This window comes from Sorex fumeus, unplaced genomic scaffold (genome assembly GCF_029834395.1).
Source record: "Sorex fumeus unplaced genomic scaffold, SorFum_2.1 ptg000044l, whole genome shotgun sequence".
Classification (NCBI taxonomy): domain Eukaryota; kingdom Metazoa; phylum Chordata; class Mammalia; order Eulipotyphla; family Soricidae; genus Sorex; species Sorex fumeus.
Window position 1 is genome coordinate 11,424,157 of NW_026606101.1, and position 144,179 is coordinate 11,568,335.

At 41.6% G+C, this 144,179-nt stretch overlaps 1 protein-coding gene and 2 non-coding genes across 5 annotated transcripts; all 3 read right to left on the reverse strand.

The window, feature by feature from the left end:
• Nucleotides 1-598: 598 nt before the first annotated feature.
• ITCH (itchy E3 ubiquitin protein ligase) lies at nt 599-108,193 on the reverse strand. Of its 3 annotated transcripts, none has more exons than XM_056121102.1 (25): nt 108,115-108,193; nt 102,800-102,876; nt 76,331-76,421; nt 63,237-63,378; nt 61,363-61,487; nt 59,199-59,336; nt 45,374-45,419; nt 39,884-40,041; nt 36,840-37,029; nt 33,756-33,851; nt 32,809-32,983; nt 28,692-28,761; nt 25,395-25,479; nt 22,179-22,307; nt 21,204-21,276; nt 18,965-19,036; nt 14,757-14,845; nt 14,088-14,247; nt 13,391-13,524; nt 12,936-13,076; nt 11,086-11,206; nt 9,834-9,938; nt 8,353-8,449; nt 7,095-7,167; nt 599-4,214 (listed from the first exon to the last, which is right to left on the reverse strand). In XM_056121102.1, the coding sequence occupies exons 3-25, from the start codon at nt 76,398-76,400 to the stop codon at nt 4,115-4,117; spliced, it is 2,589 nt and encodes an 862-aa protein (XP_055977077.1). In that variant the 5' UTR covers nt 76,401-76,421; nt 102,800-102,876; nt 108,115-108,193; the 3' UTR covers nt 599-4,114. The 3 variants fall into 3 exon arrangements, with proteins under 3 accessions (XP_055977077.1, XP_055977078.1, XP_055977080.1); XM_056121103.1 differs by having other exon boundaries at nt 102,813-102,876; nt 108,115-108,185; XM_056121105.1 differs by lacking the exons at nt 39,884-40,041; nt 61,363-61,487; nt 63,237-63,378; ... (1 more) ...; nt 102,800-102,876; nt 108,115-108,193.
• On the reverse strand, nt 11,580-11,685 carry LOC130030830 (U6 spliceosomal RNA). Its single transcript, XR_008793509.1, has one exon. It is a non-coding gene; the product is annotated as a U6 spliceosomal RNA (small nuclear RNA).
• On the reverse strand, nt 86,642-86,777 carry LOC130030877 (small nucleolar RNA SNORA2/SNORA34 family). The gene has a single exon (XR_008793544.1). It is a non-coding gene; the product is annotated as a small nucleolar RNA SNORA2/SNORA34 family (small nucleolar RNA).
• Nucleotides 108,194-144,179: the final 35,986 nt, after the last annotated feature.

The window sequence follows — 144,179 nt, forward strand, 5'->3', positions numbered from 1 at the left end:
AGAGCCATAACTACTTTTTTTTTTTAAGCCAGGGGGCAATCTTCCCCACTTTTAAAGCTTATTGTAATTAGAGCTTTTTGATTGCATATGTAGGACAAATTAAACAGGATAGGGTCTACTGCTCAGAAGCTAGGATTGAGCAGTTTAATATGTCTTCCAGTAACTGTTAGATCAGCATATTATAAAAATATTCCATTTAGTTTCTTTGAACTAGGGTTCTTTCAAATGACATCATGGTTACCTGATATGTACTAAAAAGAGCTATTGAAGCTAGTCAGGGCAGCTACTCATTGATAACAATTGTTCTTAGTAACTAGCTGGTTTTCAATTCAGCATTCGTAAGTAAGGTCCCCTTTCATCGTTTGTCATCTCAGAAAAATGTATGCCATTATCTTGGTTCTCTTCAGCATGGGTGCCACATCCATTTTCATCTCAGTTGAATATTTTTTTTCTACTCACTCCACAGTTGAGACATGTTGTAAAATACCCACTTACAATAGCAGAGAGACTGAATCTATATACAACTTGATCCTATAGAAGGCTTCTCTGTAGGTGGGAGAAAACCTTTTTACTCAAGACTAACATAAAAGTATGCAAATGAAGGACAAAAAAAAGTTTAATTATAAACACAATTTTACATCTTTTAAGGAAATTCAAGTGAGACAGCCCCCTGAAGGACCTCTATAAGAGCACTTGACTCCCTGTGATATTTGTAGTTACCTGAGTATTTGAAATTACAGTTCAAGAAAACAAAGGAACTCCAATACAGTAAATATACAATCCAGTGCTGCCATTCCCTGTTTTTAGTCAATGAAAACATAGCATATATACAAATACTTTTGAAAATAAATCTAAAGTTTTAAAAAAACAAGGGGGGGCTGGAGATACCAACAATACCAATAGAAATATTAACTTAAAATGGTTTAGATGGATGGGTTTACATCCAAAACAAAGAAGAATATAAAAATAGAGAACTCTTAATTCCATGAGTCATCACTGGTAACATTTGAGATTATCAAGTGGTAGACTTGACTGAAGTGGGCTTGACTGAAATGGTTCATTCAGGATGATACATTTGTGGGCAGGTAAATCATGTTTCACAGAAATTTCTGTTCTTTTGACACTGTATGTCAATAGCCTGATGAAAAGATATTTATTAACTTGAATTTTAAATAGAGTTATTGTAAGTCTTGTGAAATTAGATTCTTCTGCACTCAGATCATAAAAGACAAGCAGAAATTCATTATTATGAGCTGCTGGATCAGTTATGAGACAGTTTATTGATGAAACAAGTGAGGTTCTTCCCTACTGACCCAGGTTATGAAATGTTGCCTTCCCCAACCTCCCAAAAGAGCAGAAGAATAAGGCAATTGCTCATTTTACTTAGTTTTTATTTCAACATAACATGCAGTAAAAAAAAAAATTTAAACAGGATTTATTAGCATTTACAATGCTTACAAAATAAAAAGGACTTGAAAAGCAATTTAGTTGATATTTTTTAAGAAATCATTCTAATTACTTACAATAAATCTATTTTCAAATGTTCAGTTTGGATCAAAATTTAAGATAGCATTTGGTATTTATATCTGCTGTCTAGTTGTAGTACTTTTATATAACCTCTGATTCTTGGGATATCCAGCCCCCATTTTCCTAACACAGCAGGGAAGACATATACATGTGGCCACTTAAATTAAAGGAAGAAAGAGTAAGGGAGATCCCAGGCTGCAAAAAATATATACAAGCATTTACCTTTTTCAGAATTAAATGTTTCTTCCATAAAAATATTAAATAGCCAAGCCCTATAGAACTAGGGCCAGATCTACTTCAAATATAACTTCTGTATTTAAAAATATAGGGCAGAAAGCCTTTTGGGTGATGTTTATACAATTTCACAATATTTCTAGGTTCCTAAATGAATCAAGCATTATGTAGAACAAAAAAAGTCTACTTTCTTACACTATCTTTTAATTTAATCTCATAAATTTCTAGTAAATATCATAGGCAACTACATTTCAATATGAGAATTCACCTCAATAGGAAGTCTTTATAGACGGCTTAATTTCCATAGCCATAAATTACCAAAGTTCAGAGTTGTATAATGAGTGGGTAGTTGGCAGACATTCGCTCTGAAAGTCAAAGCAATAGCATTTTTTCTTCCCCTACCAACAAAAAGGCAGAGTCCCTACTTTGAAAACAACTAGGGATTTAAGAGAACATATTACATCTTTTGGAATTATGCAGAATTAAAAAAAACAAAGATAGAATTGGGGAGAGCCAAATCTCTCCCTTTCCACCGACAATTTCTGAATCAGCCAATCTTTTCACTCATATAAATCTGTTTTATGATGGCAGTGTTTTAAAGTACAGACACACATATTTAAATGTATTTTGTTGTTCCGGGATGTAAATGGAAAAGTAGCTAAGAACCAAAACAATGGTTTCTTTCCATACGAACAGAGGTACGCTATTCTTATTTTTGGCTCAATGCTACTTGTTCATACTATCCTATCGAAACCTGCCAAACCGCTGTTTTCACCATTATGAGGCTCTCTTCAAGGTTGAGCTACGATAGGCATGCAGCTGGCTTAGGTTTTACCCCACTGTCTATAAAGTCAAACCTCTTAGAGCAGTCATCTTGACAATCTAAGCTTGTCCAATTTAAAAGAATTAACTGTAATGAAGTTCAAAGTGCATTAAAATGGTTACTAATGGAACAGTCGAAATAGTAAAAAAAAAAACCCCAAAGTAGGAAAAAATTGTTACTATTTTTAGGATCAAAGACAATATTGCAAATAAAGGATATCAATCCAACTCAGGGAAATGCAAAGAATGGAAATGACTATTACTGCAATGTCAGAGATATGTTAAATCTGAAAATTTTAATTCACATTGAGAATACATTTCTATGTATTCTACTAGAAATGTATTGCTAGTAAAAAGATGATTCCCAATACCATGCTCTCATTCCCTAAAGAAATTGTAATTTTTTGTTTCATTTTGGGCAATACCCAGCTATTCCCAAGGGTTACTCCTGGCTCTGTGCTCAGGAATCACTCCTGCAGGCTCAGGGGACTGTATGTGGTACCAGGGATTGAACCCAGGTTGGCTGTGTGCAAGGCAAGTGCCCTACCCACTGTTCTATCATTCCAGCTCCTTAAAAAACTGTCATTTTAAAGAATATTTCACTGACCTCTATTTGAACTAGAAAACCATTCGAACTCCTTAGCAATAAGTAAACATAACTCAAGTTGTTAGATTATGATAAAATTATAAAGATGAATTTATATTATAGGAATATACAAAAACTATTGATAGCCTTCAATGAATTCTGCTAAATTAATCCCAATTATAGTAAACTTTTATAAATGACAGCTTTGAAGGAAGCACAGTGTTAATATCATCTGTAAAGTTTAGTACTTGCAAGGCAATTAAAATAACCAAACATCCAAATGAAGAAGTTCTGAAGTCATTTGCAGACTGGGACCACTTCTCCCTGAATTCAAATAAACGAAACTACTTTATAGAAAGATGCAAAAGTCTTGCATCAATTTCCAGGAATAGCATCAAAATGATGCATGAATTCATGCTCTGGAAAGGGAAAACAACAGTCAGGCCAGGCTGAAATAAGAGAGCACAAGCCAGAAGTTTGCTCATGTCTCACTCTGGGCTAAGCTTGCACTTATACGAAAAACCTCCTTCTAAGAGGTTTCATAGGAAGATGTTAAATATTGCAATTACCAAAGGACTTCATTGCACATCTGCAGAATGTCTAGAAGAAAAACCTACTCTCCCAAGTGAGACTTTAGACACACATATAATAAAACTTGTTAACAATCTAGTGGAATAAGACAAGGTAGATTTCATTGCTGTGTTAAATCTCTTATAAAGTAAGGTTTTTACTAGTTGTTTGCAGATCTGATTTCTGGAAACATTGAGGAGCAATCCAGAATCATTGGGAGATAAATCTCAATAGTAACATTAATTTACTTACACTCAGATAACTCTCTAAACAGTCACAGTCCAATTTTACAACAAGATGTGCAATAGGCAGAGAAGGAAAAGAACAAATATTCCAATTAAGTTCTTGTCCTACAGTGGTGTAAGTTCTCAGAAGTTATTCTTGTCCAAATCCTTCTGTTTCTTCAATGGCAAATAACAGCTTTTCCTTCAGTTGCTCATAGCTTTTATATGGTGGCAGGTCCAGGCGGTTAAAACTAAAAGTAAGAATTGTTAGCTTGAGAAAATGAAATGCATAGAGAATCATATCGCTGTATAGTATACAACACTAATTTTAAGGTCAGATAGAACTGGGTTCAAATTCCAGTTGCCATGCCAAGTGCTTTTATTTTTCCAAGTTTTGATTTTTTCTTCTTCTTTTGGTTTATGGGCCATACCCGGTGATACTCAGGGCTTATTCCTCTTTCTGCACTCAGGGATCACTCCTTGAGGTGCTTGGTAGATGATATGGAGTACTGGAAATTGGCATAAGGTAAGATGTGCTCAAGGCAAGTACCTTACCTACTATACTATCTCTCTGGCCCCAACCTTTCATTTCTTTATTAAGAAATAATATTTCCTACCCAGGGTAGAATGAAGAAGAAACAAGCTAAATACAGTAGCTGGTACCCAATAGGTAATGAGTAAAATGTTAATATTTTCTTGCTCTCCTATCTACCTGATTCTCAATCAGTGGTTAGCAAACTTTTGTAAAGGGCTAAATAATATATTAGGTTTTGTGGGACAAAGTTTTTATTTTATTATTTATTAATTTATTGGTTTTGGGGTCATCTTGGTAGTACTCAAGGGCTTATTCCTCGCTCTGAACTTAGAGATTACATTCGGCGGTGCTCAGGGCCATATGGGGTGCCAGGGATCAAACCCGGGTTAGCTGGATGCAAGGTAAGCACCCTAACCACTGTACTATCAATTCCTGCTGGAGACAAAATTTTTATAAAATTAAAAGTTTATATGAACAGGGATGAGGGGATACCTCCATGGGTTGTGGTATATGTGTTATATGCAGGAGGTCTGGGTTTGATACCACATAGTCCAGGAATAACCTTTGAGCACAGCCGGGTATGGCAGAAAAATTCCAAACAGTCTATATATACAATTTTAAGAATAACATACAGTATTTTACTATTCTAAATAGTAAAATATCGCTGGAGCGATAGCACAGTGGTAGGGCATTTGCCTTACAAGCGGCCAACATGGCCGACCCAAGTTCGATTCCTCCGCCTCTCTCGGAGATCCTGGCAAGCTACCGAAGAGTATCTCGCCCGCAGGGCAGAGCCTGGAAAGCTCCCTGTGACGTATTCGATATGCCAAACACAGTAACAACAAGTCTCATGATGGAGACGTTACTGGGCCCGCTCGAGCAAATCAATGAACAACGGGAGGACCGTGACCGTATTTTACTATTGTATTTTTACCTGTGAACCATTTATTTATCTTCAATGCTGTCATTTAAGATACATATAATAATGAATATAATTGAGAATCAAGAAATAAACATGTTGGTACTAGAATTATAAGAATTAAGAATTGTAATAATCACTGTATCACTATCATCCTGTTGGTCATTGATTGCCTTGAGCAGGTCTCCTTCGTCTTAGCCCTGAGATAAGGTGCTTGCCTTGCATGCAGCCTACCCAGCTTCGATTTCTGGAACCCCATATAGTCCCTCTGAGCACTGCCAGGAATGACCATTGTGTGTAGAGTCAGGAGTGAGCCCTGAGCATAGTCAGGAGTGGAACCACAAAACAAAACAATAAAAAAGGGCAAGGGTGGGGGAGAATGGGAAAAAGAGTTGATTGCAAGTGATTGTAAGGATTATTCTTAAGTGACAGTAATACTCTAATCCTGGACTATAGTTATGGTTACAAACTTGCCTGTGAGTAAACTAATAGCTCTGACTTAAAATAGGCAAACAGTATAGTGTGGGAAATCTGTACTGCAGCACTGTCCTCCTGTGGTTCATTGATTTGCTCGAGCAGGCACCAGTAATGTCTCCACTGTGAGACTTATTACTATTTTTGGCATATTGAATATGCCATGGGGAGCTTGCCGGGCTCTCTGAGAGGGACAGAGGAATTGAAACCGGGTCGGTCTCGTGCAAGGCAAATGCCCTACCCACTGTGCTACTGCTCCAGCCCAGTGTGGGAAATCATTCTCTAATAAAACCCCCAAGGTCTGGATAGTTTCCTAGGTAAAACAAGTTTTAATTAGTTTAGACAACCAGGGCTGCAAACACATGCCCTTGACAGAATTAAACAAGTTTAGCTTAGATTTTAAGGAATGAGAATATGCACCCAGGCAAGAATAGAATAGGAATTTATATGACTTTTATACTACATTTAAAACTTTTTTGTTTTTTGGGCCAAATCCCTAGGTGTGCTCAGGGCTTACTCCTGGCAGTTTTTGAAGGGCCTTAGGGGGTCCCAGGAATTGAATCCAAGTCCAGTTCATGGAAGGCAAGCACCCGACTTGCTGTACTCACTCTCCAGTACCTAATATGCTATTTTAAAGGCATCTGCTGATTGACTATGTAAATACCCAAGCCTTCGCTCTTGACAAATCTGCTAATTTTTGATGTTATTTGCTAACTGTCCTTAATGTACCTGTCAATTTAAACAAAGGTTCACATACTTGGAGCCAGATGGTGGGTGCAGAAATCTAATCCAATAAATGGCTAGTCAACTGCCTTGTTCAGAGCTGTTAAGGCTAGTTTGCAACCTGGACAAGCCACAGAATCAGTCTCATTCTTTGTGACTGACACCTCTGTGTGTGTGTGTGTGTGTGTACATATTTTAACTATCAATAAGATACTAAATGGAACTTCTAACTGCATGAAGAGTAATCTGGAGAAAATCTGACACTGTAGGTTAACAAAACCTGTGGCTTCCACTTGCCTCTTCTATAAACTTTCTAAACTGAACTGGATTCCTTTCACCAGGTGTTTCTATCAACTTCTATGTAGACACATGTAGTAGATCAATTACTTATCTTTTTTATGCCCTAAAAAGAATTCTACAGGACAAGTGGGGGTGAGGGGCTAGAGTGGGGAGAGACTATCTCTTTCTGATTTAACTTACCAGGTATGACTTCTGGGTAACCAATTTTCTTTTCCAACTTTTTCAATGCAAAATTTCTGTGGTCCATTACTCCCTGAAAATAGTAAAATGGTTAAGTCTGGCAGTACAATGCCTCTCAAACTGGGATCCCGAATCCATCAACATCTATAACACCAGCAAATGTCTTATAATCATAAATCCCAAGTTACTCAATTCCATCAGAAACTTTGTAAATGAGGTTCAACGATACATGTCTTAAGAAACTTCAAGAAAAAGCTTGAGAAATTGTTAATGTATAGCCAAGAAGAAAAAATGTAGTTTTATCTAGCAGATTCTGGAACAACTTGTTAAACATTATAAAATATAAACAACCCAGTGACTTTAACACTAATAATGTTTATGCTTATAGCTCCTTGAGGGCAGTGTTTCTTAGCTTTTTCTGATCACAAACCCTTTCTGATCATTTCCCCACCCCCACTTTTTTTTTGGGGGGCGGGGAAAGCCATATCTCGTGATGCTCAGGGGACCTGATGGATCCCTGGTCAGCCATGTGCAAGGCAAGTGCCTTACCTCCTATACTATCTCTGGCCCCTCAACCTAGTTTCCTTCCTGTGCAAACCCCTCAATGTTCCCATCTTATCTTACTAGTTGGCCTCTTGCCATGGCTCCCTTAGAATATTCTTGGACCCAGGGTGGTTAATATGCCTTACCCCTTTAGAAAACACTGTCGATAGGACTCACCAAATACCCTTACACATACGTTTTTTCTTTATATATCTTCTTCAGTAGTTAGTTATTTAGTTATGAACAGTATTGCTTCTTTAACATTCACTACAGCTAAGAAATACTCATTGGTGTTCACAAGGGCTGTTAATGCTACTGGACTTTTTAAAATTATAACTAACTGCATTCCAATACAAAAGTAGCATATTTATACATCTTTTGCATGTACTCGACAGTTATACTCTAAAGAATTTTCACGTGTTCCATTGGATCACACCCAGTACAAACATAAATATAAATACAAATATAAATCGGTAGTACTTTTGCATCTAATAATACTAAAGTGGGTTTTTTGTTTGTTTGCTTGCTTTTGGGCCATACCTGCAGCACTCAGGGGTTACTCCTGGCTCTGCATTCAGGAATCACTCCTAGCAGTGCTTGGGGAACCATACAGGATGCCAAGAGATTATATGGGATGCCAGGGATTAAACCCTGGTTAGATGCATGCAAGGCTGTACTATTGCTCTGACCCTGGAAAAGTAACTTGTATACATACCCATGAGGTCAGCAAATCCTCCAACTGGTAGTCGGCAGGTTCCAGTAACAAACTGCAGAAGTCTCATTCTTTTCTCATTATCAATTTCTTTAACAAACTGTTGAAAGCATATCCAAAGACACATAGATACACATCACATTATATTCAGCACAAAAAAAATTAGGGTTATTTTAAATGCTGAATCCTTTGTGTCAGATGCAGTAGACAATGATTGATCCCTCTGTATCCCCATTTGTACAGCCAGAGTTACACAATCTCTTTTCTACTTAAATCTGAAAATCATTCTGATAGGGAAATGTTTTCTACTCATCACAGTCTCAACAACAGTTCTCCAAAGGCAGCCCTTCTTTCCCCTTTATTCTGTTCTACATGACATTCATGTAGTTACCTAGGACAATGAGTATGATGCAGCACAAACCTTTTCTTTTCATGAATAAATGAATTTAAAGTCATAGAATTTTGATCCAAATAAAGATAGTCCTAACAACTTTCTTTTCTCAATGTTCTTTAAAGTTTAAGCACAGGTAGATAAGACTAAGTTACATGGCTATAATACTATTAATACAATTCTAAAAATATAAAAGTTTAGTATTTTTGTTTTTGTTTTTGAGCATACTTAGCAACTCTTTGGTGTTACTCCTGGCAGTGCTTGGGGGACCATGTGGGATACCAAGGATCGAACCTGGATTTACCATATGCAAGGTAAACACCTACCTATTGTACAATTTTTCTGGCCAACATTAGTATTTTAAATAATAGTATAACTAGGATTAAACATTATTATTTTTTTTTTTTTGGCTTTTTGGATCACACCTGGCAATGCACAGGGATTACTCCTGGCTCTGCATTCAGGAATTACCCCTGGAGGTGCTCAGGGGACCATATGGTATGCTGGGAATTGAACCCGAGTTGGCCGCGTGCAAGGCAAATGCCCTACCCACTGTGCTATTGCTCCAGCCCTAAACATTATTCTTTGAGGGGTCGGAGTAATAGTATAGTAGGTAGGATGTTTGCCTTGCATATGGTCCCCTGAGTAACGCCAAGAATAATTCCTGAGTGCAGAGTCAGGAGTAATCTCTGAGCATTGCCGGGTGTGACCGAAAAATAAAGAAAAGAGAGAGAGAAAAAAAATGATATTAGACCGGAAAGAGACAGTGCAGGGATAAAGGGCCTTCTCTTGCATGCTTCTGACCCTAGTTCGAACTGAGACCCGTTTCTGTTCCTCTGAGCACAGGGCCAGGAATAACACCTGAGCACTGTCAGGTGCAGTTTATAAACAACTCCTAACCCACAATAAAGATATATATTCTTCTTGGCAACTCTAAAAAGGATGCTATTATAATTTACATCTATTTATTATAATGCATAGAATGAAATGAAGGGTAAGAACATACTAGTACATTGTATTCTGTGATATTTCCATATATTTTAAGTAATTTTAAAGTATTACAGTGCCTGCCAATAGAAATAAGTTGACAAACCTGCCAGAACCACATGATTTGTTTGCTTGTTCTAGTATAATGACGGTAGATAGCATGTCTTTGCCAATCATTCAAATCAATCTCTTGCATTCCACATAAAAGAACCTGAAGGATTAAAAAGACAAATGATTTCTTTTTTTTTCATATATATATGTTTTAATTTTTATTAGTGAGACATTGTGAGGTACAGTTGTAGACAATTTTTTGTGCTTGGGTTTCAATTATACAATGATCTAATACCCATCCCTCCACCAGTGCCCAGATAAATGGTTTCTTTAGGTAACTATACAACTTATGTAAAAGTTGTTAGACTGCTGATTTAAAATTAGCTAGAAATGATGGTAATGTACACACTGTGATGATTATTTATTGCAATGTATATAAATTTATAATTATTATGTTGTACACCCTAAACTAAAATTAAGTCAACGTCAATTATAGCTTGGGCTGGAGCGATAGCACAGTGGGTAGGGAGTTTGCCTTGTATGCGGCCGACCTGGGTTTGATTCCTTCGTCCCGCTTGGAGAGACCAGCAAGCTACTGAGAGCATCCCACCCGCACGGCAGAGCCTGGCACCACCTCCCTGTGGTGTATTTGATATGCCAAAAACAATAACAACAAGTCTCATAATGGAGACGTTACTGGTGCCCGCTTGAGCAAATCGATGAACAATGGGAGGACTGTGCTACAGTCAATTATAGCTCAAATTTACAGATAAAAATTAATATTAGGGGCATAGTTTTAGCACATTGGGTTTTAATCTTGCATGTAGTCAACCCCGGTTTGATCCTCAGCATGCCATTTGGTCGTCCAAGCACTACCAGAAGTAATTTCTGAGCACATAGCCAAGAGTAAACCCTGAGCATTGCCAGGTTTGGCCCTAAACCCTAACTCACTCCCCAAATTAATAGTATTAAACAACTTTCAAGAAATAATTATAAGTTCTGGCTTATAAACTGTTTCAAGAACTTTGCCTATATAACAGATAACTTTAAGTTATATGAATGTCCATAAGTAGTGTAACATACACATAGGTAACAAATTAGTCATTGTTGTAATGTTAAGAGAATAATCCTATTTTTCTGCAATACTCTTAGTCTGGATAAATTATGAATCACTGGAGATGGCTCAAAGCATTCTGCCAGCACATAAAGTTACTACTTTCACTGGAAAGGTGAGAAACTGAACTGAGCAGACACCTGAAGACATCATTTACTATTATGCAACAGAAAAAAGAAGAAAATCCCATTACCTCTAGTTCCTTTGCATCAAAGTATTGCAAATACTGCTGGGGAAGAATTTCATTAAAGCCCTCAAAGAAAGCTTGTGTCTGTTCTTCAACACCTCGAGACAACCTCCATTCAGCTACCATTCTGGTAAATAAATATTCAAAACAAAATTAGGTATCAGGAAATTTAGATTTTACCCTTAAATTCTTCTTAATTTTTAATTAAGAATCACTGTGAGATACATTTATAAAACTTTCATGATCGGGTTTCAGTCATACAATGTTCCAACACCATCCCTCCACCAGTGTACATTTTCACACCACCAATATTCAAAAATAGGGAACGCGGGCTAGAGCAATGACACAGTGGGTGGGGCGTTTGCCTTGCACGCAGCCAACCCGGGTTCTATTCCCAGCTTCCCATATGGTCCCCTGAGCACTGCCAGGGGTGGTTCCTGACTACAGAGCGAGGAGTAACCCCTGTGCATCGCCGGATGTGACCCAAAAAGCAAAACAAAAACAAAAATGAACGCTTTATGAATTTCTGTGTCATCTTTGCTTAGGGGCCATGCTAATCTTCTCTGTATCATTATTCCACTTTTCGTGTATGTGCTGCCAAAGCAAGCAATACCCTTAAATTCTACGTGTAAATTTAATTTCTGAGGAATTATTATAGAAAACCTTAAGTAGTTGCAAAAGTAGGATATAATGAAACAATAGGGAGAAGATATTCCATACTCGACACAACATCAATAATTTCATTATATTACTATTCATACCTGGCCCCAATTTTTATTTTCTTCAATTTTATCTATGAAAATACAGTTAACAGTTAAAATCACAATTATGGACAATGCATGGCACCATAAACACTGCTGCTGGTGAGACACTAATGACATTCAAGTGCTGCAATTACTGCCCTGCACCTGGTCAGTCCAAGCATCACAGGGCATTTGTTTGGGGGGGGGTGGTGAGGAGAGGGAGAGGGCCGACAGGAATAAAATAATGGTTTAACACCTGTCTTGCAAATACAGAATCATAAGCTTACTCTCCCAGTGTCTCACATGTGCTAAACTCTGCTATTTGTCATCCCCAGGATTGCAAGCTTGTGAACCACCAAGAATACCACAACTAAAATGTGCAATTGTCGAGTCAAAAAGTGCAACCCCAGGCATGGATGTATCAAATACTGCAACTCGGAGAGCAAACCTCAATGAGCACCACTTTAGCCAAGTGAGCAAGTGCCACAGCCTGATATGCAAATTCTTAGCAAGCATCACACTCAAACATGTGTGCAACCTCAGTAATCACAACCCTATCAACTACTACAATAATAAAGAGGAGGGAAAAAAACAATTTTTAAAAAAATTTTTGGGCCATACCAGGCAGTCCTCAGGGTGCCAGGGACCAAACCAGGTCAGCTGCATGTAAGGCACTCTACCTGATGTGTTATCACTCTAGACCCAAAAAGTATTTCTAAAAGAAAAACAAGGGGCTACAGAGATAATAAAGTAATTATAAGAACTTGCCTTGTGGCTGGAGCGATAGCACAGTGGCTAGGGCATTAACCTTGCACTCGGCCGACCCAGGTTCGATTCCCAGCATCCCATATGGTCACCCGAGCACCACCAGGAGTAATTCCTGAGTGCAGAGTCAGCAGTATTACCCCTGAGCATCGCTGGGTGTCAACAAAAAAGGGGGAAAAAAAAAAAAGAGCTTGCCTTGCACTCAGCTGATCTAGCATATAGCATATTTGCATATAGCACGGGGCGGAGGGGAGGGGGGAATCACTGTCCACTAGTATTGCAACTTAATAAACAATATACTGAAGTTCATCAAAAAGGCAAAACAGTATCAAAAGAATTCTCTCTCACCTGATATATTCCTCTTTATTTTCTTCTGTTACAAGAATATTGCCACCATTGGGTTTCAAATCATGACTCTTGATTTCACCTAAAATTTCTTTATCTACAGAGAAGTACATTTCCAAACCACATTCTTCGATATTGTTTTCTCTGCACAAATGAAATTAACATTTCATTATGAAATTTCAATATAATAAGTTTATAACCAAAAAACTATGTTTAAGTTCTATGTTTAAGTATTAAAGATCTGGTATTAATCTGTAGTACCAAACCAAAGAAATAGAGCATCATACCGTGACAATGTCATTTCTGACCAAGAATTTAATTATATTTCTGTAAAATTTCTCATACTGAATAAGACAGGGTTAGATAATAACTTAAATAAAATAATTACATTCGAATACTCTAATTTATCAACAAAAATGTAGTTCATATGTTGATAGATTAAGTAGAAATAAACTTACTTAACCCAGATGAGAGAATTGTAAAATTCTGGATCAATGGATTCTAAATCCTTGAGCCCAACTGGTTTGTTCAAGATACGCTTATAGAACGGTAAAGAAAAACCCGTGTCTATGAACTTCCCATGGAACAGAGCCTATGTAAGAAAACAAAAAACAAACAAACCCCAACGATTTATAATAGGTATTACAGAGTTCTTCATTTAAATAAAGGCTACCTCAACTCTACTGTAGAGTGACACTAACTAAATACTAAATATAAGAATTGTAACAGTAAATCATGACATGCCAATAAAAATAACATTATGGGCCAGACAGAACACCAGTTAATTCACAGGCTCTATATGCAGCTAACCCCATTTCTGGATAATCTGTGTCACCACAGGGCCTAAGCAGCAGTGCACCTTGGAGCCTTGCACGGAACCAATAGCATCTTGGCTGAGAATCATTGGAAAGGGCCCTTAGCTATCCTGAGTACTCTTGGGAAACCCCCACCTCCACTCCCATTAATTAATGCTACCTTGTCATATGATCTCTTATAGCATATTCCAGGGGAAAAGGCAAATATAACAAAACAAATCTCCAATTTCTAAGTGATCTTAGTGACGAGAAAAAAAATTAAATGAGATTCTTAGGGAAACAATGCTTTGGTCTCATCATTATATTAGCAATGTAAATATAATTCTTGACTTCTACTTACCATGGCAATAAATCTGCCAATAAAACGAAAATATTTCAGATGATCTGGATTGATATAAGAAGCAGGGTTTATTTGCAAGCAGTAGTTATCCTTTCCTGCATATTCAAACAGGCAATACATTGGGTTCAACACTTCATGAGACAAAAGAAAGAACCATTCTCTGAAATTAAAAAGAAAATTGAGTGAGAAATCTTCTCAGTAACCATGCCAGCGAATCTAAGAGCAGCACTACAAATTTCTTATAAATTTACACTCCTTTTTTTCCCTCCCTTTTTTGTGTCACACCAGCTATGCTCAGGGGTTACTCCTGGCTCTGCAATGAGGAATTACTCCTGGTCATGCTTGGGTGACCATACGGGATGCCAGGGATTGAATCTAGGTTGGCCGCGTGCAAGGCAAACGCCCTATCTGCTGTACTATTGCTCTGGCTGTACACTGTTAAAATCTATCTCACAATGCTATCTCAAGAATTGAATGAATGAGATTAGTGAAATCAACTAGCAAAACCTAAAAAATGTTGAATTAAAGTTCACTGAAACACTGTTACTACAAAATAGTGAAAGGTACAATAATTTGCTAACTTGTCTGGAATATGAGACAAACAATATTAGCAAACAATGATACCTCTGACAGAAATAAACTAAGTTCTAAGCATTCATATTACACTACCTTGCTACACCTCCATAATCTAAACCTTCTTCTCCTGGAAAAATCACCCACAAACGTCTTCGCAGATCTTGAGGACTGAAGCTCATTATCTATAAAACAATATCATAAAAGAATTGGTAAAAACAATTGCTGAAACACCACCATTCTGCTACTTCCAGATTTGAAATCTCCATTAACCCATGACGTATTAGCTTTTTTGTAGTCTTATCAATACCACATCTGCAAAAGACAAATAAGTTAATTTAATTTATTTATTTATTTTGCTTTTTGGGTCACACCCGGCGATGCTCAGGTGTCACTCCTGGCTCTGCACTCAGGAATTACTCCTGGCAATGCTCAGGGGACCATATGGGATGCTGGGAATTGAACCCGGGTTGGCCGCGTGCAAGGCAAACGCCCTACCCCCTGTACTATCATTCCAGCCCCCAAGTTTACTTTATATATTACACATATCTCTATATTTATGATGAGATTATTCTTGTTACTTGTGTGTGTGGTACTAGAGTTCAAACCCTGGACCTTACACATGCAAAACAGGCGCGATACCACTGAACCACATCTCTAGTCCTGTGATTCTTTACTATTAATCCTTCTGCTAACTGATCCTATTTACCTAAACAAACAAACAAACAAAAAAAGAACCTTCACACTATTTATAAGGTAATTCTTACTTGCTTAGAATAATTACTGACATCAGACCTTTTTTTGGCAGTAGGGTAAAGGGGATCAAATTCAGGTCTTGTGCAGGTTCGAGTCTGCTTTGCAGCAAAATGGTATGCATCAGAGTGTATTGGTTACTTGGAAATAAAACTGAGAGAATATATTCAACTCTGGAAACTCATTCTCAACAGAAACCCATAAAGTGCCTGGTAAAACTAATTAAGCTGTATGGCGTACCATAGTGGTCAGTTTATTTCTATATATGTAGACATTACCATTATTTGGCTATCATGGGTAAATCTTCTGTTGTAAAACTAATAAATTATTTGCTCAGAAGTAGGTCAATAGAACTTTAGTATTATTAATTTAATTATTATAACTTTAAGGAAAACAGGAAGAAAAAAAGAACAAAAATAATATAGTAACTTTATTTTATAAGACAAGTGTGTCACATTTAAATATTCAGTCTCAATAAATGATCTTTTTGTCAGTGTTCTCTTATGCTTCACAAAACAAGTTAACATTACTTTAATGAATTCTCATTCCACTGAACAAAATCACAGATGTCACAAAAATTAAAAATTCAAAGCTTGTGACAGATATTCCATAAATTCTTTAAGTCAGATCCACAGCAATGCAAATGAGGGATATCACAGGTTTAAAACAGTTTCAAACACCACTTAATAAATACCAAATATGAAAAAAAAATTATCCTCCCATAATTGCTCCGTAAGTAACTGCTATGTTAATAAAACATTATCTAGGGGTCAGAACAATAGCACAATGGGTAGGGCGTTTGCCTTGCATGTGGCTGACCTGGATTAGATCCCTGGCATCCCATATGATCCCTCGAGCACTACCAGGAGTCATTCCTGAGTGCAGAGCCAGGAGTAATCCCTGAACATCACCAGATGTGTACCAAAAAGCAAATAAATAAAACATTATCTAAAAAACTGTAGCTAACAGTTATAAAAGGGCCAGAACAATAGCACTGCAGGGAGGGCATTTGCTTTGCATGCGGCCAACCCCTTGGCTTCCCACAGGGTGTCCCAAGCACCGCCAGGAATAAATCCTGAGTGCAGAGCCAGGAGTAACCACTGCGTATTGCCAGGTATGACCTAAAAAGCAGAAAAAAAGAAAAAAAGAAGAAGAAAAAAAAAAGATAACATGGTGCTAGTCCTGCAATCAATTTTGTCATTCTTCTAAAGAAAACGCTCTCATATGTTCTTACGTTACATTTATTAAATAGATATTAAATCTAGGGTAACAATTTTAAACAACAGTTTAAATCTGGTCCATTACTCCATAAAAGTCTTTAGGTCTCAAAACTCAAAAAATAAAAGTGTACTAAATCATGCTTTGCATTTTGTCAGCACTGCTACTGGCAAGCTATAGTCTAAGAAAACAGGCCTCAAATGACTGACCACACAGTAACCCTATAGTAACCACACAGAAATTAAGAATCTGAAAATATGAACCAGAGAATTGGCTCAAATGCCTGGAACCCTGGCACCACATGGTCCCCTACGCAACACTGGGGCATTGGGTGCTTACCCTAACGACCCCCCACTCCACCACTGGAAAAAAAAATAGCAAAACCCAGAACCTGAAAAATCTGATGACTGGAATGGGGGAATTCAATGGCCTCAGATTCAATGGAATGAGTACATTTTCTAAATAGCTTTAACCAAGCTTTGACTCTCCGAAAAAGCTATATGCTTCCTACTTACTTAGCAGGGTGTCAACTGGCATTTTGCTTCTATATTAATAACCAAGATTCTTTTAGAAAACGAGGGTGCCGGAGAGAAAGTACAGTGAGTAAAGTACTTGGTTCAATTCCTGGCACCCGATATGGTCCCCTCAAGCTACCAGGAGGTATCTCTGAGCTTGAGCCAGGAGTAAGCAATAAACACAGCCAGGTTATGAACCAAAACCAAAATAAAAAGAAAATTTAAAAGGAAAAGAGGGGGAGGGAGGGGAGAGATCAGAACATAGGTTGCTGGAGAGAAAGTATAGGAGATAACATGCCTGTCTTGCAAGTGGCAACATACGGTAACTTGAGCATTGCCAGAGGTCATTACTAAGTACAGAGCCAGGATTAGCCCCCAAAATTGCCAAATGTGGGCCCTAAACCCAAAACAAATAAAATAAAATAAAATGAAGATGAGTTTGAGAAAGAGTATAGCGATTATACTGCTTGCCTTATATACGTTGCTGATCCCAGTTTGATTTGTGCATTGCATGGTCCCAAGCAATCCCAGGAGCGACAGGCACAGAGCTGGGAATAGCCCCAAAGAAACATCCAACACCTTTCTACCCTCTGAAAAAGGACATAACTGTTCCTGAAAGCTAGAAGCAAGCTATGACCAACTATTTCAGACCATTTTTGTTCCCTCTGCATTCAGGTTGGCCCTTCTTGAAGTTGTAGTTATAATTATCATAAGGATTTGATAATAAAGGATCATGTGTACATATGGCCATAAGACAAGGATTAGTGTAATTTTCTAATTTTGACATTTTATTACTGATAATTTTTTATGTTTCCCAAAGCAAAATTACATACTGAACTGGATTCAATCCCTGGCATCACATATGGTCCAGCAAGCCCTGCCAGATGTAATCCCTTAGCACAGAGCCAAATCGCTCTGAGCATCAACGGGTATGATTCCCCCTCTGTTACTATCCAAAAAGAAGTCAACCAAATAGCTAGGGAAGTAGCCAAAATGGTATGTGTAAGGACTGGGTTGATCCTCAGCACTCAGGACCCAGAGCACCACACCTGTGGGAGTGGATCTGAACCCTGAGCATCATAAGGTAGGGACCTCGCAATGATTAAAAAAAAAAAAAAAGTACCTCATGGGGCCAGAGTGATAGAACAGCAGTTAGGGGTGTTTTTCCTTGCTATGGCCAACCAGGGTTTGATCCCCTGGCATTGCATATGGTCCTCTGAGCACTGCCAGTAGTAATTCCTGCGTGCAGGGCCAAGAGTAACCCCTGAGCATTGCTGGGTGTGACCCAAAAAGCCCCTCCCCCCAAAAAAAAGGGGACTCATGGTCTGCAAATACTTGCAAAAATCCAAATAATAAGGCTGGAGATGTAGCTCAGTTGTAAAGCACTTTCCTTGCAACTGTGAGACCCTGGGTCCAGTCTTTGTTAGTATCAAACATCCAAAAAGCAAGTAACAGAAAAGTATAAGTTGTTTCCTTTCCTTTTCTACTCAGCCAGTAACATTCAAATGAATATTTCAACACATGACTAATAAATCCCACTTTTCATACTCAAATAATCTATTTCAAATCAAACATTTAGCTTAAAGGGAACCTTAACTCACTCATCACTACAATTGTATGACTTATTGACATTTGTAAGCACAAAACACAAAACATACCCCCAAAACTATCTGTATATTTCTAAATATTAAGTATCAGGTAGCCAGGAATGGGATTAGACTTAAAACTGAAGGATTCCATCAAAACTTATAACAATATATTAGCATCTAATGGAGTTTCTGGGCTGGCAGATAAGCAGATGAGTGGCTGAAACATTACCTGTTGAAAGGAATCCTCAAACAATGTTTTTCTTGTCACTGTAATCTTTGTGTGCTGTGGCATGGCCAGTTGCTGAAATAGAAAAATAACTAAAGTCAATTCTTGCCTTATGGCCAAAACACTCAAAAGGCAAAGGTTTTTGTTTTGTTTTGGGGCCACACCCAGCAGGGTTCAGGGGACCACAGAGAGTCCCAGGGATGAAAACTCGTTTGACCGTGTGCAAAGAAAGCACTCTACCTGCTGTACTATCATTCTGGGCCCCAAAAGGTAAAGTTTTATTTACTCTTATCTTTGCTTATAGAAACAAGTAGAGTGGGCTGGAGTAATAGTATGGCAGGTAGGGGCTTGCCTTGCAAGTGGCCAACCCAGATTTGATCCTTAGCATCCCATATGGTCCCCCAAGCCTGCCAGGAGTGATCTCTGAGCGGCAAGTCAGGAGTAAGCACTGAGCACTGCTGGATGGGGTCCAAAGATCAAAAAAAAAAAAATCCTCAGAAACAAGCAGATTATTATTACTTAATATTCAATATTTACTGATGTATTTGTGAATATTTATGCTAATTGTAGATTTAGCATAAGAATGGAAAATTTCATGTGAATAATACATAAATACACCAAATAAACCAAATAAAATTTTATTTTCAAAAACCTAGTTCGGAGTCTTATTGTTTGCATTGGCCCAATTAATTAGAAAGTTTGAAGGTACAGAGATAAGAGAGTAAAGTGGGCAGGGCATGCACATGTCCACCCAAATTCAACCCCTCAGTATGCCATCTGATCCCATGAGTCTAGTCAGGAGTGGTACCTGAGTGCAAAGTCAGGAGAAAGCTCTGAGCACTGCCAGGTGTGACCTAAAAAAACTAAAAACAAATAAAAATTTGAAGGTGCTTTTTTTTGGCGGGGAGGGGTCACACTCGGCGTTGCACAGGAGTTACTCCTAGCTCATGCACTCAGGAATTACTCCTGGTGGTGCTCGGGGGACCATATGGGATGCTGAGAATCGAACCTGGGTCAACTGAGTGCAAGGCAAATGCCCTAACCACTGTGCTATCATTTCAGTCCCTGAAGGTGCTTTTTAAGTAAAAGAACTTTATAGAAAGAAGATGTTCTGAGAAGAAAACAAGAGCGAGCAGATGGGATTTGAAGGGGGTAAGGAGTTAGGAGAAAAGTGAGACAGAGAGAGGAAATGAAAGGCCAAAACTTAAGTTAAATCCATGTCCTAAAGAAGGACATAGGCAATAACCAGGGTTAAATGCTAAGAAGTAAAGGAGAGATTACACATTCAGTATTGGGATGAAGTTAATCCTAGAGTGGAATGCTGAGTTTTAGCTTTAAAATAATCATAAAAATAAATAAATAAATAAATAAATCATAAAAGTAACACCCTGCATTAATTTAGAACTCATAAGAAACTATTCAGTAAATGCTAATATTGAGGCGATAGCACAGTTGGTAGGGCGTTTGCCTTGCACGCGGGCAACCTGGGTTTGATTCCTCCGTCCCTCTCAGAGAGCCTGGTAAACTACCGAGAGTATCCCGCCCGCATGGCAGAGCCTGTTAAGCTCCCTATGGCGTATTCAACTTGCCAAAAACAGTAACAACAAGTCTCACAATGGAGGCGTTACTGGTGCCTGCTCCAGCAAATTGATGAACAATGAGAGGACAGTGCTACAGTGCTACATCAGAGATAGTTAATCACATACTGGAAAAATACTGAATATGATACTGTATTTATCAAAGTTATTTATATCAAATACTAGATTTAAAAAGTTACAATTTATAGCAAAAAAAATTATTTTGTTTTTAGGCGACACATGGTGATACTCAGAGGTCATTCCTGGCTTTGCATTTAAGAAATATTCCTAGCAGTACTCTGGGAACCATGTGGGATGCCAGGAATTGAACCTGGGTGGGCCATGTTCAAGACAAAGCCCCACCTGGTATACTACTGCTCCGGCCCAAGATAAAAAAATGTTTTTATCAACTATTTGAAGATTTCAGCATTCTCAGAATAATGGGTACTCTCAGAAAAAATAGCAATATTTTCTAATTAAAAGCTTCAAGTTAATTTTTCTATGTAACAGAATCTGATAAATTTATTTTGGCCTACAAAGAGAGGAAAAGATTAATAGTAACAATCTTACCTGTTTTCCTATAAGTTAATTATTTTCAATCACTGTGTAACATAGAGAATATAACAAAAGAAAAGGGAGTTCAGAAATAAATTGTCAATACTAACCTGACACCAGAAACGGAAATATTGAACCTTTGCCTTGAAGTCCCGTACATAGGCTATCTGGGGGCCATTGTCTCTAAAAAAGAATGTTAATATAACATTACAACAGCTTCTTTTAAGATAAAATATGGAGTAATAGAACCTTATGTTTTTATTTTATTAAATCGGATCTTTATTAAAATCTTAGGCATCATTCTATACTGATTGATATTATTTCTTAAAAGATGTACCTAAAACAGCACACATGTGTTTGGTTTTAACATACTTGCTTGAATTCTTTTATATACATTCTCTATCCTTCTCGGGGAGTCCAGCAAGCTACGGAGAGTATCCTGCCCACACGGCAGAGCCTGGCAAGCTCCCCATGGCGTATTCAATATGCCAAAAACAGTAACAATAACAAGTCTCATTCCCCTGACACTGAATGAGCCTCCAATACAGCACCATTTAGGAAGGACGAGTAAGGAAAGACTGCTAAAATCTCAGGGCTGGGACGAATGGAGACGTTACTGGCGCCTGGTGCTTGCTCAAGCAAATCGATGAAATTGATGAACAACGGGATGACAGTGATACAGTGAAAATTAAAGGAAAAAAATCACAGCTTAGGTAATAAGGTTACAGTAATATTAGTGTACTGATGTTTTGCTCCAGCTGTTCTTGGAGCTCACACCTGATGATACTTGGGGATGCACATGAAATGCTGGGGAACAAACTGGGGTTGGTTGCATGCAAGGCAAACATCTTTACCCCCATACTCTCTCTCTCTGACCCAAAGTTTATAATATTGACATACAAAGTTAACGCACAACACCATCACCAAAGTGCCCACAACCCTCCCACACAACTCTTACACCTCTGGTCTGATCTTCATTTCCCTCCCTCTCTCTATGAGCCCTCACCTATACAATGATTTTTAAATCTTTTTTCTTTGTGTAAAAAAAAATCTTCAGTGTAATAGACAATGTTTACAAAACTTACAGGGCAGATTTTCCTGTGCGGGGATCTATATAGGTGGTAGTTCTTCTATTATGATCCACAAAATAAGGAATTCCATCCACTGTGAATCTCATTTCCCAGCCTTCAGGTAAGGGTTTTTCATTTAATTGGCTAAACACAAGAGGAAAAGAAAAAAGAAACAAATAGAAAATTTATTTGCTAAGTACTGAATTTAATTTTTAAGCAGTTTCTTTTAGCAAAATTAAAACCCTAAATTAGGGTTCTAATTTCATTATTTTTACATGTGGCTATACAGTTTTCCCATCACAATTTGTTCTAGAGATTTTCTTTGCTCTACTTCATATACATTGTCATAGAATAACTGTTGATAAATCAGGGGGTTCAACTCAGGACTCTAAATTCTGTTCCACAGATCTGTAGGTCTACCTTTATTCTAGTACCGTGCAATTTTAATTACCATAGCTTAATTTTTTGGATTTTTGGGGGTCACACCGGGTGGTGTTCAGGGCTTACTCCTGGTTCTGCACTTGGCTTGGGGAACCATATAAGTGACAGGGATTGAACCCAGGTTGGCTGCATGCAAGGCAAGCAACCTACCCACTGTACTTGGACCCTACTATTAAAGCTTTGTGGTATAATTCAAAGTTGAGAAATACAATGCTTCCCATCTTTTTTTTTTTTTAGGATTGCTTTAGCTATTTGAGGAATTTTAGTAGTGTCTATACCAAGTAGTTGAAAAATGTAAACCTAATAACTACTTTAATTCCAATTTATTAAATACTTATTATTATGTGATTGATACTAAAAAACACCATTATTGCTTAGAGTGGCCCCATGCCACAGTAAATTGTAGTCTTGAATCACTACCCAGACACATTACTTGGGAGCTATGATCACAAAAGAGAATTGTACATGGAAAATAAAGTATCATTTAATGTGATTATTAAAAAGACCTTCATATGTGTTGTTTAGGTGATTTAGTATTAAAAGGCTAACATAGATGTTATTTGGTTTTTATTTCCAAAATAGAAGAAAATTTCTTCTTCATACTTACAAATCAATCAAGGATCATTATATATATTACCATAAACAGGAGCCAACGGGAAAAATGAAACTTTATAACATTGGCCTTGGTTGTTTTTTTGTTGTTGTTTGCTTTGTTTTTGTTATTGGTTCACATCCGGCAGTGCTCTCTGTTTCTCCCTGGCTCTATCCTCACTTACTCCTGGTGATACTGGAGTACTCATGGGGCACTGATTATATATGATACTAGGGATTATAAGGTAAGTAACTAAAGTTGTATATGCTCTCTCCAGCCCAACATTTTAAAATCAGATAATTTCAAGGAAATATATTATTTTTTTATTTGCATTGGAGTCTACTTCTGGCTTTATACTGGAGGTGCCGGAGGTACTGGGGGAACCATGTAGGCCAAACTGGGGCCTTCTGCATGCAAAGCACGTAGTTAGCTTGTTAAGCCTTCTCCCTGTCTCCCCAGCTCTACTTTTCTTTTCAGATACCTAAACTGGTGCTTCTTGCCTCTGGTTTCATTCTGATTTTAGAGTCTTACTCAATACTGTTGAACTTCATACTACTGAAGGAGTACTAACAACATGTCTGATCAAACTGTTTTCTCAATGAAGGACTCATTGTCCTCCACTACCAATGTAGTATCTAGACTCCTCTACCTAAGAATCATCCTGCCCTAAGTCATCATTTTTTAAAACAAAATATGACCTGTCATATCTCTAACTTAAGCTCCCTGCCCCTGGATCCTGCTATTTTATATACAGTTGGGGACCACACCTGGCTGTGCTCAGAGCTTACTCCTAGCTCTGAGATCAGGGATCATTCCTGATCAGGGATCAGGGATCTCAGGTGTTCAGGACACTGTATGAAGTGCCACGGATCAAACTTGGGTCAACCAAAATCAAGTTAAATGTACCACATGAATCCCCAAATACTGCTAAGAGAAACCCCCAAGCACAAAGCCAGGAGTAGCCCCTAACCACTCTCAGATATGATCCAAAATCCAAAACCTGCCAAAAAAAATAAGTTATTCTAACTTTTGCTATAAAAGGTAGCTGATGTAAGTTATATACCACAAATCCATGACAAAAAAAAAGTGAATTTTTTAAAAGTAGATTTGGGGGAGGGGTATGGGGAGAGGCTAGAGCCATTCCTGACTTGTGGTCAGGAACCAAATATATTTGGCAACCGAATGCCTTACCTTCCATACTATCTCTCTGGCACCTAGAAATTGATTTTATTTTGGATTTGGGACCATACCTGGTGATGCCTTGGCTGTATGCTCAAGGATCACTCATGGAGGGGCTGGGGGACCACACGTCATGCTGGGTATTGAACCAGGGTCAGTTCCCAGCACTACATGGCCCCGAACTGCTACTGGAAGGACACCTAAATAATGAGCTGGCAACAGATTGAGTGCATGTGCCCCCCACCACCTCCCAAAAATCTCAATAAAATAAAACTCTGGGACTTTTACTGTTTGCAAAGTCCTAGCCATTGCTAATTCTACTATGACTGTAGTCTACAATGATAATGGAAGATACCTCATTTGAGATAAAAGTTTACTAAAACTGAAATTTTTCCCTTAAGTCACATACTTTCTGCATTTTCTCCAGTGATTACAGGGTGCAAAATCCTTCTTTGGAATTACTAGTCTGGACCAGAGAGATAGTACGGCTGCACACAGGCTATCTGCCTTGTACATGGTTAACCCAGGTTCAATCCCAGCAACCCACATAGCCTCTGAGCCCTTCCAGAAGTGATCCCTGACCACTACTGTGTGTGGCCCCAAACCAAAACCAAATTACTAATCTGTTCTTAGTAGTAATAAATAGGTATTTTTGTGTATATATAAGTGCATTCACATAACAATTAATATTTTATATATAACCTATCAGCCTAGGGACGTACCTCAAATGGAAGAACATGTCTTATAAGTTCAAGGCCCTGAGTTAAATCCTGGGGACCATGGAAGATTCAAGTGTGGTCCTGGTGACCACTGAATAGTACCTAGATATGTGCCTCCAAACAATTTTTAAAAAAGAAAAGAAACCCGTATGTATTACATAAATTTGCTCTTACGAAAGTATGTGGGTACTAAAGTAAAGAAAGGCACTTGGGGAAATAATATTTCTTTTCATAACTGAGTCAGAAATCAGTAAAATCTTTAAGAGATTAACTATATACTACTAAACTGAAAGTTCTTACCCTTGACTTCTGGGGTCTTCCCATTGGGTTATACGAGTATTGTGGTTCACAAAATATACTCTACCATTGTTGTCCGTTCTCTTCTCTTAAATATTTTTAAAAAAGAAAGAAAAAGAAGTATTAGACTTGGAACAGTTTTCTTCCTCAAAGTAAACTTACTTGAATTTGTCCATTTCTCAATTTATTGCTAATTTTGTAGGGATTTTTTTTTTTTTTTTGCATTTTGGGTTACACCCGTCAATGCACAGGAGTTACTCCTGGTTCATGCACTCAGGAATTACTCCTGGCGGTGCTCAGGGGACCATATGGGATGCTGGGAATCGAACCTAGGTTGACTGCGTACAAAGCAAATGCCCTACCCGCTATGCTATTGCTCCAGCCCCAAATTTTGTAGGGATTTTTGTTTGTTTTGTTTTTGGGCCACACCTGCTGATCTCTGGGGTTACTGCTGGCTCTACACTCAGAAATCACACCTAGTGGTGGCTGGCAGAATATATGGAATGCTTGGAGATTGAACCTGGGCTGGTTTGTATGCAAAGCAAGTGCCTTATCCACTGGCCCCTGATTTTGTAGTTTTTATTTATTTAACCACTGATTTATTATTTATTTACTTATTTTGCTTTTTTGGATCAGATCTGGTGATGCTCAGGGTTTATTTCTGGCACTATACTCAGGAACCATTCCTGCTGGTGCTTAGGCGACCGTGAGAAGCTGCGGATTGAATTTGGGTAAAACATGTGCAAGGCAAGCGCCCTACACATTGTTACTACAGTTCTGGCTCCTGATTTTGTAGTTTTTAAATCACACCTTAAAAGGTTTATTTTTTTCACTATTAAATAATATACTTTAGTATTAAAGTTTTAAAATAATCTTATGGGTTAGGAGTATGGGTCCGTGGTAAAGTGCAGGTCTTGAGTTGATCTCAAGTCTCCTGCAAATAATCGTAGGCAAATAAAATTAAGGTCAGAGAGAGAGAGAGTGCTCAACAGGCTGGAGTGCACGCTTTGCATACAGGATACCTGAGTTTAATCCCTGGCATTTTACAGTCCCCCAAACACCTTGAAATCCTCACAAAACAACCAGGAATGCTCTCCTAGCACTGAGGAAATAGAGCCCTTGAGTACTGCCAGTTGTGGCACCCCAAAGGTAAGTTATAATTTAGAATTTTCGGTATATGCTAGGCCTCATTCAACTAATAAAGACATGTTTCCAAATATATCCTGTTCCTTAACATATCTGTTCTCACATACTATCTATGGTGACTTTCTACATAAGAGCTGGGTACCAGGACCCCGTTTTTTTTTTCTTTTTTCTTTCTGCTTTTTGGGTCATACCTGGCGATACACAGGAGTTACTCCTGGCTTTGCACTGAAGAATTACTCCTGGCGGTGCTCAGGGGACCATACAGGATGCTGGGAATCGAACCTGGGTCAGCCGTATATAATGCCCTACCCACTGTACTATCGCTTCAGCCCCTCATTTGTTTGTTCTTTTTTTTTTTTTTTTTTTTTTTTTGCTTTTTGGGTCATACCCGGCGATGCTCAGGGGTTACTCCTGGCTCATGCACTCAGGAATTACTCCTGGTGGTGCTCAGGGGACCATATGGGATGCTGGGAATCAAACCTGGGTTGGCCATGTTGGCTGCGTGCAAGGCAAACGCCCTACCAGCTGTGCTATCGCTCGGCCCGTTTGTTCTTTTAATTCACTGAATCGGAAGATGCCGTTTGCTTCCCCACCTGCAACTTTAGGATTCTATTCTGTTTCAACATTCCAATTCTACAGAATTTCCCTTGCTTCCCTGTATTTTCTTTTTCTCTTTTGGGTTTTTGAGCCACACCCCGCAGTGTTCAGTGGCTATTCCCAGTTCTGTGCTTGGGGCAATTCTTGTGGAACCACTGGAGCTATAGATTGAACCTGTGATCCATACACAAAGTTGTCACTCAGCTACCTCCCTGGCTCTTCCATGGCCCTTATTTATTTGTGGGGAGGAGTGGAGGTGTGGAGCTTCCCTCTGATTCTCAGTCAACTTGGCTGGTGGTTCAAGACTAAGGATGTGAGGGCTCAAGGATGTGGTACTGCTTGGGTCCAGACCACCACAGTCATGCTAGGGAGGTCTTCAGGGTCATAGCTGACAATGATCAGAAAATTTAAGAGCTACACCTTGTGATGCTCAATGCTTGGGGGACCATGTGGTGCTGAGGTCTGAACCAAGTTGGCCATATACAATCATGCACATTAATCCCTATACTATCTGTTCAAACCCTAGCGTTTTAAGAATTAAAGTACCAAATGTAACTTATAACCAAGCATTCTTACATGCCTTGTAAAGGATGATGAAGGGCACTAAGTCACCAATGAAACAGGTCCCCCTTCCTCTGATTCTTTCAAGTAAGGCTGACCCAATCAAATCCTGAACTTTTTTGGAAGAATGCAATAAAAATATCTTGAAATTATTATTAGTCTGAGGTTATTATAAAAATTGTTCAAAGAATCTTCCATGCGATTTTAACTTGTTCCTCCCCAATTAAGCTATAATTCAAGATCAAACATCAGAAATTTGATGCTGATATATTACCAGCTACACATTTTATTCACCAGTTTCTGTTCATTTGGAGGCAAGTGAGCTTACACTACACACACTGGTATGCAGGGAATACGTCTGACTTCGTGCTCAGGGGTGTCTCCTCACAGTGTACTGAGAACCATATACAATGCCAGGAATCAAACCAGGGTCAGCTGCCTGCAAGAAAACTGCCCTGTCTATACTATCTCTCTTGTCCCTCACGAATCTTTAAAACTGATTTCACTTATATGAATGTGTAGTTTTGTGCATTTTTACCTCATGTATCCATCTATGTTGATATGATCAATATATAGTACTATTCAACCACACACGAGAACTACTTATGCTACCTCTCGCCATCGCTTACTGTCTTTCCTAGCAACTACTATTCTCTATTCACTCTCCATTTCAAGAATTCTGTATAAAATAAACTTTTATTATCTATTGAGACTGCCTTTCTTCACTAAGCATAATGTCTTTAGGTCTAAATTGATATATATATATTAATAATACATTTCTTTCTGTTGCAGAGTGAGGAAATTATCTTTTAACTTTAGAAGAGCAAAATAATTCTAAATTTCAATCAAAGTTCTTAATAATAAAAGTCATCTTGGAATTTTTGTTACTAGGAATCAAACCAACACTACCCAAAATTTTCTCAGATAGTGCCTCAAGCAGTAACAGCATATCATCCAAAATACCTCAAATCAATAAAATAAATTCATATAACTTACCCCATCCAGGTGGCAAGGGACCAAGAGGATCAAATTCTTTATTTTGTGATGTAGCAAACAAATCTTGATTCTGGGGGGAAATGGTTAAATAATGAACAACACAAATAGATAACATGAAAACATATTAATATGAATTCTGATATGCCTTCCCTATCCATGAATAATATAACATACTATTTCAGAGTTCACATCTTAAGAGAGTTGTCATACTGTTGTAGAAAAATAAATGTCAATACATTCTGGTGCAGACAAAAATAAATCTTTAAAAATGTTAGTAAAGTAAGTAAAGTAAAGGCCCTCCCATTGATCATCGATTTGCTCGAGCGGGCCCAGTAACGTCTCCATTGGAGACTTGTTACTGTGTCTGGCATATCGAATACTCTCGGTAGCTTGCCAGGCTCTCCGAGAGGGAAAAAAAAAGTTAAGTGTTTAAGATTATTTGAAACTCAAATATTACAAATACATAATTCTCCCCCAATATATTTTTTTAGCTACAAATCATTAAATCAAAAAGTCACTTATAAATGACACTACTCAGAGTCATTGGATGACTGAGAAAAATTTGTATCTCTTACTCAAAACAGAGAGGACTGAATACAGAACATGTTATAAACAAAGAATTATGGAAAGATAGAAGGAGGAAGAGAAAGAATAGGTTGTCATAGAAGTAAAAGGAATGAATTTGAGCTGGAAGAATTTTTTAAGCCTAGAACCATAAAGACAACCTCTTTCATTTCTATTTAAAATTATCACACTGGGGCTGGAGTGATAGCACAGTGGGTAGGGCGTTTGCCTTGCACGTGGCCAACCCGGGTTCGATTCCCAGCATCCCATATGGTCCCCTGAGCACCGCCAGGGGTAATTCCTGAGCGCAGAGCCAGGAGTGACCCCTGTGCATTGCCGGGTGTGACCCAAAAAGAAAAAAAAAATCACACTGATGGAAAGAGGGTTGGCTAGATAAAAGGAAAACAGGAGTCTTCCATTGCAAAAAGAAGCAAAAGTGGGGGCTAGAGCAATAGCACAGCGGGTAGGGCATCTGCCTTGCACACGGCCGACCCGGCTTCGATTCCCAGCATCGCATATGGTCCCCTGAGCACGGCCAGGAGTGATTCCTGAGTGCAGAGCCAGGAGTAACCCCTATGCATCACCGGGTGTGACCCAAAAAGCAAAAAAAGAAGCAAAAGTCTTATCAACTCTGCACAGGGTTAATGAGTGTGTTTAGTTTAAATTTAATAAAGTGGGGATAAATTGAGGTCTCTTAATAAGATCTGTTTAATAACACAAATAATACACTATAATTATTTAAGTTATGGAAAAAATACAATAGGACACTGCACCTCATATACTTGGCATTTCTAAAATTTGTGGACATTTTCTTACAGAATCATAAGGTTATCATATCTAAAAGAATGTTAATTTGTTAATTTTATCATCTAATATTTAATCCAAATTAACTGCCTCCAATTGCTTATTCTTTTCAATCAGAATCCAAACATAGTACTCACATAACATTTACATTAAATGCATGTACAATCCACAAGAAGTCACTCCACTGTCTCTTTTTTGTTTCCTTGACACTTATTATAAAAGTTGAGAGAGAGATACCCATTTCTGATTTAACCTCTTAAATGATAGATCTGTAAGAACTGGCTTTGTCTCATGAAAGAAAATAAAGAGTGGGGAAGCAAAGGAGATACAGTATTAAAGGCTTGAATCCTGGTTGCAAAGCATGTCTAGAAAATGTGGCATGTGACTAAATAGTGCTCCATTTTGGGGAAGTGCAATGAAGTCATGGACCAGGAAGAGTCATTATATAGTGTTAACATTTATTCTGATATTTTAAATTCTGGGTATTGCTAGGTATATGAGAATACATTGTTCTGTAACCAGAGTTGGAAGGTTACTTCACATACCCAACAAACACCTTTCAGCAACAATCTACCACCCCAACAATTTTTTTAAGCAATTGGCATTAAGAAAAGGTCCAGTTTATTCCATCTAATTTTTATTGCTGAACCACGTTAAGAATAACCAGGTTGTTAAGTTATGACTTAGTACCATTCTATAACAAGAGCAAAGAATAAGAGTTTCTTATTTCTTAAATTGGAGAGATTATTTTGGATAGGAGGGAAAACAAAAATGAACATGACAAAGTGGTAAAAGTTCTCATTTAAGAAAATTTTCAGACTCAAACTGAAGTTTACCATGAAGCAATATACATTACAAATGCTCCAGAAATTTGCTATCTTAAAAAAAAATGTTTTGTAAGATCATATACTGTACTGTAAAGGTGAGAAAAAGGTCAAATTTACAATTATGGATATGAGGGAAAAGATGAGAACTAACATTTCTATGAATCTAATATGTGCCAAACATTTTAGGAAATTTATTTTAAAGACTCCTCAAAAAAATCCCCTAAAGTATATATATTTTTTATATATGAATTTTACTGATAAATGAGTCTTGATGAGATTAAGAAACTTACTTAAAGTCATACAGAGAAAGTAACTGTGGAACCAGGATTCGAACCCAGATGTGTCTGACTCCAAAGCCCATGCTCTTTCCACTGGACACCCATGTGGAAACTAGCTTTAAAGAAGGCAGCCAAGCTAGACATTCAAACCTAGAAAAAATTTGGCCAGGCATACCAAAGATAATTATAATTTGAAAGAAAGTTGTTAAAACAGTATAGAAAAAAAGAAAAAATAGACAAAGTAGACGAGACAAACTAATTTCATCTCTAAAAACACTGGGATGGGTAATATAGTGACAGCTGTTTCTACAAGGTGGCAAAAAAAAAATTGTTATATGAAAGGAAGTTATCTTAGTTATAACCAGATAGTGAAGGGAAGAAACTGGTAAGGGTGAATTTATTTACAACTATGAATGACGACTATTATAGTGATGTCTAAGAAAAAGAAAGGAATATGGAGAAAAGAACAAAGAATGTCTAGTGAGAATTCACTCATATGGTTTGTAACAGGGATGATAACAATGGTGTTGGAAGGAATGAGATGACAACTGAATAATAATTAGCTTCTCTTGAATTCTTGGAAGCTGGTTTTCTTCTGTTTTAACTCTATATACTCCTCAAACAAATGCCTCATTTGGCACATACAATCAGATTTCCCCAAGAACTGCTTCCTTACTCATAAAAGACCTCTGAGACATGTGATACTGAGAGACTTGTAAAATTGCTAGTATATTGGTGAGTGCATAACAAAAACCACAAATGAACTTTGGTATATTTTTTATCACTACTGATGCTATATTACTCTATCTGGTGTATGTGTGTTGGGCGGAGGGGGTAGGTTAGAACCACTCTCAGCAATGCTCAGTACTCATGCCTGGCTCTGAGCCCAGAGAGCACTCCTGGCAGGGCTCTGGTGATCATACGGGTGCCAGGGATTAAATCCAGCAAGCGCCCTACCAACTGCATTCTCTCTGGCCATTGATGTTATATTACTCTAAAGGAAAATATGTAAGCTGTAGTCCCCCTAAATTTAAATAATAGCAAGGATGCCAAAATTAAATATATTTAGCATAATCCTGTAAGATTTTTTTTTTGGTAGTGCCAGGGATCAAACCCAGGTTTCCATTCATGCAAAGGCCAAATATTCTTCTACTGAGCTACATCCTCAGTACAGGAAATTAAATTTCTTTAGTCTCAGAGGGCATTATATAACCTATAAGGTAAACTTTACCTTTATATGCTACAAAGTGATTAAATGCAATCACTACCTGACCACTACAAAAACAGATGTTTAGTTCTAAGACTTCAAATACCTAATTTCCAATGCCAAATGAGTATTAAACTTAGTTAATTTTACTTTAAATTTACTTTTATACTTACAAATAAAGGTTTATTTTGATTGTTAAAAAAATACAATGATTTTAAGTGGTGCTCACTTTTGACAATTAGCAAAACAAAGGTTTAACTTCAGGAAACTTCAAAATGAATAGATAACATATGCAGAATACTTAAGTCAATGTCTGTAGCTATAAATGGCAATAATTGCGTTGCTCCCTATTTATAATTTCTTCTTACATTTTATATGCAGGAAAAGGTGAAAAATTAAATATGCTCATTTGTTTTATAAAGCAACAGGCAACTCACCCCATAAATGAACCTCTGGTTAAACTGCTGCATTGCTCCCTGAAGTTGACTACGTTGGAGCTGCCACTGTTCATAGTTCCGGACAGATTCTAAAGTTGGCCTCTGCCAAGTTGTTGTTCTTGTGAAATGATCAACATAATAAATACGACCCATATTATCAACCCGTCGTTCCCACCTAAGTCAAAACAAAAAGAACCCAATTAAAGCCAAATAATTGTGAGGCAAACATGAATTAAATGGAACTTCAGTTAAATAATTACTTGTGGAAAAAGTGGTTTCTAAAACCCTATCATTTGAGCTAGATAAAAGCTAAGGAAAAGAAAAGCTAAAAGAAGTGAGACCTATGAAGTCCTTAAGTCAAAAATGAATGAAGATAAGAATCCTTCATCAAGATTAATGGGCTGGAGTTCATGCTTTGTATTTGGAGTCTGGATGTGATCCTTGGTATCCATGACTCCTGGACACCACCAGATGGCCATCTCCTAACCCCCCAAATCATTCATCATTCTCAATCAACTCTCTGACTCTTCATTGTAATTTGCACATACAACAAAGGAAATAAAAAACAAAAACAAAAAACCCAAAATGACTAACAAAAGGAAAAGTAGGAATGTAGGTAAGATTTCCAATAAACTATAGCAATGCTTGTTAACCAGGGTGATACTACCCACCCATGCACTATGTTGCATATTTGCCAAGGATATTCCAATGGGGCCACAGGTAAAAATCATGTAAATTATGGTCCATGAAGCTAGGGTAGGACAGGGGTGGGGGGTTTAAGGAAGAAAAAAGAAAATTAGAAGAGGGCCATGAGGGCCATGTTCAGAAAAATGGTTGAGAAACACTTATGGATAGTTTTGAGTGAATACACACACACACACACACACACACACACACACACTTATATATATTTTATATATATTTGCTTCTATAATTCAGATACTTACCCAGGAGGTAGAGGTTCTGGTCTATCCCACGTGGTTCTCTTTTCAATATGATCAACATAGTAAACTCGTCCATGCTGGTCCACTCTTTGTTCCCAACTTAAAGACAAAATTTTGAAATTTAGTATGATACTTTTATGAGTAGCCTCTTTTTTTTTAATCCTTTTCTTTCTTTTCCCCTTTTCTCTTACATGACCATACTATAGAATTGAAGCTTAAAAGTATGTCAATATTAAAGAAGTTATCAAAAGAAATCAGAAATATTCAGAAATGTTATTTTGAGGATAGCATGTAGTGGATACAGAAGTATCTGCTATAAGAAATGACTTGTATTTCTGTTTGAATTCAATGTGCTCAGGAGACAAATTCTATCTCCAGATCTAGGTATAAGGCAGAACTTGAGAGGAAAAGAAAGCCATAATTATTTGTATAAAATCTGAAATGACTTTTGGCTGGAAGAACCATCTTCCAGTAAATTGCCAAAATGACCAACACAGGGCTGGAAAGATAATACAGTGGGTAGGGCATTTGTCTTGCATGCAGTCCACCCGGGTTGAATCCCCAATATCCCATATGGTCCTCTGAGCATTGCCCGGAGTGATTCCTGAGTACAGAGCCAGGAGTAACCTGTGAGCACTTCCAGGTGTGGCCCCAAACTGAAAAAAATACCAAAATGATCAACATAAAGGGAAAGAGGAGAGGCAATTTCTGTATCTTCTCTAGATTCTTTAGAAAACAAGAAGCTGTTTCTTTGGCCACAAATATTCAGATATACAAAAAAGGTGATACTGTAGATACAAAGGGAATGGGCACTGTTCTAAAAGGAAAGGCCTACAAATGTTAAAATGGCAAAACTGCAAGTCTACAATATGATCCATCATGCTGTTAGCACTGTCATAAACAAACAAGTAAAGGGCAAGATTCTTGCCAAGAGAATTAATGTTCATATTGAACATTCTGAGCATTCTGAGAGTCAAGAAAGCTTCCCGAAACTGGTGAAGAGAAACAATAAAAAAAGAAGGAAATCAAAGAGAAAGGGACTTGAGTTCAACAGAAGCCAGATCTATTCAGAGAAACTCACTTTGTGAAAAATCAATGGAAAGGATCCTGAGCTCTTGGAACCGATTCCCTATGAATTCATGGCATAAGAGGTTTTTTATTTTTCAGGAGGGAGTAAGGGAAGAAGTGAGGGAACGGGGAAGGAAAGAAGGGAGGGGGGGGGAAACAAGCTACTGGTGGGGTGGGGGGATGAGTGAGGGTGGGGGCGGAGGGAAACTGGGCCCACTGGTGGTGGGAAATGTACACCAGTGGTGAAGAGATAGGTGTTGAGACTATGTATGACTGAAACCTAATCACAACTTTGTTAACTGTGTATATCATGGTGACTCAATAAACAAACAAACAAACCCGAGCTATCAACTGAAAGATTAAATGATTATTTGGATTCTAAAATTGGTTCTAGAAACAATGAAATAAGTAAGATTTAAGAGGCCAGAGATATATTTCAGGGGGCAGGAAATTTGCCTTGCACATGCCTCACCAGGGTTCAATCTGGCACCCATATGGTCCTTTGAGTCTACCAGAAATGATCTCTAAGCACAGAGATAAAAGTAAGCCCTGAGCATCCTATTCTAGGTGTGTATGAAAAATAAAAACAAACAAAGGAGTAAAAAAGATAATCAGACGTGTCTCTACAAAGTCCAAAGAAAATTTATTTGCATATACTAGTCTCCCTGGTATATTTATTCTCAAGTGAAGAACATAAAAATACCTATCATAACCTAGATAAGCCAATCACTTCTGAGAGAACCTAATTTTTCACTGCTGATAAATTGCACAAACTTTCTAACTTAGTGTCCCCCATACATTTTCTAAGAGGAAAATGACTTAACTACTGACTCATATTATTTATTATCTGTTTAGCAATTAGTTTTCCTCATGAGAATTGTCAATAACCGCTACTCTTTTTGTTTTTAAGTTTCAGGGTCACACTTGGCAGTGCTTGGGGCAATATGATCCACTGGGTGTTCAGAGGACCATGTAGTACTGGGGATTAAACCTACTCCCACAAGGAAGTCTTTGCATTTCCCTGGCCCAAATTTTATTTAGTATTTTGAGCTCCGGATTAGTTTGAATGACATACTACATACACAAATACTGAGTATTAATGATTTTTTTAATCAGTAAAAACTAAAATGGGGTTGCCCTCCCGTTGATCGTCGATTTGCTCGAGCGGGCCCAGTAACGTCTCCATTGGAGATTTTGTTGTTACTGTGTTTGGCATATCGAATACTCTCGGTAGCTTGCTGGGCTCTCCAAGAGGGGCGGAGGAATCGAACTCGGGTCGGCCATGTTGGCTGCTTGTAAATGGGGTTATGACTACTAATTTTCTCAGTTTCCTAAAATATTACTTTGCCATTAATGAATGTCTTTATGATAGACTTTTCTTTTAACCTGAAATAGCAATCTGAATTAAGTGACTATTTTACTGCTTGGTCTTGGATAAGTTTCTATGGTATAAAGACCTTCAAAAAATAAATACACATATTCTTTCACCTTGCTGTAGAAATGGGGGCTTTTGGTTCAGTATGACTCCCAAGCCCACAAATAAGTTAATTACAATAGTTTTAATAGTTATTGTTTTGTTTTTGATTTTTAGCCACACATGGCAGTGCTTAGGGGTCACTACTAGTGGTGCTTGGGGGACTACATATATTGCTGGGTATTGTACCAGAGTTGGTATCATGCAAGGCAGTGTCTTATCCCCTGTACTATCTGATTAGTTTTAAAGATAGTTTTAGAAAAAACGAAGTTCAGTATTGTTTTTATTATTAAGTTTATGCACAAGTCTTAAAAAAACACAAAAAACAAGTATTATGAGGCCCAATTATGTGGCTCCTTGGTAGAGTATCTGCCCTTGCATGCCTGAGGCTGCTGCATGTGTGATCCCCAGCACCACCCCACATCACCAATGTGATCTCCAGCACCACAACTCTGGCAACCAAGTGTCTACACACGTGGCACCTGGTACACTGTCGCATCAACTAAGACTATGATGACAATAACAATGAAAGAGACATTGCTTACCCAGGTGGGAGGGGAGCTTGAGGAACAGTATTTAGTGGTCTAGGGCCTGAACCTCCGGATATAGTAAGAGGAATTATTAATCCAGAAGCTGCTCCTTCAGATGTACTGGAAGTTGTATTTGTTGGTGGCAGAGATCCAGTACTAGATCCATCACTTTCAGAAGTGGCAGATGGTGAACCATTAACAGATGCTGTAAAATATTTGGGGAAAACAGCAAAAAAATCTCTTGCTTTTCAGAAATCTAAATTCAGGACAGAATTTGAACTATGAAGGGTGGATGAAAGAAGACAAATACAAATATTAAGATGTGAGTACAGAGATGAAAATGATTTAAGTAAATAATGGGCACAGCTAACCGTCACATTTTTAATAAAATTATACACAATTTAGGTCATAACTACCCTACTTCTCATTTAGCTCTAAAGCACAAACACATAGATGTTAATTTCTTGAAAGGAAAAACTTGTTTTGCTTTTGGGCCACATTTAACAGTGCTCAGGCTTCACTCCTGGAGGCCTCAGACCACCCTATGGGGTGGGGTGCAAACTCAGGTTAGCTATGTGCAAGGCAAGCACCCTACCTTCTGTACTACTGCTTCAGCCCTCAGAAAAACTTTTAGAATAGGAAAGTATTGGTACCCTTAATATCATAAATTCACTTAGCAATTATTTTCATATATTTAACACTTTTGCCTGTAATACTCTTAAGATTAGAAACCAAAAAAAATTTTGGTCCACATGTGGCTATGCATGAGGCTTATTCCTGGGCCTATGCTGAGGGCTGGAGCGATAGCACAGCGGGTAGGGCGTTCGCCTTACAAGCGGCCAACATGGCCGACCCGAGTTCGATTCCTCCGCCCCTCTCGGAGAGCCCGGCAAGCTACCGAGAGTATTCGATATGCCAGACACAGTAACAACAAAGTCTCCAATGGAGACGTTACTGGGCCCGCTCGAGCAAATCGACGATCAACGGGAGGGCCTTTACTTTACTTTACTTACTTATGCTGAGGGATCATACCCAAGGGCACTTGGGGAATCATATATGGTGGCAAGGATCCAATCTGTACCTGCAAGCATCTAACCTACTGGGTATCTCTCTGGCTACTAGAGTCCAATTCTTTTTTTTTTTCTTTTCAGAGCCCAATTCTTGATTTAGTTAGTTATAATATAGAAGAATGACTGGCAACTAATTGTAAGAATATCATTGCCAAAGTTCTCATTAAGACTTCAAGATATACTTGTTGACAAAACAGTTTCTAGAAATTGTCATTAATATTAAAAAATAATACATTAAGTTCAAAGAGTAGGAATACATTGTTGACAAATTATCAGAAACTGGGAACAATACATAATTAAACAAAAAGTAATTTAATACAATGACTTGTTGGTCCTGGGAAGATATATTAAGGGGCTGAAACATGATTTGCAATGAGAGCCAAGGTTCGATTCCTGGCACTACATGGTCCTCATAGCAATGTGGGAACTGATCCCTGAGCATAGAACAGAAAATAGTTCTTGAGCATTGCCAGATCTGACCCCTGGGGGGGGGGGGGGGGGGATTCTGAATCTAAATAAATAAAATGATTAGCCAACAACTAATTTACTTTTCTAATACTAGCTTCGATTCCTCTGTCCCTCTCTGAGAGCCTGGCAAGCTATCTAGAATATCCTGCCTGCACGGCAGAGCCTGGAAAGCTCCCTGTGGCATATTCGATATGCCAAAAACAGTAACAAGTCTCACAATGGCGATGTTACTGGTGCCTGCTTGAGCAAATCGATGAACAACGGGAGGACAGTGGTACAGTGCAGTGCAATTAGGTTTAGCTATGTTATTTTTCCCTATCCAAATGGACGAGCTACCTGAAGATACATTTTCTGGAAAGTAAGGGTACACACCCATAATAATCAGTACCCAATACTGGCTCTGTGCTCAGGGATCACTCCTCATTGTATTTGGGTACCAAATGCAATGCTGGGGATTAAACTCTGATCAATCATGTATAAGGCAAAGTTCCCCTCTATTATCTCCCTTGCTCCAAGATGCTTACATTTTAAAAATTAATACTTAAAAGTATTTTCACTTATATAATTTTACTTTTAAAATGTAAATATAATTTAGCATTTAATTATTTGCTACAATATACAAGAATAAGCAATCAGGACTATATGTCATGCCTACATTCTCAGTTGCAAATTCAGCAATAAAATTATAATTTTTATTATGCACATGCAATTTGCAATTCTCAATACTACACTTGCCTCAAAAATTTCAATCCTAAAGTGATAATTTTAGTTAGGAAAAAGATTTCAGTTTTAGAAAGAGTATTCTTCGATAAAACCTTTAATGTGAAAATACAGTTAGAAAGCCAACCAACCTAAAAGGTGTTCTAGATATCTGCAGATGAATTCACAAATAAAACATTATCATTATATTATTGTGATGAGGTGACCCAAAGTTAGCAGAAAATAAGGTGGCTGCTAAATGATAGCTAGGAAGCTGGGTGAGGCTCTCCAAGGACAGGATGCCCTGGAAACAACCTGCAGAGATAATGTACACTGCTCTTTTTTGGCTGCCAAGTAGAAATTTTTTTAACTGTTTAAAGGCTCACCACAAATATCTGACTTCTATATTAAAAACATGCATGCTTACTGGTAAAGAATTGATTGATGTTATCAAACAGGATGTCATAAAGAATGTTTAAAAACCTAGCCTGGACTCAGTTTTAGGGCTATTCAGTGCTCTGAAACCCTTGCTTGGAAGCCCCTGCAAGTTGATAAAAGGCTCTTCAATTTGGTCAACAAATATGTTCAAGTATTCTCTCACTCTGTAACATCATTATTTTTCAGTTGGGGCCACACCCAGTGATGCTCAGGGCTTACTCCTGGCTCTGCATTCAGGGACCCCATGGGGTGCCGGGGAGTAGTCTTGGTCGGCTGTGTGCAAGGCAAGCACCACTGTACTAAAGCTCTGGCCCCGGGAACAGAACATTATTTATAATTACAATTCCAGCAGCTACATCCCTAGTGTATGGTTGGACTACATACCTGGTCTACGTGGGGTAGGAGGAGGTGGTCGTGAAGGTCTTGGAGGCCTAGCAGGCTTAAAACCGCCATTTGAGAGTGATGGAGAATTATTCCCACTGGCCCTCCTATTTTCACCAGATCCTGCATCTTCTGGGTCATCTGATCCACTTGTATTCACTCTGGGTAGAATTAGGAAGGTGGGGATGGGAGGAGGAAAAAAATTGCTTTTTGAATTTAAACAAAACAAAACAAAAAAACCCTGCAGAAAAGCAAAAACATAGTTTTAGAAGCTTCAGAAAAGTTTCTAAAGCTTCCAGACTTAGAAAATACAAAAATAAAGTAAGCTTAGGACCAGAGCGATAGTACAACAGCTAGGGCACTTGTCTTATGCAGCCAATCCAGGTTTGATCCCTGGCACCCCATAACGGTCCCCAAAACCCAACAGGAGTGATCTGAGCATAGAGCCAGGAGGAAATCCTGAGCACTGCCAAGTATGTCCCTTTCCCACAAAAAATGCTAGTGTGTGTGGGTCCAAAACAAAACAAACAAGCAAAGAAAGAAATACTTTGCTACCTAACTGAAAAGATCTCCCAAAATAGTATACTATAACCTCAGAAATACATCTATGTTTACCTGTAGGAGTTTCCAAAGTATAGACCCAGTTCTCACTGTATCAGCTGAAAGCTAGTGAGAAATATAAAACTTGGACCCTAAGATCTAATAACTGGAACTGAAACTGGAACAAATATTCAGCAGTCTTGTGAATACTTTAAGTCTTGAGTCTTGGCTCAAATGGTAGACTCTTACAGTTTAAGACCTAGAATTCAATTCTTGGTACCACATATATACAAATCAAAGAGTAAGAGCCAAGAAGAAACACCTAGGGCTGGGGATATAGTTTAATAGTAGAGTACAGACTTTGCTGTGTGAAGTCCTGGGTTTAATCCCAGGCATCACAAAAATAAGGAAAACTTGGAAAATTAAAGGTACATCAACACTAAAAATCTTGAATACCAGGGATCAATCATTTTCATAGTTAATAAACATGAGAATTCTTGAGAAGCATAAAATATCCAGATATGCTATGAAAGACAGTGGATAGACAAGAATATAGCCACAGTCCTTGAATAAGAACAAAAAGGTAATGCCAAAGCTCTAACCCTAATGGGCTGCTTGCAATGCTCCACCGAGTATACTATCACTCTGGTCCAGGGGGCAATTATCAGGAATTCAAAAACTTATTCTCAGGCTTGTAGATAGGGAAACAGATGAAAGAGCTGGAGTGCATGTCTGGCAATCCCTGATACCACATGGCCTCATGAGCAACACTGGGTGTGGCCCTAGAAGCCATGGAACCCTGCTGGGGAGGCCCAAAAACAAAACAAAAATCTATTCTGAGTGATAGCTATGGTGGTTACTGGAGGGAAGAGAAATGAGGATAATGAGTAGGAGGATATTTTCAAAGAGGAATGGCACTGCAATTTTGGTGTGTGTGAAGTGAATCCTACATACAAAGAAATGTTAAGCTATATCCCTGAAATTCAATAATGTTTTAAACTAATGAGAATTCAATTTAAAGAAAAAAATTTTTCAATATATTAAACATAAAACTAAAAAGACACATAAAGAACTGAGAGTGCAGGTCCATGGGCCAACACGGACTTAACCCTTGGCACCACACCCTGGAGGTCCCCAAGCACCACCAGGGTGGTCCAGACACTCCCCAGCACCACAGCACCCTTGCATTAAAATGTCAGCATAACAGAGTTGGGAATGGACGACCTACACCACCTCCCTATGTTTCTATAACCTGGCAGTCACAACCATGAATGCCTCTGGCGCCACATAATCTCACTAATAGCCATGATCCAGAGATTCAGAAATAAAACCCACAGAAGGGAGCAACATAGAATGACAAGTTGCAGAAATGCCTACAGACCCTGCGCCAGGCAGTCTCATCCAGAGCAAATTGGAGAGGGGTGGGTGAGTTCCCCTACCTGCCTCAAAAGAGCGTTGGCAGCCAAAAATCTCCAGATATCAATCGCTCTCATGCTCAGGGACACTCTCCGCAGTCTCACAAGAGCCTCACCCGTAAGTGAGTCTGAAGTATAAACGTTATTTTAAATTTTACAATTCCTAGAGCACGCGGCTGCATCTGTGGCCATGCAACATCTCATACTTTACATCATCGACCTACCAAGAGCATACCACATTTGACGGGGTTTAAAGTAGAAGGCAACCAATCTTGGTGTGTGTGTGTGTGTGTGTGTGTGTGTGTGTGTGAATATATATACATATATATATTCCTGAAATTTAAGAATGATATATATATATATATATAAAAGCACACAGACTCAACCTGTAACAATATGTTAGTAATCTCTTATAGGAAGGCTTAATGGCTCCAGGGTAAAATACAACAATCTTCATGCACTTTTTTGGATCACTTTTAGCAGATTACTCATAACAAGCAACAGAAAATAAATTATTTTGGTTCTACTTTGGGGGCAGGGTTTGGGGTTTGGGGTGGAAACATTCTAAATAAAATGGTGGGAAGATGTATAGGTGGTAGGATTGGTGTTCAAATATTAAATGTAATAAATCACAACACTGTCCTCCCATTGTTCATCGATTTGCTTGAGCGGGTCCAGTAATGTCTCCATTTTGAGATTTGCTGTTATTGTGTTTGGCATATTGAATACGTCATGGGTAGCTTGCCAGGCTTTGTGTGCAGGCGAGATACTCTCGGTAGCTTGCCAGGCTCTCCAAGAGGGGCATAAGAATCAAACCGGCTCGGCCAGGCTGGCTGTGCGCAAGACAAACACCCTACCTGCTGTGCTATCACTCCAGCCCTAATAAATCAATGTGGAAAATAAATAAATAAATAAATAGATAGAATATCAGTTGGCCAAGAATTGCCAGGAAGAGCCCCTAGAACTCCTGAGAAGACCTCTGGAGACCTGCCTCTTCTTAATGAGATGCATAAGAGATACAATTTGTCTATTTACAGCAATATTAATCTAAGAAATCTTTTCTATTACCTTTTAATCATTATGAAAATTAAAAGCAGTTATTATTCTCAGGGCAGAAGATAACATTCATTACTATTCTACCACCTTATAAGGTTACTTAAGCAATGAATCTGACACACGATGACTCGGTGAGGCAGATCTTTAATAAGTAAAACACAAAACGCATTACCAACTTTGATTTTCCTAAATACCTTAATGACTTGAGCTTCTAATTTTTCACACACAGAGCGGGTAGGGCGTTTGCCCTGCATGCAGTCGACCCGGGTTTGATTCCTCCATCCCTCTTGGAGAGCCCAGTAAGCAACCAAGAGTATTCCGCATGCAGAGCCTGGCAAGCTCCCCGTGGCGTATTCAACATGCCAAAAACAGTAACAAGTCTCATAATAAAGACGTTACTGGTGCTTGAACGAGCAAGTCGATGAACAACAGGAGGACAGTGTTACAGTGCTATTCACTCCAACAAAAATTGTGAATAAGTGATACCACTCATTACAGCAACACTCCCTGAAGGATCTGACAATTTAACAGCCCATTTTCTGGATATTTTCCCTTATGTTTTGTGATAGTGCTTTTCTGGTTCTTCTCCACCTACAATGTCAGTGGTTCATCTACTTCTTCCAACCCACTGCTTTTCCAATTTAGGTAAAACAAGGAATCTAATGAAATTTTATAACTTCTTAAGACATGTCACTTACTGTTTAAGATTCTCTTCTATTTCAGATCATCTCTCTTTCTAATTTTATGTTCTACTACCAGTTCCCAGGACAATCATAAATTCTTAAAATTTCCTAAATTTGTTTACACAACCCAAAATATTATCTAGACATGAAGTCAAAGAGCAATTGAAAGTACTGGATCCCAGTTAAGAAGAACGAGCTGTTATAAATTTCTGCCCATTCTAATGAAGGAAGATGCCATAGTCAGTCATGACTTCCACATATAACCAAAGCTTATAGAACAGCCTTTTCTTTCTTTTGTTTGTTGTTTTTGTTTGGGGGCCACACAGTGGTGATAAGAGATCGCTTCTGGTGAGCTTAGGGGACCACATGGAATATTGGGAGATCAAATTTGGGTCAGCTGGATGCCGAAGCCGATCTTGCTGTGCATGCGCCGCACCGACTCGCCGCGCTGCTCCAGGTGGAGCTGGCCCAGGCAGAAGCCGCTGCCCTGAGGTAGGTTGTAGAAGATGCTGACAGCCTGCTCGCACACCGCGTACAGGCGGCCCACCCGTGTCCGGTTCTCCCAGTACGCCACGCTGCACCAGTGGCTCGGCTTGGTGGCGTCCGGGGACATGCTGGTGTCTGGGAAGTGGCCCGGAGCAGTGATGAGGGAGTCGGTGGTCTCTATTTCAGTGTAAGACAATGTGGAATCCGACAGATCCAGTGGCTTGTACTCGTCAGGAGGAGAGAGCAGCGAGTAGGGAGGGGGCGGGGATTCTGGCCCGCAGAGCCGGTTGAAGTGGTAGGGGTTGCAGCACACGGTGGGGCCGTCAGCGGCTGCGGCGAGGCTGCGGCGAAGCTGCGGCAGCCGCACAGGGGCTTCAGCTCCACGGGTCGGCAGTCTCCTGCCCCCGCGCCTGGCTATTCCTCCCCGGGGCCCCTTGGAGGGGAGCGGGTTGAGCTTTCCTCCCCGCCCTGACCAGGGCCCCGGCAGCCGAAGACCTCCAGGACCAGCCACTACCATGCTGAGACCACTCTCCACACACCTGAAGGTACCGGCAGAGGGACAAAGCCACGTGGGTTCCGGGGCCGAGATCTCCAAGCCTACTCGGATTGGAGTCGAGCATCCTCCACCCAGATCCTCCAAATTCCAGTAGGGGGGGTGCGGGTCACACCCACCAACTGGCCCCCTGGCGCCATGTAATCCCATCAGCGGCCAAGACTCTGAGACTATAAAAACCAGCTCCCAGAGGGCCGCTGTAATCCCATCAGCGGCCGCGCGACATCTTATTATGACATCTCATTCCTACTTTGACAAACTGGCAGGCTACCGAATGTAGCCTGCCCACAAGGCAGAGTCTGGCAAACTCCCCGTGGCGTACCCAATATGCCAAATACCAGTAACAATGATGGGTCTCATTCTCCTAAAGAGCCTTGAATATAATCTCAGGGCTAGGATGAAGGAGACGTTACTGGGGCCTGCTCGAGGCAATCGATGAATAACAGGATGATCTGTGATCTGTGAAATTTGGGTTAGCCTTATGCAAAACAAATGTTCTACCCACTCTATTAATCGCTTTGGCTCCTCATTTATTCTTTTATGAACCTAAATTTAATGGTTTTGTCTTGTTTTTTGGGCTACACCTGGCAATATTCAGGGGAGCCATATGGGATGCCAGAAATCGAACCTAGGTCAGCTGCATGCAAGACAAACGCCCTACCCATTGTACTATTGTTCCAGCCTCTAAATATAAGTTTTGACTAAAATATTTTTCCTTATTTTTTTCTGCACATTGTGAGTAAACAGAGTGAGTTCTTACCTGGTTTCATCCTTGGATCTGGAACCATCATCATTCTGGGAAGCACCTTTAATAATAAAAGTTAGACAGAACTGAGTTTCAACATGTTTTTTTACCTTTTCCCTAAACAAATTAGGTAAGTAAATTCCTTAACTGAATATTTCTACTAAATAATATGTAACTTTAATTCTAACATGACATTTATCAGAAAAATATAATAAATATTTGTATGATAAAAATAAGCTTCACCAAAATTTTGTATGAGATGTTGGTCAAGGTATATTACTCAAGCTATTTCTACCATTTGCAAAGTATGTTTTTATTAATTCTAATTCATATCTAGTAGCATATTGCCCTCCTTTGAATTCAAAAACTCTCACAAAAAAGTGCTGTTTACCAAATGAATTTAATTATAAAAACAGAAACCCCCGTAATATCTCTTTTGCAAGAACTTGAAAAATGGCTTCAAGGAAATTAAAAAAAAAAAAAAGCACAGATATCAAATGCCCTCAAATATTCCATATGTTCACACATCTTCAAATTTTATCCATGGTAAATATCTAGGATCTAATAAGGATCACTACAGAAGTGTTAGAGGGAGACTGCTAGAGGTTGGTGCACTGACTGCAGCAAAAACGTAGACAGAAAAAAAATAATAACCCCGTAAATTGTTTCTCTAAAGAACTCAAGTTTAGGTAGAAAAATGATACAGGAAATAAGGCGCTGGCCTTGAAAAACTGCCAACCCTAGTAGGGCATATATGGTCCCCAAAGTACCACCAGGGTTAACTTCTAAGCGCAGACCCAGAAATAGCTCCAGAACACAGCAGATGTGGCCTAATCCCCAACTCCCACCTACCACATAGAACTGAAGCTTAGAGCTAGGGACACAGTACGTCAGGGTGCAGTCAAGGCATATATACAAACCCAGTTCAATTGCTGATACCACATGGTCTCCCAAGCATTGCTGGGAAGCCTTAATGGTCTCCTGCACCGCAGGGCCCAAAGAGCCCCACTCCTGTGGTCCAAGCATTAAAACCACTGGCCCAGTTGAATAAATCACCAAGTGAGGTCCCTGGGCCTCTTACGCACCACTTGGGAGCTGCCATTCAAAAAAAAAGAAAAAAACCAACAACAGCCAAAACATAATCCACAATAATCCACAAGTTTAACAATCTAGTATATATAATGAATAATGGCTCCTAAAATAAAATTTCAAACAGTATAACTCCAAAACATAATTAATAAATGCTTTTAACAAAAGCTGAATTGCGTCAGGAAGATAGTTCAATAGTCTCTCCCTGTCTGACTTACGTTCAATCCCATATTAGCTGCGTATAAGGCAAAGGCCTTACCTGCTATAATATCTCTATAGTCCCACATTGGTCATTTATTTGTTTTTGGTCTGGGGACCATACTGGGTGGTGTACAGCACTGACTCCTGGCTCTATATTAAGGAATCACTCTTGGCAGGGTTCAAAAGATCATATGTGGCACCACAAATTGAACCCAGGTAAATTTCATGCAAGGCAAGAGGCCGACTCATAGTACAACTCTCTGCTACCACAAGGCTCATTTTAACTACGTCTTTTACTACTTCACTTCAATATAATGTGAAACCATAAAAGAAATCTATGGCATGAATTACTGAGATCTAATTCAGTGTTTCCAATGCAAGAACAATTTTTAAAATTCTGACACGGAATCAATGTACAGGATGAGAACATTGCTGTGGACCAGGAAGATAGCTCAGGGGTCAGGGACACATACTTTGCAAGGGCAAGGCCTCAAATACAATTCCCAGCACCACCTTTTTCCTTAACACTGGAGGTCCCCAAGCTGGCCACTGGCACTCAAGGCCTGAGCCATAAATAATCAACTGTGCCCTAGCCTTGAACCTTCTAACCCCGTAGGCAGGGAGTGGCCCACAGAGTTCCTTAGTACTACATGAAAGTCCTTCCACCCCACCTCAAAAGAGTTTTAGTTATATATAGTTTGCTGAGCACATGCTTTCAATGTGGTATGCACAGAGGTTATCTGAGCACCATAAACATTGTCCTTGGAGCACAGCGTTGGAAAGAGCCCCAAAGCAGCACAGGAAAAAAATAATAGGAAGTCTGGAGAGATAATACAGCAGGTAGGGTGTTTCCTTTACATGTGACCAAATTGGGTTCGATCCCCAGCATCCCATTTGGTCTCCCAAGCACTGCCAGGAGTAATTTCTCAGTGCATAGCCAGGAGTAACCCTTGGGTATTGCTCAAAAACAACAACAATTAAAAAAAAAAGTGTGGCCCCTAAGCAAATAAAAAATAAAGCAAAAAAAACCTCAAATAACAGAGTCAGTGTTCAAGCAGTCTCAAGACTCTAGGCCCCTATCTTTCTCTTACCCAAAAGGGCACAGTATCTAGTCTGAACTCACCAAAGAAGCATCTTGTTCTAAAGCAGGACACCTGCATAGCCTAGCTACTGACCAGTGAGGTCCTGGGGGCCCTAGTTCAGCTTTACCCCTGGTCCTGGGAACATAGCAAACAAGCTGAAATTGCCATTTCACCCCAAAGCCAGATGCTTCTCATTTTCATATTTCACAGAGAGTATATGTTGATTCAGACCGCTAGTCAGCTATTCATAAAACAACAAAAAACTCCACCAGCATACAAAAGTCACAAACAAGAAGCAATGCAGAACCCCATCACACTTAGTGAAGATAGTAGACCTAACGACTCAAGTAACAACCAGCTACATAAACTCTGAGATAATGACGTTGGAGAGGAAATGATGAGAATGTTTAAGAAGCTCGAAGAAGCAATGGAATGAATAGCCAATAAAACACAAAAGGATATGAAGCAGCAATGAGAAAAACACAAGCAGAAATGACAGAATTAAAGCATTTTGGTAGGTGAAATGAAAAACACACTGGAAGGCGACCAAAGCAGCAGAGTAACAGTAGCTGAGGATAGATTAGTGAGCTCCAAGATGAAATGAAGAAAACAAAACTAAAAGATGAAAAAAAAAAGCTTCAAAATAAATGAACAGCAGACAAGAGAACTGTGGGGTGAATTCAAAGAGAATAATGTCAAAGGAATGACATACAATCATCAAGGTCCTATAGGTCCAAGAAGGTAATACCAATGAAGAAGCGATAGTCAAAGACATCATAATGGAGAAGTTTCCAGAGTTCAAGAGCACATGCACCCAGATCCAAGAGACCTGAAGGATACCAGCTAAGAGACCCGCCCACATAAAACCACTTCAAGACACATCCTAATCAGAATGATGAAAGTCAAAGATAAAATTCTGAAAGCTGCAAGATCAACGAAGGATATCATATACAAGGGAGCATCCTTAAGATTTACAACAGATTGACCAAATGACACCCTGGGGACCCAAAGACAAAGGTGACATATAGTTAAAAAAAAAAAAAGAGAGATTTCGTGAAACAAACATCTTACCAAAAGTACTCTACCCAGTCAGGTTTTCATTCAGATTGGAAGGAACAATGCAGAACTTCATAGATAAACAACAGCTCAGGAACTTCATAACTCAAAACCAACTTTACAAGAACTAAAGGGTCTGCTTTAGGCAAGACAAACCTCACAAATAGGCCAAACTTCATAAATATGTCAAACTTCTACAGAAAGATACAAAATTCCATGAAGGCAATCTCATTCAATGTCAATGCCTAGATGCACACATTAAGAGATTTAAAAGTGGCAGGATAGATTAGAAAATTGAATCTACACTTCTGCTGCCTACAAAGAAACACATCTGATGAGTAGGCAAGCACATATTCAAAGTCAGAGGTAGGAAGACAATATTTTAAGCAAACAATCCCCACAGGAAGGCTGGAGTAGCCATAGTTATATCAGACAACATAAACTTCAGGCTGAAAAAAGCTGTAAGAGACAGAGAGTGACTTCCTTAATGATAAGGATATGTATATCAGGAAGAACTCACAGTACTAAACATACTATGTGCACCTAACGAGGACCAGCAAAATACTTAAAACAACTGCTAACAGACTTGAAGTAGGACAATGATAGTATCACAATTATAGTTGGAGACTTCAGCACCACTCTGTCACATCTCCATAGATCAACTAGACTAAAAGCAAGGAAATATTGGCTTTGAAGTAAGAAATGGAACAGAGGGGTTTAGTATACATAAAGCCCAATGCACATACTTCTCCAATGCATATGGGACATTTTCCAGAACAGACTACACGCTAGGCCACAAAATATACCTCTATAAGGTCAAGAGGATAAAAACTATCAACTATTTTCTCAGACCATGATGCACTGAAAACAGAAGTTATTAACATCCAGAAAAAGAAATAACACCTGGAAATTATACAGTTCCCTGCTGAACAACCAGTGTGTCGGAAGACATCAGAGAAGAAATCAAAAGATTCCCAGAAACAAAAGAGAATGTGAATGCAAGCTAACAGGATTTGTGGGACACAGCAAAAGAAATGCTGTGGGAAAATTTACTATGAAAACATTCACCAGAAAGGAAGAAAGAGTCTACATAAAGAACCTAACTGTACAGCTTAAGAAAATGACCAACAAAAGAAGCCCAAAGCAGGAAGAACAAAATAATGAAACTGAGAGTGGAAATTAATAAACTGGAATCCAAAAAACCCAGTCCAAAAGATTAATGAAACCAAAAGCTAGCACTTTGAAAAAATAAACCAGGGTCTGGAGTGATAGTACAGCAGGTAGGGGATTTGCCTTGAACGCGGCCAACCCAGGTTCGATCCCTGGCATCCCTTATGGTACCCCAAGTACCGCCAGGAGTAATTCCTGAGTACAGAGCCGTGAGTAATCTCTTGTGTATCGCCAGGTGTGACCCAAAAGGGAGGAAAAAAAAAAGAAACAAGACTGATAAGCTACTAGCAAATGACTAGCAGAGAGAAGACAGTGACAGAGACAGAGAGAGAGAAACTGAGAGAAAGAGAAAGAGAACCCTAATTAACCAAATCAGAAATGAAAGAGGGGGCAGAATAATAGTACAGCAGGCAGGGCACTTGCTTTATGCGCTGCTGACTTGGGTTCAATTTCTGGCATCTCATATAGTCTCTCAAGCACCACCAGGAGCAATTCCTGAATGCAGTCAGTAGTAATCTCTGAGTCCACCAGGTATGGTCACAACAGATATCAAAGGAATCAAAGAATGATCAGGGGTTACTCTGAAAATATTTATGCCATGAAATAAGAGAATCTAGAAGAAACAAATAGATCTTTTGATAACTATAACCTCCCAGGGATGAACCAAGAAGATATGGAGCACCTGAATAAACCTATCACTATGGAGGGAATCAAAATGGTCATCATAACAGAAATGCCAGAAACAGAAATGCCCCAAAACAGAAACCCAGACCCATATGGATTCACTAGTGACCTCTTTCAAACTTTTAAAGAACTACTGCAAATTTTTTTAAGGTTCTTTCAGGAAATCTAAGAAATAAAAACCCTCCCAAATAGTTCCTATGAAGCAAATATTACCCTGACAGAAAAGCAGAGAGAGAACACAAAAAAAGGAGAATTATAGACTGATATCCCTGAAAAACACAGATGCAAAGATCCTCAACAAAATACTAGCAAACTGAATCCAACAACTCACCAAAAAGATCATATATCATGATCCAAATGGGATTCATCCTAGGGATGCAAGGATGGTTTAAAATACACAGTTCAGGTCATGAGTTGCCCCCACACTAGCGGCTCTCCAGCACGGCCATGGCTCCAGAAGCACAAGGACCTAGTGCAGAGCCCGGCAGCTTGCAGCAGAAAAGTGAATGGACTATGCGTTAATCCACGCCACCAGGCCTGCCCGGAAGGGAAAGGGTGTTAGTCTCTTCTGCCTTTTTCCCTCTGGAAAGAAAGATGGCAGCCACTTGGGAGCTTTGTGGAAAGGCAGGTATGAGCTGGTCGTGATGGGGCGACTAAACCCTCATGGGAAGGGGGGCGTTCCCAGCTCATCCTTCACGCCCTACCGAGGTCACGAGTTGTCCCCCTACGAGCGGCTCTCCGGCCCGGCCATGGCTCCAGAGTACAGAAACCAATCTTATAACTATTTGACTCTTAGCAGAAATACTTCCAGGGTTAATAAATAAAATAATAGAAATCCAAAATCGCGCAGCCGCTTTTGCGGCCGCGGGACATCGTTTGATTCTTGTGACCAGCTGTAGAAAACAATTTATTCTACAATGCCTTTTCAGCATGTCTAATTTGGGGGTGTAAAGTCTAAATAATAATAGTGCATCTTTTGTCGAAACAATGAATCTAGTCAAAGTAGATAGAGTGTTAACTAGAATTCATCTGCCTCACAGGCATTGGGAGGGTTGGGGGGCGGTTATTGGGGTTCTTCGTGGTGAAAAATAAGTATTGGTAAAGGGAAAAGTGTTTGATATTTGCATAACCGAGACTTAAACCTGAAAGCTTTGTAACTTTTCCCACAGTGATTCAATAAATAAATAAATAAATGAAAAATAAAACAAAAAAATAAAAAATACATTAAAAAAATAAAATAAAATAAAATACATAGTTCAATTAACACCACATAAATACAAAGAAAAAAAAGAGAAAATCATAAGACCATAGAAGTAGATGCATTTGACAAGATCCTGCACCTATTTATTCTCAAAAAAAAAAAAAGAGAGAGTGAATTGAAGGAAGTTTCCTCAATCTCGAGGCCATTTACCAGAGCAAATAATATACTTAGTGGAGAAAAATGAAATGCCTTCCTCTAAAATCAGGCCCAAGCCAAGGTTGCATACCCTCACCGCTTCTATTCAATACAGTACTGGAAGTACCTGCCATAGCAATTAGGCAAGAAAAATATATTAAGGGCATTCAGATAGGAAAGAAAGAGTCAAGCTTTCACTATCTGTGGATGATGTGATTCTATATTTAGAAAACTCTAAAGACTCTACACAAAAACTCCTAGAAACAATATACATGTATAACAATAGGGAAGGCTGCAAAATCATCATGTAAAAGTCCAAGGTTTTCCTATATACAAATAATGAAACAGAAGAGAGATTTAAGAAAACACAAGCCATTCACGATAGTGCCTCAGAAAATCAAGCACCATGGGGCCAGAGCATATAGCAGGTAGAGCACTTGCCTTGCAAGCAGTCAACCTGGGTTTAATCCCCAACATCTTATATGGTACCCAGAACATATCCAGAAATATGGAGTCAGGAGTAACCCCTGAGAATTGTAGAAATGAGCCAAAAAAACCCCAAATTAACAAACCACAACAATAAAAAAAACCCAACTACCTAGGAATCAGCTTAAGTAAAAAAAGGCTAAAGACCTATACCAAAACTATAGAACACTGGGTCCTAAGCCTATAGCATAGCAGGTACAGTGCTTGCCTTGTATACTCCTGACTGGATTTGAACCCCAGCATCTTATATGGTGCCCTAAGCCTGACAGGAGTGATCCCTGAGTTGAGAGTCCAGAGCACCGTTGGCCCCAAAACAACTACAAAGCACTACTTAAAGAAATAAAAGAAGAGGACAGGAGGAAATGGAATCACATCTCCTCCTCATGGACCGGGAGGATAACATAGTGAAAATGACAATATCCCCTAAAGCACGATAGTGATTCAATTAAGACCCTATGTTGCAGGCAGGAAGATAGGGGGTCATAGTAATATGTGTTTTGGAATCTGAAGCATGAACTAGCTGGAAGGCATGGAGGCCTTTGACACAAAGGACCCATCTCAGGAGCCTAAACAGCCACTGAGATACAAAATTCCAGACCAAGTACAGCAGGCTTCCTGAGAGAAGAGGTGGCTGGATCCCTGGGAGAGGCTCAGGCACTGCAACAAAGACCAGGTGAAGACCATCAAAAGAAGACTATCAATAGCCCCAAATTCTCTTAGCAACCACCCTAGCAATGGCCTAGGGTTGGGGTAGGGAAGACAGCTTGAGAAAAGCATATAAAAAGCTAATTTGAATAAAGGAAGTGCACATGTACGTTGCCTGTGCCCATGTGTTACCACACATATGCCACCTGCACCTGCCCTTTTGAGATGTATACTTCTGGGTTCTTGAGATGTGTACTTCTGGGCTCTCTCCACTCTAGAGAAGCTCATGTTCTCTCTTGAGTACATACCTTACCTCACCTTTCTCCTTAACTTCCTATATTACTCAATTAAACTTACAGTTCACTGTTTGTCTCCTCCTGAAATTCTTTTCTGTCAGAAAAAGCTGACAAATTTAAAAGGCCTGGGTAAGGGCTAGGATTTTCTGCAAAGAGCAATTCCTCACTCCAATCTGAGTCCATGGCTCCCTGAGAAACTGGGTTATAGGGATCAACTCCAATGCCATTCCCAATAGGATTTCAGGTGCAACTTGACAGTTGCCTAGTGGGGCTGGTGGAACATGAAGTCCATGCCATGTAGGGGATCATCACAGACTTTATCAGTCATAAATCTCCCAGGCGTTCCTGGGGTGACAGAGGTGGGGAGAGGGAAAAGTGGTGGATTTCCTTCTTGAGACTTTTCATCACCAATTCACGTAAGTCACCACGGGATCTCCACCAGCAACACTTATAAGATACCCACAACATTTTTTTTTTGAGAATAAATCAGACAATTCTTGAAATTCAAATGGAAAAATAACCCAACCCTGACTCCATAAGCCAAAGCAATTCTTGGGAAAAAGAAGATGGGAAGCATCACTTTTCCCAACTTCAAACTGTACTACAAAGCAGCCGTATTTAAAACAGCATGGTACTGGAATGAAGAGAGGTCCTCAGATCAAAAGAATAGATTTAAAAATTCAAAAACAGACCCTCAGGTTTATGGTCAGTTAGTCTTCAATAAAATAGCAAAAAATATGAAGCGGAGTAGGCCTCTTCAACAAGGGGTGCTGGGAAAAGTGGTCAACCACATGCAAAAAAATGATCTTAGACCTCTTTCTAATATTATGCACAAAAGCCAAATCAAAATGGAGTAATACCAGAGCTGAATCCATAATGTATATAGAAGAAACATGGGCAGAACTCTCCAGAATATTGAAACACCAATGCCCAAAGACAACAGAAACAAAAAGCAGGGGCCAGAGTGACAGTGTAACACATGGAGTGTTTGCCTTGCATGTGGCTGACCCAGGTTCGATCCCTGGCATCCTGTATGGTTCCCCAACCACTGCCAGTTCTAATTCCTGAGTATAAGAGACAGGAGTAACCCCTGAGCATCGTCACCAGACGTGTGACCCAAAAAAGCGGAAAGGAAAGGAAAGGAAAGGAAAGGAAAGGAAAGGAAAGGAAAGGAAAGGAAAGGAAAAAGGAAAGGAAAGGAAAGGAAAGGAAAGGAAAGGAAAGGAAAGGAAAAAAGAAAAAGAAAAAGGAAAAGGAAAGAAAGAAAGATATGTAAGAAAGGAAGAGCAGCGTGTGACCCAAAAAAGCGGAAAGGAAAGGAAAGGAAAGAAGGAAAGGAAAGGAAAGGAAAGGAAAGGAAAGGAAAGGAAAGGAAAGGAAAGGAAAGGAAAAAAAAAGGAAAAGGAAAAGGAAAAGGAAAGAAAGAAAGATATGTAAGAAAGGAAGAGCAGGAGAAAAGATCCTTAGCAGGAACCTTGCCAATATTGGGGGAAGGGGAATAGGTCAGGAAAGGGACCAGTATAATGACAGAGGGCAGATGTCACTCTGGACAAGAACTGGGTGCTGAAAAGAGGTAAAGTGATATGACTGTCAGAAACAGTATTGTAAACCACAGTGCCTACAGCAGGTAGGGCGTTTGCCTTACACGTGGCCAATCCGGCCGAACTGAGTTTGATTCCTCCGCCCCTCTCAGAGAGCCCCGCAAGCTACCGAGAGTATCTCACCCACACAGCAAAGCCTTGCAAGCTACCCGTGACGTATTCGATATGCCAAACACAGTAACAAGTCACACAATGGAGATATTACTGGGCCTGCTCAAGCAAATCAATGAACAACAGGAGGACAGTGCTACAGTGCCTAAAAGGAAAAAGTGCCAGCTATAGAGGCAAGCTGGGAAGTGGGAGAGAAACTAGGGACAATCTAGAGGGAAATAGATATTAGTGAAGAGACTGGTGATGATATACCTAAAACCTTTTACAAATAACTTTGTAACTCAGTTATCAAATTTTTTCTTTTTGCCTACTGGGTCATACCTGGCAATGCACAGGGATTATTCCTGGCTCTGTGCTCAGGAATTACTCCTGGCGGTGCTCGGGGGACCATATGGGATGCTGGGAATCGAACCCAGGTTAGCCGTGTGCAAGGCAAACACCCTACCTGCTGTCCTGTCACTCCAGCTCCCAGTTACTAAATTTTTAGAGAAAAAAAAAAAAACTTATGCTTTTAACAGTTGTATACTTGTATATTCCCAAACTTTTTAGAATGATATAGACTCCAATTATAATAGCTCATTACTTATTTTTACATGTGGAGGTAAAGTGGCTCAAGATGAAGTTTAAATAGATTACTAAAAATTGAAGGTTAAGATTGTGTGTGTGTGTGTGTGTGTGTGTGTGTGTGTGTGTAAGTCACATCTGGCTATTCTCACAGATTACTCCAGACAGGACTTGGGATACCAGGGCTTGAAGTCAAGTGGGCTACATGCAAGGCAAGCACCCTTCTTCCTGCTGAACTACCACTCAGGCCCAATGAGATTTTATTTTTGAGTAAGCAGAAATTCAACTCAATTCTTCTTCTTTTTTTCATGACTTAAGTTTTTCGAAACTGTTATTTGGGGCCAGAGAGTATAGGGATAAGGCACTTGTGTTGGGATTAAACTTGTATCTGTCAATTCTAGCCCTCTGTGAATTACCAGTTTTAAAATAATTTAATGTCTGGGGCTGAAGTGATAATATAGTGGGTAAGGCGTTTGCCTTGCACACAGCTGATCAGTGTTTAATCCCCAACATCCCATATGGTCCCCCGAGCACCACCAGGAGTAATTCCTGAGTGTAGAAAAGCCAGGAGCAACCCTTGAGCATCTCCGGGTATGACCCAAAAAGCCATTTTAATATTTGTCATTTTCCTACTTAAGCAGAAAACAAACATACAGGAAAGGTGAGGGGACCAGGTGTGGTAAGGTAGGGTGTGTGTGTGTGTGTGTGTGTGTGTGTGTGTGTGTGTGTGTGTGTGTGTGTGTGTGTGTGTGTGCGTGCACACGCAAGGATCCATGCAAGTATGTACTTATAGGCCCTCCATAGCAGTGCTTAGGATCACCAGGATTATATTCAGCAGTGCCTGAGAAGTGTTTTGTGTATATTCTCTATGCTAGAAATGTGCTCCATTCCTCTGAGATGTCTCTCTGGCCTGAAACAGTAATGCCTCAACTATAAAAATGCAGTTTTAGATTCTACTCTGAAAAATGAAAGCAAACAAAACTTTACTTTTTTCTAATTATTAAATACTGGGGATAAGAAGTTTCATCTCCTAGGGAGAAAACTTAAGAAGCTATACATATTGAGGTTTAGAGCAATTTAATGATATAATTTTACATGTATACTATCTTGCCAATTACAATTTAAAGAATAAACTTAGGGAATGTCTTGTAAATGCTGGTTTATTTAAATAGACATGTCAACTTTTCAAGCCATATTAACCATTTCAGAAATTTCTCTCCACTCTCATTAATATCAAAGAACTGATCTGGAAAACACACCAGGGTTACCTTGAAGGTACTGCTATTTTAAAAACTCATGAGTTTTAAAAAAAAAAAAGTCACGAGTTAAAGAGAAAGTAGGCCATTTCCCAAAGTAGAAACAGAAGAAAAGCACCTAAAAACCACAGACTGTTTTATACTGAAGTTTCTAAGTAAACAAAAAGATTTTAGATTAATCAAGGAAATCATTAATCTATTCTTTGTCTTAGGGTTGCTATAATCTGTATTTCTAGTACAAATATACATATAAGTGATGGAAATAGTTTAAAAGAATCTGTTTTTTTATTAAGTATGTGCAGATACTAGCCAGTGCTATCAGATTTCTTTTAAATCATATATTCACTTTTATACCCTTTATCAAAAAATAATAAACCAAAGATTGTAAAATACACTGGCACAAATTGGTTTTGTCATTATTTTAACACAAAACATTTCTGTAAATATAGCCTAAAGAAACTGAAAAAAAAATTGCAAAGGATCTCAGCATGTACTAGTTGAGATAATATAGAGGGTAGGGGCTTGCCTTGCATTTTTTTTTTGCTTTTTGGGTCACACCTGGCGATGTACAGGGGTTACTCCTGGTTCTGCACTCAGGAATCACCCCTGGCGGTGCTCAGGGAACCATATGGGATGCTGGGAATCAAACCCGGGTCGGCTGCGCGCAAGACAAATGCCCTACCTGCTGTGCTATTGCTCCAGCCCCTTGCCTTGCATTCTGACCACAGTTGGACACCTGGCACATTAAAAGGTCCCCCAATCCCTGAGTGCAGAGAAAACAGTACGTGCCCGTAAATGTCAGATGCGGCCCAAGAAACAAAAATTTAAAAATCTGCCATGGGCAATAGGAGTATAGCATCATATATATCATATTAGCTGCCACTGTTGGCCTACAGAATAAATACTTTATAAACTTATTGGCACAACTATAATTTAACTTTCACTTACAATTTACAGAAAAATATTTATTCATAGGAAAATTGTTGGGCTAGAGCGACAGCACAGAGGGTAGGGCATTTGCCTTGCATGCGACCGACATGGCCGACCCGAGTTCAATTCCTTCGCCCCTCTCGGAGAGCCTGGCAAGCTACCGAGAGCATCTCACCCGCACAGCAAAGCCTGGCAAGCTACTTGTGATGTATTTGATATGCCAAACACCGTAACAAGTCTCACAATGTTACTGGGCCCACTCAAGCAAAATCGATGAAAAACGGGAGGACGGTGACAGTGACAGTAAAACTGTATTCAAAGAAAAATGTTTAAAATGATCAAGGGGCAGGAATGATAGTATGGCAGGGAGGGCATTTGCCTTGTACATAGCAAACCTGGGTTCGACCTCTAACACCCCATATGGTCTCCCCAGCCCATCAGGAGTGATCCCTGAGTGCAGAGCCAGGAATAAGCCCTGCGTACTGCCTGGTATGTCTCAAAGATCAAAATATTAAAAAATAAAATGATCAATCTGGATCACAGAGAGAATACAGAAATTGAGGCGCCTGCCCTGCAATGTGGCCAACCCTGGTTCAATCCTTGGCACCACATACGGTCCCCCAACAGTGTGAGGTATATGGCCCTAAAACCAAAATACAAATTAACAGTCTGGGACAGAGAAAGAGATAGTATGAGGGTTAAGATGCCTGTCTTGCCATGCTGGATCCCTAGCACTACATATGAGCCTACCCCAGTTCAACTACCACCAAGGGTGGCCCAAAAATGCAAAACCAAACAAATTTAAAATAGATGTCTCTATCAAAAAGGAAATAATTTCCAGGCTATAGAGATAATACAGCAGGTCAGAACCTTGTACATGAATATCTGGGTTCAATCCCTGGCACTGCATATGATCCCCCAGGCACTGCAAGGAGTGATCCCTACACATAAAGCCAGGAAAGCCAGGATTAATGTGATTTATCAATAATTACATACATCAGGGGACTGGAGCAATATAGCACAGCGGGTAGGGCATTTGCCTTGCACGCAGCTGACCCGGGTTCGATTCCCAGCATACCATATGGTCCCCTGAGCACTGCCAGAAGAAACTCCTGAGTGCAGAGCCAGGAGTAACCCCTGTGCATTGCCGGGTGTGACCCAAAAAGCAAAAAAATAAAAAATAAAAATAAAAAAAAAATAATTACATACATCAGATAGAGTGGCTAATATAAGAAGAATCACTGCAGAGTCTCTATGGAATATAATTACTTACTTTCTGAACCAGTAGTTTCACCACTGGTAACAACTTCAGATTCTAGTTGCATTCCATCAAGACAAATTGATAAGTCTCCTATTGTTTCTGTTGGTTCTTTGTCACCTACAAGCTGTAAAGTTATAACAACTTCCTCAACTGAAAAAAGAATTACAACAAAAAAAGGTTATATGACAGAAAATTAACTGATGTTTACAGAAACTGTTCTAATATACTTCATCCAAGATATTTACAACTTTCATTATCAAAACAGTTTAAGAGTTGTATAATTTGCAAATACTTAACATACATGCTGTAAAATACTAAGTACTTCAATCGTTAAATTTCCGTCTTCATTCCACCTTGTATAAAATACAGCCAGGGCAAAAGAAACATTACAGCAGATAAGGCACCTGCTTTGCAGGCAGCCAACTGGGGTTTAATCCCCAGCACCACAGGAGGTCCCTCACGCATTCTCTTGACCATTGACCCTGGAGTACTGTCACTGTCACTGTCCTCCCGTTGTTCATCCATTTGCTCAAGTGGGCCCAGTAACGTCTCCATTGGAGACTTTGTTGTTACTGTGTTTGGCATATCGAATACATCACAGGTAGCTTGCCAGGCTCTGCCATGTGGGCGAGATACTCTCGGTAGCTCGCCGGGCTCTCCGAGAGGGGCAGAGGAATCGAACTCGGGTCGGCCATGTTGGCTGCGTGCAAGCCCTGAGCAATGAATGTGGCCCAAAGTCAAAAGATAAACTAAATAAATCAGCCAGGTATAGACCTTAAGCACCCCCAGATGTGGTCCAAACACCCAAAATAAATGAAACCCAAAACAAAATTAGCAATATTAAATTATACTGGGTGATAACAAAATTTAAGAATGAATTACAGGGGCTGGAGCAATAGTACAGCAGGTAAGGCGCTTGCCTTGCATGCAGCTGCCCGGATTCAATCCCCAGCACTCCATAGGTCCCCTGAACCCTGTGAGGAGTGATCCCTAAACGAGGAATAAGCCCTGAACACCACCAGGTGTGGCCTAAGAACAAAAAACAAACAAACAAAAAAAATTTTTTTAGAAAATCAAGGGACTTAGAAAAAGTGTTTTAAACTCATGACATATTAAGACAAGCATAATTCAAATTCTAACATATCTAGGTTATGCAAATAAGATACTGATGGGTTCTGAGTATGTCAAGACTCCAAAATAAACAACCTTGGAATAAATTTATTAAATTTACTTGAGAAACTGCAGGTGCTAGAAGGACTGTCTGACCCTCCTTTATGTCCTTGAAAGGAGAAAAATATCCTCCCAGAAACAGAAATATAGTGGGTATCCTTACCACCAACAGATAGGAATTTTAGGATGAGAAGTTGAAAAATCATACTTTGCTACTTCCATCCAAACCTACAAATCCAAACTGCTTTTCCTTGTCAAATCTTTTTTGTCATAAGGTACAAAATCTAGATGCTTAAAACAAAAAACAAAACAAAAAGACCTATATGCTTTGGTCACTTGGCTGGATCCCTTATTTCCAGGGACTCAATTATTATTTTTTCTTCCTACTTATCTGTCCTGTGTCAATTTAATTAGAGCAGCAAAACACCTAGATAGGAAAAGAGGAATTTTTTCTCCCCAACAATATACACATTAATAAAACTAAAAAAATGAGGAAAAGCCGTAAGAGCTAAAATAGGGAAATCAAATACAGATGTACTTGAAAAGAAAATGTCAAAATAGTAACTGTATTTGTCTCTCTGAAGGATAATTTTCCTTTCTATATTTTCATATTGTTTTAAATATCTATTTTTTAGCAATTAAAAATATCAGATCCAAAATGAATAGTCAAGCCAAGGTTCCTCAGAATGCTTTAAATAATTCAAAATTCTCCTCCCTGTTATTACTAATGCAAGGGTTGTAGAGATAGCACAGAAGAAAAGGCACTTCCCTTGCACTTGACTTAACAATTACATGTTTCAAATCACAGTCACTACAGAGTCCCTGCTACCAGGCATGGTCCCCCTACAACCACAAATATAAGCAACTACACTTGAAAATAAATTGTTAACAGCATTCTGCAAATTTAGCATATGAATTTTACACACACACACACACACACACAAACACACACAAACACACACATACACGCTGAGTACAATCAATCTCTATACTTCTACATACTTACATTTCATATTGTTTGATTTTAATGTGTCATAGATATCTAATGCAGCAGTTCCCAACAAAACATCAGATTTCAGTGTCTGGTGGCTCCACACACGAAAATGTAATTTACTCACAGGGGTGACAATACTAAAAGAGAAAAAAGTATGCAAAAAGCTTTTATAATTAACTTTCAATATAGAACCAATTATTGCCTATATTCTGTAACTGTATGAAAATTCTATTTGAATGCTAACTGCTTATATAGCCATTTTTGCTTGTGCCTGAACCCAAGCCCCCCAAATAAATAGTTGTACAATCAAGATTAGCAATATACATGCAGAGCTAGAATAATCCATTAGCACCGATAGGTATAAACCAAAAAACCAAAAATTATTAAAATTAAAAAAACATATTTGAGGGTCTGTGAGCAAATTACTGAATCTGATAGCCTACTTTCTATAAATTTATACCGGATAAAAACATCAATATACAGACATAGCACACGAATGTATACTGCAACATTAATAGCAGTACAACAAAGCAGTACAACATTAGAAACCAATTGATCCATAACAAATTATTTTTGTTTTGTTTTTAGACCAAAACCAGCTGTACTCAAGGCTTACTTCTGGCTCAGGGATCACTCCTAGCAGGCCCATGGGACCACATAAGGGGCTGGGAGGTCAAACCAGGGCCAACCTCATGCAAGCCAAGTGCCCTACTTGCTATATCTCTCTGGCTCCATACATAAGAAATTATTGAAATAAATGATAACTCATTCATATATAGGACCACTTAGCTATGTAAGGGATATCAGACCTATTTGTTTACTCAAAAAGATAACCATGTTATATATATATTTTAAGCATATTAAAAAATATGTGCTTGTGAGTTATGCTAAGTACATGCTTTGCATTAAGGAGACCTGAGACTGATCCCTGGCACCATAGCAATTCCTGAGCACTGCCAGCACTGAACTGGGAATTGCTCCCCAAAACCAAACTATAATATTAGTTATATAATAAAATACATAATACAGATTTTTCCCTTGGTTTTGTTTTGGGGCCATACCCTGCAGTGCTCAGGGGTTACTCCCAGCTCTGTGCTCAAATGTCACTGCAGGCAGTACTTGGGATTAAACCTAGACCTTCTGTATGCAAAGTTTATGGTCAGACCACTGAACTATCTCTCTGGCCTAAAGGGCACATTTTTGAAGGAAAAAAACCAATTTAAAAAAAAAAGAACATAAAAAACATAAAAAAAATTTTTTTAATACCTATAAAATAAAAATAAAAAAAGTAAGCTACTTATAACTCCATTTCAGTCCTAAGAAAAGAGGTACTAAGCTCTTCCTAAGTCCATGATTAAGGGTCTCCCAGTTGATTTTCAATGGCAAAAGTTATATCAACTCTGGGATGGAGAGGCACCATGCATGTGGAAGGTCCAGGTTCAATTCCTAACACCAACATCACGTTGTTCACTGAGCATCACTGGGAACATCCTCCAGGCAATGCAGTGTCTGGCCCAAAAAAACAAGGAAAATACAGATGCTATAAATTAGAAATGGCAAAGAAAAGAAGAATTTGGAAATATCTAAAGAAAAAAAGACAGCCACGCAGTAATAATAATAGCAGGAGCAGAGGTTGGAAAAAAAAGGTAGGGAGGTTGGAGGGATAGCACAGAGATAGGGCATTTGTCTTGCACGCAGCTGACCGAGGCTCAATTCCCAGCATCCCATATGGTCCTCCAAGTACCACCAGGAGTAAATCCTGAGTGCAGAGCCAAGAGCAACCCCTGAGCATTTCTGGGTGTGACCCAAAAAGCAAAAAATAAAATAAAATATACATATATATATATATATACATATACATGCATATATATGTATTTCAAACTTACACTGTAAGGGGTTGCTTCCATTTGGGACTGTTCGTATTGTTGCACTTTTCTGTCTTCTTTGACTGTCCATCAACTGTGACTTCCACATAAGGACTTGGTCCAAACCAATTCTTTTTATTTTCTTTAAGTTTTGCTGAAATAACTAGAGACAGATGAAAGGGGGAGGAATATTTCAATATTTAGTTGTTAGTTCATCCTTTAAATCAACTGAATTTCATAAAGATTACTTTTACTTGGAGAGGCAGTTTTGCTTTAAAACACTACAATTAGGCAAACCTGAAACTTAGAGGTCACAATACAATGATACCTCAACAAAAATAAATAAATACTTATTTTATTCAGCCATGATCTTTGTATTTCCTGCTATTCTAGTAAATAAACGAAGAGCATCTTCATATCATTCACCTAAATTCCCATCAGCAGATCCACTGTCAGTTTCAAAAGATTCAGAATTGTTAGGTCAAACAATTCTGAACCTTTTGTTAGGTCAAACAATTCTGAATTAATTAAAAAACTCAGATAACAAATATATGAATTTCTACCATGTGTCAGAAACTTCTCTAATTCAATGGATAGAACAGTCCGGAGTACAGAAAAGGAAATGGCTCTCAAGGAAGCAATATCTTAGTTAAAGAAAATTCCGTGTGATGAAATATGGGCTTGCTTGGCATTAGGAGTATAGAAAGATCTCTGGAAAATACCTTTTTTAAGGTGAGGCAGGGATTGGTGGCCACACCAAGCAATACTCATAGTACTGCCAGATACTCAACCAGGCTTGATCACATGTAAAGCAAGCATCAGAATTCCTGTACTAACTCTCTGGACACCTGGAAAATACCTTTAAATAGCAATCATGTGTACTGGGTTCACTCTCTGGAACAGTTTTACTTAGTGAAATACAATTTTTTTTTTTGCTTTTGGGGTCACACCTAGCAATGCTCAGGGGTTACTCCTGGCTCTACACTCAGGAATTACTCCTGGCAGTGCTCAGGGGACCATAAAGGATGCTGGGAATCGAACCCGGGCCAGCTGTGTGCAAGGCAACCCCCCCGCCCCGTGCTATTGCTCCAGCCCCATGAAATACAGTCTTGGCAGTTCTGCTTACTTGGGATCCCCAGCATAACAAACCATGTGACCTCTGACATAAGATAATCCTGTATGTTACCTCCAAATTCTGTATGTTACCTCCAAATCATAGTGCGTTTGCCTTACATGCAGCCGACCCGGGTTCCATTCCCAACGCCCCATATGGTTCCCCAAGCACCGCCAGGAGTAATTCCTGAGAGCATGAGCCAGGAGTGATGCCTGTGCATCGCCACGTGTGACCAGAAAACAAAAAACAAAAAAATAAACAAACAAACAAAAAAAAGGTTAAGGCACTTGCCTTGCTTTAGGTTCAATCCCTAGTACCACAGTCCTCTGAGCACTGCCAACAGTGATCCCTGAGCAAGAGCCAGGAGCGATCCTGGATCACGGAGTCAGGAACAAACCCAGAGCACAGGGTGAGCAGTGAGCCCTAAGTACTGTTGGATGTGGCCCAAAAACCAAAAGAGAAAAAGAAAAAAACAGAAGCTGAACACATGCTTTGTATGCAGGAGGCCTGGGTTCCTCAAGCACAGTGCTGGGTGGAGCCCTAATGTTCTACTAAAATGGCCCAAAATCCAGCCCCTTACCAACACCAAAAAGAAGATAAGCTTAACACATTAAAAAAATATCCAAGCATCACAGCAAAGACTGAATGAGATCAATTCTTTAAGTGCTCAAAGTTCAGGGGCTGAGAGAGATAGTACAGAGATTAAGGCATTTCAGCCAACCCTATTTCCATCCCCAGTATCAACCTGGCCTTCAGAGCACTGCTAGGAGCAACACCTTCCCTCCCTCCCACACCCCACTCCCAGCATAGCATTGCACTGTCCTCCTGTTGTTCATCAATTTGCTCGAGCGGGCACCAGTAACGACTCCACTGAGACTTGTTACTGTTTTTGCTATATGAATACACGACAGGGAGATTGCCAGGCTCTGCCATGCAGGCAGGATAGTCTCGGTAGCTTGCTGGGCTCTCCGAGAGGGATGGAGGAATAGAACCTGGGTCAGCCGCGTGCGAGGCAAATGCCCTACCCGCTGTGCTATCATTCCAGCCCCCACTCCCAGCATAGAACTAGGAATAGCCCAGAGCACAACCAGATGCAGCCCCCCAAACTCTCAGAAAACAATTTTCAAAGTTTAGAAAATTACATAAAATCTGTGTTATAGTCCTTATATAAAGGAAACAGAGCAACGTGATGTTTTCTAAAATTTATATTGAGAGTAATTTAAAAGAATTTTAATTTCAATTATCAACTGATAGTATAGCGGGCAAAGCGCTTGCCTTGTATGTAGCCGACCTGGTATCACATATGGTCTCCTGAGCACTGCCAGGAGTGATTCCTGAGTCGTGTGTGTGTGTGTACACATATGACATTTAGTTCATGTGTGTGTACACATTTAGTTCATATATATGAACTAAACAGAGCCAGAAAAAAAGACAGTACCATCCTATACTTGGGTTATTCCAAGACTAATAATTTTCAGTCCTTACTCTCACCTCTCTAGTAGTAGAATTATCTTCTTGAAACAGATGTTATTACATCACTACATTTCAATGATTATTGCTTTGAAGTTCAAACACAAAGGGAACATTTTACATTATTTACTGTACTCAATTTCAGTTTCCTTCTATATAAAATCCTATTCAGCCCTATCCCCTGGTAATCTAACTACTTTTAGATATTTGCTGCCTCTCACAAAGAGCCTTTACTCATAAAAATCCTTCTCCTATATAATAATATCCTACTTCCTCAAATACAAATGCCTTTTCTTTACTAGACTGCTTTTTATTAATAAAAAATAAATTTAAAAAAAATAGACTGCTTTTTATAAATATAAAAAGTTAAATTGTTCCTGATTCCATGCATCCATCACTTAATCACTTAACTTCCCGTTAGCCGTCGATTTGCTCGAGCGGGCGCCAGTAACGTCTCCATTTGTCCCTGTCGCGTGCTAGTGTAGCCCAATGGCATCTGTTCGCTCCGGGAACATGAAGGGCCTCAAACCGATCGTTCATGATCTTGACGAAGAAGTCTGACCATCTGGTAGGTGGGTGACCACGCGGTCTTTTGACATCCCGTGGAACCAATCAGTAACAGCTCTAGTCCAACGGTCGTCTTTAAATCTCATTATGTGACCAGCCCATCTGATTTTCAACACCTTGGCAAATGAGACAGCGTCCCTGATCCTTGATCGTCGACGGATGTCAGAACTCCGGATTCTTTCTCTCATTTGAGTGAAATGTGATATTCCAAGCATAGCTCTTTCTATTCTTCTTTGGGAGACCTGAATAGCGTTGTTTGCGTAGGGCCCAGGTCTCTGAGGCATATGTTAATGCAGGAAGAACAGTGGAATCAAAGAGATGTGCCCGGAGCCAGAGGTTCTTCGTCCTCTTAGCTATTTCTTCGACGTTCTTGAAGGCGTTCCAAGCCGCTCTCTTCCTCCTGCGTAGCTCGGGTGCCAGGTCATTTGTCATGTTGACCTCTCGACCTAGGTACACATAGCTGTTGCATTCGGAGATGGTCATTCCATTGAGAGCGAATGGGGCGTCAGGAACAAGGCTGTTTCTCATAAACATTGTCTTCGTAAGATTCACTGTAGTCCTACCTTTCCACACTCACGGTCAAAGTCCGCCAGCATTTGTGCCGCTTGGCTGATGTTTGGTGTTATTAAAACAATGTCATCAGCAAAGCGGAGGTGGTGTAGTTGCCGACCATCTATCTTCACTCCCATTCCTTCCCATTCCAGTCGTCGCATGATGTTTCGAGGGTGGCACTGAAGAGTTTCGGTGAAATGGTATCACCCTGCCGCACCCCTCTCTTGACATCAACGATCACCTCTTTGTAGAATGGTGAAATCCTGGTAGTGAATCCGCAATAGAGCTCACGGAGGATCCTGATGGCTAGGGCTTGAATGCCCTGATTGGCTAGGGCTTCAATGACCGCTTCCGTCTCAACAGAATCAAAGGCCTTCTTTAAATCAATGAACGATAAACAGAGCGGCATCTTGAACTCCCGAGAAACCTCAATGAGCTTGGTTATCGTGTGGATATGGTCGATGGTGCTGAATCCTTTGCGGAACCCGGCTTGCTCGCATGGTTGTCCTTCATCTAGTGTTCTGCCAATCCTATTTAGGATGACTCGAGTGAACAACTTGTAGATGACAGACAATAGGCAGATCGGGCGATAGTTGCCAATGTCATGGATGTCTCCCTTCTTGAACAGTAGTACGGTCCTGCTGGTTTTCCATTGGGACGGAACCTTGCATTCAGACAGGTAGTGAGTGAAGAGCCGAGCCAGTGTATTGATGAGTAATATATAACATTGTTATATTACTGTATCTGTGATTCTGGGGCATTTTCATATCTCTGTATAGCTCTAGCTCATTCTTAGTTTTATTATGCTTATTAGCTTTTACTTGTTTAATTCACTCTATACTTTCCTTCCATTGGGCTACACTAGCACGCGACAGGGACAAATGGAGATGTTACTGGCGCCTGCTCGAGCAAATCGACGACTAACGGGAAGTTAAGTGATAAGTGATACTTTCCTTATACTTTCCTTATGATAAGCATGTAGCTAGTCTTAGGTTTAAATCTAAGAAAATACGTTTGTTCAGACTAGAAAAATGAGCAGTAAGATGAGGTGGTAAGAACTAAAACCAATTAGGCAAAGGCTACCCTACCCCTGTGGCCAATCTATGTCTTGGCTGAGTGAAAGTTGGTATGAACTCTCAGCATTAGAGCCGGCTCAAGTGGCAGAAGCCCTGAATTCTATCCTTGGTGCAACATACAACATACTACCCCACTTCACCCCAACACTTGTAAATATAGCCCTGGTGACCCCTGGAACACTACCAGGTATGGCTACTAAGAAAAAATTAACTTAAGGGCCAAAAAAGGCAGTACAGTGCTTGGTAAGGTGCTTGCCTTGCATGTGGCAGACCCATGTTATGCACGTGGAAAGAGCCCCAGCACCCAATATGGTGCCCAGAGCCCACCAAAATGATCCCTGAAAGCAGAGCCAGGATCCCCAAAACAGAGCTGGGTATGGCTCAAAAACCTAAATAAACAAATAAACATCATACCAGAAATATAGTACAGGGATTAAGATGGCTGCCTTGAACAAGACTAAGCCCAGTAAGCCCAGTTCTATCTCTACTACCATGGTTCCCCAATACAGCTAGGAGTTACCCCTGAGCACCAGGATGTGGTCCCAAAACAGAACAAAACAAAAAAAACTAAAATTTCATAAACTCATGGGGCTGGAGCGATAGCACAGCAGGTAGGGCATTTGCCTTGCATGTGGCCAACCCAGGTTCAATTCCCAGTATCCCATATGGTCCCCTGGGCACTGCCAGGAGTAATTCCTAAGTGCAGAGCCAGGAGTAACCCCTGTACATGGCCGGGTGTGACCCCCCCAAAAAAAAACAAAAAGAAAAAATTAAAATTAAAAAATTAAATAATAAAATTTCATAAAACTCTTAACTTTAAATTATAAGTACACAGGGGCAGCAAGATGGTGGCCTCCCCGGAGCTTTTTGGAAAGCCAGGTATGAGCCGGTGGTGACGGGGCAACTGCAACGTCATGGGAAGGGGGGCGTTCCCGGCTCATCCTTCACACCCTACCGAGGTCACTAGTTGCCCCCCACAAGCGGCTCTCCAGCAAGGCCATGGCTCCAGAGGCACAAGGACTTAATGCAGAGCCTGGCAGCTTGCGGGAGAAAAATGAATGGACTATGCGTTAATCAGTACCATGCCTCCCCAGGAGGGAAAGGGTGTTGCTTCCTTCTGCCTTTTTCCCCCTGGACAGCAAAACGGCGGCCGCCCAGAGCTTTCTGGAAAGCCAGGTATGAGCCAGCGGTGAAGGGGCAACTGCAACCTCATGGGAAGGGGGGCATTCCCCACTCATCCTTCACGCCCTACCGAGGTCAGGAGTTGCCCCACACTGGAGGCTCTCTGGCATGACCATGGCTCCAGATCCATAGAAACCAATCTCCTAATTATCTGGTTCTTGGCAGAAATCCCTCCAAGCTTAATCAGTAAAATATCAGAAATCCAAAATCATATGATATGACATCATATGGTTCTCATAACCAGCTGTAGAAAACAAATTATTTCACAATGCCTTTGCAGCAGTTCTGATTGTTGGGTGTAAACTCTAAACAATAATGGTGCATCTTCCTCCAAAGAAACAGTGACCAAAATACAAAGACAGTCTACAGAATGGGAAAGGATATTCACCGAATACACATCTGACAAGGGGTTGATATCCAGGATATACAAAATACTGGTTAAACTCCACAAGAAGAAAACATCCAACGCCATCCAAAAATGGGGCAATGAAATGAACAGAAACTTTCTCAAAGAAGAAATCCGAATGGCACATGAGAAAATGCTCTACATCATTAATCATCAGGGAGATGCAGATCAAAACCACAATGAGATACCATCTCACACCTCACAGACTGGCCCACATTCAAAAGAACAAAAGCAACCGATGCTGGCGTGGATGTGGCGAGAAAGGGACACTCCTTCACTGTTGGTGGGAATGTCCACTGGTTCAGCCCTTCTGGAAAACAGTATGGACGATTCTCAAAAAATTAGAAATTGAGCTCCCATTTGACCCAGCAATACCACTCCTGGGAATATATCCCAGAGAGGCAAAAATGTATAGTCGAAGTGACATCTGCACTTGTTTGTTCATTGCAGCACTCTTTACAATAGCCAGAAACTGGAAGAAACCTGAATGCCCAAGAACAGATGACTGGTTAAAGAAACTTTGGTACATCTACACAATGGAGTACTATGTAGCTGTTAGAAAAGATGAAGTCATGAAATTTACATACAAGTGGTACAATATGGAAAGTATCATGCTAAGCGAAATGAGTCAGAAACAGAGGGATAGACATAGAAAGATTGCATTCATCTGGGGGATATAAAGTAACAAAGTAAGAGATTAATACCCAAGAATAGCTGAGATCAGCACCAGGAGGATTACTCCATAACTTAGAGGCCACCCGGGTATCCTAGAGGAAAGGGCAGTTCAGATAGAGAAGGGAGCACCAAATAAAGGATGTTTGGAGGATTCTCCCAGGAGGGGAGATGCATGTCGAAAGTAGACTATGGACTGAACATGCTTGCCACTCAATGCCTCTTTTGCAGACCACAACACCCAAAAGGAGAGAGAGAACACAGGGGATTGCCCTGCCACAGAGACAGGGGGGATGGGGGGATGGGGGTGGGAGGGATATTATCCATGGTGGTGGAAAATGGGCACTGGTGGAGGGATGGGTATCTGATCATTGTATAATTGAAACCAAAGCACAAAAAATTGTAAATTTACAACTGTAAAAAAAAATAAAATAAAATAAAGGGAAAAAAATAAAAAAAATAATGGTGCATCTTTTGTCAAAATAATGAATGTAATCGAAGTAGATAGAGTGTTAAGTAGAATTCATCTGCTTCACAGGCATTGGGAGGGGTTGGGAGGGGGGTATATTGGGGTTCTTGATGGTGAAAAGTACTGGTGAAGGGAAAGGTGTTTGATCATTGCATGACCGAGACTTAAACCTGAAAGCTTTGTAACTTTTCCCACAGTGATTCAATAAATAAATAACATAAATGAATAAATAATAAATTATAAGTACACAGAACAACCTCTATGTCTCTGAACAATCATAGTTGAGTACATGGCACTCCAGAAAATATGTGAAAATGCAATAAAATTTATAAGCAATTACTAAAAGTAAAGTAAAGGCCCTCCCATTGTTCATCGATTTGCTCGAGCGGGCCCAGTAACGTCTCCATTGGAGACTTTGTTGTTACTGTGTTTGGCATATCGAATACGTCATGGGGAGCTTGCCAGGCTCTGCCGTGCGGGCGAGATACTCTCGGTAGCTTGCCGGGCTCTCCGAGAGGGGCGGAGGAATTGAACTCGGGTCGGCCATGTTGGCTGCGTGCAAGGCAAACGCCCTACCGCTGTGCTATCGCTCCAGCCCATCAAATAAAATACACAAAAAAATATACCTAAGCACTTTGGTCTTCCAATTCAAACCAGAACTGATTCCCGAACAAACAACAACAAAAAATTTCTGGGGTAGGGCACCTGCTCTGTAAGCAGCAGACCTGGGTTTGATCCATGGCATCCCATATAATCCCCTAAACTCTGCCAGAAGTAATCCCAGAGCAGAGCCAGCAGGAAGTTCTGAGCACTGCTACAAGGGGCACAAAACCAAATATAAAAAAGAAAGAAAAAAGAAAATTCAGTGACTCACTTTGTGTAGTGAAAATGGTTCATTTATAAAGATCTATACTCCCCTACTCCAATTGCCCTTCCCCACAAAAAAACACATGCAGAGCAAGATGGAAAAGTCTTAGTCAAGCTAAATTCTTTATCAACCATGGAGAAGAAGTCAAGGTTTTTCAGTAGGAATATAGTATTTGGGGGGTTGGATATGAAAGAACAGTATGGGGGCTGGGGTGATAGTACAACAGATAAGGCACTTTCCTTGCTTGAAGTCAACCCAGGTTTGATCCCAGCACTATAAATGGTCCTCAAGCACCAAAAGTTGTGATTCTCTGAGAGCAGAGTCAAGAGTTTAGCCTTGAGAACCGCCAGATATGACCCCCAAAACAAAAGTGGGCTGGAGTGATAGTACAGCAGGTAGGGCACTTGCCTTGCACGCATCTAACCCTGGTTCAATCCCTGGTATCCCACATGATTCCCTGAGCACTACCAGGAGTAATTTCTGAGTACAGAGTCAGGTGTAACCCTTGAGATATGACCACAAAAACAAAAACAAAACCAAAATATAAATTTTTTAAAAAGCACCCAAAAAGCCTACAAAAGGACTAAATACATCTGATTTGTATGCAGGACACCAAGGATTTAATCCCCAACAGAGCTTGGTCTACTGAGGACATCCAGGAACCTATAGCAACCCTGAGCACTGTCAGGTGTGGACCAAACCCTGTCTCTTTTATTACAAAGATGTTTCAGCCAAAAACTCAGAAAACTGGAGGTAAAGTCAATTTTCCTCCTCTATATAAACACTATAAGGATATGCAGAAACTGGAACCCTCATAGCTGATAGAAATGTAAAATGGGGGTGCTGGAAACACATCTGAGAGGCTAAAAGTCTTTGCCAATCCTAATTCAACCCCTTGCATCATATATGATCTCCTGAACACAGAAACACCAGGAAGTCCTGAGAACTCCACATGTGGCCCCAAAACAAAACAAAAAATGTAAAATGGATGGTGGCGATACTTAATATTTTTGATTAACGCTTGTTCTACAAGCCCGTGTACTCTCTGTCTCTTTATTTTTTCCACTCTGCTGAGGCCTGTGTTCTCTCTTGGAACACATACTTCCTCTTTCTCTGCCCTGATCCCTAATACCTAAGTAACTTTCAATAAAAACAAACTTGTTATACACACACTTCTCTCTCTCTCTCTCTCTCTCTCTCTCTCTCTCTCTCTATATATATATATATATATATATATCACGGTTACGCTCCTCCCGTTCTTCATCGATTTGCTCGAGCGGGCCCAGTAACGTCTCCATTGGAGGCTTTGTTGTTACTGTGTTTGGCATATCGAATACGTCACGGGTAGCTTGCCAGGCTCTGCCGTGTGGGCGAGATACTCTCGGTAGCTTGCCAGGCTCTCCGAGAGGGGCGGAGGAATTGAACTCGGGTCGGCCATGTTGGCTGTGTGCAAGGCAAACGCCCTACCGCTGTGCTATCGCTCCAGCCCATATATATATATATGTATATATATATATATGTACATATGTATGTGTACATATATATATAAAATTTGGGATTTTTGCAAAAATGCTAACCATAAATATCGTCAGATCCAATTATTCTGCTCCTTTCACTCAGCGAAAATATATATCTTTATAAAAAAGTTGTACAAGAATGTTCATAGTAGGGGATAAGGTAATGTATTATAGTAAAAGGGGGATTCCTAGATCACCTTTTACCCCAGTGTTTAGAGAAGAGATGGACAGAGAAAAATAAATCAAGGGGGGAAGAAGAGAACAAAAAGTAATTGGTGAACAGGCATCATGGCTTCATACCAGTGATATGAGTGTAGAGTATAGTCATATTCCCAAAACACAGATTCAACAAATCAGAAAACATGTGATCTAATCAGCAACCACTAAAACTTTGTAATGTGATACAGCCGAAGAGAAGGGCCACATGGAGGGCTGGCTCCACAGCCCCCGGAGAAAAAACCAGGTTCCAAAAAGAGCCGAGATCATCGGGAATTACCAGATGGGGTAGGTGCCGCATCCCGCCTCCCCCAGATGGAACCCCGGTGACCAGAAGCCTCTACAAGCATAGTTCGAGTATGCGGGAACTAGGACTTTTCCTCCAAACCGCACGGCCGCTTATGCAGCCGCACGACATCTCTCAAAGTGATCAATGGGAAGTAAATCACCCAACGTTTCTCCCTGAAAACCAGAGTTAAGTTTGGAGCACAGTCACAGCCCCAGAAACACAAGGACTTAATGCAGAACCCAGCAGCTTGGAGCAGAAAAGTGAACGGACTATACGTTAATCCAGGCCATCATGTCTGCCCGGAGGGGAAAGGGTGTTGCCCCATTCGCCCTCTCTTCTCTGGAAAGAAGGATGGTGGCCGCATGGGAGCCTTGTGGACAGCAGGTATGAGCCGGGGGTGTGGGGGCAACTAAAACCTCATGGGAAGGGGGGCGTTCCGATCCGTCCTTCACGCCCCACCGAGGCCACCAGTTGCCCCCCACGAGCGGCTCTCCAGCATGGCCACAGCCCCAGAAGCACAAGGACTTAATGAAGAACCCAGCAGCTTGGAGCAGAAAAGTAAAGGGACTATGCGTTAATCCAAGCCATCAAGTCTGCCCAGAGGGGAAAGGGTGTTGCCCCATTTGCCCTCTCTTCTCTGGAAAGAAGGATGGCAGCTGCATGGGAGCCTTGTGGACAGCAGGTATGAGCCGGGGGTGTGGGGGCGACTAAAATCTCATGGGAAGGGGGGCGTTCCGGTCCGTCCTTCACGCCCTACCGAGGCCACCAGTTGCCCCCCACGAGCGGCTCTCCTGCACGGCCACGACTCCAGAGCACAGAAACCAATTTCTTAATTATCTAACTTTCAGTAGAAATACTTCCAGGGTTAATAAGTAAAATAGCAGAAATCCAAAACCAACATTTAATTCTTGAACCGAGGCTGTAGAAAGCAAATCACTTCACAATGCTTTTTCAGCATGTCTGATTTGGGGGGGGGGGGTAAACTCTAAATAATAGTGGTGAATCTTTTATTGAAACAATGAATCTAATCAAAGCAGATAAAGTGCTACCTAGAATTCATCTGCCTCACAGGGACTGGGAAGGGTGGGGGGTGGGGTTTTATTGGGGTTCTTCATGGTAAAAAATAAGTATTGGTAAAGGGAAATGTGTTTGATATTTGCATGACTGAGACCTAAACCTGAAAGCTTTGTAACTTTTCCCACAGTGATTCAACAAATAAATAAATTTAAAAAAAAAGAACAGCTTTGTAATGTACCTGTCAATTTGACAGGCGGGGGTGAAATGGGGGTTAGGATAGAAAGAAAATCTGGGGACATAGGTGGACATCAGTTGACACTAAAACTCAAACTATCAGTAACTTTGTAAATTATGGCTTCTTAATAATTTTTTTTAAATGAATGTTCATAGTAGGCCAGAGATAACACAGAGGGGAAGGTGCCTGCCTTGCACAGGGCCTACCTTGGTTTAATCCACAGCACCCCATATGATCCCCATAAGTCCATTAGGAGTGCAAAGCCACAAAGTCAGAAGTAAGTCCTAAGCATCACCAGGCACAGACAAATGCAAAAAAATAAAATAAAAATTCATAATAGTTAAAAAGTAGAACCCAGATGTCCACAGACTGGCAAAGTGATGTTATCTATTCACACAAGGATTTTATTCTGTAATAAAAGGAAATTAAAAGAACCTGAGATAGAGTTCAATGGTAAAGTCAAACAAACTTAATGCAGGCACACATACAAGCCCACATTCACTCTTAGGGACCCACGATGACTCAATGACAAGATCACCTGCCTACAAGCATTTGTCAAGATGAGGTTACCAGTTCAATACCTGGCACCACTTCATGTGACCAAGTACGATATTAGCATATCGGCTATATGGGAAATTCGAAGTACCACAACTAAAATGACCAATCTCTTGCAAGTACTGCAACAAGTCTACAAGCATCATAATCAAATATGTAATCTATGGCAAATAACACAGCCAAGAAACAACCCTCTGGTAAACACCACAGCCGAGTGCAAACAGCACAGGTAAGTGTGTGCAATCCCAATAACCACAGAACCAACAACAGTGAGGAGGGAAGAGGGGAAAGTAATTTAAGGAAATGAAATACTAATACAAACTACATTGTGGATGAATCTTGAAAATATGCTAAGTGCGGCCAGATCGATATTATAGCACGTACTATCATGCAGTCAACCTTAGCTCGATCTCCAGCATCCTATATGGGGGGAGGAGGGGCAGCGGAGGAAGAAGAGGAGAAGAAATGTGCTAAGTGAAAAAGGAGATAAAAGGCAGTAATTTTATAATTTCATTTATGAGAGATTCAATATAAAGGAAATTATTAAAGTAAATTAATGGTTGTGGAGTTGGGGGAACTGAGTCCACAATCATGAATGTGATAATGGTTGCACAATTTTGAATGTTCTGATAATCACTGACCTCTAAATGAATAAGCTGCATTTATCCCTCAAAAAAAGCAATTAACACAAAACGAAAACACAATTGTCCAGGTATCCACAGTAAATGGAAAATAACATACAAAACAACTAAGATCATCCAAAATATTTTTAAATATCTAAAACATTTATTCATTAAGCAAATATTAATACCTGATTTAACAGGTATTAATGTCATTAAAATGTCTTCTCATAAGATTTTTTTTTTACCCTAAGGGGAAAATGGTACTAGAGGACCTTTTTAAAGCTTACCAGTGATTTGAAGTTGTGATTTCATGGTCAGGCTACCCATTGAACCAAGTTGTGATCCACTGTCAGACATACCACCAATAAGACAGCAAACCTAAACACAGCAAAAGAGACACTATAAATATCAAAAAGTTCTCATTTAAAATATGCTTATAATGCTAACCATGTTATTTCTATGTCCCAGTGAAAGTCACATAATAGCCAGAGGTCATCAGATTGTCTAATTATAATATTCATCCTGCCCAACCTCTCTATTCGGATATAGCAATATCTCCATGGCTGATAATTCCTTCTTTCAGGATTTACTTTTTGAGTTCAAAATCATTCTCTAAATCTACATCCTACCACAGACTTCCTTCTCATTCCTTCTCACTCTCCTTTGATGATTCCTTCATGTGACATTGTGATTTACAAATATGAATAGAGTAATTAAAATGCGGAGTGTGGGGTTGGAGCTGTAGTATAGCAGGTAAGGAGCTTGCCATGCACACGGCTGACCTGGGTTCTATCGCCAACATCCCATATGGTCTCCCTAACTTGTCAGGAGTGATCCCTAAGCACTGCGGGTTGTGGCCCAGAAACAACAAAATTCTGAAGTGCATGCCCGGACCTCTACAATCAGAGGTCCAGGTTATAATTCCCAGCACACAGTCCCTTGAGCACCACAGTGAGTTGAGGCCAAGAACTGTACCCCATACTATGTATTACCCATAAACATAACCATGAATAATAGCCTGTACCATGAAGAGCCCATACCAGCAATTATCCATACCACCAGGTCACGGTCACGGTCCTCCTGTTATTCATCAATTTGCTCAAGCGGGCCCAGTAACTTCTCCATTTTGAGACTTGTTGTTACTGTGTTTGGCATATCAAATACATCATGGGGAGCTTGCCAGGCTTTGCTGTGCGGGCAAGATATTCTTGGTAGCGGCCCATAAAAGCAAAAGAAAAACAAACTCACCTGCACCTTCCTTAAATCCCCATTCTTATGTTCAAGCATCTCATCTGGTAATCTTCCCAAAACTCCAGGGAAGAAATAATTATTTCTTCTCATCAACCCTATAGCCATTATACTGAGTAACATAGCATGGCAATTAAGTATGCTGAGCTTGGGGTCAGATCTAATAGTATCTCAGTTCTGTTATTCACTACTTGAACAAACTAATGAATCTCTGAAACACTTTCTTTTTTAAATTTTTTTTTCTTTTTGGGTCACACCTGGCGATGCTGAGGGGTTACTTCTGGCTTTGCGCTCAGGAATTACTCCTGGCAGTGCTCAGGGAACCATATGGGATGCTGGGAATCAAACCCAGCTCAGCCGCATGCAAGGCAAACGCCCTACCCACTGTGCTATCGCTCCAGTCCCTGAGACACACTTTCATCCATAAAACTGAGATAATTTCATTGTAGTTTCATGGATGAAAGTGTCTTTCTTTTAATAATTTAACAATTAATTTTAACAATTAAAATAGTAAAGTAAAGTAAGTAAAGGCCCTTCCGTTGATCGTCGATTTGCTCGAGCGGGCCCAGTAACGTCTCCATTGGAGACTTTTGTTGTTACTGTGTCTGGCATAATTATCTATAAAATGTTAGTCATAAACCTAGTAAGTGCTCAACAGCTGTCTCTAGCCTGTTTGCAAATGTTCCTATTTGTTATCTTAAAGTCATTATGCTTTATCTTTTTCTTTCCCTGCTCTCCTTCCTGTGTTGCTGTTGATGTTATGAGACCAAGGGTTGCACACAAGCACGGGAGTAATGCTAATATCTTTATTTTATTTTTTTGGTTTTGGAGTCACACCTGCCAGTGCTCAGGGGTTACTCCTGGCTCTGCACTCAGGAATCACTTCTGGTGGTTCTCGGGGACCATATGGGATGCTAAGGATAGAACCTGGTATGGCTGGTAGAGGGACATGCACTACTGCTCAGGCCCCCAATACTAACTTTATTTATTTATTTATTTATTTATTTTTGCTTTTTGGATCACACCCAGTGATGCACAGGGGTTACTCCTGGCTCATGCACTCAGGAATGACGCCTGGCAGTATTCGGGGGACCATATGGGATGCTGGGAATCGAACCCTGGTCGGCTGCATGCAAGACAAACACCCTACCTGCTGTGCTATTGCTCCAGCCCTGTAATGCTAACATTTTTAACATGATGCTTGCCAGGAGTTATACATCAAGTTGCAAATGACTGCAGACTCAGCTTCAGTGCCCAATGAGGATAGCAACTCTGTGGTTGGAGTGCTTGTAAATAGACATCAAGTTGTGGTAGTGGTGCTTGTTAGTAGTTATGCAGTGTTCACACAGATACTTGCCAGGGTTACCCCAGTTCACACATCTTTCTAGTTGTAGAGTATGCACTTGGCTGTGGTGTAGCCAGAGAGCCAGAGATCTACCAAAATTTATTGTGAATTTTTGTTGGGGGATGCGGGGGGTGGGGGGAAGGGGACATCACCAAAGTTGTGTTCAGGGAACCCAGGGGCCACTCTCTGGTCAATCTTAGTTAAGTGGATAACTGGTTCAATGCAAAGTTTCAAGGACGCAGTGCTGCTGAGACCCTGGAGTACTAGGGGACTTTCACATGGCAAGGCATGTACCTATTGCGGAGCCACATCTACTGTCCCAATTACCTATAGATTTAATTAAGAATCTCAAGATTGCTAGCACAGAGAACCAGCCGCTTGGAGCAGAAAAGCAAATGGACTATGTGTTAAACCGCGCCACCAAGCCTGCCCGGAGGGGAAAGGGTGTTGACCGGCCCGCCCGCTCCTCTCTGGAAAGAAAGATGGCGGCCGCACGGGAGCCTTGTGGACAGCAGGTTTGAGCCGGGGTTGGCGGGAGCGGCAGGGACCTCATGGGAAGGGGGGCTTTGTGGGCCGTCCCCCACGCCCCACCGAGGTCGCCAGCTGCCCCCCACGAGCGGCTCTCCGGCACGGCCACAACTCCAGGGCACAGAAACCAATCTCTTAACTAGCTAACTTTTAATAGAAATTCTTCCAGGGTCAATAAGTAAAATAGTAGAAATTCATTTTATTCTTAAACCAAGTTGTAGAAAGCAAATCATTTCACAACGCTGTTTCAGCATGTCTGATTGTGGGGGGTGGGTCGTAAACTCTAAACAATAAGTGTGCATCTTCTATCGAAACAATCTATCTAGTCAAAGTAGATAGAGTATTAACTAGAACTCATCTGCCTCACAAGAATTGGGAGGGGTGGGAGGTGGGGGTCTATTGGGGTTCGGGGTTAAAAATAAGTATTGGTAAAGGGAAATGTGTTTGATATTTACATGACTGAGACCTAAACCCGAAAGCTCTGTAACTTTTCCCACAGTGATTCAATAAATAAATAAATTATAAAAAAAACAAAAACAGAATACGCTCATAAAAAAAAAAAAGAATCTCAAGATTGGGGCCAGGGCTAGAGAGATTGAGAGAGTGTACAAGCTGGTAGGACATTTGCCTTGCATGCAGCTGACCTGGGTTCGATCCCTGGCATCCCGTACAGTCGTCTGAGCACCACAGGAGTAATTCCTGAGCGCAGAGCCAAGAAAAATCCCTGAGCATTGCCAAATGTGCCCCAACTCCACCAAAAATAGAACAATGGGGCAAAAGAGATAGTTTTGTGGGCTACATGCTTTGCACATAACAGGCCAGGGGTTCAATTCCCAACACTGCATGTTCCCTCCCTTACTGCCAGGAGTGAGTCACCCCCCCGCCCCCCCAAAAAAAAACCCTATCATTTTGGATTATCCAAGTGCACCTTCAATCCAATGACTGTCATCCTCATAAGAGACACAGAGAGAAAAAGCCATTTGAAAATAAGCAGTTTGGAATTATGTAGCCACAAAGTCAAGGAACATCTGGAATCACCAGAAGATATAATAGAAAAAAAAAAAAAGGATTTTTCTTTAGAGTTACTGACCCCTTAATTTTGAACTTTTGGACTTCAAAAAATGACAGAAAATAAATTTCTATTATTTTAAATCACCACAGTCATGGTAAAATAATGACAAAGTAAACACAGAAATATTGAGTACTCTAAATACATGATTTATGAATAAGAATAAAATATTAATCTGTAACTTTTTAAAAGGAAGAATAAGAAATTTAGATAAAAATTTCCAGTCATGGAAAATGATTTCTCCTAAAAAATTAGATGAAAAAGGAAATGGAAAAAAAAGGGAAGAGGGGAAAACCTTAGTTGAAATGATAAAAATTTTTTTCTAAGTTCCATTTTACAAACACTAGACAAAAATCATTAATTCATATAGTCATTTTTTTGTCTTTTTTATTATTGTTGCTGTTGTTTGGAGGCCACACCCAGCAATGCTCATGGCTGACTCCTGGCTTTGCACTTAGGAGTCACCCCTGGTGGGGCTCAGGGGATACGGTTCAGGGAATGCCAGGGATCTAACCCAGGTAGGCTGCATGCAACCCAGCCCTAACATGTCATTTAAAATGTCCACAGAAGGGGCTGGAGCAATAGTACAGCTGGTAGGGCGTTTGCTGTGCACGCGGCCGACCTGGGTTCGATTCCCAGCATCCCATATGGTCCCCTGAGCACCACCAGGGGTAATTCGTGAGAGCAGAGCCAGGAGTAATCCCTGTGCATTGCTGGGTATGACCTAAAAAGCCCCCCCCCCCCAAAAAAAGTACACAGAAGTCAGGAATATAGCATTGTAGGAGAGTACTTGCTTTGCATGTGTCAAAACTGTTTGCAACTTTGCTCCTTTATTTCTCCCCTGGAAATTTAGAAAGGTGAGGAAAAGCTAAAACTGACTTGGAAGAGTTTGAAGGTTGGGCTGGAGCGATAGCACAGTGGCTAGGGTGTTTGCCTTACATGCAGCCAACCCGGGTTTGATTCCCAGCATCCCATATGGTTCCCTCAAACACCGCCAGGAGTAATTCCTGAGTGCATGAGCCAGGAGTGACCCCTTGCAACGCCAGGTATGACCCAAAAAGCAAAAAAAAAAAAAAAAAAAAGTTTAAAGGGTGTGATACCCTCTCCCCGGGAGAAACTATCTCCTTACATTACTTTGGCTCAATTAAACCAAGGTAGAAACTTAAGAAAACTTTGTATTGGAACCAAAACCTGGTTGGACAGTACCAGTCAGCAGAGTTGGCTCACTGGAGTCCTCCTTTACCTCCACTTTCCTTAATTCCATACTTAAAAACAAACCTCTGGGGCTGTTAAGGCACACAGCTGACCTGGGTTCGATCCCTAGCACCCCATATAGTCCCCCGAGCACCACCAAGCATAATTCCTGAGTGCAGATCCGGGAGTAACCCCTGGAACCTTGCCAGGTGTTGCCCAGAAAAAAAAAAATCATGCCTCCACTCGATATGTTTCCTCACCATTTTCTGTACACTTAATACACATTCACTGTATGTTCCTCAAGAGTGTATGCTTACCATTGTCCCTCAGGAATATGAACGAGTTTCCTGAAAAACTGAATGTGTTTTAACTATTACATCATCCTGAAAAACTGAATGTGTTTTAACTATTACATCATCATAGCTTAGCTGAGAATGAGCTGAGACACCCCCCCCCCCCCACACACACACACACGTCTTTTCTTCAAAATTTATTCCCCAGGCTTTACTGGTTTGAGGAATCCTTCCCAATTTGTCTTCATGTCAATAAATAAAAGTTTCTCTTTCCTACTCAGTTGTTCCTATGTTTCTTTGGATGATACTTGTGTTTGGTCCTAGGTTCAAACACCATGAAAAAGGTGATAGAAAATGTCCACAAGTCAAGAATATAATTTAGTGGAAGAGCACATGATTACATATTTCAGGCCTTGGTTTTGAACCCTGGTGCGTTGAGAGCGGAAGAGAAATGTACACAACTTAACACTTCTCCTTTCCAAACATGGAATCTAATATCCCTCCCCTCATGAATATAGGCAGATTTAGTGACTTTCCTTGTGAATTTCAGAATATGTCATGAAGTATGAAATTTCTGAGGTGAGGTTACAAACAGCATTAGCACAGTATAAAAATTCATAAAGAGATGCAATCTTGTGATACCAATAAAACAAACTGTGACAGATATAAAGAAGCAGGGGGGGGTTGTTGTTGTATATAATTGAAAAAATGTTTTGTTATAACCTCAGACTTATGTATTTTAACTTTAAGGTATCAATGTAATCCCTATGATAAACACAAATAGTTACAGAATATACACAAAAGTTAATGAAAAGGAAAGTCGCCACTTCGCTCTCAAATATTAACAAAATGATAATGGAGTAAAGAAGGATCAAAATGGCTAAGAGAAAGGCATAAAACAAGTAGTAAAGTGAAGAAATAAGTCCTGTCTTTAGTATTTTACATACAAATGGATTAGCTCCTCAGATTCTATAAAGACAAAGAATAGCAGGATAGATAAGAAGCAAGATCCAGGGTTCAAAAAGGGATAGTTCAACTGGCTGAGCACATGCTTTGCATGGTGGAGGGCTGAGTTCCATCCATGGCACCACTTGGTCTCTTGAGCATCAATAGCACCACAGCCCCCAAGCACCACAGGGTGTTACTCCAAAACAAAACAAACATGGAAAGTTGTAAAAAAAAACAAGGGTGTTATATATCTATGAAAGGGCAAATTAGAAGCCGATACAATATACATTTATGTAACATAACATATGAGGCAAACACAAGATAAATATGAAGGGAGAAACAGATGTTTCAGAGTACAGTAAAAAGATTATAGGGCCAGAGATAACACTGCCTAACATGGGGGGGGGGGGGGACCATGGGCCAAGAGCAATAGCACAACAGGGTACTTTCCTTGCACACAGCCAATCGAGGCTCAATTTACCAGAACCCAAATGGTTCCAGAACACCATAAGAAGTGATCCCTAAGCCAAAAGCGAGGAGTCAATCCTGAGCATCACCGAGTGTGGCCCAAAGAGCAAACAAATGGAAAAGCAAGCTGGAGAGATGAAAGAGCGCAAGTAAAGGTGGCAAATGTTCAACATTCCAATACCATGAACATGAGAAGGATGGAGTTTACTATAGGTTACATCTCAAAAACAAGAGTAGTTTCAAAGTGAATAAGTAATCTAGGTATCACAAAAAATGAAAAACTTTAGGCTTCATATGTACCTTAGGGTAATTTACCCAGGAAACATTCTTTAGCTCTTCCCTTCTACCTCAATTGCTTATTTAAACTATCTTACTTAAACTCCATTTTGTAATTCATTTCACCCGCTCCCTACCTCCTACTCAATACTTTTTCTTTTGGAGGGGAGGGTGATTTTAAGGTCACACTTAGAGGGTTGCTTTGGCAGAGCTCAGGGAACTACGCAGTACCAGGGATCCATCTAGGGTCTCCAGCATGCAATACATTGTAGTTCAGTCCATTTGCGTTATTTCTCTAGACCTCACACTCAAATCCTCTTTCCAAGGTGCTGCGCTGCGGCCAGGGGGGTAGGGAGGGATGAGGATGACATGTTGCTCCCAGATAATCTTGGCCGACCAGATGTAATGCTACCTCGGTTCTGAGGGGCTAGGTATTTCCAGGACCATACTGACAGTACTGGCAGCCTCCATGGCCTACAGAGCCTACATCTAAAGATGCTCAAGGGACAATGTGGTGCCAGGAATCACATCAGGTCAAGCATATGCTAGCACTCTATTATCTCTCCTAATCCTTTCAACATTCAATTTTTAAAGCCAATTTCAATTTTGCTTCCATCTCCAACTTTAAAATTCCTAAGATACACAGATGTAAATTAATGCCTTTGCACAAATTTTCTATGAAAAATAAGTGACTTTTATATAATTCTTTAAAAGCTTTCACAAATAGTAGTCTCTACCTTTATCACTATGACTTCAATCAATGAAGTTACCAATCTGAATCTAAGACCTAGTATAATATATAATCTATTACCTATATGCCTGTCATAGCTATTTAAAACAGGTCAATTCTCTTTTTTTTCCTTTTTTTCTTGTATTTTAAGTCATGGAGATACTCTCATCTTGCTCCTAGGGGTCACTCCAGGAAGTGCTTAGGAGAACTGAACCCTGGCCTCTGCACACAAAGCATGCAATTCAGATCTTTGAGCTATTTCACCACTCCTAAAATAGGTCAATCCTTAATGTTTAATATTATGGGGATTGCTTACAAATACATTTGAAGCAAGATGACAGAATGTCAAGTGAAGGAAGAAGAAAATAAAACATTATCGGAGATAAAAATAAGCCTGATTATTTTCCCAAAGGCAACAGAAAGAAAAAAAAAAGAAGAGGGATTTCACACATTTAACTTGAGTCTATCTTGTCCTAGTAAGATTTGATTCTAATAAACAACAAACAGGTAAACTACATGTCTATGATTTGTGGGAGTTTTATAATTCTTTTTGTTGGGAGGGGGAAATTGTACTTTGGGGTTTATGTGTGTTTTTCTTACATGTTTGTTTAAAATACATATAATACTTACAGTACTACAGATAGGATATTCAGAGATAATAACAGCTACATTTTTATAGGTCACATCTATTTCTAACCTGGAAGACCTTCCAATAATTTAATATACTTTATTTTCTTTTATATTTCTGTACCTTTGGACCACACCTGGCAATGCTCTGGGGCTATTCCTGGCTCTGTGCTCTGGAGTAACTTCTGTAGATGCTAGGGGACTACCTGTGGTGCCAGGAATCAAAAGAGAATCATATGCAAGTCAAATGTTTTTACCTCCTGGTCAAAAAAATAATATAGGAGATAAAGCACTTGCCCCTCAATCAAACAAAGTTCAACCCCTGGCACTGCATAAGATCTCCTAAGCACAGCCAGAAATAATCCCTGAGCAGCACCAATGTGGCCCAAAAACAAACAAAAAGTGTGACTCCTGCACTTTACTATCTGACCCAGATCCAATATTTTTTTTGTTATGTCTTATTTTGGGGTCACATCTGGCTGTGCTCTGGGTTTACTTCTGGTTGTATGTTCCATGCTTGGCAAGGCTAACTAACACCCTACCGAATGTACTCTCTCTCTGGCCCCTGAACTCTGTACTCTGCTTCAATAAGCAATTACGAAACAGGCAATGGTATTTAGAAAACTGAAACCTAATGAAGTCAAACACCCTAACATACAGATGCACAACTAGTAACTCTACATACTGAGCAGTCTTCCATGGACAGAGTCATTCAGTTATGTTCTCAAATCACTAACTGATAAAGCTATATATCAAAATTCTATTTAAAAAAATTCTATTTTCAGGGCTGGAGTGATAGTACAGCGGGTAGGGTCTTTGCCTTGCAAGCGGCCGAGCTGGGTTTGATCCCTAGCATCCCATATGGTCCCCCAAGCACCGCCAGGAGTAACTCCTGAGTGCAGAGCCAGGTGTAACCCCTGTACATCGTGGAGTGTGTGACCCAGAAAGCAAAAAAAAAAATTATTTTCAGTTAACACAGGCATTACTGGGAATAAGTAATTCCAGTCTCGCTCCAGTTGGAAATGGAACCATAGAACAAATAATGGTTCCTATGTTCACAACCCAGTAGCCAAACTATCCAGCAGTGTTGAAAATTAGATCTAGCTCCCTAAGACAATAGCCTCTAAGACTAACTAGAAGGAACAATGTTTAGATACCCATTCTCCACTAATGAGAGCAAAGAAGATGACCTTAGACTCTTAAAAGGCTGCTAATGGTTATCTGAGTGTAAGAATTCTTCAGGGGCTGGAGCAATAGCACAGTGGGTGTTTGCCTTGCACACGCGGACCACCCAGGTTCAATTCCCAGCATCCCATATGCTTCCCTGAGAACCACCAGGGGTTAATTCCTGAGTGCAGAGCCAGGAGTAACACCTGTGCATCAACAGGTGTGACCCAAAAAGTGAAAAGAAAAAAAAAAGTTCTTCAGTCATTTATTTTTGTTTTGTTTTCATCTGTTTTACTATTTTTTTAGACCACATCCTATGACACTGGACTACTCCCGGGAAGGTGCTTAAGGTCCCTTCAGAGGTACTCTTTGGATCATGAGGAGCCAGGGTTTCTGGTTCAGGCTTTTTATTTTATTTTTGCTGTTTGGTGATGCACAGGGGTTCCTCCTGGCTTTGCACTCAGGAATTACCCCTGGTGGTGCTCAGGGAACCATATGGGATGCTGGGAATCGAACCCGGGTCAGCCGCGTGCAAGGCAAACGCCCTACCCACTGTGCTATTTCTCCAGTCCCTGGTTCAGGCTTTTAAGTGATCTCCTCCAGCCCTGATCACTTCATTTCTTTTTTCTTTTTTCTTTTTTTTTTTGATGTGCTTAAAAATTTTTTAATGTCATTCATGAGGTTCTCCCAATGGGAGAAGGTATGGGTTGTTTCTTCCAAATAAAATAGCCATTCTTGGTGAGGTTCCAGAACAGCTAACAGATCACAGGAAGACAGTTCTTTGGGCCCTTGTTTGAAATCAACAGCTAGAGTGTAACTATTGATCTTCAGTCAGGGCCATATTTAATTTCTTAACAAAAGGAGCGAACATATATTTTTTACTTTAAAGCCACAAAGAGCCCGGCAAGCTACCGAGAGTATTCGATATGCCAGACACAGTAACAACAAAGTCTCCAATGGAGACGTTACTGGGCCCGCTCGAGCAAATCAACGATCAACGGGAGGGCCTTTACCTTTACCTTAAAGCCACAAATGGGCAGTGCTCTTGGGACTGAAAGGGAAAAGTTACTAACTGTATCTATTTATTGATGCAAATAACCATAACTGTTTCTCTCTCAATAGAAACACTTTGATTCTGAACATCAAATAATGATCTCAGAACACTGAAAAGTTCCTTTCCTATTTTCCAACCAAATATGTCACTTGCAAATGTATACAAAGATAGTTATCTTTTTCAAAGAAAAACGGGAAGGTATAACTTTCAAGGTTCAATAGCATTAAACAGAATTTTAGGGGAACTGGCATCAGAATTAAACTTTTAAGATTCATTTGCTGGTTTGAACTCTGTACCCAGTATTCCAGAAGTAAAATTTTATCTTGCTCTCCCAAACTGCTAAACTTGCCTCTCTTCCCGGCCTTTTGGACTAAACCCAGCTGTGTTCAGGGCTTATGACAGTCTCTGCACTGAAAAATCACTCTTGGCAGAGCTCAGGGACCCATATAGGATTGAACCCAGGTCGGCTGCATGCAAAATAAGCACCCTGCCTCCTGCACTATCATGCCAGCCCTGATTTCTAACAGTTTAATATTAATTACTATAAACTGCTTTCTAGTTTTGACTACAGTTTAAAATTTTTTCCTGAATCAATGAGAGTTACAAGACTACAAAGTAATTAATTCATGATTGAGTTTCAGGTATATCAGGTATGCAATGTTCCAAGGCGAATTCCTTTACCAGTGCCCTGGTTTCCAAATACCCATAACCCTGCCTGCCTCAATAGCAGTTTTCTCCTCCAGAGTGATCACTTCCCTCTGATTGTTGTAGTGGTCCCTTCTCTGATCTATTCCCCTTTGCTCCTCAAGTAGCAAGATAAGTACTAAAGACCATTCTCCCACTGTTATCTATCATTACCTTTGGGTTTGTTATTCCTCTACCATGTTTCTTTATATGAGATCATTCTGTTCCTCTCCCTTTCATTCAGCATGATACTCTTCAGATCTATGTATCAGCAAATTGCATGACTTCATCTGTTCTTATGGCCAAGTAATATTCCATTGTGTATCTGTACCACAGAATCTTTATCCATCTATCTGTTTCTTGGGAACCTTGGTTTCCAGATTTTTGGCTATTGTGAATACTGCTACAATGAATATAGGAGTGCAAATGTCTTCTCTGCATTGTTTTGGGCCATTAGTTATATTCCCAGGAGTTGCTAGGTCATCTGGAAGCTCAATTTCTAGCTTTTTGAGGAATGTCCACTTCATTTTCCAAAAAGGCTGGAACTGTATACATTTCCAACAGCACTGAATTAAGAATCTCTTTTTCATCTGCAACTATGCCAAGACTGGTTGTTCCTTTTGATGCATGCCCAGTCTTGCAGGTGTGAGATGGTGCCTCATTGTTGTTTTGACTTGCATTTCCCCAGTGAGTAGGGACATAATATTTTTTTCCATATGCCTTTTGGACATTTGCATTACTTCTTTGAGGAAGTTTTTGTTCATCTTCCCATTTTTTGATAGAGTAGGGTTGTTCTCCTTGTCAAGTTCTACAAGTGCTTATATATAACCCTTTATCTGATGAGTGGTGGGCAAATAATTCCTACTAGATTGTGGACTGTCCTTGTACTCTGGTCACTGCTTCCTTTGAAGTAAAGATTATTATTTAATGTAATCACATTTATTTTTACTTCCACTTGCTTGAACAGTGGCATTTTATCCTTAAAGATACCTTTCTTTAGCCTTAGCTTCAATATCCTGGTGTACTCTATGTTCTGATCTATGTACCTTACGGATTCAGGTCTGATATTGAGGTTTTTAATACATTTTTATTTCACTTTTGTGCGTGACATTAGAAAGAGGGCTGAGTTCACATCTTTGCCTGTGGCCAATCAGTTTTTCCAGCACCACTTGTTGATGAGACTTTCCCTGCTCTACTTCATATTCTTTGCTCCTTTATCAAAGATCACTGACCACATACCTGAGGAGGTTTTTGGATTTTTTTATTTCATTGATCTGAGGATCTGTCTTTATTCCAATATATTTTTTCCCGGTTTTAATTATTCCACACTTTATTCCACACTGTTTTAATTACTGTCACTTTGTAGTACACTTTGAAGTTGGAGAAACTGATACCTCTCATCTTTTTCCAAGGACTGCTATGGATATTTGGGTGGAGACTGTTTATTGTTCTGTATGAATTTCAGACTTGCATTTTTAAGTGTTTGATTTTAGTGCTTGATCTATTTCCTTGAAGAAGGTTGTGGATATACTTATAAGAACTATACTAAACCTGTATCATGCTTAGGAAAGGATTGCTATTTTGACAGGTATTAATCCTCCCAATCCATGAGCAGGAGATGTTTCCATTTCTTTTGTTCTTTTTTTTTTTCCTCTCCTTTTTGGGTCACACCCAGCAATGCTCAGGGGTTACTCCTGGCTTTGCACTCAGAAATTACTCCTGGCAGTGCTTGGGGGACCATACGGGATACCAGGGATCAAACCCAGGTCGGCTGCATGCAAGGCAAATAACATACCCGATGTGCTATCACTCTGCCCGATATTTCCATTTCTTTGAGTCCACTTTTATTTCTTAACTAGTGCTTTGTAGTCTTCTTTGCATAGGTCTTCCACCACTTTAGTTTAGCTGATTATCAGATAATTGTTTTTTCTGAGGCACAACTGTGAATGGGCTTATTTATTTAATCTGTCTCTCTCTTCTATTTCATTTGCACATAGGAAAGCCAAGGACTTTTTTTGGGGGGGGGGGTCACACCTGGCGATGCACAGGGGTTACTCCTGCCTCTGCACTCAGGAGTTACTCCTGGCAGTGCTCAAGGGACCATATGGGATGCTGGGAATCAAAACCGGGTGGGCCGCGTGCAAGGCAAATGCCCTACCTGCTGTGCTATCTCTCCAGCCCCGAGGCAAGGACTTTTGATGTTGATTTTGTAGTCCTACACTTGACTATACAAGTATATGGTTCCGACAAGCTTTTTTGTAGTCTTTAGGGTTTTCTAAATATGAAATCACATCATCCATAACCAGTGAAAGCTTGATTTTTTTCCTTTACTATCTGAATGCCCTTGCTCGAGGTAAAAGGTAAAGGCCCTCCCGTTGATCGTCAATTTGCTCGAGCGGGCCCAGTAACGTCTCCATTGGAGACTTTGTTGTTACTGTGTCTGGCATATCGAATACTCTCGGTAGCTTGCCAGGCTCTCCGAGAGGGGCGGAGGAATCAAACTCGGGTCGGCCATGTTGGCCGCGTGCAAGGCAAATGCCCTACCCGCTGTGCTATCGCTCCAGCCCTTAATTTCTTTTTATTGCCTAATTGTTATGGCACATACATTCAGTACTGTATTGAATATAAGTGATGAGAGTGGGCAATGCCTAATTTTAGAGGGAAGAGTTGCATTCCCTTGCGCCACCCCCCCATAAACAGTGTGTGTTGAGGAAAGTTCCTATAATTCCTTGTTTTTTCAAGTTTTTACCATGAATGGGTGCAGGATCTTGTCAAATGCTTTCTCTACATCTACTGATATGATCTTATTTTATTTTTTTTGTAGTGATACGTTAATTGACCTGTTTATGTTAAACCATCCTTGCATCCCCAGGATCAATCCCACCTGGTCATGGTGTATGATCTTTTTGGCGAGTTGATGGATTCAGTTTGCAAGCATTTTGTGGAGGATCTTTGCATCTATGTTCATCAGGATAATCATCGGTTTGTAATTCTCTTTTCTGTTTTTTCTCTGCTTTTGTTATCAGGGTAATGTTTACTTCACAGACTGGGTTTCTGCTCTTCAATTTCCTGAAAGAGCCTTAAAAGGATTTGCACTAGTTCTTTAAAAGTTTGAAAGAGGGGCTGGAGAGATAGCAGAGCGGGTAGGGCGTATGCCTTGAACAGGGCCGACCCAGGTTCGATTCCCAGCATCCCATATGGTCCTCTGAGCAATGCCAGGAGTAACTCCTGAGTGCAGAGCCAGGAGTAACCCCCTTGCATCGCCAGGTGTGACCCAAAATAAATAAATAAATAAATAAGAGTTTGAAAGAGGTCACTAGTGAATCCATCTATGCCTGGGCTTGTTTTGGGGGAGACTTTTGATTGCTCTTCCAATTTCCTCCATAACCACAGGTCTGTCTATTCAGGTGTTCCATATCTTGGTTCATCCCTGGGGAGGTTATAAGCATCCAAAACTCTATCCATTTCTCCTAGGTTCTCTTCATGGAATAAAGATTTTCAAAGTAAATCCTGATCATCCTTTGATTTCTTGTGGAATCTGTTGTAACATGCCCATCCACACCCCTGCCTTTTCTTGTTTTTTATTTTTGGGCAACACCAGCAATGCTCAGGGATTACTCCTGACTCTGCACTTAGAAAATGCTCCTGGCAGTGCTCAAGGGACCATATGGGAGGCTGGAATCGACCCAGGTTGGTAGCATGCAAGGCAAGTGCTCTACCCACTGTACTCTCACTCTAGCCCCTCACCCCTTTCATTTCTGACTTGTTTTATTAGGGTTTTCTCTCTCCCTCTCCCTCTACCTTTGTGAGTCTTGCTAATGGCTTATCAGTCTTGTTTACTTTTTCAAAGAGCCAGCTCTTGGTTTCATTATTTTGGACTGGGTTTTAGTTACTTTATTAATTTCTGCTGTTTCATTATTTCATTCCTTCTGCTTTGGGCTCCTTTTGTTGTTCATTTTCCAGTTTCTTAAGCTGTGCAGTTAGGCTGCTTATGTGAACTCTTTCTTCCTTTCTGATGAATGCTCTCATAGCTATAAATTTTCCCCTTAACTCTACTCTTGCTGTGTCCCGCAAGTCCCAGTAGCTTGTGTCCTCACTCTTGTTTTCAGGAATCTTTTGATTTCTTCTCCGATGTCCTCTGACACACTGGTTGTTCAATAGTGAGCTGTGTAATTTCCAGGTGCTACTTGTTTCTTGAGGTGATTAACTTCTATTCTCAGTGCATCATGGTATGAGAAGATAGTTGATACAATTTCTATCCTCTTGACCTTATAGAGGTATGTTTTGTGGCTCAGCATATAGTCTGATATGGAAAATGTCCCATGTGCATAGGAGAAGTATTCAGCTTTTTACATATTATATATTAAATCCTCTGTCCCATTTCTTCCTTCAAAGCCAGTATACTCTTGCTGAGTTTTCATCGAGTTGATCTATGGAGATGTGACAGAGTGGTATTGAAGTCTCCAACTATAATTGTATTGCTATCAATCTCTTCCTGAAGTCTATTAGCTATTGTTTCAAGTATCTTACTGATCGTCATTAGGTGCACATATGTTTAGTAGTGTGAAGTCCTCCTAATACATATGTCCCCTATCATTAAGAAATGTCCCTGTCTCTTATAGCTTTTTTTAGCCTAAAGTCGATGTTTTCTGATGTAACTATGGCCACCCTGGCCTTTCTGTGGGGGTGTTTGCTTAAAATATTGTCTTCCTACCTCTGACTTTGAACATGTACTTAATACCTTACTGTTCAGATATGTTTCTTGTAGGCAGCAAAAGATTGGATTCAATTTTCTAATTCATCTTGTCACTCATGTTTCCTAATGGGTGCATTTAGGCCGTTGAAATTGAGTGAGATTACCCTCATGGAGTTTAACTATCTTTCTGTAGAAGTTTGACATATTTATGAAGTTTGGCATATTTGTGAGATTTGTCTTGTTTAAAGCAGACCCTTCAGTTCTTGTAAAGTTGGTTTTGAGTCATGAAGTTCCTGAGCTGTTGTTTATCTACGAAGTTCTGTATTGTTCCTTCAGATTTGAATGAAAGTTTGGCTGGGTAAAGTACTCGGTGAGGCATTTGTTTCACAGAATCTTTTTTTTATTATATCCCACCCTTGTCTTTGGGTTCACAGGGTGTCATTTAATAAGTCATTCAATAATTTCCTCTCTGATGTCCTTATCTGAGAGGTTATATAGCTGCTATAAGTCTTACGGATGTTCCTTTGTTTGTACATGATTTCCCTCATTGATCTGACTGCTTTCAGATGAAATCTTGGTGATCCAGAAAAGCACAAGATGCTCGTTGGCTTTCATCATTCTGATTAGGATGTGTCTTAAAGCGGTTTTATGTGGGTGGGTCTCTTAGCTGGTACTCTTCAGCACTCTTAGATCTGGGTGCATACGCTCTTCAATTGAGAAACTTCTCAGTGATGATTTCCTTGACTGTCGCTTCTTCATCAGAATTGCCTTCCTGATCTCAACAATTGTAAGTTGTTCCTCTTATGTTGTTCCTCTTGAATTCATCCCAGAATTCTCCGGTCTGCTATCCATTTATTTTGAGGATTTTTCTCATCTTTTGCTGCTATTTTCTGCGAAAGATGTTCGCTGTTATTTTCTGCATCTCATTTTAGAACTCACTGATTTTTGTTCTCAGCTGTTACTCTGCTGCTTATGCCTTCCAGTGAATTTTTCATTTCACCTACCAGAATTCTTTAGTTCTGTGATTTCTGCTTGGGTTTTTCTCTTTTCTGTTCTCATACTCTCTTGTGTTTTATTAGCTATTAGTTTTATTATTTCTTTGAGCTCATTAAACATCACCATTTCCTCTCTGATATCCTTATATGAGAGGTTATATAGCTGGTTATTATTTGTTGAGTCTTTAGAGCTACCCTATTTGCTCACTAAGCATGTCTGGGTTGTATACTGATTCCCCACTGTGTCTGTTTTTAGGACTAAATTTACTGCCAGATTCCATCTGTGTCCAGTATTTGCTATGGAGGGTGAAGTTTCATGTGGCACAATAGCAGTTATGTGCTTCTGGAAGGCCCAAACTTCTCTCTTAGAAGTACTGTTGTCCTGCTGTCCGTCTTGGGCTTCAGGTTGCATTAGCCAGACACCTGATCCATTTCTGGTGCTCTCCTGGAGGTTTTGCAAGTCTGGGAATGCAGTTTGGTGGTGCTGAAGGCTGGTGTCTTTCCATCAGGTGTTGTGCTTGGGGTTTCAGCTGAGGTCCTGCTGTCCCTCCTGTGCTCCAGACGAGCTTTGCCAGGAGCCTGATCCATCTCTGGCATTCACCTAGCATTGAGCAGTACTGAGAACATGGTGTGACGGTGCTATAGGCTGGCACCTACCACCAAAGCTTCTCCGATATATCGCAGTTTAAAGGATTTAATAAGCTATAATAAAGTTAACTACTAATATGGAGCTATAGCACAGCGGTAGGGCGTTTGCCTTGCATGCAGCCAACATGGCCGACTCGAGTTTGATTCCTCCACCCCTCTCGAAGAGCCTGGCAAGCTGCCAAGAGTATCTCGCCCACACGGCAGGGCCTGGCAAGCTACCCGTGACGTACTCATATGCCAAACACAGTAACAACAAGTCTCATGATGGAGACGTTACTGGGCCCGCTCGAGCAAATCGATGAACAACGGGAGGACCATGACCGTGACTAATATGTTACTATAAATATTGCTCTTTTACAAGAAATATTGGTATGAATTCTACAACCTAATTACATATAATGTTAAACTTCTTGACACCCAAGAAACTCTTGTTTGAAACCATTTAATATTTAGTAACTCTCAAAATACAAGTGATGATTATTTCTGGTGGTGTTTGGGGGACATATGAGGATTGAACTCAAACTTAGATTGGCCATATACAAGACAAACACCTTACCTGCTGTTCTACCTCTACGGTCCAAAATAGAATATTCTTTAAATGTGTGTGTGTGTGTGTGTGGGGGGGGGGGGGGGGTGAGAAAATAAAAAAAAAATTTTTTTAAAGAATGTAGGGAGATGGTTTACTGGACTCATACTCTTCATTCAGGAGCCCCAGATTTGATATACAGTAACAAGAAAGAAAGAAAGAAAGAAAGAAAGAAAGAAAGAAAGAAAGAAAGAAAGAAAGAAAGAGGGAGGGAGGGGAGAGGAGGGGAGAGGGAATTTTGGACACAAAGAGACAGTATAATGGCTAAGGCAACTGCCTAGCACATAGACAACCCAGGGTCAATCCCCAGCACTGAACTGTGGTCACGTAAGTACTGCCAGGAGTGATCCCTAATCACAAAACAAAAGTGAGCCCTGAATACTGCTAGATGTGGCCAAAAAAAAAAAAAGGAAGGAAGAGAAGGTGGGAAGGAGGGAAGGTAAAAAGAACAGGAGAATACATCTGTAAAAGACTGAAGATATGTACGATAAAGGTTAGCATCAGAAATTTACAAAGAATTCTGGGGCCAGAGAAACAGTACAACATATAAGGCGTTGCCATGCACAAACCCAAACTGGGTTTGATCCTTGGCTTCCCATATGTTCTCCTGAGCACAGCCAGGAATAATTCCTGAGTGCAGAGCCAGGAGTAAGCCCTGAATATTGCCAGGTGTGGCCCCAAAACCAAAACAAACAAAAATAAATTCAGAAACTTATAAAGAATTCTTACAATTAGATTATACAAGATAAGCCAAGCAACAACCCATCCTTCCCCACAAATTACAAAATATAAATACCCATGTTTAGATATTCTAGATTAACTTTCATTCTAACAAATACTTTCTTGGGGGAAGGAATGGATTTTAGGTCATACCTAGCAATGATTAAGGCTTACTCCTGGCTTTGTGCTCCGGGTTCACTCCTGATGGTGCTCAAGAGAACAGAGGCATTGTTGGGGATCAAATCAGAGAAAGCTACATGCAAAAGAAACACCTTATCCCCTGTACTCTATCCAGCCCTCCTACTCCGATACTTAAATGATACTAGAATTTATTTTTTTAAATACTTAATCTTAGGCTGAACAGAAAGCTCAAGTTACTGAAGCACAAGCTTAGCATGCAAGAGGGCCACGTTGGATCTCCAGCACTGGACAGCTCCTGAGCACTATCACAGAAAAGCCCTGAGCACCACTGGGTGTGGCCCAAAAATGGGGGGGGAGAATCTTTTATAAGTCATCAAGTAAGTAGCTAAAAAAAACAACAGGGGGTTGGGACGAGAGTACAGAGAGCAGGGCATTTGCCTTGCACAAAGCTGACCCAGGTTGGATCTCTGGCATTCCATATATGGTCCCATAAACCAGCAGTACTCCGAGCACTGCCCAAAATAAAACAAAACAACAACAAAACCAGACAAATGCAAAACTAGAGGAAAGGTACAATGAAAGCCTAGTCCCAACCAACCTTCACCTTTTCAGAAAGAACTACTCATTATCTTTTATAATCTAAATATAAAGGAATTGATCATTATAGTTATTTCGTGAATAGCAATAGACTCAGAAACAAAATAACATAGGCAACAGCTATAAAATAATCAGACTGGGGCTGGAGCAATAGTACAGCAGGTAGGGCGTTTGCCTTGCACGCAGCAGACCCAGGTTCGATTCCCAGCATCCAATATGGTCCCCTGAGCACCGCCAGGAGTGATTCCTGAGTGCATGAACCAGGAGTAACTCCTGTGCATCGCCAGGTGTGACCCAAAAAACCAAATAATAATAATAATAATAATAATAATAATAATAATAAAATAAAAGAAATAAAATTATCAGACAAAAAACAAACAATGCAATTTTTTTAATTGTATAAAGGATTTGAACAGGTACTTCCTCAAAGACATCAAATAAACAATATGTACATAAAAAGATGCTCTATTACACTGATAATTACAGTAATGCAATTAATCACAATGAAATACCATTTTACCCATTAGGACGGTGTTTTAAAAAAAGAACAGCTTGTACAGAGAGTAAAACACTTGCCTTCCTCGCAGCATACCCCTATGATCCCCATCACTGCATATGATTCCCTCAAACACCACACCAGGAATGATCCCTGAGCACAGAGCCCTGGGCACAGCTGGCTGTGGTAAAAAAATAATAATGTAACAAATGTTGGCAGAGGTGTTGAAAAATGGGACTCTTGTACACTGCAGCTGTGAATTTAAAATGGTAACAGCAGGTACTATTGAAAGAATAGATTAGTTGGAGTTTATTTATTTAGGTACAGCGGGTAGGGCATTTGCCCTACTTCCCTCTGTAAGTACAGTGTCCTCTACTTCCCTCTATAAGTACAGTATATTTATATTTGGTTTGGGGGTTTTGCTTTTAGTGTTGGAAACTGAATCCAGAGCCTCACATATTAAGAGGAGCACTTTACCACTGATTGACTTCCCTGGCAAGATATGGTATATTTGGAATGTGTCATTAAAAATAACCATTTGGGGGGCTGGAAGCGATAGCACAGCGAGTGGGGCATTTGCCTTGCACACGGCCGACCCCGGTTCGATTCCCAGCATCCCATATGGTCCCCTGAGCACCGCCAGGGGTAATTCCTGAGTGCAGAACCAGGAGTAACCCCTATGCATCGCCGGGTGTGACCCCCCCACACAAAAAAAGGAAAAAAAACAGCTGCTATGGAAAACAATACGGTGATTCCTTGAAAACATAAATCAGGGGCCAGGGATGTGGTTCAGTGATAGAGCACACATCTATATGTTAAGCCATGGATTCAATTCCTTATACTGCAATCATTATAACCAAAGTGGGGGGTGGCAAGTGAGAGATTTCTCAGCAGTACAGCACCTGATCCGTGGCACCATCCACAGCCAACTAGGATCCAAGTAATAATGCCATGCTGGTGCTACAAGTGTATGATCTTTGGCATACCACAATCAATTGTGTGTGCAACATCACTCACTGCAACTATAAAACAACAATGGAGGGGGAAAAAAAAAAACTGAACTGAAAACAGAATTACCACGGGTTTCAGCAACTCCACTTCTGTAAATATTCCTAAAAGAATTAAAAGGTATTCACTCAAACAGGTATCTGTACACAACATTCAAAGTCATACTTAATCTATATCTAACATTCTTCAATTTACTTAAGAGACTACTTAATAAAACTACATCTTGCCTATTTTTTGTTTGCGGGTCATACTCAGCTGTGCTCAGGTAAGCACTATCAGGTGTGATCCAAAAAACCAAAATAAATAAACTCCAACTAATCTATTCATTATACTCCCACAATCACAAATTCAATTCTGCCAAGAACCTTTGCCCATTCAGAATTTCCTATTCAAATAACTCTGCTCTTCTGTGCTTTCAAGACTATTTGGATGTATTGCTTTAACCTTGGTGGGGTAGTGTCTGGAAGGACTGAGCCACACCTATTAGTGCAGTGCTGAGGGCTACTTCTAGCAGTGCTCAGAGAACCATGAGCTACTAGAGGTGGCACCTACACTACCCACATGCAAAGCATTTGCTCAGTTCATTAAGCTATCTCTCCAGATTCTGTTTGAACTAAATCCTTTTATTTTTTTTTTTGAGGGGGGTAGGGGTTTGGATGGAGAGACTATATCTAGCAGTGCTCAAAGCTTACTCTAAGCTCTGCACTCAGGGATCACTCCTGGCAGCGGTCAGAAAAACAGATGGGGTGCCTGGGATCAGAGCCCTTGTCAGGCGCGTGAAAGGCAAGTGGCTGATCCACTCACTGTACTATTACCCTAGCCCTATTTTCAATTTTAAGTAAGGAATTTTTTTCCCAGAGGGCAGAAACCATGGCTTATGCTGCAAAAGAAAAAAAAAAAACCCAGATCAGAGGTTGCAAAGTGGGAACCCACAGGACCAATTCTACCCACTGTGGTGATTTATTTGGCCCATACTATTTATATTATGAATTCGTAAATTGCCAATGTTTAAAAATAAGAATTTCTTAACAAGTCTGGATTTTTAGCTTCTCTCTACAAAAAAATTAAGATATTTAGACCATTATCAGTCTCTACTTGCCTCGGATTTAGGAACTAACACTAAATAGAATGCTTCAAAACTGGTTAAAATACCAAATTTTGCTTCAAATTTTAAATGGTAAGGCAGACAATGCCCCACAAATTCATTAGTTCATTTAAGTTCCAATCTGACCCACGACGATTACCTAAAATGTTCACCTAACCCTTGTAGTCATTTAAACTACTATCATTACTACTACTAAAATGCTTACCTAGATATTTACTAAATGAATTAATGAACTGAGAACATCTTAACACAAAGTGGTAGTAATGATAATGACAGTAAAAGTAATACAATTAACAGGTCTTGCTTACTATGAGTAAAGTACTATACAAGTGAAAATACATTATTTTATTTAATCTACATAACGATCCTGGGCTGGAGCGATAGCACAGCGGTAAGGCGTTTGCCTTGCACACAGCCAGCCCGGCCGAGCCAGGTTCGATTCCTCTGCCCCTCTCAGAGAGCCCGGCAAGCTACTGAGAGTATCTCGCCTGCACAGCAAAGCCTGGCAAGCTATCTGTAACGTATTCAATATGCCGAACACAGTAACAAGTCTCAAAATGGAGACATTACTGGGCACGCTCAAGCAAATCGATGAACAACAGGAGGACAGTGACATAATGATCCTATGAATATACACTATTACTAATCCCAAATAACAGACAGGAAACTAAAGCACAAAATTAAACAAACTGGTGAAGATTCTATTATCAGTACATGGTAGAGGACAAAATTCAAAATGAAATCATCAAACTTGGACCACAGCCCCTAAAATATGATTCCCTGAGTCTAGTGTTCTATACAAACTTTTGACTATCCAAATTGATTATCTGTAAGAAAAACTTAGTCAAAAGACTTGATTTTATTTATTTTGGGTTTTGGGCCACACCAGCATGCTTAGGGGTTACCCCTTGCTCTGCACTCAAGAATTACTCCTGGCAGTGCTTGAGGAACCTATGTGAGGCCGGAGACCAAGTTGGCTGTGTTCAAGGCAATCACCCTACAGTCTAAACTATTGCTCTGGCCCTCAATTTGATTTTATTTTGGTTTTGATCCGCACCTGGCTGTCCTTACTGCTGGCTCTGTGTTAAGAATCTCTCCTGGTGATGCTCCAAGAACAAAATGGGGTGTCAGGAATCAAACCTGGGCCCACTGAATGCAAAGCTAGTGCCGTACCCCCTAAAAGATTAAATTTTATTTTTTGTCTGTTTGGGGCTACACCTAGCAATGCTCAGAACTTACTACTGGCTCTGCATTTGGGGATCGCTCCTAACAGTGCTTGATGGACCATATGGGGTGCCAGGGATTGAACCCTGGTCCATCATGTGCAAGGGAAGCATTCTACCTGCTATACTATTCCTTCAGCTCCAAGACTAAATTTTATTTTATTTGTTTTTATTCACGGCCGACCCGAGTTTGATTCCTCCGCCCCTCTCGGAGAGCCCAGCAAGCTACTGAGAGTATCTCGCCTGCACAGCAAAGCCTGGCAAGCTACCCATGATGTATTTGATATGCCAAACACAGTAAGTAACAAGTCTCATGATGGAGACGTTACTGGGCCCACTCGAGAAAATCGATGAACAACGGGAGGACCGTGACCAATATTTTTATTAGTGAAACAACACCATGAGGTACAGCTGTAGAATTACAAACTTTCATGCTTGGGTTTCAGTTATACAATGATCGAGTACCCATCCCTCCACCAGTGCCCATTCTCCACCACCAATGATACCAGTAGCCCTCCTACCCCTACCCCATCTCCCCCACCCCACCCCGCCTTTGTGGCAGGGCATTCCCTTTTGCTCACTCTTTCCTTTAGGGTGTTGTAATTTGCAATAGAGGTATTGAGTGGCCATCGTGTTCGGTTTATAGTCTACTTTCAGCACGCATCTTGCATCCCAAGAGAGTCCTCCAAACATCCTTTACTTAGTGTTCCCTTCTCTATCTGAGCTACTTTTTCCCCCAGCGTGTGCTGCCAGCTTCCAAGCTGTGGAGCAGACCTCCTGGTACTTATCTCAACTATTCTTGGGCGTTCGACTCCCGTTCTGTTACTTTATATTCCCAAGACTAAATTTTAAAGCTTATTCTTTTCTGCACCAATGACTGAAGAGCAAACCAAAGCTTACCAAGCAAATGGAATTTCTGAATCAATTCCTTTTAAGTCTCTTATTTCATCTTCTTCTTCTTTTTTTTTTTTTTGCTACATTCTCAACACAGTGTTCAGGGGTCACTCATGATGTTTCAGGGGCTATATAATATACTAATAAGCTAGTATAATAAAAGAGTGAGCTAGAAAAAAAAATGGGATACAGCAGGTAAGGCACTTGCCTTGCACACAGTTCACCTGGGTTCAATCCCCGGCAACCCATATGATACCCCAAGAACCACCAGGAATAATTCTTGAGTACAGATCCAGGAGTAACCCTGAGCATTGTGTGGATGTGGCCCCAAAACAAAAACATTCAATACTTCCCTTTTCCTTTATGTATATGGGTGTGTGAATGTGTGTGGGTGTGTCTCTGGGGTGGGATGGGGGAGGTGATCCTTGGTTTTTCGTCTTGTCTCTGGAACACACTCAGCACTTAACAATGCTTAGGGATTACTTCAAGTTCTGCCCTCAAGAATTACTCCTGGTGGTGATGGGGAAACCATATGGAAAGCTGAGGATTAAACCCAGGTCAGCTGCATGCAAGGAAAACACCCCGCCAGCTGGGTGCAAACACCCTGTAAGGCATATCCAGCAGCCTTGTCCTATACTTTCGAAATACAACTGAGAAAGTAAAGGCCCAGAGTGATTTTAGTGAACTAAGATTGTGGAATTTGGATGACAAGTACTATCAAGGCTAGAATAGAACCAAAGACTCTTGAATATTGGCCTATTTTTCTTTCTACAAAGAAGAGCTTAGAATGAAGTAGATACTTTTAGAAATAGTTAAAGGCAATAGACATGTTATCTCTCACCAAGTACTTCCATCATCTTGTTTTCTCCGTAACTATAAAAAGGAATACCATGTGTACCGCCAGGAGTGACCACTCAAGAACCATGCAAGAACAGCCTCTGAGCACTGCCAGTTGTGACCCCAAAACAAAAAGAACGGGAACCAGAATGATTGTATACAGCAGGAAGGGCACTTGCCTTGCATACAGCCAACCCAGGTTCAATCCCAGGCACGCTAAATAGTACCCTGAGCCTGTGAGGAGTGATCTCTGAATGCAGAGCCAGGAGTAAACCCTGAGTATAGCAGATTGTGTGTGTGTGTGTGTGTGTGTGTGTGTGTGTGTGTGTGATGGGGAAGGGGAGAGGGGTGCACTCAGAACAAAACAGATTAAACTCCCAGTGATAGATAGAGGTACAGATCTGATAGTACAGTGCTTGGGTACAGCAATGTGATGTTGCTCGATACCAGTAGTGCCAGGAGTCACTCCTGTCAGTGCTGTTTGTTAAGGGAGTAAGACAGGATATATGGTGCCAGGTTCAAACTCAGGACCCCTTTGAGCCTAATTTTTACACCTAATTTTTTAGACTCCAGGCCTAATTTTTACAACTTAATCATGCACATAATACACATCTAGAAAAGTGAACAGTGACATTTATAAAACCACACAAGTAAAAAAATATGTCAAAGTATGCTAAGAAAACAAAAATCAAAGCAAACAAATTAAGGGCATAATGAAGATTACATGCTATTCCTTATAGAGGAAGCTTTGAATTACAGATCAAGTGAAAATCATTCTTTTTATCAGCCAACTGATATATCCAGCATTAATACTGCTTTCTCCCCATACCTTCCCACAGCAATAATATAACCATGACTAGCCTAATATTTCTACCCCTTAAACTTCTCTCTTGGGCTGGAGTGATAGCACAGCGGTAGGGTGTTTGCCTGCACACAGCCAGCCCGGCCAACCCGGGTTCGATTCCTCCGCCCCTCTCAGAGAGCCCAGCAAGCTACTGAGAGTATCTCACCCACACGGCAAAGCCTGGCAAGCTACCCGTGATGTATTCAATATGCCAAACACAGTAACAACGAGTCTCAAAATGGAGACATTACTGGGCCCATTCGAGCAAATCAATGAACAATGGGAGGACAGTGACAGTGACAGAAATTTCTCTCAGAGGCTTGCCACCACCATACCTGAAGTTCTCACCGTTGCAATCACTTCTTTCGGTTAAGGCGTTGTCTCCAGAAGGCCACTGTTAAATGCATGTTACCTGAGAAGAGAAGGAGGGTCTATTAACACTTTTTTTTTCTATTAACACTTTATTCTCATAGTTAAACATTATCAAATTAGCAATAACCTTGCAAATCCAAGAGCAACATCTTTTAAACAATTTCACTGGATAATTTCTAATGGGCAGGCTGGAAGAAGATGAGACATGGGGATAAGGACACACATAGTATGAAGTAATGACCATTTGGATCTGACAGTCGTATGGCAAAATAAGAATAAGCATACAAACACAAACTCTACTGGGGTCACTATTAAAGATCATCCCTACAATTAGAGACTTTTTAAGGAAGAAAAAAAATTACTGCAAGAAAATGCAGCAGCATCAACTCTGAAAAACAAAATAGCTGAGCTAACAGCAGTTTTCCAAGGACAGTGCACTGCCAGACTAAAGGATGCAGGCAGAATCACTTCTGGTCAACTACTTCTAGTTATGATGCTTGTTTCCAACATATTTTAAGCTGAGACCCAATCTCCCAAAAAGAGTATGCTACAATTCAACTTTGCAACCTGCCTTCCTAATTTATATTAACTCAAAGTCAGTATCTTTTACAGCTACAAAAATCAACAGGCCTTTACTGGAATGCTTATTATGAGGCCAAAATCAGGTTGGGTGCTACAAAAAAAAAAAAGAAATAAATATGTACATACTTTTTCTTTAAATATATAAAGGAAACCAATTATTAAAATTCATAATTAAGAGGAATGAGGAATAAGGAAGGTGGAAAAACCAAAGAGATAACTATTTCCTATCAATACTAATACAGAAACCAGAATGAAGACAACAAACTCAATTAAAGGTCCAAGTTCCTTGTTAAACTCCTGTCTAAATAATCAAAAAGCACAGGCTAGAAGTAACTTCATTTCCCACCCACCCCACCCAACCCTTTTGGTCTGATTCTAAAACCTCTTTAGGAACCCATATTCATCTTGGTAAACTGGAGAACACTGAAGTTACAAAATTTAGTTTAAGGAACTGGAGAGGCAGTACAGTAGGTGGTCGATCCAGGTTCAATCCCCAGCACTCCACATACTGCCCCACAAACACTACCAGGAGTGATTCCTGAGCACAGAGCCAAAAGTAAGCTCGAAGCACAAACCCAAGAATAAGCTCTACCACTGCCAGGTGTAGCCCCAAAAGCTCCACCCTCACTCCACTCCCAAATACCCCAACAACAAAACAACTGCTAGCCCCATAAACCAAAAATATTTGTCACTGTGGACAAGATAAACTGCTTCCAACTCTAAAATTCAAATACTGCGGTCAGAGAGATAGTGCAGTGGGTAGGAAACTTACAATGGACATGGCTGACCTGGGTTTGATCCTGACATCCCATATGGTCACCCAAAGCATCTCCAGGAGTAATTCCTGCATTCAGAGCCACGAGTAACCCCTAAACATTGCTGGGTTTGGTCCAAAAACCAAAAAAAGGGAAAAAAATTAAAACCTCAAATAGCAAATATCTGTGAGAGGAAAACATTTTCAACAAGCTTGGATGGAGATCAGTAATGTTAATAGGGATCAATGTTAATGTTAATGGGAATGTAGCTCAGCAGAACAGTGCCTGCTGTGCATGTATGAGACCCTGAGTTTGTCCCTGACACCAGAAGGGGAAAAAATAAATGTGTTGTTAGTGTTTTCCATTCTATAGTTGCCCTCATCCTGACTCACAGTGCATAATTTCCTCTTTATTTTGTGGGACACTCTCTTATTTTCTAAATAAAAACTACTTAAAAAATAGTGGGACTGGAGAGACAGTACAGCAGGTAGGTACTTGCCTTGCACACAGTGGACCCCGGTTCAATCCCTAGCACCCCATATGGTCCCCTGAGCCCCATCATGGGTAATGTCTGAGTGAAAAAGCAAAGCCTGGTCACAGCTGAGTGTGGTCCAACCACCCCCCCAGCCTTCCCCACAACAAAAAACAAAGTAGTGTTGGGACCACAGAGAAAGATCAATGAACTAAGTATATGCTTTGCACAGAGGAGACCAGGATTTGATATCCAGCACCAAACAATCCCCTTGAGTACTGCCAAGAGCAACACATCTCCAAGCACAGAACCAGGAGCAGCCTCTGAGTATACAACCAAAATAACACAAACAAAAATATGCTGATAGTCATAGTTTAATCTTGAAGTTCCCTAAGCACTACATCTGGTTCTAATTTTTTGTTGTTGTTTTTGTTTTTTGGTCACACCCAGCAGTGCTTCGAGCTTATTCCTGGCCCTATGTTCAGCAATCACTCCTGGTGGGTTAGAAGATCATTTGGGGTGCCAGAGATCAAACACTAGTTGGCCCGAGTGCAAGGCAAAGCACCCTACTGGCAGTACTATCATTCCAAGCCCAGATTCTAATTTTTAAGCAATATTACTAAACAATACAATTCGATACAACTAACAAATATAACCTGGCATTATTATTGAAATTGAGTTACTGGGTCCTTGTGAGAGACAGAGTCCTTTACTCAGATTGACTCTAAAAATTTTCCTCATACAAAAATATGACAACAATATAACATTAAATTAATGCCATCACCTGATCTATATATAGCATCTCAAGATTCCTTCCAAGACAAATCTTTTCACCACCTCTCCAAAGCCAGACCCTTTCATTCTTTCACTCCCATTACCAAAACCATCTTTCTAAAATACAAATTACTCATCAATTCCCTGTTAAAAAAAAAAAAAAGACTGTCTAATGCCACAATATCAAATTAAAAATGTTTAGACTTGAGGGCTGGAGCCATAGCACAGTGGGTAGGGCATTTGCCTTGCACGTGGCCAACACGGGTTTGATTCCCAGCATCCCATATGGTCCCCGAAGCACTGCCAGGAATTATTCCTGAGTGCATGCGTCAGGAGTAATCCCTGTGCATCGCCGGTGTGACCCAAAAAGAAAAAAAAAAAAAAAAAAAAAACTTTAGACTTATACTTACAACTTTTCATAGGAGCTGTCTCATTATGACATAGGGGCCTCACTTCTCCAAATACTCTCCAACTACATCCACTTTTTGCTCCCTAGGCTCCTTTTCTTCCACTATCCTCTGCATTTACACACAACACTAAAGTGTTTCCTCTGTCCTGTCTTGTCCTTCCCCTTTCCCATGTCTACCGCACTCAAACTCCTTAGCTAAGACCCAGGTTACATGCAGGGGAAGGCCCCGACTCCTCTTGGGACTAACTCCCAAACAGAACTGGTCATTTCTTCTTCTGTTTCAAAGTTTTAAAAATAATTCTTGGTGTACCCATGGTATTATTTGTTTTGATGGTTTCCAGAAACATCAGGATTGCCTTAGACGTGTTATTTTTTTAAATTGATCTTAGGGCCTCACAAGTACAATCATGTATCCTGCCATCCCTTCAACCCTCCAAGTGCCTAAGACCTGTTTTAAAATTAAATTCTAGGGCCAACAGAAAGCTACTAAATCAACAATAGGAGACCCTGGAATATCTATTTTTTTAAAGGGGGGGGGGCACAGCAAAAGTATAGCAAGTGTCTGCCTTGCATATGCCAAGCCAGGATTGATTCCCAGCATCCCTTATGGTTCCCTGAGCACTGCCATGAGTAATTCCAGAGTGCAGAACCAGGAGTAACTCTTGAGCACAGCCAGGAATGGCAGAAAAAAGTCCTATCCTAGTTCACTCTCTGGCAAGGCAAATAAATTAAATAAAAATAAAAAGCACCCAGTTTATCGCAATGGTAAAATTTGGAGTTAACGATTTAGCTCTTCCTGTGAGCAAACTGACATACTTTTAAAGAATACAGAGACGATTTTTCTCTTCCAACAGAACACACGGAAGAGCATTCTGTTTTTCATTTCTTATCACGCCCTTGCTGACCTGATCGATTTACAAGAAGGAATTCCTTTTGGCCTAATTCCCCCCCCCACCCCCCAATGCCATTCACTGTTCAAATATGCAGTTGCATTTCCACCTTCATGTGAAACTGCGCCTTGGGTGAATCTGTGCGTACACAGCGCAGGCTCTCCCTAGATCTGCCATGGCAACTTTATCTCAGCAGAGAGCAAAGCGTCTCTCCGCCGGTGAGGGTGGAAACACACTACTTGTACCCACCTTCCTTTCAATCGAGTTAGACTGGAGGACGGAGGTGGGAGACGCGCAAAGGCGCCGGGCGAGCTGCAGCGCCTCATTACTATTCCGAGAGGGGAAATCGCGCTCTTCCTTTCCCACCCCTCCACTCCAACAAAGCCTCCTGAACAGAATAGCGGCGGATCGGGGTGCCAAGGTGAAGGCACAAATAAACCGAGGCGGCAAGGTGCGGGGCGACGGGGACCCGGCGAATCCGGAGCCGTCTGCCAGGGCACCGGGTCCCCGTCTGTCTCCACTAACTTCGGGGCCCAGGTCTCTCCGGGGCGCGCGCCTCGCAGCTGTGTGGCTCGAGTCGCAGTCCCGAAAAAAAGTCTGAAAACTTGAGTTTCCCATTTCGCGGCCCCCCACCCCGCCCTCCGTCCGGTCCTCAGCACGTTGCCAGCCCTCGGGAGCGGGCTCCAGCTTGTTTTGTTTGTGCTTCTCGCCGCGCCAAGGAAAGGGCAACTTGGAGCGGCGAGGACACTGACAGCTCCACGTCCGCAAAATTCGGCCCCGGGAGGCGCCGCCGGGCTCGCGGCGGGCACCGGGGACGGCGACCGAGCGGGGACCACCACGCTGGGGGGACAATGGAGGGCGGAAGAGAATGGATCACTGGAGCGAGAGGCGGCCGCGGGACCTGGGCCCCCCTCACGACTCGCGGCTCGACCAAGTGTCGGAAAGGCCGGGCGGGCGGCAGGGGGGCCCGGCCGCCGCCCCTCACACGGGCCACGTCGCCCGCGGCCGCCCGGCTCCGCACCCTAGGCCGGGGCGGCGGGAGAGCGGCCCCGGGGTGGGGCTGAGGGGCGCGGGGCCGGACCCTCCCGGGCCCCCCACACGGCCCAGACTTCTCAACTTGGCGCCCGCGACGCCAGGCGTTCCCGGCACCTCAGCCACACAATGACCGCTCGGCGAGTCCGGCCGACCCCACGCCCCGATCAGACCCGGACGCCCGCCGAAGCTCCCCTCGAGCCCACCGGCACTGACTCTGAGGGAAGAAGGGGGAGCGACCCCCGCTCCGGGGTCCCGGCTTCCAGCGCCGCACTCCTCGAACCCTGTGATCCCGGGACCCCCACCTCCGGGCTTCCCATTTCTCCTCACAACCAACCCCCCAAGTCCGCCCGCGGGTGTTTACCGGGACTCGGGGCGGCGGCGACTCTTCCGTCCCTCGACTAAGATGGCAGCCGGTCCCGAGCCCGGAGCACAGCGACTGGAGCGAGTTGGCGGCCAGCGCGCAGGCGCCTCCGCGCAGAGCCGGCCGTACTACAAGTCCCAGGAGGCCTTGCGCGGCGCCGGGCGAGTGGGCGGGGCTCCGGGGCTGTCCCTGCCTGAGCGCCTCAGAAATCCGCCGGAGGGTTCGTGGAAACTTCGCGCTGGGCCTCGTCTGCGAAGTTTGTACCTTAGCAGATCTGCGACGGAATCAGATTATTTGCATTTCCAACTGGCTCTCCGGGTTACACTTTGGGAGCCACTGGACGTCGGCCCTGCGACATCTTATCAGGACATCTTTTATGACATCTTATCATCTCATTCCTACTTTGGACAAACTTGCAGGCTATCCAATGTAGCCTGCCCACAGGGCAGAGTCTGGCAAACTCCCCGTGGCGTACCAAATATGCCAAATACCAGTAACAATGATGGGTCTCATTCTCCTAAAGAGCCTTGAATATAATCTCAGGGTTAGGATGAAAGAGACGTTACTGGGGCCTGCTCGAGGCAATCAACGAATGAATAACACTTTGAGAGCCACTGGATTTTTAGCTTAGTTCCAGAGGAAATACACTCCCGAGTTTTGATTCGGTTCAGGTCCAACTCTGGCCGCGGGCTGCAAGGGGGTGGGGGGGCGGGGCTGGGGTGGTCATTTATTTGGCGACACCCGACACCCAGACGTGCTTGGGGGCTACTCCAAGGATGAGCTCCAGCCCTTTGAGCCATCTCCCCAACCCCAAATCCAACCTTTAAACTCACAATGCGCTTAGGGATGATGAAAATAATTTTCGTCTAAGTGAGCTAAGAGCTGATGAATCAATAAAGTTTAATCCTCAAAACAGACCTGTGAGAGAAGTATCTCATAGTGTTTACTTCACAGACACCTAAGCCAAGTCCTGAGTTGGGTAAGAACCCACCCGGTCGGCCTTCACAGTCACCCACTTCGTGGGGTCCTTTTGTTTGTTTGCTTTGGGGGGGGTCGGCTTTTTTTTGTTTGGTTGGTTGGTTTTGGGTTTTTTGAGAGTAGGCTGTACTGTAGGTACAATTAAACTAAGTACATAGTAATGTGACCTTTGATGTTGTGTTTAGCCTATTTCCTCCTAATGAAGGTACTAGAAAGTCACTTAACACTTTTATTTTTGTGGTGAGGCAAGATCGTTTTAATTGAAACTTATTTAGAAAGATGTGAGGGGGAAAGAGAGAAGTATGTGTTTGAGAGAACACAGGCTTCTCCAGAGAGAAATGAGCAAGCAAAGAAACAGAGATAGTAAGATAGACACGTGTTAAGAGACAACACAGGCTTAAAGAGCAAGCCTGCATAACATTTTATGAAGTACTTTCTATTCTATATGTCAGTGTTTCCTGAAACTTGCCTTAAGAGAATCAGCGTAGGAGCAGAGAAATAGTACAAGGATTACTGCACTCACCTTGAATGTGGTGACTCCCCACCTTTGATCCCCAGGCACCCCATATGTTTCCCTGAGCACCACAAAGAGTGATCCCTGAGCACTGTCATATGTGTCCCCCAAAAAACAAAAAGGCAAGAGAGCCTACCTATTGCATTCAGATTTTCTAGGGTAGCGGTTCTCAAGATATGTACCATGTCATGTATTTGTGCCCTTCCCTTGAAATGCATTAGAAGTGACACCCACCACATTCTGCCTTATACTGTTATGGTTCTACTTATCAGTTATTTTGATTCAATTTAAATACACAACAAGCACATTAGCTTTTTGGACTTTTAAGGGAGACATTAAACCTCTTCTCAACAAATTTACTAGGAGTTGAACTAGAAAAAGAAAAAAATGTAGTACATATGTAGGGAGAGTGGAAGAATGTAGCTCAGCAGTAAAATGGATGCTTTACCCAGAGTTTGATCTTGGCAAGAGAAGAAAAAAAAAAACTCAGTGCCTGGGGGCTGGAGCAACAGTACAGCAGGTAACTCACTTGCCTTGGAGGTGGCTGAGCCTGGTTCAGTCCCTCAAGCCCTGCCAGGAGTGAGCCCTGAGCTCAAAGCCAGGAGTAAACCCTGGGTAAGCAGCACTGAGTGTGACCCAAAAATAAAAGCAAAAAAAAAGCAAAATAAAACAAAAAACTATGCCTGACCAAATCACTAGCGGAGTTTGTTAAATAGGATTGCTGAGCCATACATCCCAAATAAGCCTAGACGGAAATTGAAATTTTATATTTCCTTTGAAATTTTGCTTTTGGGGTTTGTTTTGGGACCACAACCTGCCCTTGCAGTACTTAGGGGCGGTGCATCTGGCGGTGCATGGGGAACCATATGCAGAACCGGGAGTGAGCGGCAAGAGCTGTAACTTGTACTATCTCTTCTGTCCCAAATTTTGTATTTTCAAATATTTTCTTACATTTCCACTTAGAGGGTTTGGAGATATAGTACAGCAGGTAGGGCATTTGCCTTGCAAGCGGCCGACCCGGGTTCAATTCCCAGCATACCATATAATCCCCTGAGCACCGCCAGGATTAATTCCTGAGCACAAAGCCAGGAGTAACCCCTGTGCATCACCAGGTGTGACCCAAAAAGAAAAAAAAATTCCACTTAGAGGACTGGAGCAATAGCACAGCAGATAGGGTGTTCGCCTTGCACTCAGTCAACCCAGGTTCAATTCCCAGCATCCCATATGATCACCTGAGCACCACCAGGATTAATTCCTGAGTGCAAAGCCAGGAGTAACCCCTGTGCATCGCCAGATGTGACCCAAAAAGAAAAAAAAAATTCCACTTAGAGGGACTGGAGCAATAGCACAGCGGATAGGGTGTTTGCCTTGCACTCAGTCAACCCAGGTTCAATTCCCAGAATCCCATATGATCACCTGAGCACCACCAGGATTAATTCCTGAGTACAAAGCCAGGAGTAACCCCTGTGCATCACCAGGTGTGACCCAAAAAGCAAAAAAAAAAAAAATTCTACTTAGAGGGACTGGAGCAATAGCACAGCGGATAGGGTGTTCGCCTTGCACTCAGCCAACCCAGGTTCAATTCTCAGCATCCCATATGATCACCTGAGCACCACCAGGATTAATTCCTGAGTGCAAAGCCAGGAGTAACCCCTGTGCATCGCCAGATGTGACCCAAAAAGAAAAAAAATTCCACTTAGAATTTTTCATGCAGGAGCCACACCTGATGGTGGCAGCGATACTGAGTCCTGTGGTGCTAGGGATCACTAGGACTACTCCCTCCTGGTGCAAAATGGGGGTACACAGTATGAAAGAGGTCATTAGGTGCTAGGAATAAGAACTTCTCTACCAATTAAGCCATACCTCTGACTCCTCAGCCTTTTATAATTCTCTCTACTGAACATTTGTAGACTTTGTTTATGTTTTGGGGTTCCTCCTGGTGTAGCTCAGGGGCCATCTAACTGTGCAAGAGGGACTATGTTGTTGACAATGGAACCCTGGACCCCAGCACACAAAATTTATGCTCCAGCACTTTGATCTGTCTTTCCAGCCCACATTTTTTTTTAATTTTTCCCCTTTCATCATTCATCCAGGAAATTCTGCCATGTCTGAGAGTCAAACTCAGGACTTCAAACATACAAAGCGTATTGCTTTCCAGATTACTTGGAACCTGTGGATAATGGTCAGTTCCTTCACTTCAGTTTCCCTTCACATTTCACCCCTTCACTTAACACTCTATTGTGTTACACAATCTTCCTAAAGGTCCCTGGACAAGTGAGTTGTCTTATATTGTATCTATATCCTACATCAGAATATTCAGTAACCTGGCTGGAGAGATAGCACAGTGGGTAAAGAGCTTGCCTTGCATGAGGCTGATGCAGATTTGATCTTGGACATCCCATATGGGGTTGATCTGGGTTCAATCCCCAGCTTTCCATGTGGTTGCCTGAGCACTGCCAGGAGTGATTCCTGAGTGCAGAGCTAGGAGTAACCCCTGAGCATCACCAGGTGTGGCCCAAAAACAAAAACACAAGTCATGCCTTTTATCCTTCCATATTTGAAAAACATATTTCTTTTTCTTTACATTCTCTTTACCTTTTCATATGCATTTAAAAATTTCTAACTCATCAGAAGCTATTCCTGAAAATTTAATTAAATAATTAAAATTCGTAATTCAGGGATGAGGGAGATAGTATAGTGGGTAAGGTGCTTATCTTGCACATGCCTCACGCTGGTTTGATCCCCAGCATGGCACTTGGTCCCTCAAGTCCTGCCAGCAGTGATCCCTGAGCTGAGTCAAGAGTAAGTCCTGAGCATAGTCAGGTATAGCCTAAACTATATCCCAGGTCCCATAAATAGATAAAAGTATTAATTCCCTGTGAACACTAGAAGTCATGAAAGATTTTCTAGAAATTTCTATTTTTTACATGACAAGCTAAAGAGCACATGCTTTGAATGCAGAAGGCCCAGGTTGGAGTTCAACACCACAAGCACTGCGAGATCCAAGCCCTGGTAGGAGTAATCCCTGAGCACAAAGTTAAGAGTGATTCATAAGCACTGCCCCACAAACCCCCCTCCCCAAATGAGGGGGGGCATAATACTTAACATTTACTCAAGAACAGCAGAATCAATCTTTCTTAAAAAGGAGTTTTAGGGGCTGGAGCAATAGCACAGCGGGTAGGGCATTTGCCTTGCACGCAGCAGACCCAGGTTCGATTCCCAGCATCCCATATGGTCCCCCAAGCACCGCCAGGAGAGATTCCTGAGTGCATGAACCAGGAGTAACTCCTGTGCATCGCTGGGTGTGACCCAAAAAAATTTTTTAAAAAAAGGGAGTTTTAATTTTTGAGTGGATTCATAGGCGTAAGATGACTCATATTCTGTCTTAGATTCATCAATAGATGATGTAAATACAACTGATTTTATCCTTGAGAAAATGTTTTGGGTTTTTATGTTTGTTTGTTTATGTTTTCTTGGACCACAAGGCTTATTCCTGGCTCAGTGCTCAGAAATTACTCCTACCAGGGCATGGAGGACCATATGCATCATTGGGAATCAAACCAGGGTCAGTGACATGCAAGGCAAATGCTTCACCCTATACTATCTCTCTGACCCTCATCTCTAGGTTTTTAGTTCATGGTCACGGTCCTCCCGTTGTTCATTGATTTGCTCAAGAGGGCCCAGTAACGTCTCCATCGTGAGACTTGTTGTTACTGTGTTTGGCATATTGAATATGTCACGGGTAGCTTGCCAGGCTCTGCCATGTGGGCTAGATACTCTCGGTAGCTTGCCGGGCTCTTCGAGAGGGGCAGAGGAATCGAACTCAGGTTGGCCATATTGGCTGTGTGCAAGGCAAACGCCCTACTGCTGTGCTATCGCTCCAGGTTTTTAGTTAGATTTTAAAAAATTAAAAAGAACATCTTAAGGGGACAGAACAATAGTATCATCAGGTAGGGCGTTTGCACAGGGCATTTGCACCCAACTTTAATCCCCTGACACTACACAGTCCCTTGAACATCAAAGGAGGGCTCCTAAACATCAAGCCAGGAGCAGCCCCTGAGCATCATGAAAGGAGAGAATAAAGGAAAGGAAAGAAAGAAAAGAGAGAGAAAGAAAGTGGAGAGAGTCAGGGAGAGGAAGAAGACGGAGAAAAAAGGAGAGGAGAGGAGAGGAGAGGAGAGGAGAGGAGAGGAGAGGAGAGGAGGAGGAGGAGAGGAGAAGGAGAGGAGAGGAAGACTAGACATAGTCTTACCTGACACTGCAAATGACAATAGTGTTAGCTCCATTTTCTGCCATGATCATGTCAGTGCAGGGAACCTCAGGCTCTTCAGCCTTTCTGCAAAATGGTCTGGAGAGCAAGAGTCATACATCTTGGGATCTTGGGCCTGAGAGATAATACAGTGACTAAGGCACTTGTCTTGCACGTGTCCCACCCGTGGTTGATCCCCAGCACCAGCACACCAGATAGTACCCCGAGCTCACCAGGAGTAATCCCTGAGTGCAGAGCTAAGAATAAGCCTGAGCATAGCCCAATGTGGTCTCAAATCAAAAACAAACAAAAAAGAGTTACCCCATCTCCCTCCAGGACTGGGAATCCTTTGCTTCCCAGGACTCTTCACATTACAGGAGGACTCAGGCAATGGTTATAGAGCTCCATGTTCTTGGCTTCAGTGTTCTGCTTTCCCTCTTTGAAGACATACCTGGCTTCCGGCTGCACTGGCCAGCCTAGGGCCCCCCTAAGTTGCTGGGCACCAACAATAGCAATGTTACCATCAGAGTTCTTCTCTTGTCCCTTAAACCTACCTCATCCGATTGTTTCCCTGAAAGAGAGTTTTGAGTTTCCATAACTGACTTCTGAATTTTCCCTCTTAGAGAGGCAGATAAACGAGTAGGACTGGAAAAGTCAAGATATCCTGCTAGCCCGGCTTCTTCCTGGAGGAGGGACTTCTCAAGTGGAAACAGCCTCTGGGGCCTGAGTAGATGATTGGACGGTAGAAAGTCACCCACAGGGTCTGAGTCTAGTTGCTGTATTTTGTCAGAAACACTCATGGCGTCTGTCTGGAGTTATTCATGAGTGCTAGCGGGTTGAGTTCCATTCCTTCTGGCTGTTCCTGTCACATTTTCAGATTTTGCATACTTTCTCCCTCTGATTCCTCTATATCTTGATTTTACCTTCTCCTACTGATGCCCTGAGGTCCCAGTCTGGCCTGTGACTTCACTGAGAACTGGTTCTTTCTAACTTTCTGGTTAACATGTCTTTGCTATTGGCCTGAGTCAGACAAATATCTCACGCTAGCTTTAATTCCTCCTGTCATTTTTGGTCCTATGCTTGTCATGCTAGCTCCCTTTCTATTACCAATTAGACAGTCCACAACAGAAGCTGGCCAACATATCATTTGGAGAGAAAGCTCCTGATACCTCATGCACTGAGCACATGGTTTGCATACAGGAATCCCAGGTTAAATTTCCAACACCCATGGTCCCCTGTGCACCTTCAGGAGTAACCACTAAGCCAACCACAGAGTTGGGAGTGACCCAAGTGGAAGGTGTCTAACACCCTCCATCAAAAAATAACACCAAAAACAAAAATATGCATTAATAAATTCTCCAGCCCAGCCAGCATTTTCAGAGGGATTTTTGTACTCATGCAGCATGCAGCAGATCCTAATTATCAAGAAGTTTTACTATTTCAAACCACATAAATCCTGGTTGCATCAGTTGTTATGCAGTAGGTCCCCCAATCCCTGCAAAAGAAAGCACTTAAGGGGCCAAGAGGAAGACATGGTATACTGTCACTTACAGGGGGCACTGGTGGTGACCTGCCATGGAAGGTCCACACTGCTGTGCAGTTAGGAGGGATATATATACTACATATGCATGATCTAGATTAAGAATAAGCAGCTGCATGTAATGCAACCTTCAGGAAGAACAAGACAGACAGCTGCATATAGTTTGGTCTTGCTTCCTGTCCAAGAAAGGGGTGGTCAGTGTCCTTCAGTTCAGCTTCCCCACTCAAGCATCTTACCACTGAGCTACAACCCTGACCCAGAATCTAAAGTGTTTGTATTTTGACTTTTGGACCTTACCTGACAGTGTTCAGGGCTTACTCCTAGCTCTGTGATCAGGGATCGCTCCTGGCAGGGCTTAGAAAACTACATCTGGATACCAGGGATTAACACCTCATCAGCTGTATGCAATGCAAGCACCTTATCCTATGTTCTCTCACTCCTGTTCCACAAAGGTGTTTGTCAAGACAACACTTACCTTTGAGGGAAGAGAGTGCCAGGAGGAAGACACCAAAAAGGGATCTTTTAAGACTGGTAATATTGGGGCCCACAGGAATAATGCAGGGTTTAGAATGCTGCCTTGTAATGTAGGATCATAAGATAAAATCCACAGTGTCCCACATGGTCCCCCAGTACCACTGGGAGTGGTCTCCCCCCCAAAAAAGTCATACATAATTATGTTCTGAGTCTTGGCTGGAGCGATAGCACAGTGGTAGGGCGTTTGCCTTGCGCGCAGCCAGCCCGGCTGAGCTGGCTTCTATTCCTCCGCCTCTCTTGAGCAAATCAATGAACAACAGGAGGACAGTCTTGATCGGGGTACTGTTATACACATAGGTTCTCCATGAAAATTCAGTAAGGTATATAGAGTTAAAAGGTATTATTAAGTACATTTCTGCATTTATATATCAAGAGGCATTTATTTAAATATATAATCGCTCGAGCAAATCGACGATCAACGGGAGGGCCTTTACCTTTACCTTTATAATCATTATGTTCCAGAAATATATCTGTCTCCACATACCAAAAATTATCAAACTTTTTTTTTCAGGGGAAGTGAGGTTTGAACCACATTCATCCATGCTTAGGGGATACTCCTTGCAGTACAATGGACCATATGCCATGACAGGGATTGAGTGGGTGTTGTTCATATGCAAGGCAAAATAACTATAGTACTATCCCTCCTATTCCCAAAAATTCTCAAACTTTAAAATGCATCAGAATCACTGGTGTACTTAATAAAACTCCTTCTCCCCTAGATATTCTGAGTCAGGTAAGAACTAAATTTAGACCTAATAACTTTCATTTCAAACAGGTTCCCAGGTGACACTGATGTTCAAAGATAACTTTTTGAAAACCACTGGACTATCCTATACCAAATTTCTTGATAAACCAACAAAGTAAATAGATTAATTTTGATCTGAAAAGCAATACCTAGTTAATAATTTAGCCTTCTTGGGGCTGGAGCAATAGCACAGTGGGTAGGACATCTGACTTGCACGCGGCTGACCTGGGTTCGATTCCCAGCATCCCATATAGTCCCCCGAGCACCACCAGGAGTAATTCCTGAGTGCATGAGCCAGGAGTAACACCTGTGCATCGCTGGTGTGACCCAAAAATAATAATAATAAAAATTTTTTAAATAATAAAAATTTAAAAATTATCTTTTTTAGCCTTCTTGGCCTGAAGAGATAATACAGTAAGCAGTATATAATACAATCTCTTGCCTTGCATACATCAACTGAGGTTCAATCCCCAGCACCGCTTATGGTCCCCTTAGCACAGCCAGGTGTAGTCTACAAAAAAAAAAAAAATTAAAAAAATTCACTTTCTTCAGAGGCATATGGATCATAGATCTAGTCCTGTCAGCACGTGCTTCAGAAGTTTTAGACAAATTCTCTGAATCTTAGCAAATCTCCAAATGGTACTAAAGAATTCTATGTCTAGGCTGACATAGAAAAACCAGAGCAGTTAGCTGATAATTCTCCAAGATAAAAATGATTTGGTAGGGGCTGGAGTGATAGCACAGCGGGTAGGACGTTTGCCTTGCAAGCAGCCGATCCGGGTTCAATTCCCAGCATCCTATATGGTCCCCTGAGCACCACCAGGAGTAACTTCTGAGTGCAGAGCCAGGAGTAACCCCTGTGCATTGCCAGGTGTGACCCAAAAGCTAAAAAAAAATTTGGTGAGGACAGAGAATTCCAGGTAGGCTATTTCCTCATCTCCCATGCTGTGTGGTTCTAGACTTTGGCTTTCCTGATCCAGAAATCAGGCTAGCTATAACCTGGTAAGAATTCAGGAGTGGTGACTGATAAAACTTCAGGCCACATCTACCCTCCTTCTGTAGATACCCTGGTCACCCTGGGTCAGAGTCCAGACCTTCAAGAGCAGGGTCAGGAAGACTGAAGGAAGTAAGTCCTGGCCAGCAAAAATGGATCCTTTCTAGAGCCATGGATAAGAAGAAAGGAGAGGGAAGGAAGCAGGGATACAGAGCTGGAAGGATTTGGGAGAGAAACCTCAGCAGCCCACATGCCGCCTGTCATTACTAGCTCTCACTGCAGAACACTTAGTCATGCTGCTGTCCCCCTCTTCCCCAGAGTCACCCAGTATTCAATTGCCACAGGCAGGGGCACACAGGAAATGAAGGAGAGCTGAGTGTTGATACAGAAAAGATGCTGAATGGGACTTCTGGAATCCTGACACTTGGATCCAAAAAAACCACAAATAAACCATGGTCCTGAAGAGACAGGCTATCAGTCATGGTCCTCAAAAAACAAGCAGGCTGACTTTAGTAAAGGGCTAGACCAACAATAAGAAATCTGTAATATTGGGGGGTATGGTGCCAGCCAGCAGGTCAACCTGTACCTGTGGGGTGACTGCATCAGCAACCTAATGATGCCTTCAGACTTCTTGATAGCCCAAAATTGCCACTGTGCTTCTGGCCTGACCCCCAACAACTTGAGACCAAGTTTTCTGAGAAATTAAACAGCCAAAACTTAGGTTTATGGAAGTCATGCCCACAAACCACCTCCAGCTCAGCTACACAAGCTCATTTATCAACCTTGCTTAAGAGACCCATAAATAAATCTCAAAAAAAAATCAAAATCAGGCTATTTAAGCACATTAAGGGCCACGATTCTGAGAATCACAAATGAATCTCGGAAAAGAGCAGCATGCCACAGAGATGTCTCCCCACCCCGCACCAGGCTGATTTCACCAGGGTATCTCAGAGGGGGTCAGGTGTGTCCCTCCACCTGCTCCAAATGAACCCTGCCAGCCACAAACCTCCAGAACCCAATCACCACCATGCTCATGGCCAACCTTCACAGGCTCATCCCAAGCCCCTCATGAATGAGAATGAATCTGCTAAATAATTCAGGCATGCAGAAGTAGTGACTGAAAACCCTAGGCTTCACAGAGTTGGGGATGGATGACCTCCCCCATCTCCCACCTTCCATATATTTTATATAATTTTATATAATATAAATGTATTATAATATAAATATATTATAAAATAAAATATATATTATATTATATTTATAAAATATATTATATTTATTTTAAAATAAAATTTTAAAAGCTTATTTAAAAATAAAAGTAGGGCTGGAGCGATAGCACAGCGGTAGGGCGTTTGCCTTGCATGCAGCCAACATGGCCGACCCGAGTTCGATTCCTCCTCCCCTCTTGGAGAGCCCAGCAAGCTACCAAGACTATCTCGCCCGCACGGCAGAGCCTGGCAAGCTACCCATGATGTATTCGATATGCCAAACACAGTAACAACAAAGTCTCCAATGGAGATGTTACTGGGCCCGCTCAAGCAAATCCATGAACAACGGGAGGACAGTGACCAGTGACTTAAAAAGTAATATGGAGGGGGCTGGAGTGATAGCACGGCAGGTAGGGCATTTGCCTTGCATGCGGCTGACCCAGGTTCAATTCCCAGCATCCCATATGGTCCCCTGAACACTGCCAGGAGTAATTTCTGAGTGCCTGAGCCAGCTGTAACTACTGTGCATCGCCGATGTGACCCCTCCCCCCCAAAAAAGACTACACCTGGTGGTACAAGAGCCAGTGGTTCTGTGGGGGGGGGGGGGGGTGGAGCTGGTTTAAAGCTCAGGGTCTCACATATACAAGGCTTCACCTTTTTGAGCTGTCTTCCCCAGCTTCAATGTAAGACCAGAAGCTACAGGGGCTGAGAGTCCATGAATCCAAGGTGCTTGCTTTGCATACAGTCAACCCTGGAGGAGTGGCCCTAAGGATAGCAGGAAAATGTCCCTGAGCACCACTGAGTCTGAAACCCCTACAAATACAAGACCTGAGGTGTGACTATATTTTCCTCTCCTTAAGATTTTCCTCGGTCAGAGTTAGTTCAGGAGTTAAGGAGTTGCTTTGTGCTGGGTGATCCCCGACACACATAAGGTCCCTAGATCATCACAAGGAGTAATCCCTGAGTGCCACTGGGTATGGTCCAAAAACCAAAATCAAAACAAAAAAGACTGAAAAATGAGCTTTTTTTCGTAGTCCTCTCACAAGATCGTTCCCTTGTTACCTCAGTAATTCCCACATAAGGTTGTCAGAATAAAAAGGAACGTTGGGGCCAAATATTACAGAGGATTGGATACTTGCCTTGCATGTGATTAACCCAAATTCAAACCCAGACATTTCATACTGTTCCCCGAACATTGCCAGGAGTAACCCCTGAGCATCAATCAGTGTGGTCCAAAAACAAACAAAAGAGAAGTCAAAGGGTGTGAGATAGTTAATCAAATTTATAATTGTTTTGTTTTGTTTTGTTCTGGATTATATCTGACTGTGCTCAGAGATCACAACTGGTGGTGCTCTGGAAAACATATGCAATGCTGCGATCAAACCTAGCTCAGATGCATGCACTACAAATTCCTCTCTTATTTCTCTGCCCCCATATATTAAATTTAAATTTAAAGATGAACAATGAAATTTTTTTGTTGTGAAGATTGAACTTCTCATTGAAGGTCTCATATATATGACCATATATATGAGCAGATATGTGTGTGTACATATATATATGTTCATATATATAAGCTATATTCCAGACCAGGGCCTGGAGTGATAGCACAGAGGTAGGACGTTTGCCTTGCACGTAGCCAGCCTGGCTGAGCCGGATTCGATTCCTCCGCACCTCTCGGAGAGCATGGCAAGCTACCGAGAGTATCTTGCCCGCACGGCAAAGCCTGGCAAGCTACCCGTAATGTATTCAATATGCCAAACACAGTAACAACAAGTCTCAAAATGGAGATATTACTGGGCCTGCTAGAGCAAATCGATGAACAATGGGAGGACAGTGATATTAACCGTGACAGAGTCCAGACCAACTTCTGCATTCAGAGGTGTTCATTCCGTTGAGAGCAAATGGAACATCAGGAAGTAATCTATTTCTAATAAACATTGTCTTCGTAAGATTCAGTTGCAGTCCAACCTTTCCACGCTCATGGTCAAAGTCGGCCAGAATTCGTGCCCCTCGGCTGATGTTTGGTGTTATTAGAACGATGTCATAAGCGCAGCGGAGGTGGTGTAGTAGCCGACCTTGTATCTTCACTCCCATTTCTTCCCATTCCAGTCATCGTATGACGTTCTTGAAGGTGGCACTGAAGAGTTTTGCTGAAATGCTATCACCCTGCCAACCCCTCTCTTTACGTCAATGATCACTTCCTTGTAGAATGGTGAGATCCTGGTGGTAAATCCATAACACAGCTCGCGGAGGATCCTGATGTATTGAGTTTGAATGCCCTGTTTGGCTAGGGCTTTGTTTTGTTTTGTTTTGTTTATTTGCTTTTTGGGTCACACCTGGCAATGCTCAGGGGTTGGTTACTCCTGGCTTTGCACTCAGGAATTACTCCTAGCGGTGCTCGGGGGACCATATGGGATGCCAGGAATCGAACCTGGGTCAGTCGCATGCAAGGCAAATGTCCTACCCGCTTTGCTATTACTCCAGCCCCCTGGCTAGGGCTTTGATGACCACTTCTGTCTCAAAAAAATCAAAGGCCTTCTTTAAATCGGTGAACGTTAGACAGAGCGTCATCTTGAACTCTCGCGAAACTCCAGTGAGCATGGTCACCATGTGGATATGGTCAATCATGCTGAATCCTTTTTGGAACCTGGCTTGCTCTCATGCTTGTCCTTCATCTAGTGTTCTGCCTAGTCTATTCAGGATGACTCAAGTGAAGAATTTGTAAATGACGGACAACAGGCAGATCGGGCGATAGTTTCTGATGTTGTGGATGTCTCCCTTCTTGTACAACAGAACAGTCCTGCTGGTTTTCCATTGAGATGGAATCTTGCATTCAGACAGGTAGTGTGTGAAGAGAAGAGCCAGTATATTGACGAGTACTGGAGGCAGATTCTTCAGGTGTTCGAATCTGACCTTGTCTGGACCAGGTGCTGTTTGCTTCTTTACTGATAAAATGGCATGTCGGATTTCAGAAGGGAGAACGTTGGGAACGACATATCCATCCTGCAGAATTTGGTTTGTGGGCAGGTGGACATGGCTATCAAAGAGATCTGAGTAGAAGTCGTGGATTATCTTCTTTGTTGCCCTTCTGGAAGATGTGATAGATCCATCAGGACGTCGGAGGGCAGTCATCTTGGTTTTATAGTTGGTGAAGGACAGCCAGGCATTGCAAATACTTTTCCTGGCTTCTGCCACATTGGCCAACACTGCTGCTCTTCTCTCTTTGAGGTCTTCCTTTATCGCTTCTCTGCACAGCTTTGCGAGCTTGGACGTTAGCTTGTGATTGCCTGAGGATCATGCCAAAACAGGTTGGTGAATAAGCTCGAGAGTTTCCGAAGACAGGCGTCTGTTTGTGGCTTTCCCACTCTCAGCATTCCTCGCACAGTCATGGAGGTGCTGAACCAGTCGATCGTATTCCTCGTCAATGTTGTCAATGAAGGCATCTTGGGCCGGAGCGATAGCACAGCGGGTAGGGCGTTTGCCTTGCATGCAGCCGACCGGGGTTTGATCCCCGGCATCCCATATGGTCCCCCGAGCACTGCCAGGAGTAATTCCTGAGTGCAGAACCAGGAATAACCCCTGAGCAATGCTGGGTGTGACCCAAAAAGCAAAAAAAAAAAAAAAATGAAGGCATCTTCACATAATGCCACAATAGTGCTGTTTGGCACTATTGTGGTGGTCGTTCTGGGAGTTCTCTTCTTAAACTTTGCAGTCCTTTCTCCCCACTCTGTGATGTAGAATTTTGCATGAAGGAGATGGTGGTCCAATCCCATTTGGAATTTTGGGACAACAGTGACATCAGTCAGGCAAAATCGTTGATTGAATATGATGTGGTCAATTTCATTGTGGAACTGTCCACCGGGAGACTCCCATGTCCAACGTTTAGATTCGGCCTTTTGGAACTGTGAGTTTCCATGGATGGTCTTGGTCAATATGATGAACTCAGATAGTCTCTCACCCTATTCATTTCTCTCACCCTGTTCATTTCATTCTAGGTCATGGGTCACGATGTGGAGTTCTTCAGCCCATCTTCTTGGTCCTATCTTGGCATTAAAATCACCAACAATTATCTTGTAGAAGGTGTGGTCTTCTTTACAGAATTTCTCCAGCTCCATGTAGAACTTCTCAATTTCTTCTTTATCGTAGTTGGATGTTGGTGTGTAGATGACAAAGATAGAAAATGCTGGCAATGAGCTATATCTATTCAAGCATAAGCATCCGATTCAGGTTGTTAGGCATTCAAATGAATCAGTGCTCATGGCCAAGTTCATGTTGACAAGAACACCGACACCACCAATGCCTCTGTTTTCGCATATTCCGAGGAACAGTTCCAAGGAAGAGGAACAAACAACCTGGCACCTGAGCTGCTCAGGAGGAAGAGAGTGGCATGGAACACCTTCAAGAGCGTCAAAGAAGTTGTTAAGAGGACGAAAAACGTCTGGTTCCGGGCACATCTTTTCGACTCCACCATTCTTCCTGCACTAACATACACCTCAGAGACCTGGGCCCTATGAAAACAGGATGAGAATGCTATTTGGGTCACCCAAAAAGGAATCGAAAGAGCTATGCTAGTATCACACTTCACTCAAGTGAGAGAAGGAATCCGGAGTTCCAACCTCCGACGATGATGAATGATCAGGGACGCTGCCTCGTTTGCCAAGGTGTTGAAAATCAGATGGGCTGGACACGTAATGTGATTTGGAGATGACTGTTGAACTAGAGCCATTACCAACTGGATTCCACAAGACATCAAAAGAACAACTGGTTGCCCACCTACGAGATGTTTGGACTTCTTCATTAAGACCCTGAACAAATGGTTTGATGCTCTTTGTGTTCTTGGAGCAAGCAGACACCATTGGGCTACACTAGCATGCAACAGGGATGAATGAAGATATTACTGGCACTCACTCGAGCAAACTGATGAACAACGGAATGACAAGTGATTACAAGTGATTCCAGATCAACAACAAATAATTTTAAATAATTTTTTTTTGTCTTTTGGCCAACAATGCTCAGGGTTTACTCCTGGCTCTCCACTCAGGAATTACCTCTGGTGGTGCTCTGGGGACTATATGCGATGCTGGTGGTTGAACCTGGGTTGTCCACATGCAAGATAAGAAACCTACTGTCTGCATTAACTATGGCCCCACAAATAATGTTTCTTGTATAAATAGGTGACTTATATAACACTTGCACTAAATTATTTTATGGTTTATCTAAAATTGAAATTGAATTAGGCATATATTCTGTTCTCAGGGATTTCCAGTTTCTCTATCAGGGCAGTAAATGTACCCATTTATTTATTTGCCAGCACTCCAAAAAGTGCTGGTAGCAACATATGGTATTGGGGATCCCACATGCAAAATATGTGCTCCAGTCCATTAAGCCATCTCTCTCTTCCAGGGACAGAATTTTTAGGTCCTTCAGGGCCATTAATATAAAGTTAAAAATAACAGTAATGTTTACTTTGTATATTGTAATTATTAGTTTCCTGAGTGTTTTACACATATGATATCATTGAACTCTCCCAGCAACCTAGGTGAGGTGTCCAATTTCCTCATCTGTAAAATTAAAACAGTGGGGCCAGGTTGTAGCTCAGTGGCAGAATGCATGTCTCGTACGTGTGTGGTATCAAGCTTGACCTCCAGTACCAGAAGAAAGCAAATTACATCAAATAATAAAATTAAATGGGTAAATAATATACTATATATCATGGGTTAAAATAAGGATTAAGTGAATAAAAGCTTGTAAAACATTTAAAACAGTGACAGTCAAGTACAAAGTAAGCACTCAATAAGAAATAGCTGGGAGCAGGAGCGATAGTACAGTGGGTATGGCATTTGCCTTGCACACCAGCAGTGCTTAGGGATCCATGTGGTTTTGAGATTGAACTACCCATGTGCCCTGACCTCTCTGCTATCTCCTAGGCCCAAGAGGAGACAGCATTGTCTCCTCTGTCACATTCAAGCAGTTCAAGCCCCAGCATCCAATATGGTCCCCTGAGCACAGCCAGGAATGATCCCTGAGCATAGACTAGGAGCAAACCTTGAGAACCACCAGGCATGGCCCCAAAACAAAACACAGAAAGATCCCAGTTGTCTGAGAGATAGTACATGGGTAAAGTATTTCCCTGGCACATGGCTGACACCTAGTCTGATACTTGGCACAGCATATGATTCCTGAACACCATCATGAGTGATCTGTGAGTACAGAGCCAGGAGTAATCCCTGAGCACCATGGAATGTGGCTGGATATAAAACTTAATCACTTAATCACTTAACTTCCCGTTAGTCGTCGATTTGCTCGAGCGGGCGCCAGTAACATCTCCATTTGTCCCTGTCGCGTGCTAGTGTAGCCCAATGGCATCTGTTCGCTCCGGGAACATGAAGGGCCTCAAACCGATTGTTCATGATCTTGACGAAGAAGTCTGACCATCTGGAAGGTGGGCAGCCACGCGGTCTTTTGACATCCCGTGGAATCCAGTCGGTAACAGCTCTAGTCCAGCGGTCGTCTTTAAATCTCATTACGTGACCAGCCTATCTGATTTTCGACACCTTGGCATATGAGACAGCGTCCCTGATTCTTGATCGTCGACGGATGTCAGAACTCCGGATTCGTTCTCTCATTTGAGTGAAACGTGATATTCCAAGCATAGCTCTTTCTATTCTTCTTTGGGAGACCTGAATAGCATTCTCATCCTGTTTGCGTAGGGCCCAGGTCTCTGAGGCATATGTTAATGCAGGAAGAACAGTGGAATCAAAGAGATGTGCCCGGAGCCGGAGGTTTTTCGTCCTCTTAGCTATTTCTTTGACGTTCTTGAAGGCATTCCAAGCCGCTCTCTTCCTCCTGCGCAGCTCGGGTGCCAGGTCATTGGTCATGTTGACCTCTCGACCTAGGTACACATAGCTGTTGCATTCGGAGATGGTCATTCCATTGAGAGCGAATGGGGCATCAGGAACAAGGCTGTTTCTCATAAACATTGTCTTCGTAAGATTCAGCTGTAGTCCTACCTTTCCACACTCACAGTCAAAGTCGGCCAGCATTTGTGCCGCTTGGCTGATGTTTGGTGTTATTAAAACAATGTCATCAGCAAAGCGGAGGTGGTGTAGTTGCCGACCATCTATCTTCACTCCCATTCCTTCCCATTCCAGTCGTCGCATGATGTTCTCGAGGGTGGCACTGAAGAGTTTTGGTGAAATGGTATCACCCTGCCGCACCCCTCTCTTGACATCAACGATCACTTCTTTGTAGAATGGTGAGATCCTGGTAGTGAATCCGCAATACAGCTCATGGAGGATCCTGATGTATTGGGCTTGAATGCCCTGATTGGCTAGGGCTTCAATGACCGCTTCCGTCTCAACAGAATCAAAGGCCTTCTTTAAATCAATGAACGTTAAACAGAACGGCATCTTGAACTCCCGAGAAACCTCAATGAGCTTGGTTATTGTGTGGATATGGTCGATGGTGCTGAATCCTTTGCGGAACCCGGCTTGCTCGCATGGTTGTCCTTCATCTAGTGTTCTGCCAATCCTATTTAGGATGACTCGAGTGAACAACTTGTAGATGACAGACAATAGGCAGATCGGGCGATAGTTGCCAATGTCATGGATGTCTCCCTTCTTGAACAGTAGTACGGTCCTGCTGGTTTTCCATTGGGACGGAACCTTGCATTCAGACAGGTAGCGAGTGAAGAGCAGAGCCAGTGTATTGATGAGTACTGACGGCAGGTTCTTCAGGTGTTCAGGTCTGACCTTGTCTGGGCCGGGTGCTGTTTGTTTCTTTACCGACGAAATCCGACACGGATATAAAACAAACCCCCCAAAAATCACAATTGGGCCTAGGAGACAGCACAGAGGTCAGGGCACGTGGGCAGTTCAATCTCAAAACCACATGGATCCCTAAGCACTGCTGGGGGGATGCTAGTGGTCTTTGGCACTGCAGGGTCCCAACAACATTGTACCTTCATACCCTAGCATTGAATCCTCTGACTTGGTCAGCCTATTACTGCAGGGAGTAGCCCCCAGTGTGTCTCAGCACCCCCTAAGAATCCCTTCTAAAGGATTACAATAATGGTTGTTCTAGAAGAAAAAAAATTTCTAGGGTGCTGAAAAGAAACTGAATCGCCATGAGATACACAGTTATCAAGTTGTGCATAATTGGGTTTCTCTATGGCACTTTCTTTCTTTCTCTCTCTCCCTCCCTCCTTCCCTCCCTTCCTCCTCCACTCTCCTTCTCTCCTTCCCTCCCTCCCTCTCTCCCTCCAAGCATTATATATGTAATACAGGTACTGAAAGGTAATCATGTATAACACTTTATCTTCTTGAAAAGAAACTCTTACACTCTTTCTAGGGATGTAGATTACAGCACTGTATATGTTTACTAAAACTCAATGAAAGGGGCATTTGAGATCTATGTACATCATTTTATATAAATTTCACATTAAAAAAGGAAAGCAGAACAACAGCAAAAAAGGAAAACAAAGCAGGTGGAGAGATGTATAAAGGATAAAGTTCTTGCCTTGCACATAGCCCAACTAGTTTATTTAATTCCTGGCATACTATATGGTTCCCTGGGCCCACCAGGAATGATCCCTGAGTGGAGAGCCAAGAGTAAGCCCTAAGTACGGCAGGGTGTGGCCCCAAAACAAAAACAAACAAACAAAGGAAAACAAAGAAAAGAAATACTGTATTCCAGTTAACTGAATTCCATAGATTGAAACCTATAGTGTTTTTTTTTTTTTGGAAAAGTATCAGATAATGAGATGGAGACCAGGGGGAAATAGATAATTTTACTAGAGCACATACTTTGCATGTAGGAGCCCTAGATTCAGTACTTCCCTAAACCCTTGAAACAACCCACAGTGGTCCCCCACAGACTATTAAACAGCTCCCAGTACTGAGCAGAAAGTAGTCCCTCCCCTTAGCACTGCTCAGTGTTGACCTCTCAAAAAAAAAGAGAAAAAAAAAATGGGTAGGTTAGAAAGATGGAGGGAGGGGCTGGAGCAATAGCACAGCGGGTAGGGTGTTTGTCTTGTACGTGGCTAACCTAGGTTCAATCCTTACCATCCCACATGATCCTCTGAGCACCACCAGGAGTAACTCCTGAGTGCAGAGCCAGGAGTAAAGCCTGAGCATTGCTGGGTGTGACCCAAAAAACAAAACAAACAAACAAAAAAGTTGGTGAAGATTGGATCCAATCTACCTGTTCCGTTTGCTCCTATGGCACTGTCACTGTCCTCCCGTTGTTCATCAATTTGCTCCAGTGGGCCCAGTAACGTCTCCAATGTGAGACTTGTTACTGTTTTTGGCATATCAAATACATCACGGGTAGCTTGCCAGGCTTTGCCATGCGGATGAGATACTCTCAGTAGCTTGCCAGGCTCTCTGCTCTCGGAGGAATAGAAACCGGGTCGATTGGGTTGGCCACATGCAAGGCAAATGCCCTACCACTGTGCTATCACACACACACACACACACACACACACACACAAAGAAAAAGCAAAAAAAAGGTAGGAGGGATAATGAATGAATAAACAGTTGACAAAGCAAATATAATAAGCTACCATTTTAGAATCTAGTTGATGAGTAGGTGGGATATGCCTCCCATCACCCCCCTTATTCCTCTCTTTTGAGCTATAAATCAACATATCAGCATCATTTTCCTTCCAAAATCTCTCCCTTAACTGAAGAGACAGTACAGAAGTAAAGGTGCTTACCTTGCATGCAGCAACCACAATGAGATCCCCAATACTGCATCTGATAATTGGAGGACCCCCAGGAGTCCTCTAAGCACAGAGCCAGGAGTAGCTACTGAGCATGACACTGGGTATGCCCCAAACCCAAAAAATGTATAAATAAACAAAATCCCTCTCTTATTGCCTGTCCCACTATTCCTCCTGAGTTCCAGTCCCCTCTCTACTTACCCTATGATCTAGCCTCTCTGGGCCTCTGTTGATATCTGCACATTGCAGTCACATGTCCTTCTTTATCTAAAGGCAGTGGTCTGAACCATTTAATCTGGTAAGATTTCCTCCTTCCGCAACCCATGAGTGCTTTGAGGTCAAATAACTGGTCTTATCTATCCCTGTGTTTCCTATGGGGTGTAGCAACTCTTCAAGTGTGCGCAGAAAACCCTCACAATTCACTCCTTTGTAAACTGGGAAAGGAGGCAGAGACATGTTTATTATGCACTTACTGTATGCCCTGAACTCGATCTGTCTTTATTTCTTCTCATTTTCAAGAACAGAAAATACAGGTTCAAAATGGTTAGGTAACTTTCACAGAAAGTAAGCAGCAAACCTAAAATTTAAGCCAGAAATTTAAACTAACTAGGACGTTTCAACTACTTCACAACTGTCTATTCTTGAATCAGTGTGAAGAAGAGACTTTGCACCTCCTTTAGATTTTCCCTATTGAATATGAAAGTAGAAAAAAGGAAGTTATGAAAATAAAGAACCATACAGAAGTCCTCAAAACTCCTGCTGAGGTTGAAGTGGCTGAGATTCAGAGTCATTACAGGACTGAAAACAACTTTAGAAAACAAATCTGACATGCTGTCACAGCTTCCTCTGCTTTGCTCTTACCTCAGCTTCCTCTTTGTTTGTTCTTGTTTTCCAAATTGTTATCCTTCTTCAGGGCTGGAGCAATAGCACTGGGCTGGAGCGATAGCACAACGGGTAGGGCATTTGCCTTGAACTGTTGACCCGGTCGACCCAAGTTCGAACATTCCTCTGCCTTCGATTCCTCTGCTCCTCTGGGAGAGTCCAGCAAGATACCGAAAGTATCTCACCCACACAGCAAAGCCTGGCAAGCTACCTGTGACATATCCAATATGCCAAACACAGTAACAAGTGTCACAATGTTACTGGGCCCACTCGAGCAAATTGATGAACAACGGGAGGACAGTGACAGTGATCCTTCTTCTAGGAAAATCACTTCAATCATCTCCACAAATCTCAGAGTTAATTTTCCCCTCTTCCTTTTCTTTGTGACTAATGTCCAGGGGTCACAATGCCATGCCTGAGATTTCACTGGAAGCTTCTTCGCCTATATAAGGCATACAAGGCAGATGCTCCAGCACTGAGCCACATCCCTGGGCCCTTAGAAGCATTTCTTGCCTAAAGTACTCCTTAGAGATATTGGTCATAAATCAGAATACATGTGTCTTTAAAAGAAAAAATTTAAAACCACTAATTTAAAAGAGATAGAAGTTCCTCAGGCCCAGATAGAATAAAAGAACAAGCATCCAGGGGCTGGAGAGATAGCACAGCGGGTAGGGCATTTGCCTTGCACTAGGCCGACCTGGGTTCGATTCCCAGCATCCCATAAAATCCCTTGAGCACTGCCAGGAGTAACTCCTGAGTGCAGATCCAGGAGTAACCCCTGTGCATTGCCAGGTGTGACCCAAAAAAAGCAAAAACAAAAATAAACAAACAACAACAACAACAACAGAACAAGAACAAGCATCCATCCAGCTCACTTTATGTAATCTGGGACGGTGTAGTCAGACCAGAAACACTCCTGAGAATCAGAGAAATCAAACCTAGGATTGAAGAGATAGTACAGAGGTTAAGGCACTTTCATGTGGCCAACCCAAGTTTGATCCTTGGTACTGCATATGATCCCCTGAGCACTGATGATAGTGATCTTTGAGTACAGTACCAGGAGTAAGTCCTGAGTACAGCCAGGTGTGGTTCCAAACCAAAAATAGGTAGATAAATAAATAAATATAAATAGGGAAAGTAGGGGCCAGAGAGACAGTAGTGAGCAGCGCATTTGTCTTAACCTGGGTTTAATCCCTGCACTCCAAACGGTCAGGAGTAAGACCTGAGAGGGCTAGAGCGACAGCACAGCGGGTAGGGCGTTTGCCTTACAAGCGGCCAACATGGCCGACCCAAGTTCGATTCCTCCGCCCCTCTCGGAAAGCGCGGCAAGCTACCGAGAGTATCTCGCCCGCACGGCAGAGCCTGGCAAGCTACCCGTGACGTATTCAATATGCCAAACACAGTAACAACAAGTCTCATGATGGAGACGTTACTGGGCCTGCTCGAGCAAATCGATGAACAACGGGAGGACCGTGAAAACCTGAGCATCACTGGGTGTGACCCAAAACCAAAAAAAAAAAAAAAAAAAGGAAAATTAAGTTAGCACTTGAGGATTGGAGTTAGTTCATGTTGCATGGAGAGATCTGAGGTTTGATCCCTGGCATTGCATTGCTCCCCCAGCTACCACCTGGTCATTGACTGAACCAGGGGAAGCCTCCAAGAACCACCTGGTATGAATCCGCAAAGAAACAAACCAAAAGTAAATGGGCCTAAGAAGTACAATGAAGTACAATGGGGAAGGCATTTGCTTTACACATAGCAGACCAGAATTCAATCCCTGGCACCTCATATGGTCCCCTGCACTGCACACCAGGAGTGATTCCTGCGTGTATAGCAGGGAGTAAGCCCTGAGTCCTTCCAGGTGTATGGTCCAAACACATAAAAAAATAAATTTTTTTTAATATGTGACAGGTTTTCCAGTTATATCCCAGATATATTAGAAGTTTTCATGTACCTAGTAACCAAAGAAAACACTTTAAATTAAACTGAGTCCTTACTCTATTGTGTTTTTTCCTTTGTTTTTGTTTATTTGGGGGCCACAAGCAATGCTTCTAAGGAGCTCCTGCTGGCTCTGTACTCAGGGATCACTCCCAGTAGTGGGTGCTTGGAGGACCATGCAGTGCTGGGCATCAAACCCATGCCTCCCATTCACAAAATATAATACTCATCCCATTTAGTTATTGGTTCAGTTCCAGAAAGTATTTGTGCAGCGGGGGAGGGGGACGGGGAGTCATATCCAGTGATGTTCCTGGGTTACTCCTGGCTCTGCGCTCAGGAATCACTCTTGGTGGTGCTTGGGGAACCATACGGAATGCTGGGGGATCAAACCTGGGTCAACCGCATGTAAGGCAAGTGCCCTCCCTGCTGTACTATCTCTCCAGCTCCAGAAAGTGTTAACTTTGAAAAACATTTTTTAAAAATGGCAATACAAACATAAACTGATAGAAGTGAGGATATAGGTAAGTCTTGGGGATGTGGTGTAGCACAGTAGTAAAGAAAACACCTGCATATATGAGGCACTGGTTCAATCCTCAGTACACACATGCAAAAAATGCAGGGTAGCTAGGAGATACGTCAATGGGTTGAAGCACATGCTTTGCATGCTGGAGGCTCAGGTTCAGTCCCTGACACCACATGGTCCTCTAGGTATTGACAGGAGCCACCCACAAGCGTAGAATCAGAGTAGCCACAAACCACTGCTAGCTGTGACCTCAAAAAACAAAACAACACACACAAATCCCTAATTATATAATTCAGAAGAATTTTTGCTTTGTTGTTATTTTGGGGCCACACCCAGCTGTGCTCAGGATTTGCTCCTGGCTCAGAGTTCAGGAATCACTTCTGTTGGGCACAGGAACATATATAGGGTGTCAGGGATCAAACCTGGCTTGGATGCTAGCAAAGGAACTTCCTTCCCCACTTCTCTGGTTCCTCAAAACATTTTAAGTAATATGCAGACCTGGTAGAGTTGTTTGGGGACATATGAATCAGGATTCTTAGTTAACTTAGTGATGGGGTGGCACAGTACAGTGCATGATGCCAAACACATTCATACTAAATATTAATAATAAATTTAGCTCAATAAAACTAATTTTTGGTGACAATAAAAGAAACCCATTTGATCAGGGGAAAAATTTATTAATGGGTGTCGGTAGCTCATAGACTCTCTTCAGAGCCAAAAGGCTAAGCTTGGAAGCTTTGTGAGGAAAAATATCCAAATGCACCCTCAGAATTCAAGCCATGAGCAAGGTCAGTGTCAATAACCACTACTGCAGAGCCTGCATACTAGAGCCCATATTAACCATGAATTCTGAAGCTGCCAAGAATTACCACTGTCGCATGTCTGTGGCTCATTGGTGAAACAGAAACAAAATAATCTATACGCTCCATATAGGGTATCACATCTACATATTTTCAGGCATGTGTGGATACATGAATCCATGTGGCAAATTGGATGCCAGGCACATAGAAAGTGCCTATTCAGTTAGGATTAGCGATGGTAAGGTCTTAAAGCAGCTGATGGAACTTGTTCTGGAACCTACGTGAAGATGGTAAGATAAGACATCAGAGGTTCCAAGGCGTTCTTGGAGATCTGACAAGGAATGCCAGCCTGCACTAGCAAATTGGGGCCAGGAAACACGAAATCATGGAACTGTTTTTAGAAGTTATTTTAAGCTGGGGTGATAGTACAGTGGGTAGGGTGTTTGCCTTGCACACTTTTGACACAAGTTCAATTCCTGGTTCCCTGAGTCCTTCCAGGAGTGATCCCTGAGTGTAGAGCCAGTAGTGAGCCATAAACTCTGCCAGAAATAGGCCCTAAACACCACCATGCCTGAACCCAAAAAAACAAAAAAAAAGTTATTTCAGGGGGTAACCCAGGGATGTGTCTCAGTAGTATGACTGAGGCCCTGGATTTAATCCCCAAGCAAATCCTGAACACAAAGCAGGGAGTTGCCCCTGAGCACACTTAGTGTGGTACAAAAAATTTTTTTCAAATTATCTTTATAAGCATGTATTACACTGGGTTCAAATTCTATCGTCACTTTTTCATAATTTGCAAGGGGCAAGAATTGTGAGAGCCAGAAACATTTTAGGATTAACTCCAGCTCTGCAACTTCCTGGATGAATGATCTGAGACAAGTGACTTAAACTCTCTGAGCCTTGGTGTTCCCACCTATCAAGTGAGGGCACAAGGGGCTAGAGTGACAGCACAACTGGTAAAGGATGTTTGCCTTGCACACAGTAGACCCGGGTTTTATCCCCGACATTCCATTATGGTCTCCTGAGCACCACCAGGAGTAATTCCTGAGTGCAGAGCCAGGAGTAATCCCTGAGCATTGCTGGGTGTGACCCAAAATCCTAAATAAATAAATAAAGTGAGGATACCAATGAGATGGCATGAGGACCAACTAGGAGTGAGTCAAGCCTATGACAGATTAGGTTGCTTAAGAAAGGTAATAGGAGCAGGTCTTGTTATCTGCATCATCACTATCAGTTCTTTTATTGTCTTTGTTAGTGGAAGGCCTGTCATGAACTAGATAAAAACTTTTACGAAGGGGTGGGGTGAGAAGAAGACATGCCCTGAATAACAGGATCTGAAGCAACAGAATCAGATTCAGCAAAAGGATCAGAGTGAGAATCTGCAGAATCAACCAGAGGTGAGAAGTCCATGGCAGTATGCAGAAGGCAGGATTTAGAGAGGATGGCAGTAGATGACTGGAATACCTGATGGTGGCAGTTGGCATGACATTTTATTTGAACTATTCACTGTTAATGTATATTCGTGAGTATTCTATGCATACTAATTTTTTTCATTTTTTATAATTTTATTTATTGAATCACCGTGAGAGCAGTTACAAAGCTTTCAGGTTTAAGTCTTGGTCATAAAAAGAAACACCCATACCTTGACCAGTGCCCATTCTCCACCCCCCAAAACCCCAGTATACCCCCTTCCCACACGCTCCCCTTATTTGTGGGGCAGATGATTTCCACATTACTCTTTCTCTACTTTGATTACATTCAATATGTTGTCACCAGACCCACCATTATTATTTGGGATTTTATCCCAACACTCAGATCTGTTGAAAAGGCAACAGTAGGCAAGATTATGAATAATATATGATGTCGCGTGGCTGCAGTAGTGGCCGTGCTTCTGAAATTCTGAAATATTTAACAATTAAATCTGGAGGGATTTCTGCCAAAACCTTCTGGGTTCTGAGATTTGTTTCTGAGTCTCTGGGATCGAGGCCATTAAGCAGTTCGATCAGGAATCAGAGAGGCCATGCTTCCAATTATTTAGCTGAGCTGGAGGTGGTTTGTGGGTGTGTCTCCCACATACCTAACTTTTGGCCAATTACTTTCTTGGTAAACTTTGCCCCAAGTTTTTGGGGTCTGGCCAAAGGCACGGCAACAATTTTGGGGTATCTGGAAGTCTGAAGGCGCCATCAGGTTGCTGATGCACTCACCTCACAGATATAGATTGACCTGCTGGCAGCACCATACCCCCTGCATACTAATTTAAAAAAAATAGAGAGAAAGAGAAAGAAAGAAAGAAAGAAAGAAAGAAAGAAAGAAAGAAAGAAAAAGAAGGAAGGAAGGAAGGAAGGAAGGAAGGAAGGAAGGAAGAAGGAAAGAAGATAGAAAATAGTGAAATAAAGATTAGGGGCTGTATATCCAACTTTTCTGGGCAAGAGGTTGTGAAGAATGGAAAGAATATTTCCCTTTTCTTTTCCTTTCTCTAAGACATTTCGAGGAAGATAACATTTTTTAGGTTGAAACCTGAGTCATGAATCTTCCTTTAGATTTACAAATATGTTGGAGCAGCCCAAGAAGGAATTTATATACTACCCCAGTGCCCACCAGATGGTACCTGCCTTTTCTAAAATAGAATTCCAGGTTCTTTTCTTATATAAACTTCTCTTAAAGGCCTGTAGCTAGATGGTCATCTCCAACCAAGGTTCTGAGATTGTGGGTTTCCGGCTGGGGCCCATGCATTGCATCAGAAGTCCTGAGCACGATCTCCAGCACCTCATGGTGCCCCAAGCGCAGAGCTGTGAGTAACTTCTGAGTACAACCAGATGTGATCCAAAAATTAAACTCCCCCAAAAAACCAAACTGTGAATTATGACTGACCCATTTTGTTACGTGGTGATACAACTAAATGTGGGGGTCCCCATCTTCCTGTTCTTCTGGGAGCCTGGCAGTCATGTCCATGAACTGCCTCTGGCACCATGTAAGTCCACATCTGGTCATTTTATTTTTTTTATTAGTGAAACACCATGAGGTACAGTTGTAGACTTAGAAATTTTTGTGCTTGGGTTTCAGTTATACAATGATCAAGTACCCATCCCTCCACCAGTGCCCATTTTCCACCACCACGGGTCCCAGTATCCCTCCCACCCCCCATCCGCCCATCCCACCCTGCCTCTGTGGTAGGGCATTCCCTTACATCTGGTCATTAATGGCCATAACCCAGAGACTCAAATAAATCTCGGAAGAGAGCCATAAGCTAGGGCTGGAGTAATAGCACAGCAGATAGGGCATTTGCCTTGCACATGGCTGACCCGGGTTCAATTCCCAGCATCCCGTATGGTCCCCCGAGCACCGCCAGGAGTAGTTCCTGAGTGCATGAGCCAGGAATAATCCCTGTGTATCACTGGATGTGACCCAAAAAGCAAAAACACGAGACAGAGAGAGAGAGAGAGAGAGAGAGATAAGCTACAGAAATGTCTTCAGACCCCAAAGTCACTATCTAGTTAAAAATTTAACTCCAGCTCTATAACCTATTTAAAATTTTAGAATTCCTGGAGTGACATCTCATTCTCTAAGCCACTGATATAACAGGAGTAACACAGCACATCTGATGAGGTGTAAAGTAGAAGGCCACAATCTCGATTAAAAAAAAATATTAGCACACAAGGATCAACCTGTAAGACAACATAGTAGTAAGCTCTTATTCAAGAGCTTAATGTGTCCAGGGTGGAATACAATAATCGTCACACACTTTCCTCTAAGGAATTTTTTGGGATCATTTTTAGCATAATATTCATAGCAAGCAATAAAAAATAAGTTATTTAGGATCTGCCTTTGGGGCAGGCTTGGGTAGTGGGGGGAAAATTCAAAATAATGGTGGTGGGAAGGTGTAACGGCGATAGGATTGGTGTAGAATATTGAATGTAATAAATTATTGTGAACAACTTTACAAAATCAAATAAACAACCAAATAAATAAATAAATGTGTCATAATAAATCTTTGAATTCTTTCCTCCCCCCTTTTTTCTGTGGTGGGGTGGGGAACTCATACCTGACTATGATCAGGGATTCCTCCAGGCCCTGTGTTCAAGGGATCACCCCGGGAATGTTGGGGATTGAAGAGGGGGTGGCCATGTGCAAAAGCATTGTACCCCCTGAAGTATCTATCTGGCCCCTAGGAGAAATTCCTTTATGATTTATTAAGAGTAAATGTTTGATTTTTATAGTTATTTTATATATTTACATACTTAGGTCGTGTAACATTTTCTGGGGTCTGAAAAAAGTTGTGAGTACAAAAAGTTTAAGAAGCTCAGTAGTAGGGGTGCATATGCGCCTGAGCACATGTGTCACCCACATCTCCCCTCTTGAGATGTGTATTTTCATGTTTTCATGTCTAATGCTAGGATGTGTGTAGGGGCTCTCTCCACCACTGGAGAAGCCCGGGCTCCCTTTTGAGTAGGTTACTCTCTACTCTCTCTCACTTTCTCTCCCTCCTTCCCTTCAAAACCTCCAAATAAAAACTGTAATTTAAAAAAAAAAAAATCTCAGCAGTAGAAAGCCAGGAAGATAGAACAGCAGGTACGGTACTTACCTTGCACACAGGTGATCTGGGTTTGATCCCGACACCCCATATGATCCCCTGAGCCTGTCAGGAGTGATCCTTGAGCTCAGAGCCAGGAATAAACTCTGAATATTACCAGGTATGCTCCCTCCCCCCAAAAAGAAGCCTGCTAGTGATGTTAATAGCCAAGATCTAGAGATTCACAAATGAATCTCAGAACAGAGCAGCTCACTGCAGAGATGTCTCGGACCTTGTCCCAGGCTGATTTCACTGGGACATCACAGACAGGAGCAGGCATTGCCCCTCCACCTGCCCAAATGAACCTCGGTGGCCACAAACCTCCAGAACCCAATTGCAGTTACTCTCCTGGCGATTTTCACAGGCTCATCCTGAGCCCCCATGCAAGAGAATGAATCTGCTTAAAAACCCAGTTATGTGGGATCAGTGACTGAAAAATCCAGGCCTCCAGGAGCTGGTAATGGGCCGCCCCTTCCCATCTCCCTGCCCTTCCGGGGTCCTGGTTGTCACACCCATGGACTGGCTCTGGGTGCCATTTAAGTGCAATAATGACCATGATCCAGAGACTCACAAATGAATCTTGGAACAGAGCAACTCGCTGTAGAAATGTCTCTGGACCCCAATTATTTAAAATTTTAGAATTCCAGGAGCACTTGGCCTCATTTGTGGCTGCGTGACATCTCATACTATTTTTTTCACTTTTAATAAAAAAATAAAATCACTGTGATTCACTAGACCCTTACAGACATTTCATACTATTCATACAAGCAATACAAAATAATAATGGTGGTGGGAAGGTGTAACAGTGGTGGGATTGATGTTGAAATATTAAACATAATCAATTATTATGAACAACTTCATGAAAATAAAATTTAAAAAAGAAGACTGCTAGTAGGATGAAAGTGCCATGTTTCAAATTACACGCTTGTTGCTAAGAAAGCTGTTTCTCCCTCCATCTCTTTCCTCCTCTCTCTCTCCCTCCCTCTCCCTTCCTTCCTTCTTACCCTCCTCCCCTCCTTCCTTCTTTCCCACACCCAGCAATGACTCAGGGTCACTCCTGTCAGTATCTGGGGCAACCATGCCACACTATGGATCAAACTCAGAGCTCTCATATTCAGATCATGTGCTCCAACCCATGTAGCTCTCTCTCTCTCCATTCCTAAGAACGCTTTTTCTTGGCTAGTCTAGTCATTTTGTCTCTCCATTGATGGTTCCCCTCGAGCTTCAGTGGAACTGGACTTCTATGGTTACGTTTCTGTTTTCAGTGGGTTTTCTTGGGTTTTTTGGGGGGGAGTGGTCATAACTGGCAGTACTAGGGTTGGAAGATACTCCTAACTCAGTGCTTAAAGGCCACTCCAAGAAGAGCTCCAGGGAGCACGTGGTGCTGAGGATTCAACCAAGAGGTTCCCACTCACATTCAGTGCATGTGCTCCAGACCTTTGAGCCATATCCCCAGCCCCAACACCACACAATTCATATACTTACTCCCTAGAGTAAGCACAAATGCCAAAGTCTAAGGGTTCAGTGTTATAAGAACTCACATTTCAGGTATCAATTACCAGTACTGAGTCCCCAGGATGCTACAACTCTGGCTAGATTTGGCTTCAAAAGTGTGTGTGTGTGTGTGGGGGGGGGGGGGGGGTGCGTGCATGTATTCCTAGTTTTATCCAGTAAAAGGAAATACCTGGAAGTAATAACAAGCCAGTCCCAATGAGCTTGAGCCCAAAGTTTAGTCTTTAGTTTTTAATATTTGTGTGTTTTGATTTTGGTATTATTTTATTGTTTAGAAAATACAAATTCAGGGGGCTGAGAGACAGTACAAAGGCTTCACATAAGGTCAACCCAGGTTCATCCCGGGCATCCCGTATGGTCCTCTGTACACCAACAATAGTATTCCTGGGTCCACAGGAGTAACCCCTAAGCATTGCTGGGTGTGGTCCAACCACCCACCACAAACCACAAAGAAAGATAAGAATTTATGCTCATTTAAGCTATGAACTTGCTGTGGTTTGTGCAGAAAAGTCTATTTTCCATTCTCTTGAATATGTACTCTTATAATTCTGCAGGTCAAAATTCCAAAATTAAGAGTAGCCCACCCCTCTCCCCCGGGGCTGGAGAAGTAGCATAGCGGGTAGGGCATTTGCCTTGTAGGTGGCCGACCCAGGTTCGATTCCCAGCATCCCATATGGTCCCCTGAGCACCGCCAGGAGTAACTCCTGAGTGCAGAGCCAGGAGTAACTCTTGTGCATCGCCAGGTATAACCCAAAAAAGCAAAAAAAAAAAAAAAAAGAGTAGCCCCCCCCCCCGCCCCCCGCTCCATGTTCGGCACCTATGAATGTGGCACAAAACCAACAACAAAAAAGCAAATGAAAACCCAGAGCTCTTCCCCTGGAACAATCTGAGGAACAACAACAATAGCAAAATGAATACAGTTAATTATAAATATTTAAATAAAAAATTTAATCTGTGAGTTTATAAAACAAGAGAGAGAAAAAGGGATCAGAAAGACGGTCCAGTGAGCTGAGCATGTGATTTGTATCTGGATCCCCAGAAGCACATGGCTCCCCAGCACTGACAGGAGTAATCCCTCTCCCCAGAACCTGGAGGAGCCCTAGAGCACCACTTGGGTGTGGCTCCCCAAACCAAAACCAAAACCAAAATTTGGGTTTTTTTTGGGGGGGGGGTGATCACACCATATAATGCTCAGGGCTCACTCCTGGCTCTGTGCTGAGGGGTCACGCCTAGTGGGGCTCAAGGAGATCATATGCCAAGCCCGCATGTAAGGCAAATGCCTTGCCCCCTGTACCATCTCTCCAGCCCCAGGGATAGTAATTTTAATTTTAATTCTATTATTGGGGGGGGAGGGTTAGAGGTTGGTCCCGGTGGTACGTGGCACATGAGTCCACCAGGGCTTGTACTCCCAGTGAGGCACACAAGTCATGATTTGCAGCGCTTGCCACAGGTGCTGCTTTATTTTTACACATGCTCACCATGGGTCACACTTTCTGGCTGTGGAATTCACACATCATTTTTTTTTTTTTAAATTGTAGGCTTGCTTGGGGCTGGGGGTTGGTCACAGCTTCTCTTGTGGTGCTTATACACACCCAGCTGCTGTGGCTGGAAATCATGGGTAGCATTGGGGATCGCAGAGAATATAGTACAGCCCATCTCAAACAACACCACTGCCAGCGCAGAGCTCGGTGCCGGCAGCTGAAGCAGATGACTGTGCGCCAGCAAGGAGGATAGCCTCCACTCTCCCTCCCTCCCTCCCTCCCTCCCTCCCTCCCTCTCTTTCTCTCTCTCTCTCTCTTCCCTCTCCTTTTCTCTCACCCTCTCTCTTCTCTTTCTCTCTCGCTCTCTCTCTTGCTCTCCCCGCCACCTCCTGGCCCTTTACAAACAGATTTATTAAGATACAATTGATATACAACAAACTGATCATATTTAAAATGTGTAACCAATAAAATTGCCACATAAGAAAACCCTTGAAACTTAACTTATTCATCACTCCCACAGCTTCCCTTGCTGTGATCCTGTCCTTCTGCCTCCATCTAGGTCACCGCTGATCTTTTTATCACAATAGATTAGAGTTGGTATTTTATAATTGTATATAAATGTAATTATACAGTAGAAACATTCCGTGTCTGGTTTCTTTCACTCAGCATTAACTGATAATTCTTCCAGCTTTGCTCTGAGATGCAGTTATAGGGAAACATTTGATTCCATGGGCCCCAAGCAGCACTTAGTCTCAGGTTAATTTTCCTTTTCTTTGTTTTTGTTTTTGGCCCAGACCCAGTAGTGCTCAGGATTTACTCCTGGCTATGCACTCAGGGATCACTCCTGGGGGGATTATATGGGGTTTTAAGGATTGAACCAAGGTTAGCTACATCCAAGGCAAACGCCCTACCCGCTGAACTATCTTTCTGGCCCCCAGGTTAACCCATGACTGCGGGAATATCCTTCCGAATGTGTAACCAAATGCCTCAAATCCCAAGACTTTCCAGTCTGGCTGATGGAACAAGCATTCCAGCCCTTGTGAACAGGGTCATCTCTGACCTGGGGTGTTTTTTTCACATGTAAACAGTGGACACTGAATCAAACACTTGAATATTTATCCAGAGTTTCTCTTATTAGTATTATTATCATCGTCACTATCATCATTTTCACTTTTGGGCCACACTCATAGTGCAAAGAGGCTATCCTGGCTCTGTGCTTACAAGTTACCCCTTGCAGTGCCTGTGGGACCATATGTGGTATTGGGGACTTGAACCAGGATCAGTCACATGCCAGGCAAGCACCTCACCTCCTGTACTGTCTCTGAGAATTTGTAATTCTCTGCTCTCAGCAATCTATTTTGCCCTAATTCTAACCTCTTTTCCCCTTTGGTATTAGGGACCAAAACCAAGGCTTCATACCAAATAAAGCATATCTTTACCAGTGAACTATATCCCTGGCTAGGAGGCCAGGTTTTGTAAACCTTTTCTACTTGTTACCACTTTTTGCCCATGAATTTTTTACATAACTCCAAGTACACAAAATAGGCATAAAAAAATCAAACATTCGCTGATAATCGTGAATTTATTGTAAATCAAAATTCTCACAGGCCCCATATTCAGTTACGTGGCCCCAGGTAGGATGGTAACCCACAGTTAAAGAAGACAGGCTCCCGGCGCAACTGCGGTATCTGATCCAGGTTCAATTCCTGTCACTCCATATTCCTCTAAGTACTACCAGGAGTGATCTCTGTGCACAGAGCCAAGTTAAGCCCTGGGTACCACTGGGTGTGGCCAGGAGGAGGAGGAGAAGAAGGAGGAGGAGGAGGAAGAAGAGGAGGAGGAGGAGGCACAGCAGCAGCTAGGCTTGGGTCAGGATATGGCTCAGTAGTAGAGCATTGCCTTATATGAGTAAGGCCCTGGGTCGCAGCCCAGCAGCAAACGGTGCTGTGAGGACTGCCAGGAGGTGCACCTTAGCTCCACCAAAATGGAAGCGGCCCCTCCCACCTCGCTGTGTATGACCAGAAAATACTGGGGAGACAGTACAGGGATTAAGACATTTATCTTGCATGAAGTTGACCCTGGTTCAATCCCTGGCATTGCACGGTCCCCCAGGTACAGACTTTGGAGTATTTCCCAAGCATTGCCAATTGTGGCCCCCGAACAACAAAATAAAACCAAACAAAGAAAAACCAAAAAGAGGTAAGGAGCAACAGAACAGTGGGTAGAGTGCTCTCCTTGCACAAGGCCGACCCTGGGTTTGCTCCCCAGCACCCCAGATAGTTCCCTGAGCCTTACCAGGAGTGATCCCTGTGTGTAGACCCAGGAGTAATCCCTGAGCACTGCTAGATGTCACCCCGCAAATAAAAGAGACTCCAAATATCTAAAGGTGGGGGTTCAGGCATCAACATTAACCCTGCAGGCACATCCCAATTTAAGAATGCACATCTCATTTTAAGAATCAGTATTCTGTACTGTGCTTTTATTAATTTGTTGATTTAAAAGTAATTCATTTTAAGCAGGGCTTGGCTATAGGAGGAAAGCATGAAGGCCTGTATTCAACTTATATCTAAGCCTCTGATTGAAGAGATTAAATCTCTCTAAAAGTCCCCTGATTGAAAAATGAAATTGGTCTTTAGCCCAGAGCAGGGCAGAGCCTGTACTCCGGAGTTAAACTCTGGAATGGGAAGTAGAGCCGGGAACTGGGCAATACCTGATTGGGTGGATAGGGGTATTTATGGTTTATTTTCATTCCACAAAGCATTCGTACTAGTCTTGCTCCACTGTCTACCCCCAACAGCCCGGAGGCTAAATCCACTCTCCAGATGGAGAAATGGGACTCCGAGTTGAAAGACTTGACAAAGAGCAGCAGAGTTAAAATTTAAACGCAACTCTCTGAGATGGATTAAGGAGCAAAGCAATCCCTAGCTGGGTGACTGCCAGGGCAAAAGGAACATCCTTAGAAAAGTGCTGAGACGAAGCACATTCTGTAGATAAGGCCTCCCAGTCGGTGAACAAGACTAATAAACCTCAGGGGTGGGGGAGGTAGAGGCTGAAATCCGTAAGGGAATGTGGGAGGAGAGAGAGGTTCCCTGCAGTACTTCTGTCTTGGGAGCACAGAATATGTGAGTGTACAATCAGAGCTGCGTTGCCAGGAAAATGAAGAGCTGGTGTTCCCTCCTGGCCCATCTCAGACCGTTTAACCCTTGCTCTCAGTTACTGAAGGCCTTATTAACTCAGCAATCCTGGCCCCCATCTAGCTGTGTTTGCTAGGATCCAGGGATAACCCTATACATTTTGGGTAAGTTGGGCCATATCTGATGGTGCACAGAGGATATTCCTGGCTCTGTGCTCAAAGGGGACCCCTGGCAGTGCTGAGGGGACCCTGTGTGGTACCAGGGATTCATACTAGGGTCGGCCGCACACGGGACATCTGCCTTATCTCCTGTACTGTCTCTCCAGCTCCACCATCTTCATTTTAAAGATGAGGAAAAGGAGTCAGAAGGTTATGTTTACTATCTATCACTACCTAAAAATACCAATACCTAACAATTTAAAACAACAATAAACATTTTGCTTTTTCTCTCATTTCCTCTGGGTTGAGCATATAAGAACAAGTGAACCAGATGATTCTGGCTTGGGCAGCTCATGAAGTTTTAGCCAAGATGTCTTCAGTTATCGCAAAGCTTAGCGAGGGCTGGAGGATCCAACTGGCAAGTCAGTTGGCAATTGGCAGTTGGCAAGGAGTCTCAGTTACTTGCCATATGGATCTTTCCACTGGGTTGAATGTTCTCACAAGGCAGCTGGCTTCACCCAGAGAAAGTGATCCAAGAGAGCAAAGTGGGCTGAAACACCTTTTCTGACATAGCCTCACAAGTC

Bases quoted from the DNA above. Each gene is read 5' to 3' on its own strand.
- ITCH (XM_056121102.1), bottom strand. From the start codon at position 76,400: ATGTCTGACAGTGGATCACAACTTGGTTCAATGGGTAGCCTGACCATG. The intron at 45,420-59,198 runs GTAAGTAATTAT...TTATTATTAAAG, and splicing joins TGAAACTACTGGTTCAGAAA to GTGCTTCCCAGAATGATGAT. The intron at 37,030-39,883 runs GTATGTAGTCCA...AATATTTTACAG, and splicing joins TCCTACCCCACGTAGACCAG to CATCTGTTAATGGTTCACCA.